Source organism: Stegodyphus dumicola, chromosome 8, assembly GCF_044657685.1.
Source record: "Stegodyphus dumicola isolate Sdum_Otavi_A_Nest chromosome 8, ASM4465768v1".
Lineage (NCBI taxonomy): Eukaryota > Metazoa > Arthropoda > Arachnida > Araneae > Eresidae > Stegodyphus > Stegodyphus dumicola.
The window spans coordinates 147,690,120-147,807,803 of NC_140775.1; the positions used below are offsets into that span (position 1 = coordinate 147,690,120).

Sequence of the window (117,684 nt, forward strand, 5' to 3'; positions counted from 1 at the left end):
TTAAAGGGTTCGCACGCGCTTCAGCCATACCCCATTTTGTAAGGACTATACCGCCTGTATTTCAGAAAGATTGTGTTTATGTGATTAAGACAAGGCCTCGGAAGCTGTTAGCCTAAGGTGAGCCTTCGTGGAAGAATTTCTAAGGTAAACTGGCTCGTATAGACGAGACAGATAATTGAATTTATATTTAATTAGCCTGAAGATTTTAAGCGATTACTGATGGAAGAGTCCTTACAAAATGGGGTGTGGCTAAAGGGTGTGCGAAAGCTGGATTTTTGAACCTAATTTAATCCTGATATAAGGAGAGAATGCTTGGTAAGTAAAGTTGTTGATTGATAACGTATCACCTTGAAATCTCTGGTAAATGTGCAAACATAATCATAAAGTCTTCAGTATCAATAATCAGTACTCAAATGTAACATCGAATTTGAGACAGAGGGAGTATATGATTCATTGTGATTAATGTCATACATGTTATTATTATATGCCGTAGGTGATATTGAAATACTTGGTATTCATCACTAACAGGCTAGATTCCTTGTGATTAATGTTATGTATGTCATTATTATATGCTGCCGGTGATATTGAAATATTTGGTACTGTTTTGAATATCTGTATTGTTGCGTTTATTCTTCAGAGCTCTAAATCTGCATTATTTAAAATTTTATTTTTTCATAGTCCTAAGAAAGTATTTTATTGTAATTAAAAAATAGAAAAAAATCTTCAGTACCTAAAACCAAATCTCTTTTAGAAATACTTTTTCTCTTATGTATTAACAAATTTTAGATCATAATTTATTAATTTCTTAAATACATATTAATAGTGGATCCAAATTATTTTGTTGCAGAGGACAAGTAATATTAATACAATGAAAATTTTGCGCTGAAATGGTTTATGTTTTGAAACTACCTGCTAACTTCGTACTATATAAATTATTTAAAAGTAAAGCATGTGCTCTAAATTACCTTTAAATTAGAATAGGTAACTCTAATAAGTACAATCAAAAATAGCGTATATCTAGATGCAAGCAGGAGTTAAAATCAGAATCAAGTAGCTGATGGTTATACATGAAAAGTGAAAAATGGGATAACTTGAAATTTCATGCTTTCTTTCTAAATAAAAATATTTTTATTAAAAGGAAATGCATAATTATGACTACTACAGATTAATCGTTTTAAAATTCTGAATATAACAAGACAATTACACTGGCGTGCAAAAATTAAGGACGAAGTCGAAAAATTAGCATATCAGCTGAACATAGAGGCAGAGCGGACAGAAAGACCAATCAGGAGATTAAGTAAGGTGATGTACGGTAGCACATGCGCAGATATGCAGGTAGACGTAATGGGGGAGTATCTGAATAGTATAAAGCATGTTGTCGGTGTAAGATCAGTATTTCTGGCAAAGAGATTGCACGCCGTATAGCAGTTAAAATCACACCGAGTTGCTGCCTCAGCGAGAAATGGCGAATAATCAATCTGTTAGACGCATCTAGATGCTTTTACCCGAGGTCGAATCATTGGGAAGTTGGAGGAAGGCCGCAGTGTGACACGTCTGGCTGCAGAGTTCGGAATTGCTCACAGCATCGTTTCACGACTTTGGAGACAATTTCAAACTACAGGAACAGCTATCCGGGGGTTTAGTAGTGGTCGTCCACGAGGAACCACACCCGCAGATGACCGGTATTTTGCCTTACAGGCCAGAAGAAACAGGCGGCAGACAGCGAGAGAAATCGCTAGACACGCGACACGGGCGACTGGACGACCGATATCGCGTTTTACCATGGCCAGAAGATTGCACGGTGGTAGTCTGTATGCACGACGCCCTGTACGGTGTGTACCTCTAACGCTTGCCCATCGGAGAACGCTTTGTCTGTGGTGCCGGGAAGCATATTTCACAAGTGCACATCAGTGTAGCCATTGAAGGAGGGGTTTCGAAAATGGACCAATGAGCTCCTATTGCTCTTGTGACGCTAAGTTTCGTGCATGTGAGTGTATATTGCTTACGTTTTAATTTGCATTTGTTTCGCAGTTATAAATATGTGGCGAAATAGTAGAAAATCTCGATGTGCTTTCGTTTTCTGAGTTTGATTAATCGCTGACATTTCGCTTTCGCGATTTTTTATCACGCATTAATATTAGGATTGATGTTCACGGCGTATTATGTGGATTAAGAGAATAAGTGTATATTTTTTTAATTGAGCTGAGAATGACTGAAAGTGTTACAATGAATCTAGTGTTTTCTTATTTCAGTGCGTGCATTCTTTTGATTTTTAAAGTGTAAGATTCAGAACATATATAATCTGATTATATCCATTGTTAACATTCAAAATTATATGTGAATAAATTGAATATACTCGTTGTGAATACGATAAATTCACTCTGTTTGATGAAATGTTCTTGTGTAGACAGTACATTTAAAAGTGAGCATTTATTAAATGTGAAATTTAACGCACTAAATGTATACGAATGCAAATTAGTAAAGTTCACTTTGAATAAAATTCTGCATTGGTTATTATTATTATAGAACATCTTTTTGATATAGACTGCAATAAAAAGTGCTGACTTCTATTTACATATATAATTGGTATTGTAAATATTTTTCTCATATACATAGTTTTATGTACAGATTGCATTTGGGATCAGATGCTTATCACATATTTCTTTTTTCGTCTTATTTACCACTTATTAAGTAATATTCACATCGATATTTTTGCGAAGTATCCACCATGTGTTTGTATTTATTTCAACCAGGTAGTGAAATTTTCATAATTTCCTGTATTTGATCTAACTTCGCAATGGAAAGTTTCAGAAGCAATCGACGATGCTTTAATTATTTTTTACAGAAAATTGCGTGGCAGAATATTTTCAACCATCTTGCTTAAATCTTAAAGCACGCGGAAGGTCATGTGACATGGCAGAAATATTACTGGATGCTCATTGGTCCATCCTAGAAGCCACTCCTTGGGTGGCTACACAGATGTGCACTTGTGAAATATGCTGCCGGGAACACCGGAATTGGAGAGACAATGAATGGGGACGAGTACTGTTTACAGATGAGAGCAGATTCAGTTTGAGTAGCGATTCGCATCGCATACTCATCTGGAGAGAGCGGGTAAGCCGCAATCATCCCACGAACATCATTGAAAGGGACAGGTATGGAGGTGGCGGTGTTCTCGTTCGGGGAGGCATCATACAGACCTTCACATCTTCGACGCAGGTTCAGTCAACGGGACCCGTTATTGTAACGAGATTCTTCTTCCATATGTGCGTCTTTTTAGAGGCGCTATGGGTCCGCAGTTCCTTTTCATGGACAACAATGCACCATGTCATCGCACAGTAGCTGCCGAACAGCTCTTAGAGAGTGAGGATATTGAACGTATGGATTGGCCGGCACGATCTCCGGATCTCAATCCCATCGAGCATGTATGGCATTTTCTAGGCAGATGGTTGGCAGCTCGTACCTTACCACCAGTAACGATTCCGGAGCTTCGATTGGCGCTGCAAGACGAATGGGCAGCAATGCCTCAACAACTCATTGACACCCTCATTCTCAGCATGGGCAGACGCTGTGAAACCTGCCTAGCAGTCAGGGGAGATCATATCCCCTATTAAAGACCGGATGTTTCTTGCTGGACACCCATCACAGGGATGTTTCGACCTTCAGTCGCATTGCGCTCCATGCTACTTTTTCAATAAAGCTTCTTTTAAATGTGTTGATTTGGAAAGCTTTTGTACAAAGTTATATTGAAAAAACCGTCTCGTCCTTAATTTTTGCACACCAGTGTATGTCTTGGGTACCATTCTGCTTATTGATAACGTCGCAAAGCGTAGCGGAATAGTAGCGCCATCTTGCGGTCAGTAGAAATTTCACGGAGGCCACCGAAAGCACAAAAGAATATTTTCACACTGGCAGGCCTTGAGTATAAGTTGGCCTTGCTTATAGCACCAAAGCTTTCGCACACACAAATAATTCTCACAATTATACGAGAAAATTTTATTGATATTTCTAATTTAATTTTTTAATGTTTATATTTGCTTCTGCGTATGGATTAGGAAATTTAATTTTATTCGATAAAGGCAATGCCTTGTGCCTAGGTACCCTGGTTAGTACACCATTAGACGCAGGAGGGTCAGAAAACTTGGTAGATGCAAAATAGAATATCTGACACTTTTTAGTTTAAGACTTTTTCCATTTTGTTTATTACGTGGGATTCTCATTCAAAAAATAAGAAGAAAGTAAAATAACAATTATTTTCAATCCCTAGTTCGTGATTTTGTGAAAGCGACTGGGTTGAAATGCGGTTTAGCCCACTGCTTGGCGATTGTTTTTCAATGGGCAATAAACGCGCCAACATGGCTAACCCGATGTTTTGAAGCTGTGTTGTTATTCTGTTGCCACTAAATGTTATCGCCCTGTGTTATATTTAAAGAAATTAAATATTGAAAAATCTGCATAAATGTTTCTCGCATTGTGATAAAACAACGGTACCTAGAGCCATCCAATTTTGAATAACATACGTTTCCAACCTAATATGGGTATCTGGAAGACCAAACTTGGAATTTTTTTTATTATCTGATTGATATTTTGTAAAATTTGAACGAATTTTTAATTAGTAAACTCAAAGATTTCAAAGCGAGCAACAGCAACACAGTGCGAGAAAAAAAAAAAAAAAAAAAAAAAAAAACATTTTTACGTGCAGAGTGCAAAACTGTGTATCGGAAATTCTAAAGATATGCTCATTTTAAAATTATATTGCGATATTGCTGTTGAACTGAATTTTATGGTTTAAGTGTAAAGAACATTATATTTGATAAAGAAAGGTAACACACAAAACGTTAAAAAAAACGCCCCTTTGGGCGTAATGTAAAATCTAAAAGCTTTCATTTTTTAAAACTTATTTATTTATTTATTTTTATTTTTACTTGTTAATTCTGTTGCGGTTTGAATATTCTTATGTGGTGGTTCTTTTTTTAATCGAGTGTTTTCCCCCCGTGTGGGTTTTAGCCTTTTTTCTGCATATGTTACGGAAACGGCGTATAAAACGTTAGTAAATTTATTTAAAGATGAGGAGGGATCCAAAAGGGTTTCCCCCTGAGATAAATTCATATATAAAACCCCTCTAAAAGACTTTACATTTTTCTTGAAAAGGGTAAGTGAAAAAATTTTTCTTGTATGGTTCGTTTTAAAGTTGCTTATTTTTAATATTTTGTATTTCCTTTTGGCTCAATCCTAGAAGATTGGAAAAGCTGACGTTGTGCTATTCTCTGATGTTTTTTGAAGTGAAAATAGATCGATGTGCACATGGGCAAAGCCAATGTGGTGCGCAATGCCGACGTTGTGCACGATGCCGAGTTTGTGCAATTCTGGGATTTTTTTTTGAAGTGAAAATAGATCGATGTGCATATGGGCAAAGCCAATGTGGTTGCGCAATGCCGAGTTTGTGCAATTCTGGGATTTTTTTTGAAGTGAAAATAGATCGATGTGCACATGGGCAAAGCCAATGTGGTGCGCAATGCCGACGTTGTGTGCGATGCCGAGTTCGTGCAGTTCTGGGATGTTTTTTTTAAGTGAAAATAGATCGATGTGCACATGGGCAAAGCCAATGTAGTGCGCAATGCCGAGGTTTTGCGCGATGCTGAGTTTGTGCAATTCTGTGATGTTTTTTTAAGTGAAAATAGATCAATGTGCACATTGGCAAAGCCAATGTGGTGCGCAATGCCGACGTTGTGTGCGATGCCGAGTTTGTGCAATTCTGGGATGTTTTTTAAGTGAAAATAGATCGATGTGCACATGGGCAAACCCAATGTGATGCGCAATGCCGAGTTTGTGCAATTCTGGGGTGTTTTTTTAAGTGAAAATAGATCGATGTACACATGGGCAAAGCCAATGTGGTGCGCAATGCCGAGGTTTTGCGCGATGCCGAGTTTGTGCAATTCTGGGATTTTTTTAAGTGAAAATAGATCGATGTGCACATGGGCAAAGCCAATGTGGTGCGCAATGCCGAGGTTGTGCGCGATGCCGAGTTTGTGCAATTCTGGGATTTATTTTAAGTGAAAATAGATCGATGTGCACATGGGCAAAGCTAATATGGTGCGCAATGCCGAGGTTGTGTGCGATGCCGAGTTTGTGCAATTCTGGGATGTTTTTTTAAGTGAAAATAGATCGATGTGCACATGGGCAAAGCCAATGTGGTGCACGATGCCGACGTTGTGCACGATGCCGAGTTTGTGCAATTCTGGGATTTTTTTTGAAGTGAAAATAGATCGATGTGCATATGGGCAAAGCCAATGTGGTGCGCAATGCCGAGTTTGTGCAATTCTGGGATTTTTTTGAAGTGAAAATAGATCGATGTGCACATGGGCAAAGCCAATGTGGTGCGCAATGCCGACGTTGTGTGCGATGCCGAGTTTGTGCAATTCTCGGATGTTTTTTTAAGTGAAAATAGATCGATGTGCATATGGGCAAAGCCAATGTGGTGCGCAATGCCGAGTTTGTGCAATTCTGGGATTTTTTTGAAGTGAAAATAGATCGATGTGCACATGGGGAAAGCCAATGTAGTGCGCAATGCCGAGGTTTTGCGCGATGCTGAGTTTGTGCAATTCTGTGATGTTTTTTTAAGTGAAAATAGATCAATGTGCACATTGGCAAAGCCAATGTGGTGCGCAATGCCGAGGTTGTGTGCGATGCCGAGTTTGTGCAATTCTGGGATGTTTTTTAAGTGAAAATAGATCGATGTGCAAATGGGCAAACCCAATGTGATGCGCAATGCCGCGTTTGTGCAATTCTGGGGTGTTTTTTTAAGTGAAAATTGATCGATATGCATATGGGCAAAGCCAATGTGGTGCGCAATGCCGAGTTTGTGCAATTCTGGGATTTTTTTGAAGTGAAAATAGATCGATGTGCACATGGGCAAAGCCAATGTGGTGCGCAATGCCGAGGTTGTGCGCGATGCCGAGTTTGTGCAATTCTGGGATGTTTTTTTAAGTGAAAATAGATCGATGTGCACATGGGCAAAGCCAATGTGGTGCGCGATGCCGATGTTGTGCGTTATGCCGAGTTTGTGCAATTCTGGGATGTTTTTTGAAGTGAAAATAGATCGATGTGCACATGGGCAAAGCCAATGTGGTGCGCAATGCCGACGTTGTGCACGATGCCGAGTTTGTGCAATTCTGGGATGTTTTTTTAAGTGAAAATAGATCGATGTGTATATGGGAAAAGCCAATGTAGCGCGCAATGCCGAGTTTGTGCTATTCTCTAATGTTTTCTTAGTAAAAATAGATCGACTTGCACATGGACAAAGCCAAGGCAGTGCGCAATGCCAAGTTTGTGTAATTATCTGAATTTTTTAATCTTATTTAATTGACTTCAAATTCTATAGCAGGCTTTTCTATACACTGTTTCTGGTATGCATAGTGACTGATATCTCTTTAAGAAAATAGGTATGCACGCAAATAAATTTTAACAAATGAATCATGCATTTTGCGAGAAATAAACTTCCATGTTTGAATGAAAATGTAAATTTCTACGAGGTTTAAACCTCTCGCATTTGTTGTGAATTACACGCAGCGTTTAAGCGAAGCTAATGGTATTTTGTGTTTTAAACTTAAATTTCAGATTTTATTTTGTTTTTTAATTTCATTATATTTGTTGTCTTTTTTTAATTTCCTATCGTTGACAATATTACTTATCGTAGCTTTAGATATCGAAAAGCCATCGCTTTCACAGCGTTTTTTAACAACTAGATACGAATAAATTTCTTCGGAGAGAGCACAAATGTCCGAAGACAAATTGTCAAGTAGCAGACGATAATTTATGTTTTCAAAAATATATACTTGCAGTTAAAAAGAATTTCCAAGCAGACGATTTCTCTTGGAATTTTTACTTCGTAATTTGGGCAGTTAATTCAGTTGCCGTTTGAATGTTATTTGGTAGTTATCAATCGAGTGGTTTTATCAGTGTGTTATTAACATTTTTCAGCATATATTTCGTTAAATAACAGTCGCTATGGATTTATCTGTGATGCTGAGAGAGGTGAGTGATTGTACATGTAAATTTATTACTTTATTGGAAATGCAAGGGAAATGTGCCGTCATTGTCAAAAAGACTTTTTATTTTCCTGAAAAGGGTAAGTGAAAATATTTTTTCTTTTTAAAATTGCTTATTTTTAATATTTTCTTATTTTCTTTCACTGTGAGAAATTAGATTTTTTAAATGTATTAATGTGTAGAATTCTAATAAGAGAGTATACAACGTGGTTTAGGAACTTAAGAAACAGGGAAATGAAAGCTGTGTATGATGTTGATATTCAATCATAAATATTTTTCTTTTTTATTAATGTAAAGCTTAAAAATTTTTAGAAAATAATGAAGATTGTTTACTTACTAGTATGTAAGAGATGGTGTCGTTACGTAGCAATAAGGTAATTTTGTAAAGATGATAAGTTAAAATGTTCCGCAATATGAAATTAAAATTTTAAAAAAATCTGTTTTTATTTGTATAAATACTAAAGCTTAAAAATATTCACCCTGTATGAGAGACTGCGACGTTGTTTACAGTTTTAATAATTGTTACAATTTACTTACTAGTATGTAAGAGATGGTGTCGTTACGTAGCAATAAGGTAATTTTGTAAAGATGATAAGTTAAAATGTTCCGCAATATGAAATTAAAATTAAAAAAAAATCTGTTTTTATTTGTATAAATACTAAAGCTTAAAAATATTCACCCTGTATGAGAGACTGCGACGTTGTTTACAGTTTTAATAATTGTTACAATTTACTTACCGTATTATAGTAGTTTGAAATACAAAAAAATTAGTATACTTATTTCTACATCTTTAGAGAATCCATTGTGACGTCACAATCTTAGTCCCACCTATTTATGAACGTCACATAGCTCCGCCTTCGCAACTTTGTTTATGCAACGTATTCTGATATTTTACTGGCGATTTTCAAAAAATCGCCAAGCAGGGGGCTAAAGCACATTTTCACCAGCGACTGTAATATGCACTGAAGCTTTAGCTTTCCAATCATGGATCCTCATATCAGAACAATCTGTTTTGGTAACAAAAAATTTTACACATGTTATTTAATGAAATCATCAGTTTATTTTGTAGGTAATAAAGACAAGTATACTGATGTGAATTCTCATATAAATAAAAGTTTTCATATGTTTGTTGAAACTTGTTTTAACAAGTTCTTTGAAAGGCAAAAGTAATGCTGATATCAGTACTGCAGTCTTTGATGTATTGAAACAACTGCAGCGTAATTAACCTGCTGAAAAAATACTTCATCTTCTTCAGATAAAATTATAGAAATCTATGAAATAATAACTATATAAATGAGTCGTTCGTTTTGTGGATAAAATTATTCAATTAAAATCAAAACTCATAGCTCTTTGTGTACAGCATATATATATGCTTCCAGTAGTTTTCATGATAGAATGTCATCACAAAATATATGCTCTAAAGTATTTGGCTAAAATTATACTGTACAGACCTGCATTTTTTTTTTTAACCCTATGTGAGAATCTTCTCTTTATCACATCATTTCTTTAATTTATGCGTGTATGTTGCCATTTCCTGTAACTTGACACATTGAAGTGAACTATGGAAGCAGATCTATGTGTAGCTACGGATAAAAAATCACTTGAATTTGATGTATGCCATAAATTATGTTCTCATAAAGCTACTGTAAAAGTACTGGTAAGGTAAGCCACACTGGCATAAGACCTTATATCTGTGATATATGTAGTAAGACATTTGCATCCCAAAGTAGTTTATATAGCCATAAATATAGTCACACTGACAAGAGACCATACAATTGTGATATATGTAATAGGTCATTTAGACGTAGTGGTAGTTTAAAAGAACACATGTCTACCCACAGTAGTAAAAAGACTCATAAGTGTGATGTGTGTAATAAGTTATTTGCACAAAAAATTCATTTAAACAGACATATGGTAACTCATACTGGTATGAAACCCTATCAATGTGACACATGTAATATGGCATTTGCATTCCAAAGTCGCTTACTTAGTCATATGCGTATTCACACTGGTGAGAAACCACATCACTGTGATGTATGTCAGAAGTCCTTTGCACACAAAGGTCACTTAAACATACATATGTTTACCCATACTGGTGAAAAGCCACATAAGTGTGATGTGTGCAGAAAGTGTTTTCTTGACAAAGCTAATTTACGAAGACACATGTTCACTCATATTGGTGAAAAACCATATAAGTGTGATATATGTAACAAGTCATTTGTATGCAGAGGTCAATTAAACAAGCATATGTTTATTCATACTGGTGAAAAGCCGTTTAAGTGTGATGTGTGTGATAAGTGTTTTTTATATAAAGCTGATATGCAAGGACATATGTATACTCATACTGGTGAAGCACCATATAAGTGTGATATATGTAATGCGTCATTTGCATTAATGTCAAGATTAAACTTGCATTTAAAAATCCATACTGATATAAAGCCTCATAAATGTGATGTTTGCAATAAGTCTTTTATTCTGAAAGGTAGCTTAATTCAGCATATGTGTATCCACACTACTGAGAAGCCATACAATTGTGATACATGTTTCAAGTCATTTGCACGTAAAAGTGATTTAAACAGGCACTTGCTAATACATACTCATGAGAAACCATTAAAGTGTAGTTTTTGTAGTAAGTCATTCAAACGTCGTGATTCTTTAAATAATCACTTGCGTACACATACTGGTGAAAAACCACATAAGTGTGATATGTGTGATATGTCATTTATAACCAAATGTAATTTGAAAGTGCATATGCTTACCCATACTAGTGAAAAATCATATAAATGTGAAATATGTTGCAAACTATTTGGAACTAATGGTAGATTAAACATTCACATGCGTACCCACACTCGTGAATAATTGTGGATAGGTAATATGATTGACAGTCACTTACAGTGTTCTGTATTCTGACTTCATATGTGTACTTATACTGATGAGAAAACTCCTTGGAGTAATATGTGAAATAAATTATATTAATGGGAAAATAGCTTAATGACACAAATGATTACCCATGTTTGATGCGAAACGATGTGAATGTGAAAATGCTTTAAGTCATTTGCACATAGAAGCAACTGTTATCTGCATTTGTTGGAGAAAGTGCAGAATAACCCACTGCTTTGCGCATTTCTCAAAATTGTCAACTTGAAAATAGTCAAAGAATTGCACAAACTTGGTATCCATGTACACATCAACCTATTTTCACTTAAGAAAACATCAGAGAATTGCACAAACTTGGCATTGCGCACTCCCTTAACTTTGTCCATGTACACATCGATACGTGCCATATAAGTGGGCAATTCTGCACTTTATCCCATTTGTTTTTGTATATTGGTCAAAATTTTTTAAATGTGATATATGTACTAAACATTGTTGTACTCAAAAGTTACTTTGCAAAACACATACTAAGAGGGGAGATACCAGTTGAATACTACGATTCATTCACATGGAAAGGTAATTTAGTTAAGTACATTCTGATTACCTGCATCTCAACAGAAATGTTTCAAAAAAGCTATTTATAAGGTAATAAATACACTGTGTCACTGAAAAGTGTTTATGTGGCCAACATAAATTATTTTCACATAAAGGTACTTTAAAAGTATAGTACAAAGTCCAAAATCTGGACTCGTCGGGACTTCAGCGATTCCCAATTTAGGATTTTTTTTAGATATTAGATCATCAGTTTAAATCTAGTAAGATGGCATATAGAAATTATAAAATTAAAAATATGACATTGTTATATATGAAATAATGAAGTATTTATGATCTAAAGGGTATTAACATTTACAAAAAAAAGCTTAATATTTATCTGTTTACCTTATTAAACATTTCTTTCAATGTAAGTTGTTTAAGTTGCTTCGTTTTTTTGTGATAATACTTTCTTTTTAATTCTGTAGACAAACATAATCTCTTGTTCAGTTTCATTGTTGAAGTCTTGTAACTGCCTTTTCGAGAATTCCGAGTAACTTGTCAATCGAAATTTTCTCATTTTCAGTCACTTTCTTCACTAATGGTATAGGTATTTTATGGATCTAGAACCATACTACAAGTTTCGCCATTCATTAATTGATTAATGATTAAGAAGCATTGTCATCACAATGACAAACTTCATTTATATCATCTTCATTTATTACTGCTTCTCCACATTTCTTTACAAAATCCGTTAATTAGAAAATTTCACCTTTGTTTTGCGATATCCGAAAACCTTTTAAAATTAGTGGCTATCATCATCAAATTTAGCTATCCTTCACTATACATATTTGGCTATAATGAGCTTGGTGACTAACAACAAGTTGTTCCGTTAAATTTTATCTTGCTTCTATTGCGCAGAGACTATAATGTAATTAAGTTTGAATTGTATTAGTTTAGTTATTTATTATACTTATGTCTATTTCTTGCACATGCTTAAGGCTTATGAGAGTTCCGAGTAAATAAATTCCCACATATACTTAAACCTTATTTAGGGCCGGCACAAGTTGTCATATTTTGGTAAACATGCAGTGATGAAACGAAAGCATAATAAATAATGATTCACCAGGTTGGCATCAGATCAACAATGTATATATGTGGAATGTTTTGGTTTGAGATATGTGTCAAACAGATACGCAGCAACGGAGCCATCTTACTGATCGTACAAATTTTTGCTAAAATGATTGTTTCTTCAATAATAAGGTATTTTATTTAGTGTCAAAGTGAAATTAATAATCGGGACTCTCCAGATGTTTTATTATGTGCAGAGGGGGAATTAAATGCGCATGCGTAAAGCCTACGATAAAAAACTTTGTTGGTGATTTTGACGTCCGGATTTTAGATCATTCCGGATAATGGACGTCCAGATTTCAGACTTTGTACTGTATATATGGTAAATCACAATGATGGTAGACTTTATAAGTGTGATATATGTGATAAGACATTTGCATCCCAAAGTAGCTTATCTAGCCATAAGCATAGTTACATTATCTTCTGAAAATTGGACTTGGCTTTCTGCATGCATGGAGTCTAATATGGCTGATGTAACTGAAATGCATACCTCATTTTTTGTGCTGAGATTACGTATGATGAAGAGTAAATGCCACTTTCTGATTGATTTTTTTTTTTTTTTTCTGTGAAAATGTTGTCCATGAAGAGAACAAGTGAGAAAAACTGAGAAATGTCTTGTAAGGGGATAAAAAATAAAACAGGTGATACTTAATGCATCGTTGAAATAGATGTGAGGATATCCAAACAAATTTTTCTCTCTGAAGTCACCAAGGAGTTTGTGAATACTCCCCAAGTCAGCGCAGTGAGTTCATAACTTTTCAGTGGCAGTGCAGATAATCAGAAAGTACTTTTAATTCCTTATGCTGCAAATAAGATCATGATTGATTGGATATGCATAGCTAGTCATTTGCACACCAGTGTACTTTAAAGAAATATACCTGAGAAAGTTTAGTGTGTTTTATGTATTTTATCATTCTGTATTGCAACGTTCTGTATTGCAACATAGCAATCCAATTGCATATAGTGGACTTTGGGAAAAAGTAGACAGCTAAGACAAAGTAATGTAATATCGCAGAAATAATAAGCAAGCATATGTAATTTTCAATAATTAATTGATAATTCTAAATTAATTTGTAATTACCCATATATATATATATATATATATATATATAATGACACAATAAGAAAAGGTGTATTTCAGGATGTTTTGCATCTTTCCAAAAATTATTTGCTGAGCCCACTTATAGATTGCAACCCACATTTTAAGTTCTACTGGCCTGGTTAACTAAAGCACATAAATCTCTAAAGAGTGACATTTGTGATAATACATAAATATTTAAAACTCCAGAATTTTAATTAACAAACATATGTATGAGTGTGTCATTCCTGTATTAAAAAAGTTCACTTAAACATCATGACGTATGTGATATGTGTTAGAATTGAGTTTGACTATCATAGGAGGGTAGTACAGTCAAAAGTCTTTAATCTGGACTCTTCGGGACTTCGGCGATTCCGGATTATCGTGTTTTCTGGATTATAGATCATCAGTTTAAATCTGGAAAGATGGCATGCAGAAGATATGAAATTAAAAATATGAAACCTTAATTTATGAAATAAAGAGCGGTTAATGATCTAAAGGGTATCAAAATTTACAAAAAAAAAAAAGCTTAATATTTATTTGTTTACTTTATTTAACATTTCTTTCAATGCGCGCATGCGTAAAGCATACATTACGCATAGTCGAAATTAGAAAATTGCAACCAGAAAACTCTTTGATGTGTATTCGTGGTATTTATAATGACGAGGAATTTGATTTAAATCATATCAAAGACGGAGTACATCGATATGAAATACTACATTTAGTAAGGAATTATAAGCCGAATAAAATAAAAACTTCCGCCCTGGAGATAAGGATAGTGCTTGACAGTTCAACTTCCAGATCATTGCGTCCCCCCCCCCCCGCAGTGTAGCATTAAATTGATAAACAGATTTCTGAATGGTTAGAGAAACAAAGGATGTGCCTTATCCATTTTTTTGCAGCAATTCCACTTTTTGTTTCATGGACATTGAAACATGCTTTCGCTTTGTAGATCCTTTGGCAGCTCCAGAATCGGAAATTCGTTTTGACATAATCGAAAGTTCAAGCTTACTTTTATGAAATTGCTCTAACAGTCTGCAAAAAATTATAAGCCGGATTCAATTAGAAGATTAAGGAACAACGCAGTCTGCAACATTAACTGAAATAGATAATTAGATCATTTTAGCTTAGCTTATACCGTCCGTTATACATTAAACGCATATGCTTAAAGGTATTATGCGCATGCGTAAATGCGTTATGCGTTTACACATGCGCAGAAAGTTTGTAGCTTTGAGTTCCGGATAAAGACTTTTGACTGTATTCTATCTGTGGGAGAAAGGTATGAAATAGAAAAATCTGCAGCAGGAAAATAATTGTGGGTACTCTTCTGTTATCGGGGCTGGATTCAGAAATGTATGTATGCATATTACATATGCATATATAAGTAAGTATGTGTGTAATGTATGTATATATATGTTATGGTAAAAGTAATAAATTCGGTGATTATATAAAATTACTAGTGATTATACATAATCACCACTAAATTTGGTAAATATGATAAATTATTTCATATTTATCAAATTTACCGGTTAGTTTATAGAATCCCCAACTCATAATGGGGAATGTGATAAAAGTCCCTAACTTTACGAAAATTCTATTTCATATTAACCAAATTCAGTGGTGATTATATACAATCATCGGTAATTTTATATAATCACCGATTTATCATTTTTATTGTAACATATATATATATATACACACACATGGGCATGCATACATACATTTCTGAATCCGATCTCAGGAACAGATGAGTACCTAATTTTGTTGTAATGCAAATAAAACAAAAGTATCTTTCAACTTTTTTTTTTTTTTTTTTGGTAGATTATAATATTTTAAGACAAAAAACTGGGTTATATTTTTACATAGATGTTTGTCATGTGTCAGCTGTTGCATTATCTATATTTTTTTATCCTCTGCTATTCTTTGTTATGGAGATTTGACTAGATATCAGTGTTTTTAGGCAATTCAGGCCATAAAAAATGATGCAAGAGCCAGTTTATGGCAGGTGCTTAAAAGGGTTTTGGTGCATTTTGGCAGTGTTACCAAATACATAAGTCACTCTGAAATTTTTGAGGTATGCAGATGATAATTGGCAGAAAAATATTAACGGTTAGATTTGAAAATATGAACTATTTTTAGCCTAGCAGATGATTTTTTACAGGCCAATTCCATATAGTTTAGCACAGAATAAATTTTAGGCAGGAGGAAAAAGGGAGTTGACATGACAATATTGTGCTATGATTTTAAAGTGGACTGAAATAAATAATGTCTTCAGTGTCTTCAGTTAGCATTTGGAAATAAAGGTCCATCTTGTGCTAGCGTATTCATTTGGTTTACAGAATTGAACAGAGGGCACAACTCTCTTCAGGATGAAGAACACACAGAAAGGCTGTTGTCAGAAGTAATCCCAGAAAAGGTGTCTGCCATAAGGAAAATGTGAATCAATGATAAATCGCTTCACCTACCAAATGATACAGAAAGAACTTTACATTGCATCTGGCACCATACATAAAATTATTCATGTAGAATTGCATATGAAAAAACATGTTTGCCATTGGGTTCCCCATAATTTGCCTGCAATAGTGAAAAGACAGTATTCCATTAAAAAAAGTAATGTATGCATTTTTTTTTTTTTTTTTTTTTTTTTTTTTTAGATGTACAGAACTGGCCAAAGCTGTCAAGCTGGAAGACAGTCACAGGTAACTGGTACACCACTAAGTGGCTTCCAGAAATTCTTTAAGAAGTGAATGTTAGAGGACTCATGCTTCATCATGACAATGCATCTTCTCATTCAGCAAGATTGACAGTTGAGTTCTTTAAACAAACTACATCAAAGTGATAGAACATTCACCCTATTTGCCCGATCTAGCTATGTGTAACTTTTGGCTACTTGTTAATCAAAAAATAACTTACATGAATGTTGTTTTCTTTCAGAAGATGATTTTGATGAGGCTATAAATGCATTTTTTTCATCGATTCCAATAAATGAATGGCTTGAGGCATTTAATCTTTGGAAAATTCGCCTGCAGAATTGCATTGATGCTGGAGGAGACTACTCTGAATATTTCTAAAATTTCATAAGTATAAATTTTAAAAAGCATGTTTCTCATCTATGTATGTGCAGAGTGACTCTCGTATCAGGAACAGAAAAATATGTTGCTTAAAAATTGGTTAGGTAATAAATTGTTACATTTTAATTAGAACTTAGTAAAAATTTTCTGCGAACTTTTTTAACATGAGTGCGTTAGTGGGAACAGCACTATACGTGGCTGTATGGTAATTGTAATTACATCTTTCAAGTTGCATCTAGGGTACTAAGCATATTAAAAATTCACTTTCAACTGTGCATCCGCAAGTATATTGAAAATCATATATCAATCGCATTTTCATCAAGTTCTTTGTATAAAAATTTGCATTCATGAAATCAGGTGTATAGGAATGAAACTATATTTTAGAGATAGGTGGCAATTCTTCTTTAATAGAGCTTACTTTCAGAAGTTTAATGCTTATTATAATATATAAAATACATAGTCTTTAATCCAGACTTGTTGGGAATTCCGGATTATAGATCATCAATTTAAATCTGGTAAGATGGCATGCAGAAATTATACAATTAAAAATATGAAACCGTAATTTATAAAGAGCAATTATGATCTAAAGGGTATCAAAATGTACAAAAAAAAGCTTAATATTTCTTTGTTTACTTTATTAAACATTTCTTTCAATGCGCGCATGCGTAAAGCATACATTACGCATAGTCGAAATTAGGAAACTGCAACCAGAAAACTATTTGATGTGTATTCGTGATATTTATAATGACGAGGAAATTGGTTTAAATCATATCGGAGTACATCGAGATGAAACACTACATTTAGTAAGGAATTGGCGTTTGGCGTTTCGGCTTCCCTGTTCCGAGTAACTCAATCTCACTACAGGTCGACTCTACCTTTGGGCACGTCGTGGAGGTTCAACCTCCACTATTACCCTCCAGTAGAGCCGCGCACCACCTGGATACGACACCAGGCAGCACCGGTCGTCTAATGCTCCTGCCAGTCGCTCGGGCGAGCCCGTCGCAGCGGGACATTACCCAGCGACCCCGGGGGAAAACCCCACGGGTTACTAGCACCACGCCGCGCTAGGACGTGCCAGACTCCGAGGTTTAGTAAGGAATTATAAGCCGAATAAAATAAAAACATCTGCCCTGAAAATGAGGATAGTGCTGACAGATCAACTTCCAGGTCATTGTGCGCCGCGACGTTCCCCCCCCCCCCGCAGAGCAGCGTGAAATTGATAAACAGATTTCGGAATGGTTAGAGAAACAAATCACCTCTCTGTCATTTTCTTCATGCCTTTATCCATTTTTTGCAGCAATTCCACTTTTTGTTTAATGGACATCGAAACATGCTTTCGCTTTGTAGATCCTCCAGAATTGGAAACCGTTTTTGACATAATCGAAAGTTGAAGCTTACTTTTTATAAAATTGCTCTAACAGTCTGCAAAAAATAACAAGCTGAATCCAATTAGAAGATTAAGGAACAACGCAATTTGCAACATTAACTGAAATAAATAATTAGATAATTTTAGCCTAGCTTATACCGTCCTTTATACATTAAACGCGCTTGCGTAAACGCTCGTGCGCAGAAAGTTTGTAGCTTTGAGGTTCGGATTATGGACGTCCGGATGAAAGACTTTATACTGTATATGTTATTCTGTACATCATTTTATGCAATGTAAATTAAATATAAAGCGTGCATAAATGTCTTGTTGATTATGAATATTTCTAAAATTATTCGTATTATCTCTTAGAATCATATTTGGGAAGTGTATGATGCTTGGACAAGTGAATAACAATATTTGTTTAATATATGAAGAGATGTGCAATCATGAACTATCTAAATACATTGTTGCGTGTGCACAGTGCCATAGTTAGCAAGTGCTTACACCCAATGCCCATCCTTGAAGGATCTGGCAAATGGAATTAATGAGAATTTTTTTTTAATGTGGTGTCTTTTAATTCTTAGCGTGTGGGGTTATTTTCTATAAATACATGTAAAACTGTTCCTAATTTTTGGCCAAACTTTTAGTAAAATATCACAAAAATAATCTTAAACCTTTGAAAAATGGCAACTACTTCTTTTATTATATCCATTCACTCCCAGAACTTTACGTCAATGATTCCGAATAAATGAGTTTCATTGCTAAACATTAGTAGATTAGTTAGTTAAAGCTATCAAGTACATTCAGCGCCGGTACAAGGTTGTCCGGCGCCCGCCTGCAAAATAGCTGAAGTCACTCTCGCTGTTTTATTTTTTATAGGACGAGGAAATTTTGAAGAAAACATTTGTTGAATTTTTTTTAACAGTTTATTGAGAATAATTTATTTTTCTGCAGTTCATGTTTACAAATTTTTCTATAATTTCTTTTGCATCTATCTGTTGACAGATTTTTCAGTTTCAGTGGCCATCAAAGCTAGATTTGTGAGTCTTTCTTGCGATATACTTGACCGTAAATATATATTCATCAATTATAGTTTGGAGAATGATCTTTCGCTACTAGCAACACTAATAGGAATGCTAATTAGTATTCTCAATATGATCTTCAAGTTCGGGAAGCGCAAATTATTTGACACAATTAAGTTCAGAATATCGAATGGGTCATTCATACCGGCTGTAAAAAGTTCTGCGTTAATATCTTTATTGTCACCACACTGTAACAGTTTTTCTAATTTACTGCATTTTATTTTCAAATTTGCATTATCAATTTCCACTAAACTACCCACGAAACTAAAATTATTGCAGTGATTTTTCATCAAATCTTTCACTTGATGATGCCCAAGCAATATTCAGAATTCTAAAAAAGACATTTCCCCTAAACTTCTGCAGATTGAGGAGACTCGTTAGCATGTTCGTAATCGAAGTGACATTTATTCTTCCTTCGTCGACTTCTTCAACAGTTTTAAACTGTGACTCGCCATCCACTTCGCCACCAAGTTCTTTGGCCTTTCTCAAGAATACTTTTGTAATTGATGTCACTTCTATATTTTTCAATGAATGTTTTTAAGTTACGTATTGCCTTTAAGGCTAGTGTAACACTCAAACGCTTTTCTTGCAATTGTTTGTTGACAGGATTAATAGTGTTAAGAAAGTCGTGCCAAAGTACCAAGGAACAAATAATTTTATAATCCTTGATTTTGGCACACAGACTACGTGCTTCATGTTGCACTTCTTTTGAAAAGCATTCACCTTCAAATATTTCGAAAAGTCATAAGTTTCTCCAAGGTGATACCTTAAAAGTCGAATGGCTTCAATTTTGCTTTCCCAAAAAGGTTGTTTGAAAGGGATTTTAAGGTTAACAGGAAATGTTTTTCAAAAGAATGCCCATCGCTTAGGAGAAGAAAAAAATAAATTGCATAATTCTTGAATTGTCGAAATTAACTGTCTGTATTCACCGTTGCTGCATCGTTAATCATTAAATTTAAGCTAGGAGCGGCACAAGAACGTAAAACACACGAGGATTTATTTTTGAGATACTATTTTGAAGACCTATTTTCTTTCCTTTCATATTTGCGAAGTTGTCATATCCCCCGCCTCTCATATCATCAAGAGGAATGTTCCATATTTTCAACATTTCCATTACTGTCTCACATAGGCCGTTAGCTGTAGAATCATCAACTTCAATAAAGCTTAAAAAATGCTCCTTGACTTCTGCCACTTCATCACTGCAGAGAACGAAACGTATGACAACACTCATCTGTTCAGTTTTGCTAATAATATCGAGAGTACTATCTAAAATTATAGAATAATACTTGGCTTTTAGAAGAGGCAGTAAGATTTTTCTCTCTTATACTGCTGCCAATAATTTTTAACATTTCATTTTGACTATCTTTGCTTAGATGATGAACTTGCAGGCCACACTTGGCCACTTTGCAGGATCATCAAAATCATTATGAAGAAAGGCATTATTCATTTATGTAGGTCTCTTCCATCGAATTATCTGAATAGCCATTAACTTCCGATTCATTTTTAATTCCATGCTTGGATCATAATTCCCTTCCTATGGAGTTTCATCAGTCCTTTGAATAATTTCATTGAATGTAGCTGATGTTCTTTGGCTGGATGATGTTTGTTCTTTTGTAATCGATTTTGATGCTGATTCAATGTGAACATTTACGTCCGAAGTCTTCATTTTGTTATGAAATGAGACATTACGTCTACCTGCTTCTGAAGAGCAGCATCTTCCTCAGCTTTGCGTTTACGATTCTACGCATTAGATGATTTCTTCCTTGTTTCCATGTTATCAAAGTTTCACACTGAAATTAAAATTTAAAAATTCAGTTCTAAATATTAAATATGTAATATTTCATTTAAAATAAACCATAACGTCTGCTAAATATAGAATAAAGATGAAACGTTTTAAAAAAATGAAGCTAAAGAAAATGTTTTTTATAAAATAACCTTTATGATAACTTTTTCGAGCAGTTGGTGAAGAACTGATGGCAGTTGGTGTATCTTTCTAACAAACGATAAGGAAATGTTTGACCGTGTCATGGCTCAAACTTAAATGCTTGCCAAGGGCTTCGTGTACAATGACCCCCAAACTTCTCTCTCCCTAAACACCACCTAAGTCTTAACTCAACCTATTTGTACACCACCACGACAGCACCGAAAACGAAACAAACAGATACTAGCGCACGGCGAACGTTACCCACATAATACTGCCTTTGTCGCACTGTAGTATTGCATTATCTTTTATAATTGAACTAGTGTCAACTTCAAATGTTGATTTTTGTTTATTACTGCCCTCAATCTTGTAAACGCTTCCAATGTTTTATTGTTGTATTGTTGTTATTTGTTTTAATGCATAACCTATCAACAAAAGAGAGATTTGTAAAAGGCATCACAGCCAAAACTGCCGATGTTTAGACATGTAATTCATAGACAATATCTAAAAATAGACTGTCCACAATCAAGCTCCGCTTCTCCAAAATTATCACCAAGATAGAATCAACACATGTTGTCGCCGAAGAGCGGCAACAAAAGGTTTGATTTCCCCGATGGAGGAATAGAACCTCTAAAGTCTTAGAAACAGATAGAGCCACCCTAGTGTGATATTTTGAAGTTTCAATGTAATTTCTATTCGTATATTTTGCAGAAATAATCTTTAAAAATACCCCTAAAAATAAAATTCAAAATCTGAAATGCTTTCTGGTTGGGCAAATTCAGATTTTCTCCAAGGGACGGGAAGGAGAGGGGACAATGCGTACTAAGCACGTAAACCAGAAAATTTTAGAGGAGGAAAGCGCAAAATTGTTTGTTAATGTACAAAAATTATACTGGTGTAAATTTTAACTGGTGTAAATTTATAACTGGTGTAAATTTTACTGTGCGGGGCAAATCCAAGCTTAAATTATCAATGTAGACAATTCTGTTTGTACCTCGAGGGAATTAATCAAATTGTGAAATTTCAAACGTTAACGAAGAGAACAAGCTTCTCAGAGGATTCGATGCAGCATTCCCCAGCGGGCTACTGGGGGAAGCCCAGAAGCCAACTTAATATTAAATTATTCTTAAATGAATGTAACTGAATTTAAAACTTCAGTTCTTTCCCTCGGGCAACCCTGCCTACGTGCCTAATGGGTAAGCTTGTAAGGATCTTAAGTTTTACTAACGTTTATTTTATTTTAAATCGTTACTATCACTTCTTATTTTCTACTTCCGGCCAGAATTAAAAGCGTTAACTTATTTATGCAAAATTTGTCTGGCGAACGCCAAGTACTTAAGTTGTGGCTTTTTGCCAAGCGTGAGAGAGGAAGGAGTTAGTCGAAGCAGGCCGCTTACCTTAGAAGTTTTACTCAGTTGCTGGTTGCCTTCCAGGCCAGAGGTTTAATCCTCTTGATAATTTTAAACGTATTGTAGTGTTAACAGTTCTCTGTACTACATACGGCTTCCTGTTAATATAAGGCCAATCTTCCACGTTTATTATTTCAAAGTTAAGTTATAGTTTAGTTATATTTTTATATTCTTACGTTTAGACCACAAGTAGTGGGTCTTTGTATTCCGAAGTACGGAAATTATTGTAAAGAGAGAAAAAATAAAGGGTTTTGTATACCCTTCTTGTGTATCCTGTCTACTTCCCACAGTTATTGAACATAGCTTTAGTAAGCTCTCTGTTCCGAGTCAGGTCCTTGCATGTTCCCAAAGAAAGTAAGACGGAACATTGAACCTGATAAGCTCCTCAAGCAACTTTTTATATGCCTTTTGTCTTTCAGACGTGTGCATGAACACACCAAGATGCTTAATTGGAGAGTCTGGTCATTAAATAAATTGTACAAACGCTGAGAATTTGGACTTCGACTATAAACCCCTGCGACCCCCTACCCAATCAAAGAGAAAATAAATCCTCTATACGACTTTGAATTGTCGTCCATGCAAATTCTCCCCCCTCCAACTTTCGTGATAAATAATGAAAAGCTGGCGCTTATGTTCATTCTTACATAAAGCAGTGACAATTTGCCCTCATACAAAGACCTAATCCGTGGAAAGGCCTTCCACCCTCAAAGAAATTTTTCAAGGGAAAAGAATCCGTATGTCACTAAAAGCCTGATCTGTTCCGCCCTTCTCAGAAAAATTTTCGAGGGAAAAAAAGCCCTATTTCACTGTATACTATTTGTATAATAAAATGTTTTAAATAAGGATAAATAGGTATTATCTCTTCTCTACATATAATAAAAGAAAGAGTCTGTCTGTGTGTGTGTCTTTCGTTCGCGCTGCGCGTAAGCTAATAGACCCACGGCTACGAAATTTGGTACATAGGTGCATCTAGACACACACACACACACAGACTCTTTCTTTTATTATATGAAAAGAAGAGAAAATACCTATTTATCCTTATTTCAAAATTTCAACCAGTGCACCTCGAAGCGATTTTTTCGAAATTCGAATTCGAATTTTTTTATTTTATGTTTTGTGACGAAATCGCGTCATTTTGAGACATAATGGACTATAGGAAAGCGAGATTTTACTCTGCACACTCCATTTTCACATCGTCATGAAACGTAGGCACTTAACTATTTTTCGAACTTAAAATAAATTTCATGTTTCAATAAATCGATTAAATACGAATTTATTTAACAAAGGGAGCTTAACACCTTTTCAACGGGATATTTTCTAAAAAGTTAATTTTTAAAAATGTACAGTTTATTTTTCTTTGATTTTTGGACACGTTAAACTTTCATCCTTGCGACTGCTTTTACAGAAAGAATTTTGGAAAAATGATATTTTGTATTTTTTAAAAAAATTTTTAGATGAAGCTTCCGAGTACACTTCTCACATCTCACATCTTTAAAAATGTGATTTTGGCAACAATTTTCTTGTCTTATTGTTGTTGATAGATTTTTGATGAAATCGCATCATTTTGAATAGTTTCATTCTTTTAGAAATATGGGTTTGGCAACAATTTTTCATCGTATTTCTTATGTCACTGTTTTTAAGAGATTGGCATATTTCATTGTCATTTATATATATATATATACATATAATACATTTTTATTGAGTTTTTTTTTTTGATAAAGTTGTTCTTTAGAGTAAAATTCTGCGCGGAATTTTATTTTTTTTTGAGTTGCTTTTATGTTATTTTTTGCTTATTTCACTGTTTGTAAGATATTGAAAAGTTTTGCATGATTTTTTTCCTTCAACGGAAAGTTGGTTAATTTTTTATTAGGGTAATTAATATTTGTATTAAGGGATATAGCTTATTTCATTGTAATTTTTTTTATCTTGAAAATATAAGATAAAATATCATTAATTATACTTTGCTTTTCAGAATTTTTTGTTTTTGTATTCTTTTATGTTATTTATTGCTCAATCCACTGTTTTTAAGATATTGAAAAGTTTTGAGTGATTTTTTTAGGAAACAAAGTTCTTAACCTCCTTTATATCATTTGAGTTCTAAAGATTTTGCAAAGCGAAGTTGGTTAATTTATTTGTTAGGATAATTAATCTTTGTATTAAGGAATATTGCTTATTTCATTGTAATTTTGTTATACGTAATAACTTTTTTTTATGAAGTTGTTCTGCAGAGTAAAATTCTACGTAGTTTTTAAATTTAACGTTTGGTGTTCCCTTGAGCCATTTTCCCGGTACATTTAAAAGTCAGACGAAGGCTGGCACCGAAGCTGATAGTATTAAATAAAATAAAATAAGTACGTACTTCGTCAAGTTGAATTTTTTTTTCCGATAGTAGTGAGGTTATTGAGCATTGAAATTTTCTTCGCCAACCACTCAATAAATACGAAGAGGGAATGTGTAGAGTGTAGATGATACATAACTCGTGCTTTCTAAACACATGGAAAATGACCATTTAATGTTAATTAATTAACTAGGTGCGCAGAAGGGTTATTTTGAGTAGTGCACAACGTCTGTGTGTGTAGTCGGTAAACTACATGACCTAGATTAAACTTCCTCACAGCGTGAATTCCCACGGCTTTTAGAACTCGAACTTCTTTATGTGACACTGTACCTAACAATTGATGGATGGGCTGGAGAGGAAAGGAGGAGGCTCCAATGCCCATGGTCCCTGTCCTGTGTAGCATTCAAGGTACATTTATTTCACATTCTTTTGCATTAAAAAAAAAGAGTTATGTGTAGTCGGCTAGTCGGCGCCCCTCTATCGGTCAGCACCCTCCAGCAAAGAAGCAGCTTCCGCCGGCCCATTTCATTACGTACACTTCCAAAAATTATCCGTGGCCTCCGCCGTCTTCAGTTTCGTTCTAAACGATAGTCAGAAACTTAAACGGCAGCTATCCAGCTGACAGAAAAATTTCTTACGCGTCGATCTCTATAATTAATGATCGAGACGATGACACCAGACTTGCTCTCTGTCGAGTAGAGCGCAAAGAAAACGACCCGTTCTTCCACGTCGACGGTATCCAGATTAGGGCCCTTAGACATAAAATAATTTAAAAGCTATAAAATCAACTATTAAACAGTAGCGTAGCTAGGGTGGGGAAAGGGGGACATCTGTCCCCGGGCGCAGCATTCAAGGGGCTCCAAATTGATGCTACGAAATTTTTTAATGAAATGTTTTCCATTCTTGGCACACAGAAAAGGGCGCAAATTCTTCAGTTGTGCCCGGGCGCTGGAAACTCTAGCTACGCCCCTGCTATTAAATGAACAATTACCGTAATTTCCGGAAGAAAGGCCGCATCAGCGTAAAAGCCGCACTCGAGAAAAATGGCAGGGAAAAACTTAAAATTACACAGAAACGCCGCAACAGATTAAATTACGCGTGACATCGTCGTGGGCCGTATAGATGCAAAATCTCAATATGTGTCCTGATATATGACATATCAGTTAAGAAAAATGCATGAAATGAAACCATAACTCAAAAATAAAGGTAAGAAATGTTGAAAATATATTTACGTTCACGAATATACTTATATTTACCCACTAAAGAAGTCCATATTTGTAATACTCAGACTATATTATAAAAAATGTTGCAACAACGAAATATTAAATTTGGATGACAAAAGGAAATTTTAAATTTTACTCACAAAAGGAATTACAGCAACCTATACATCATATGAAGCCATCAAAATCTGATTCTTCACTATCTGAATTAAAAAGATTTAGTAAATCCTGATCTAAATCCAAATCGTCACATTCATCCTCTTGGTTTACAGTCTCTTTATCTAAGGATATAATTTCAGCTTCTTTGAACCCTGCTATTATTGACGATGTTTTTACAGATTCCCACGCACTTGCTACCCACTTTGCAACTTCTTCATAAGATGCTTTACGCATTTTAAAGCTTTTGGTATACGTATGCAATCCTTCACTCATCCAACACTCCGACCGCTTTCGAACTTCAGCTTTGAAGGATTTATTACCTGACAAATCTAATGGTTGTAAGATTTTTGTCAAACCACCAGGAATTATTGCTACGGTCGTAGACAATTTTTGACATCTGGTTTTCACTGACAAGTAAATGAGCACGCATGAAATCCATTATCAATAACCCTTTTGGTTGGAAAAAAGATCCCTTACAACACTGCCAAACTTTTTGTAGCCACTCATGCATGATTGTTTCGCACATCCAGCCGTTCTCGTTTGCACAAATAATTACGTCATTAGGAAAATCTCCCTTTGGAATAGTTTTTCATTTAAAAATGATCATCGGTTTTAGCTTGTCACCGTTTGCGGCACAAACTAACACACATATAAATGACGTTCTTTCATGCCCCGTCGTAAGCACAGATACAATTTTTGCACCAGTTTCATCAACAGTTATGTTTGCAGGAGAGTCGAAAGCTAACGGCGTTTCATCCATATTTGTTATCTATGACCGAAGAAGTTATTTTTTTGTCAATAATATCTGTGACATATTTTACAAAAGATGCTTTTTTATCTTACCAGTCCATTGGTAATTGTTGCTCGACTGTTGTTGTAGTACGCACAGAAATATTTTTTCTTTTCATAAATCTGCTACACCAGGAAGGCCCTCCTTTGAAATCATTTATGTTCATTTGTTTTGCTATAAATTTTGCTTGTAAGCGAATTTTTACAGACGAAATTGCCGTTCCCTTTCCTCGTTGCTCCTTTATCCAGTTTGCAAGGTCGTCCTCTAGATTCGGCCACCTTACAGTACCACTTCTTTTGGCTCGTTTCTATTGTGGCATATTTTTAAGTTCTTCTTTTTCAGTTCTCCAACGTCGAATGCATCTCTCGTCCACTTCAAACTCTCGAGCTGCTGCTCTATTTCCAATTTGTTCAGCACGTGAAATTACATTAAGCTTAAAACCAGCAGTATAGCTTCTGTGCCGTTTAGGTGCAATTTTCAAAATTTTTCCGCTCCCTTCTTACTTAAAAACTATCCAACAAGTACTTGTACCCAAACTGATGGGATCTGTATCTAGCAGAATGCCAAGAAAAATCGATTCATGCTAAAGGGAAAATACGTCAGAGTTCGTTATTGCGAGGCAGGCGGAGTCGTGTCCGCCTTTGAAAAAAATTTCAGAAAAGGCAGGGGTGGGGAGAGGATGGGTCCTGGAAGATTCATCGAATAGCAGAGGAGAGAGACTATTCAAACTGATGAGAATGCTGATTTGAAAGGGGGAAGAATGTTATTGTTCTGAGATCCCGTTTATGGTGAATAAGGCATGTAGGTCCGTTCAAGGGAAAGAATGTAAACAAAATAACGTTCTCAAAAAGCAAATGAGTGGTCTTTTGTGGGGGAACAACACCAGTCTATGTACAATGACAAGACCATCCAAACTATGTACAGTGACAAGGTTTTTCAAACTATGTACAATGATCATCATAGGAAATATATTATTTTTAGTGCACCTAAACGCCGCATGGGTAGAAACGTCGCACCCGCTGAAAATTTAAGTTTTAAACACTTGTTTCTTCCGGAAATTACGGTAATTATATAATACTGGTTATTACAAATTTTCGGTGTAAAATGCTTGTATCTGGGCTGATTGTCCGCATGCGCTAACGTAGGTGCACCGTCGATGCGATTAGCCACTGCGCCTTTCTATATACTTTTCCTCCGCATACGAGAAAGACTTAGCGGGTGCAAAACAAGACATCTGTCTTCATGTTTGTCTTTGTAACATGTAACTCATTTTAGGTTATTCCGTCATAAGTTGCTGTGCGCAAAGGTGTATCAGATATTGGTCAGAAATCCAGCAGAAAATAGCCTGACCTATAATAGCATATCTGTAGGTGTAAATAGTAGTTTAGACAATAAAATAAGTTCAAAGTTGGGGCAGTATGAGTATGCGTAGAAAATAAAAATGCATACGTTAGCTATCGGTAATTCGTGATTCCATGGAAATAGCCCTGTAATATGTATTGAAGGTGTGGTAATACAATTTCTATTATGGTAGTACAATAATTGAGACAGATCGTTAATAATCATAACAATAGAATAAAATTAATATTATTTTGTCTTTTGTTGCTATGGGTTACCAGACTGGCAGCGTTGAGTTGTAGTAGGCAAGTCGCCACAGTACTCCCCCTCCAGTGCTAACGATACCTTACAAATACTTTGGGTTGATGTAAGGCTTCTGTAGTATATAGGAGCCTTAGGTTGATGCAAACTCGACGACCGGAGCGTGTTCTTATCGTAGCATCTGATAAGTCGGAAGTCGTGGTTTCTGTCGAAGGCTTGAATCTTGAGACGGAAGTTGCGATGGTGAAGACGCATTCGCTCCAGTGGCTTCTGGTGTCCAGCTAAATGCCGGCATAAGACGGTCGATACTAACGACAGTTTCTTTTTCGTTGACCAAAATTTTAAATGTTTTTTCGTTTCGAGCTAGCACTTGATGGGGCCCTGAATACTGTGGCGCGAGAGAAGGCTTTAAAGCATCACATCTGAGAAAAATATGAGATGAGTTTTTAAGTTCCTTATGCACAAACACAGTTTGTTTGCAATGAGCGCTGGCAGGAACTGGTCGCAATTTTGACATACAGTTTCTAAGCTGATGAACGAATGTAACAGGATCTACGTTGCAGGTAGATGGATTGAATGAATGTACGAAATCCCCAGGCAAACGGAGATTAATACCATATGCCAGTTTGGCAGAAGAGGCATTCAGATCCTCTTTTAACGCTGATCGAAGACTTAGAAGTACAGTAGGTAACGCATCAGTCCCCTGTAATGCAGTGTGGCATCGAATTGATTGTTTTAAGGAGCGATGAAATCTCTCGACAATTCCATTGGAACTTGGATGGTAGGGGCTGGTTCTCACTTTGTAAGTACCCAAATACTTAGTTAGTGACATGAAGAGTTGGGACTCGAACTACAATAATTGAGACAGATAGAACAATAAAATAGAATAAATATTATTTTGACTATTGTTGCTATGGGTTACCAGACTGGCAGCGTTGAGTTGTAGTAGGCAAGCCGCCACAAAGGTTTTTACTTTCCGTTTCTGCATTCTCATATCATAACGATTTATTTTCGTAGCAAAAATGATTTTACGCATATTGTTTGATGAAATAATATATTTATTTTTTAGATGCATAGGGTTAAAAAAGGAAAATCAGTGTTAAGACAAAATATACTCATGTAAGGTCTCATATGAATAAACGTTTTTATATGTTTTTTTGAGTCCTGTGGTTGTTATCTCTGAAGGACAAAAGAAATGCAGGGATCAGGTTCGGAGAACAGTCTTAACGCCAAAACAGGGAGAAACAGCTTATTATGGTAGATCACGTTATGGTTGTCATCCTGTTTACTACTAAGAAGAATTTCCCGACTCACCTGCAAATGTATGGTGTGGACATTCCCTGGGTCAAGCAGGTCCCTTATCTTGGGGTGATCCTCAGTAAATCTCTTACATGGAACCCACACGTTACGGAAGTTTCGAGCTAGTAAAGCTTCACTCTTCCCCTTAATTGCTCGAAACAGTGTTCTATCTATTGATAATAAGTTGCTCATTTACAAAACCATGTTGCGTCCAATTCTTAGTTATGCATGATTCGTCTGGGCATACTCGTGCAAAAGTTTGAGAAGGCAGTTACAAGCTGCCCAAAATGGGGTATTGCGTATGATATGTAATGCCCCTTGGTACATTCGAAATAGCCAAATTCGTAAAGAGTTAAGAATGGAGGATCTCTGTGATTTTTATTGCCGCCTGTCTAGGGCATTTTATGATAAACAGGAACTTCTGGACAATCCTGTGGTTGTTAACTATTGTTATGATACTAGGGACCTCAATTATAGTAAACGCCCAAGGGCGATCCTAAATGTTAGTAATATGTAATTTTGTATATGTGGTATGCAAATTGTTGCTCAGATTCTTTATTGTATATTGTTCTTTTTTCCTCCTGATTGCATTTTGTTTTTACTAGTGGCACTAAGTCGTCGCACTTCGTATTTTATTTCTCTTGTGTGTACCTGTATTCTTCTGTGAAATAGTTGTTAAAAAAAATAGTTAATTATGTATGGACTAGTAATTAGGTACTTAAGGTAAAAAATATGTATTTAACTATTAGTAATTATGAATTCAAACTCTTACTCATTTAATTATTTAGCACATTCAGTTATATTTCTCATAATTCGAAACTTTTATCATGTTATTCGGTGAGGGGTAGGGCTATGGCGCCCAGGCACCCTGGTGGTTAAGCACTGCATTTCAATCCTGATTGTCATCCAAGGAGGTTAGAATGAGGTTAGAAATTCTAACCTCCTTGTTGTCATCCGATGACGTACTTCTTCTAGGAGGACAGCGTGATACTTTTTCCCTGCTGAGGGATTATCCGTAGCAGCAGATGGGGATACGTATTCGAAAAATATTGTTATGATTGATGTTTGCTTATCAAGCAAAGAGTATTAAATTAGAAATAACACATAATTGAATAAAATATTGATAATATATGTAAAAATAAGTGTCTTGAACCTGTAAATATTTATTTAATGCTTTATTTTCTGTTTTCATTTGCTTTGTTATGTTTTCGTTTTATATCGGTACTTTTGTATTTCATATAAAAAAAAAAAAAAAAACAGCAGCATAACTGACCTGCTGAGAAAATACTTCATCTACTTCAGATAAAATTATGGAAATCTGTGGAATGCTAACTGGTTATGTAAATGTGCTTTCAGGATAATGAAAAATGTATTGTTTCATTTGTTACATCCTGAAATTCCTTGGAAATTAAGTATTTAAAATGAGAAAAGTTGTGTTTAAGAGAAATGAAAGGCACTTAATTAGGAAATCTGTTAATCAGATATTACCTTCAACTTTTCTTGCATGTCAGTTTGAAGTAAGATGCACATGAAATTGACAGCCACTTATGATGAGGAATTTATGTATATCATGTACTGTATGCTTCTGATACATTTCATAATAGAATGCCATCATAAAATACATATTCCAAAAGATTTCTCCTAAAATTATACTATACAGACTGACATTTTTTTTTATACTGAAATCTTGTGTTTATCACATCATTTCCCTGAAATGTGCATGCATCTGCCCATTGCAAATATTGCATTTCACGTAATATGATGTATTGAAGTAAATTATGTGAACAGGACTATGTGTAACTGTGGAGAAAGAAATCACTTGAATGTGATGAATGCCATAAATTATTTTTGCATATATGTACTTTAAAAGTGCATATGGGAAGCGACACTGATATAAGATCTTGTGCATGATATATCTAATAGGATATTTGCATTCCTTAAGCCTGCTTAGGGAAACATACCCATACTGGGGAAAGGCCATACAGTTTTGGTATATTTTATAGTTTGTTAAATGTTGAGGTAGCTTAAAAGAACATACATCTACCCATACTGTGAAATGCCTCACAAGTGTCATGAGTGTAATAAGTTCTTTGCTCAAAAAATTCGTTTAAACAGACATATGGTAACTCATACTGGTATGAAACCCTATCAATGTGGCACATGTAATATGGCATTTGCATTCCAAAGTCGCTTACTTAGTCATATGCGCGTTCACACTGGTGAGAAACCACATAGCTGTGATGTATGTCAGAAGTCATTTGCACGCAAAGGTCATGTAAATGCACATATGTTTACTCATACTGGTGAAAAGCCACATAAGTGCGATGTGTGTGAGCGGTCTTTTATTTTCAAAGCTAAATTGCAAAAACACATGTGTGCTGGTGAAAAACCATATAATTGTGATGTATGTAACAAATCATTTACGCACAAAGGTGTCTTAAACAAACATATGTTTATCCATACTGGTGGACGACCATATAAGTGTGATATATGTAATGCATCATTTTCATTAAAGTCGAGTTTAAAGTTGCATAAAAAGAGCATCCATACTGATATAAGACCTCATAAATGTGATTTATGCAGTATGTCTTTTATTCGGAAAGGTACTTTAATTCAGCACATGCGTATCCACAGTAGTGAAAAGCCATACAGTTGTGATACGTGTTTCAAGTCATTTGCACGTAAAAGTGATTTAAATAAACACTTGCTGATACATACTCATGACAAACCGTTAAAGTGTAGCTTTTGTAGTAAATCATTCAAACGTCATGATTCTTTAAAAAATCACTTGCGTACGCATACTGGTGAAAAGCCACATACGTGTGACATTTGTACCATGTCGTTTATAACCAAAACTAATTTAAATGTACATATGCTTACACATACTGGTGAGAAATCATATAAATGTGAACTATGTAGCAAATGTTTTGCAACTAAAAGTAAACTAAACATCCACATGCGTACCCACACTGGTGAAAAACCATACATATGTAATACGTGTGGCAGGGCATTTGCACAGAGATCTAGCCTAAGAAATCATATATATACTCATACTGGTGAGAAAACTCCAAAGTATAAAATATGAAATGAATTATATTTCTAAAAAAATAACTTAATGATGAGTATGATGACTTGCATTGAGGAGAAGTAATTTGAATGTAATAAATGTAGCAAAAGTGTTTTCCTTATGCTCATACTAGTAAGTATATGGAAAAGTAACTTAAATCTGAATTTGCTCTTGCATACTACTAAAATTCATAAAATTTGATGTATGTATTAAATCTTTTGCACTTGAAGGTTCCTTAGCAAAACACATGTACCAACATTGGTGAGAAACTACATGAATATTATATCATTTGCATGAAAAGGTACTTCAGTTCAGTAATTTCTTTATCTACACCACTATGGAAATGTCGCAAAAAAAGTATCTGTAAGGCAATAAATATGCTGTCACTGAATACTGTTTATGTGGCAACCTATATGAGAGATAGCATTCCTGCAAATAACTTTTCACTTCTATAGATATTTTCACCTGTATGACTGCAGGTTATGGTCCCTGTTAAGGAAATTTCTGCATTTGAACATTGTAGTGGATTGCATACTGCAATTTCTGTTTTGTCTTCTGAAAATCTAACTTGGCTTTTTGCATATCTAGAGTATAATAGGGCTCACGTAAAGGTAAAGTGTGTGCTCGTACATGTGCCTGTTTTTTTCTTCTTATTTCAGGTTTTTGGTGCTGATGTTTTATATGATGGGGAATTGGTGCTATTTTTTTGTCTTTTTGAGTCAGAATGGTGTCCATGAAGAGAACAACAGTGACAAAAGCTGAAAAGTGTCTTATATGGGAATAAAAACTAGAAAATGTGGAACTGAATGCATCGTGGAGTATAAATGATAATTTACGCAAATAATTTTTTCACTGTGAAATGGTCAAGAATTTCAGGAATGCTTCTCAAGTTGCAATGAGTTCATGACTTTTCTGTGGAGGTGCAGATAATCAGAAAGAGAACAACTTGTGTATAACCCCATTTTTTTTTGGCAACGATAAATATCCCCAAAACTCTCGCCAATCTGTAACACTGCGCTATGGGAACTTGATGCAAGCACCAAAATTTCGTGCAATAGTTAAGCACTCAGATTTTCTTTTTATTATTATTATTAGATTTGCAGTGTTTTAAAATCTGAAAGTAACAGTGTTGCATTTTATCAGTGTTTAAAATAAGTAATTTGAATTTTTTTATGTGTTAAATAAAGAAATTTCATATTTCTATTTTTTTATAAAATGTTATTCAGATTATTTTTACTTTCTCACTCTGAAAGGGAAGGTGGAATTCCATTCTGCTTATTGAAATTTTTAGAAAAGTTTTTTAATCCAAAGGGGCTTTCTTCCTGAGGGACTATTGTTTTGAAACCTTTAAAAGGACATTTTGTGTTGAAACCTTTAAAAGGCTGTATCACTTTTCAAATTGTTGTCACCAAATATTATCACCCTGTATTATATTTGAAGGAATTAAATAATGAAGAATCTGCATAAATGTATGTATGTTTCTCCCATTATGATAAAACAGTACCTAGTATCAAATTGTGATTGTGATAAAACAGTACCTAGTATCAAATTTTGAATAACGTAAACCTACTGCGAATATGTGCATCTGGAAGTCCAAATTTGAAATTTGGAATTTGTTTTATTATCATTTTCGGTACTTTTCCGTTTTGCCGGCGCAAGCGATAAAGTCGCCAATAATGGTACAATCGATGCCAAACGGAATATTCTCGCTGGTAACCTTTTACGCCTCATTTTCAAAACAAGTTGCAGCTTTTTCTTATCAGATTGATTGTTTCTTTCAATATTGGCATATAATTGCATAGAATTTTTATCAGATAGTTCAGTGTTATGTCTAAGGCCATTTTCGGTAATTAAGTCGATTAGGATGCAATCACAGCGCTTACCCGAAGCCGAAAATATAGAAAAGGTAAAGTCAAGGGTTAAATTCATCAATTCTAATGAGAATGCATTAGCGAAGTAAAGCACTGCAGTTTTACAAAATTTCTGAGTAAGCTATTCGTACGAATTCAAATATTTCTTGCATTTAAACTTGTGTTCCAAATTAAGATTTAACTTGAAATTAATGTAGATAATTACTGAGAGCATTAGATTTTTGTAGAATAGTTTGCGTAAGATGAGATCGCTTGGGGTCATGTGACATGAACCGGTGAATCAGGATGTTGAACCATGAAAGCATAGTAAATTCTTAAATTAGTGTCTTTTTATAAATGTATTGGCTTTTTATAAAATTTTAAGCGATATTAAAATGTTTATGCCTTCAAAATAAAAAATTCTTAGAACTGAAATTTTTTAAATATTTTTTATGTGTATACTGTATGTTGTCGCCAATAAAGTCTGCTTGGCGAGATGTGCGCCGGCGAAATGGAAAAGTACCTCATTTTCATATTTTGTAAAACTGTAATGAATTTCTGATTAACAAACTCAAGGATTTCAAAGTTAGTAATGGCAACGTTGTACAGAAAAAACATTTTTATCTCCTGTGCGTGAGACTGTATCGGAAATTCTAAAGAGATGCTCAGTTGAAAATTATTATGCGATATTGCTCTTGAACTGAATTTTATGGTTTAAGTGCGAAGAACGTGATATTTAATAAATAAAGGTAACACACAAAATGTTAAAAAATACCCCTTTGGACGTAATTTAAAATCTGAAACCTTTCAGTTTTTTTTTTTTTTTTTTTTTTTTTTTTTTTTTTTTCAGTTTGTTGCTTTGAGAGTGTTGGAGAAATTATTCAGTGAGTAATGAATTATTTAATTTAAATTCTTGAAATTATCTAATCTTATGTAGTAATCAATGTTGTGGGTAAAATTTCTATTCAATTTAATTCACTTTAATTTTTATACTCTCCCAGTTTTATGACAAACACAAATTTCATGATATAAAAAGCAAAATTATTTTTGAAGAACACAATTAATTTCAGTATATTTTATCCTTGAGAAAACACACACATGCACGAAAAAAAAAAAAAAAGAAAACCACTTACTCCATCACAGAATTATTTCCTTAATGTATTTCTTAATTATTTAGTAATCTTATGCATGTTAAGAATTTATTAATAAGATTTTCACAATACTAATATAATGCTAAATAGTGGTTAATAATACTTTTGAGTCACAAAGCAAAAGTCACCATTCAGTTTTAGGAAAAATTTTATAACTGTGTCAAATCTTTTTGCTGCACATTGTTTTAAGAACATGTATTCTGCAGGCTATAATGCAAAGTTTTCATTTCTGTTATATCGGGGTAGTTGTGTTTTAATATGTTGCCATGTACATTCAATTTTATTGGTATGTGTTCCTGTATTTTCTTCTACAACTGTAATGCTATGGTTTACAGTTAAATTGTCAAAGCCCAGAACGTCTAAAAAGTAAGCATATGTAACTATCAACAATTAATTGATAATTCTAAGTTAGTTTGTAAATGTAATTAAACAATAAGTAAAGATTTATTTAAGGATATTTTGAATCTAGCCAAAAATATTTGCTGAATCCGTTGATAGATTGCAACACATGTTTGTCTTCTGTTGCCCTGGTGGACTAAAAGCACATAAATCTGTACATGTGATTAGAAAGTACATTTTTTATATTATGTAAATATTACAAACTCCAGAATTTTAATAAAAGAAGAAATCAATATATGATATGTATGTATTCAATGGAAGAAATATATGGAATTACGAAATCTGCAGCAATTAAATAATTTTGTTTTGTAATGCAAATAAAAGTATCTTTCAACAGATTTTTTTTTTTTATGGGATATAATACGCTAAGAAAGAAGCTGAGTAATATTTTTACATAAATGTCTGTCATGCATCAACTATTGCATTTTCTACATTTTCTTATGAAGATTGCACTAGATGTCAATGTTTTCAGGTAAATCAGGCCATCCAAAATGATACAACAGTCAGTTTATGACAAGTGCTTAAGAGGCTTCTGATGCATTTTGCCACTGTTACCAAATATCAGGAAAGATGTGGTATTAGAAATATGTTGTTTCAAAAAATGCTTAAGTAATAATTTGTTCCATTTTAATTAGAACTTCTCTCCATACATATTCCATTAACTTTTTTAACTTGATTATCTCAGGGTAAACATCACTCACTATACCTGGCTATAAATTTTTAAATCATTAGTATTAGCTGAATTTCAGTGCCAATTGACAAAATTGCATTTTAATCTATTATATTAAAATCTGTGCATGTCTGTTTGTGTTTTTGTAACACTATCTCCTCGAGAACGGCTGAAGTTTCAACACTTTCTATATTCTTTATTTGTTTGCGAATAATAATTATTTTTAAAGAATTCTTTAATTTCTTTTTACCTTCTTATAATTTTAAGATGCTTAGTATAACATCTGAATAATGATAGTAAAAAAAAATATGTGTTTTATGATTTCTGCCAAAGTTAATTAACTTAATGTGATGTTTAAGATTGCTTTTTTAAAAGGAACTCATAGTTAAAAATTAAGGAGATTTCAAAATTTCAAGCTTCTTTTATAGTGAAATTTACATCTTTTTTAAAAAGAAGGTTATTTTCTGAAAAATGTTTTACTTTTTAATTACCAGTATATGCTTGAAAAAATATACAAACACTTTTTTTAAGCAAATTTAAATGTTCAGCTACATAAAAGCTTTGTGACTGAATATCTTTATTTCAGGGTGAAGAGAAGCATTTTGGAGATTATACATGGATAGCTGATTTGAAAAAAAGGTAGTTATTAAATGTTATTTATTTAGAGAGTGATTAATGAAAACAAATATTTAGGCGGTTTAAGAATATAATTAGAGAATTGTTTAAATATCAGTACAAACAACATCAGTTCCAAAACTATGAACATTTCTTTTTCCAGGACTGAGATTTATAATGGTATATGTGCAGAACTTAGAAATTCATGCTGGTTAGAAATTTACTATTAACTGATGAATTTAAAAATTCTACTTTCCTACCTTTGAAATACTAAACTTGATCTGGAAAAAGATTGAAACATTTCTCTATAACTGAAAGGTGAAAAGGAAAGGTGGGACATAATTAAAAGCAATGTTTTTGTTATGCACAAGGTAAGCACTGTTGTGATTTATTAGCTTTCATGAACAATAAATTGCTCAATATGATATTGTTGTACACTTTATAAAAGTCAATAAACATTGTATTTAATAATTATTGTTGCATGCATAGGGATTCCTTATGAATTGAATGCACAAGTCTGATGAATAATGAACAACATTTATTATTATCACAACAAATAAAACAAAATGCTTAAATTTCTTCAGATATTCCTACAGTATTACAATATCTCACAGTAGTTATCTTTTAACTACTCCAACGTTCAACAGAACTTAATTCAAAACAGCTAGAGAAAGCTAATCCACAAATTCGCTACAGTCAACAAGAGCAGTTTTCTTAACAAACTCTTAAAACAACAGCTAACTGAATTGAGAGGTTTTTGTCCCTCCTTTATAAGCTTTTTAAATCATGCACGAGATTTTCTAGCAATTTCTTAAAATCAAAAATAGATATTTATTTATTCAATGTTAAATGCACATGCTCTTGTATTTTTAATTTTCCGGCTTAGCTTTCTTTTAATGTTCGTCACGCGCTGCACTGCATGGGAAATAAATTTTATTTGTAATTCTAGTAACATTAGCTATTTAAATACCAAATCCGTAGTACTGCCCCCTTCCCAAGGACTTCATGTCCCGGACAGTACAATGCCTGGATAGGAAGCCAAACTTACAACTATGGCATAAATACAATAATAAACATTACATTACAATAACAAACAACATGAACAATAAATGCAATAACTAACTTAAACAAATAAAATACTAAATGCAAATCAAATTAAATACACATTTAGAAACAAACAGGAACATGGTCTTGCACTATTTACAATTGTTTACACTACATACTATGGCCATAGTAATGAGCTAACCTGTCGTAATGAACAACTTTAGACTTAGAGTTCGATGACTTATGGATCCGAAACACGACATCATTCAGCCTGTTTAGGATCGAGTATGGACCGCATATCCACCCACATGAGTGATGTCACATTTCTCTATAACGATTTAATATAATGATTTAATGTTTATTTTGGAATATTAAGTATTACTCTACTGTTTTAATGCCTACCAGAGGCCGAGCGGTAAAGTCGCTGAACACTGGTAGTTCGGTTCGAATCCTGCAAACAGGCTGGCTGCATGGGTGTTTTCGTGGTTTTACCCATGTGTAACGTGTATACGAGCCAATTTTCCTTAGAAAGTCCTCCACGAAGGCATCCCTCCCCTTAGGCAGATAGCCCTCGAAGCTTTGCCCTAATTAAATAACCTAACCTACTGTTTTAATACAAAATTAGACCTAGTCAGATGGAAGTTATTGATGGCTGGAAGATGCATGTAAAGTGTGATTTACAAATTTTTCTGCATATTGATAATCAGAAACTTTTAAGTGATAATGACTTAAATCACCTAATGTATAAAATGTACCTGCGGGAATTAAACCCAGTGAAGTTAATGTTAAGTTAGTGAAACCAAGTGCTAATTTGTGTTAGTAATTAATGCAGTAAATATTTTGAATCAAAATGCCATCAGTTACCATTGCAATGGTACTTTCTTGACACACATAGTGTGTGTCAAGAAATTCTTAAAATATATTTCATACATATCTATCTATTTTCTATATCTATCTGAATATTTACAGCATTATTAACTGTGATTTGATTTCTTTACTGGATTCAATATGCTTTCTTAGAAATAAACTTCATTTTATTATTAGAACGTAAAGAGTATAAAGATGAAAAAGTGTGTCCATTCTAATGAACATATTGAAGTGTAAGTTAGCTGTGAAACTACTGAAGTTAAATGAAGAACACATTATTTAATAAGAACTGAATATATTTAAGATATGCTACCAGCTCTGATATTTCAAAACTATTGTATATGCTTATCTATGAAGATTAAATCACTATTAACTGAATCACTATTCTGGTAAAGCATATATCCTATTTGGAATTTTCATTGCTCAGTATAAATTCTTAGAAAGGAAGTTCATTGTTTTGCTGAAATGCAAAGAAAATAATACTGAATAATTGGAAGTGCTTAGTGTAATAGACCTACTGAAATCTAATTTAGCTATAAAACTGCAAATGCTAAATGATGCTGAACATAATTTAGCAAGAAGTGAATTTAGTAAGATATGTTACCAGTTACGAGATTTCAAGACTATCGAAAATGCCTAACAATGAGGTATCATTACCGCTCTAAGGTCTGACGCTGAATTTAATCTAATAAGTATACTTTTATTTCCAGGAAACGTACCTTCAAGTGAATTGCTTGAATGTGTGTTTATAGTTCTTTACATGTAGTTAAATACAGTAAAACTTACATAACCTAAAACTGAATGGATTAAAAAAAATTTAGCTTAAAGTAACATTCAAATTTTACATTTTTACATATTAAAGTCTGAGTCTGATTACCTGGAGTTCCACCGATGATTGCACTCGATAAAATATGTCTTGAACCGATAATTTTTTTTTGAGAAAAAGCATTTAATATTGAATTTCTTACATTATTTTTGACTGTGAAGTTTGTGCATTTAAAAAATCTAATGAGATGCAGATTATTATATTTTCATTTATTTCCAAATTCATTAAAAGTATTTTTTTACAATTTACTGCCTGATTTTTTAAAACATTATGAGTAATAAGTAATTATTGTAAATATGCTATGTAACATATTGTGATCTTTGTATTGAAACAGAACCGTAGCTAGGGTTTTCAGCGCCCAAGGACAGCTGAAAATTTTGCGCCCCCTTCTATGTGCCAAGAATAGGAAATATTTCATTCTAAAATGGCATAATATCGAACTGGCGCCCCTAGATACTGCGCCCGGGGACAGATGTCCCCCCCACCGCAGCTACGCCCCTGTATTGAAACAACTTTATATATATAAGATATCTATGAGTTAGGAATCAACTCATGGCAATTGAAATTGAATTGTTAGTAAGAAATTAATGATAATAAGACGCATTGCTGATGTATCTAATAAGATGTATTATTGATGACAGTACATAAAATTAATCAAAACTGTAAGATATATGGTTAAAAGGTACTACAGTCAAAAGTCGTTAATCCAGACTCGTCGGGACTTCGGCGATTCCGGATTATAGACCATCAGTTTAAATCTGCTAAGATGGCATGCAGAAATTATAAAATTAAAATTATGAAATAAAGAGCAATTTTGATCTAAATGGTATCAAAATTTACAAAAAAAGAAAAAAAAGAAAAAAAAACTTAATATTTGTTTACTTTATTAAACATTTCTTTCAACGCGCGCATGCGTACAGCATACATTACGCATAGTCAAAATTAGAAAATTGAACCAGAAAACTATTTGATTTGTATTCGTGATATTTATAATGAAGAAGAATTTGATTTAAATCATATCAAAGACGGAGTACATCGAGATGAAATACTACATTTAGTAAGGAATTATAAGCTGAATAAAATAAAAACATCTGCCTTGAAGATAAGGATAGTGCTGACAGATCAACTTCCAGTTCATTCGTGCCGCGTTGTCCCCCCCCCCCCCCGCAGAGCAGCGTGAAATTGATAAACATATTTCGAAATGGTTAGAGAATCAAAGGATATCTCTTTACCCATTTGTTTCCAGCAATTCCACTTTTTGTTTGATGGACATCGAAACATGCTTTCGATCCTTTGGTAGCTGCAGAATCGGAAGTTCTTTTTGACATAATCGAAAGTTCAAGCTAACTTTTATAAAATTGCCCTAACAGTCTGCAAAAAATAATAAGCCGGATTCACTTACAAGGTTAAGGAACAACGCAATCTGCAACATTAACTGAAATAGATAATTAAATAATTTTAGCTTAGCTTATACTGTCTGTTATACATTAAACGCGCGTGCGTGAACGTATTATGCGCATGCGTTAACGCATTATACGTTGACGCATGCGCAGAAAGTTTGTAGCTTTAAGGTCCAGATTATGGACGTCCGAATTAAAGACTTTTGACTATATATAAAAAGCAAACAAATGAAAGAGACAGATATTTATCAGTTCAGTTCCATATATATTCTGTACAGTAATACCTCTACATTAATTAAAAGGTGGGACTAATGAAAAGTACAACTTCACATACAGAATATGTCAGAAAATACATATAGACTTTAACAGATGATATCTATATATTGGTTTCAGAATTCTTTATTATCTAATCTACTACATATTATAAAGATTATATAATATGTAGATATTATAAAGATTATATTATATAATATACTACATATTATAAAGATTTTAGATAATCTTTATAATCTATCTAAAATCTTTATAATATGTAGTACGATATTTCCTTAACATGTTGGTTCTCTCACATATATTTGACATATGACAGTGAACCAAAATGGATTTAAAGGACATTGAGGGATGTTGTGTAGTATAGTAAATCGGTTAGGCTACAGGTCCTTCATCAAAAAATTATGGCAGGATGTGCAGCAGTCCGCTCAGGCACATCGACTAAACATTATTTAAATAACTGCTCAGTGTTGTGCTATGTGTCTTGCTGTTAATGGCTAACCGCTGTAACACTTTGAGCAATTTAAGTAACTGTACAGGTACATATTCAGGAATATTATATTAAACCTAGTCTAACCTTTGATACGTATGATTTAATTAACCTCTAATTAAGTTCAATACTAAAGCACAAGATTTTTTTTATTAATTAAAGTGTGTGCATTTTTCTGATGGGCCCTTTATAAATATAGATTAATTTTAGTTTAATAGCACCGATGGCCAGACCACCAGCACCCGAGTGGTAAAGTCACTAAACACTAGCAATTGAATCTGAGTTTCAAATCCTGTCAAATGCGCTGGCTGCATGGGCGCTTTCATGGTTTTCCTCAGGTGTAATGTGTATAAGAGCCAGTTTCCCTTTGAAACTCCTCCACGAAAGCATTCCTCCTGTTAAGCAGATGGCACGCGAGTGCTTTGCATAATTAAATAATTAAATAAACCAAACCAAACCAAGGACCAAAAAAATTTTTTTAGTGGAAAGGCATATGATAAAATATTTAGTTTTCATTCAAGTCAATATAAAATAGGATACTTATGTATTATTCCACCGATTGATTGCGGAAATTTGGGCTATGGTAACCAAGTGCCAATCATTTCAATGGAATTACTAAAGGGCACAGTCATCCATAATTGGCACTAAATCATGCTACTTGGCCGGTCGGTCAAAGGGATAATACGTAAGAACCTAAAACAGTATTAAAATTAATACAGTGCATTTATGTGGATGGCAATGGCCTCGTATTTAGCACGCATTTCTAACCCTCTGAGCGTTATGACCGGGTTTAGGCGGTCAAGGAGACCTACGTCAAAATCGATACGGACGCTTTTAGGTGGTCAAGGGAAATGTGTTCGAAAGCGTTATTGACGGTTTTAGGCGGTCAGTGGCGATGATATCGAAAGCGTTACGAGCGCCTTAAAGCGGCCGTGCAGATGCCTCAGTGCCTCCCTTATTTCTGGAACCCTGGAGATCTGTAAATGACAACTCTCAGTAGGAATCTAAGAGGGTTGCTCTTCTTCGTTTTAGGGCCCTATTCATGACATTTTAAACCACAGCGTTAAGTGAGATTTACAGAATCACGCAGTACTCTGACGTCACAAGTAGTTAAATCACAAGTATTGGTATTCTCATCAAAGCTAGCCTTAAATTTGACCGTTAAATTGATGAGACGGCTGTTAAAGTTAGGACAGGTCTGACCCTTCGTGTTAAATAAACAGATGGTTATATTTCCGGCAATAAACATGGCGGAATGTTTTGCGTCAGTTTTAGCTGAATCGTATTTGGATGAAATTAGTCGAATTTCTCTGCGTCGGCAGCGAATTTTCCGTCATCAAAGCAGTGCGTTCGATTTACATACAATATAGACAATGGATAATTAATTATTGTCAAGATTAATGAATTCCGGGCCCAGGTGAGTGTCCTTGGTTAGGTAAGTTCAGCTTCGTATTTTTCCATAGAATGTTAGAAAAATTACTCTTCGTATTTCTTCGGAATGTGTTTTTTTATTTCACTGTCATTTATTGAAGATCAACTGATTTTATAAATACAAAATCAATTGCGGAATGTGCATGTGCAGTAAAATATAGCCAATACTGTTTGTGATGTTTCTTTTATTATCGCAACAATTTATACTGTTTGTAAAATTGTATCCTACATTTCATGTAAACTTTGTACTGGGTTATCACAAAGGTTAAAACTGTGATGTGCTTTATTTTTATTTAATTTTACTGTACTACTATTAATTAAGTAGCATTCTATTTTGATTCTAATATATTGTCGCCAAATCTGTTAGTTGGCGCCAGTGTTAAAAATTTGATAGTGTGATCTAAATTATAAATAATTTTGTTTTTTCTTTATAGTGAGATAAATATATTCTGTGTTTTTTAGAAATTTTGAAGACGTTAAGTATTAATTTAAATATTCGACAAATTGTTTTGAGCCCATTATTATGCTTTATCTAGTAGTAAATCTTCATATTGCATTTTTAAGTATACTTACTTTAAATTTATTCAAATGTGTGAACAGGAAATATGTTTTAAGTAGCTTTACAAAATTAATTCTATTGTCGTATAAAAATTTAAATTTATCAGAAAATTGCATTCTTTAAAGTGTGATTAAATTCATTTAATACATGTAACTGTTATTAAATACTAGTGCTTTAGATTTTATCGCCAAGAAAGTGTTTAGACATACGACCCACTGACACGAACATTCTTCGCTAAATAAATAAGCAGAATGTAAAAATTTCCCAATACCTTTCTTTAAACAGATAACATTTTCATAAAATATCCTTTAGATTTCAAACTAAATGTTCAGAAATATGCAAAATGCTTGTGAATTCAATTAAAAAATAGCATTTCAAAATATTTGCATTATTTAAATAAATTTACTTATGATTATGTAGATGCATAAAACCGGCAAGTTAAAAACTTTCAGTTAATTCTCGCGCACCAAATAGCACTGCATTCAATTAACATGAATTACATGCAATTACATATAAAGAATAACATTATTTAAGCAATAAGTCAGACAACATTTAGAAAATTAATAGTCTATTTTAGTAAGTTATAATAAGCGTATTCTTGATACGGGTTTATAAAATACAAACTTATTTAATAGTAAATATAATAATGGCGAATTAATTATTCTTTTTGGAACAATACTCGTCGCTTATACTGGTTTGCTGAAGTTTTGTTCTAATGCATTTTAAATAATCCAATGCTTTTAGTATATATTGATATGAATGTGATTTTCATTAGAAAGAATTTTAATAAGTTTGATTTTCTTGTGTGCTCATGCTTTACATAATATACATTGCTTTGCTCAACGCAACGTAACTACAAGCAGCAACGAAGAGTTTAGTAAAAATTTCCATATTTTGTTACATAAATTATTAAAATAACCTACAGCGTAACATCTGAGTTTCCGAAATGTAACCCGCAACTTTTCTAGGAGTTACAAATTTGAGTTAAAAAGATAGCAGTAATTAAATAATAAAAACGAAATACTAATAAGAAAAGAAGCACGAAAGTTTTTTTTTTTTTATGTTTGTTTAGTTTATTTTATTGTTATATATATATACATATATATTGTTGGCGAATGGTGAAGTTGTCGTAGGCAAATGACATATAATGAAGAAGAATGATCTGTATTATTTATTATTTAAAATGCACATAAATTTCCTCTAAAATAGTATCAGCCTTAGACTGAATGTTGTCTAGACAGCTGCAATGATATTTTAACTTGATTAACATATCAAATACAGTTTCCTTTTAAATAACTTCGTCAGCAATCTGAAGAACCTTTTTGAATCATTAGATGATTGTGAATAAAACTTGGATTAGTCCAATTTAAAAAATATTTAGAAATACCGAAATAATAAAAGCTAACCTTATTTTAATTTCTTTATCAAAGTACTACATTCTTTAGTCAGCAAGAACTGATCATAGAATCTGAGCTAAAGATTAAACCCTAGATTCATAGGTCTAAGCAGTAAAAAAAGCTTGTCCCGCTAGAGAAAATTGTCACATATTATGGAAAAGATTTTGCAAGAGATCATTATTTTAAACAAATCACTACTTTTTAAATTTAATCTCTTGTATTAGAGATCAAGTATTTTACCATAATTTTATTTTCACATATGCAGATGATCACCGTGCCCTTCCATAGCATAAATTAAAGAAATACACATAGCAACTTCAAACCATGAACACATAACTTAAGAGAAATTTGTTTTGACATGCTACGCGAAGGAATGACTAAATATTGATTGATTTTACATTTATGTTAAATGACAGTGATTAAAAATGTATAGCTGTAGATGTGTAAAAAACCTGTACTTGTAACCTTCTGAATTTCTAAAGGAAAGCTTAAAATGGTTCACAATAACGGATGGCTTTGATCATTCAGTAAAGTCATCGTAAGTACATTCAGTTTTTTTCGTGGTTTTGAAGAACTGCAGCAATTCAGATTTGTCACAAAAGAGTAATTACACCCCTGGGGAAATGCTTTACTTACGGAACGGAAAAACAAGTTTTTAAACATACGCATACAAAAGACGTTTCTTTTCTCACAACATAAATGGCAGATGTGATAATTTGAACACATGCTTTCAATCAGTTGCTTCCTCCTAACAAAGGTTCCTAGCAAAGTCTTGTACTGTTTTAAATATGCTGTGTTCGAGCATTCTGAATACTTCCATTCATTTTTTTTAAATTTGAAACAGTATTAAGTTGTAATTACTGGTTAAAATGGCTTAAAATAAATTGATACATTATACGAAAGTTTGTAAAAATGAAAACTGGATTCACTTTCTTTCACATAATTTTTTCCTTTCACACTCTTCCAAAATATTTTAAAGCTTACTTTACAACATCAGGGGTGTTTGTGCTCCGGGGAAAGCCCGGAATTCCGGGGATTTTGAACTTCGATACCCGGAAATTCCGGGGATCGTCGTTCAAAAGGAAGTAGGAATAATAATGAATTATTTATTTTGATCTGGGTAATTTTGTTTGCTTTGAAAGAAGAAAACGCAAGGTCAGTGTGTGTGGTGAAAACTTTTCCTTTCTTTCTCCAAAGGCAGTGATAATGCGGGAAAAGGGGGAAAAAACTTCTTTTTTGTTCTTTCCTTATTGCGAGTTATGACTCATTCCCCCGGTTCTCGGACATTCTCTTCTGGATTCTTTTCGGCAAGTAGGCGCGGCAGAAAAAAAGGGAGAGTCTTAGTTCGACCAGATGTGCGATCACGTGACTCTGGGTTCAAAGGTCTTATCTCTCCTGGCGTGGCGCCAATAAGTAGAGAAGGGGGATTTTTCGCCGTATTAGCTATTTGTTATTGATCGCTTCTCAACTTTTTTTTCTCCGCTGTGTAAAATTTTCGTTTCATTTATTGATGCACGTGTAAATTTTTCGTTTCGTTTATTGAAATATTTTTTTATTTATATACTCAAGAGAATTTCACTATGAAATTTCTCGATATAAATAGTGATATTATACAATTCGAAGAAGGTGTCCGAAATGCATTTAGGTGGAATTGGATTGAACGGAGAGATGGTAATGGGGATACCATCGGCACATGGTGCAAGAAAATAAATGTTGCTGGACAAGCATATTGTGTTTTTTGTAACTCACTGCTGAAGTATGGTGGGGAAGGATTCAAGGCTTTCACAAATCATTCTAAAACTGTGACGCACATAAAATATTCAAAGTGCATTAGACATTCAATGACTTTAAGTAATTATGCTAATTCAAAAAATACTGATGACTTACTGGAGACTGATGCTCGGCCATTGGATGTAGTGATAAGAAAAGCACGCCAAGAGGTATTAATAACTAGCACAGCATATGAAACAGAAATTACCCCTTAAAAATTCATATCTAATTAGTTTTACAGCATTAGATCCAGAGCTAAGAGGTAAAACCAGTACAATATTAGCTTTTGAAAAATTATCATCTTTTATGTCCCATATTTTTAGTGATAATGAAAAGTCAAAAGTAGAAGCTGAAATAAGGTTATACCAGAGTGATATTGATATCACCAAAGAAATGCTCTACACATCTGATGAAAGTGGAAATCAAGTCAAGTGTACAATTGATAAATATTGGTCTAAAGTTTTTAATTTAAAAGATGATTTCACAAATAAGTATCCTACATTGGCTAAATTGGTCAAAGCCTGCCCTAGCTGCTTCCATGGCCCTTTAGTGGAAAGTGCATTCAATTTAATGGATACACTTGTCACTGACTATAGAACCTCTCTTATGATTGATTCCCTAGATGCAGTGCAGACTATTAAATATGATTTAATGGCTTCTAAAGAAACCTCATGTGAAAAATATGGCTCAAAAAATCCAATGACTGATCCAATTCACAAAGATCTCTTACTGAATATGAACAGAAGTTAGAAAACATATCAAGAGGACTTAAAAACATGTATTTCAGATGAGTCACCTATAAAAGTCTCTGAAAAACCTTCTACATTAGCAGAAAAGCAAACTGCTTCTACCTCTGCATGTGCAGTTCTCGAGGAAATTTCTTCAACTGTAAATGAGGAAAATAAAAGTCAACCTTCTTGCAATTATGAAGTTCACCAGAAAAGAAAGACAAGGTCACAAACATCAGAAAATAAAAAAAAAAAAGCAGCAGAAATTAGATAATTTTATTTTTAAAGAATTAATTCAGGTAATTTAAAATATTTACATAAAATTTAGTAGTTTATATGTTTGAAAATTTATGGTTATTAATTTTGCAAAAAAAGTAATTCATTGAACTTTTATAATTAGATCATTCAATACTTCATAAATGTAATTTTTCATTTCTCTCCCCCCCCTTCTCGAAACTCCAAAATGTCGGTAGTAAGTCCGTAAAAGTTTCAGGGGATTTTTTGGGGTCCCACAAACACCCCTGCAACATACTAGAAAAGTCTACATTTTGGGAAACTCATTTGCTGTTTTTAGTTATTAGTTTTAATTGGGGTTGTTATGTAAGAAGGCATTTAATTGTTGTTGCTGTGTTACAGTGCTTATTTTGTATAATATGAGTACTGTAAGGTAGCAATAACGCAAATATTGCTTTTCTTGTTAATATTATAATGCATAGAGGAACTCTTAAAAAAAGAACCGAAATAATTTTCACCGTTATAAAATGACCTTAAAGAGTTTCCAATGAAAGCATAGATAACTAAGTAGTAACATTAATAGCATTATATCTATTAATTTACTAACCGAATATGATAAAAATTTCGAATTCGAAATCCGTCTTTAACTGAGTACTTTTTTTAGAAAGAAAAATATCCTCAAAAAATCTGTACTGTTAATACATTTTTTGGATAACTTTCTGAGAGGAATTCATCGATAATAATAATATATAGAATCCATTAGATTCTTAAAGCCATGAAACAGGTAAACTTAATAACGCACTCAGCAGGATCACAGTCATGGTCGGTTCGGTTTTTTAAATATGAGAAAGCTATGAAGACTATCTACCTAAGAGGAGGGATGCCTTCGTGGAGGATATTCTGAAGAAAGCTAGCATATTACACATGAGGAAAAGCACGAAAACTAACCATGCAGTCAGCTGTTTGCCTAAGATCGAACTCAAACCAGGCCGAACTGCCAGTATTCAGAGGTCTTAACTGTTCGGCCATTGATGAGACCTTGAACACAATCATGAGTCTTCAAACTTATTCAGCTGTTAATTCCATATATTCTCCTCTCTTAAAGACTGAAATTCGAATCATAGATCTTTCAGTTTACTAGTTGGATCTGCTACTACTTCACCAGAGGAAGAAAGGCAAAAACGGAAAAGTTTTTACAAATGTACCAGCACGATACGACAGCTTTATAAGATTTGTTGGACATCTTAACTTCGAAAATTGTATGGAATGTTTTTCCAAATGGATATTATGTTCGATTACTTTTTAACTTGCTGATTCTAAACTGATCGCAGCCTTTTCAATCCAAAAAATTTCGCATTATATCTAGATGCTATATAAATCATTTTATCTACATACATTAAGTTACGAAATTTAACTTTTACTCTAGTCCTACAGCAAGAAATTTCAAAATAGAAAGTGTTCTTTAACTGCAAAACAGTTGTATGAATATAATAAGTTTCAGAAACAATATTTACTATGATTTAAGGCTTTAAAATTTTAATATTTATTAAAAGATTTCAGGAGGCGTCTTGGCATTGAAATAATGGAAATACTAATCCTGAATTCTTAAAAAGTCCTCCAACGAAGGCATTCCTCCTTTTAGGGAGATAGCCCTAGTATGCTTTACATTAGTCAAGTAAGTCAAAGCATACTGTTGCTATAAAAAAAAAAAAAAAAAAAAAAAAAAAAGTATTTATCTTAAATAATTTCAACTGCAAACGTTATATTTGTTACTACGAAAAGAATTTATTTTTGTGTAAATTTCTGAATGCTTGAATTTTTATAATACACAGAAACAGAGATAACAAGAAACTAAAAAATATTCAGAATTTACTAGGATATATAAGCAATATAATCATTGTTAAATAGATTTTTAATAAGAATATTTTGGAAAAAATAAATGATTAATGTATACTTCTACGTCTAACTTCCTAAGAAGTTTGTTTGTTTTAAACAAGAAACATTGTTGAAACATTCTTGAATCATCTCAATAAGAAGTTGGAATGCTTTCATGGAAGATTCTGAAAGGAAACTTAGCACATAATTGTATTCACACAGAGAAATCCTAAAAAGTTCCTATGTAGCCAGGCTGTACGCCATGATTCGAATCCGTATCGAAGGATCAGATTTTTGTGGTCTTATCCACTCGGCCATCAGAAGACCCAGTTTCGTAGAAAACTACAAGAATCAAGTCATTAAAGAATTTGCTATTACATTGCATCGGCTAACTAGTTTGCATGTCACATATATTTAAAAATTCTAACATAGCACGCAAAGTCACATTTTCCTAAATAGATATATGGGCTAACCAATGGTCGAGCGGTAATATGTTGAACACTGGTAGTTCGACCCGGACTCATGTTCTGGCAAACAGGTTGACTGCATGAACGCGGTGGTTTTCCTCCTGTGTAACGTCAATACCAGCCAATTTTCCTTAAGAAGTTCTCCTCGAAGACATACATTCATAAGCTAACACTTTCTTGGTTTGCCGTAATCAAATAAACTAAACCTAAAACTGTCATATGTTTTGCTGCCTTTTTAAAGGAAGTTTCACATTCAGCCTCCCTAACAGTAATGAGATAATTTTACTTGTTCGCATATGCCATATTGGCATATTTTACACGTTCAAATATTCAAGAGGATAATTATAACTCTATTTTGGCTGATCATAGAATATATAGAAGCGGATAATAGAATAGATGGAAATAGACGATAGAAATGGATCTTCACGTAGATCTTGTGCAGTTGCTATATTGTGTTTTAACTGACTGTTTATAAATACATTTAGATAACATAACTTTAAGAATATCAAATTTATGTATAGAAATATTGCTTTAGATGAATTTTAGAATTAATGTTACAAAAATATTTTTCAGAAAGACAATTTAAGGTTGAAATTATTGTGCGATATTCATTTTAAAACAATACTTTCCTCTTTTAAGTTACAAGGTATTTTCTCCCTCCTTTCTGCATGCCTTTGTGGTGTAATGTAGCGCATTCGGTGTATATTCGAGAGGTTCGAGTCCCGGCTAAGGCTTTGCTTATTTTTTATGTGTCTCCACAAATAACCTAATGTTCTACAGTGGCGTCCGAACTAAAAAAAAAAAAGGGGGGATCGATGATGATTCTTCACCACCAGGATTTGGCAATTGGGTCTCCTAATCTCCAGTCGGCCTTTAAAGGCGTAGTATATAAGGTGTTTTCTAACTGCTCACTGCATCCTTCGCGGTGTAATGGTAGCACCCTCAGCGCGTATTCCAGAAGTCCAGGTTCGAATCCCGGCGAGGGCATTGCTCATTTTTTACGTCCTTAGCATAAAAAAAAACCTAATCACTCTACAAATTGCCTTTCTGAAAACAATATCTGGTTTCATATATAATATTTTACCAAAAGCATTTAAAGAAAATTTAATCACTTATTCTTTAAATTTTGCTTTAAAAAAGTGTATTTAATGTGTTTCTCTTCAAGGTATGCTATTTAGATTACTTCTTTTAAAATTTTTATAAACAAATAAAGCTCTTATATTTGAGATCGTTTGATATTCAAACCATATATTTATTTAATTAAGACACAGTAACACGCCGAATAAATACTAATTCAGAAGTCAAACAACAAAAATCAGCGTTAATTTACAAAATTTTCACAGGACTAGTTTCGATGGTTATACCGAACCATCATCTTCAGCTGCAAAACCGCAAATGAACAAGATAGGAAATAATGTTTAGGAACAAGATAGGAAATAATGATAGGAAATAATGTTAATTGCAGAAGATAAGAAAGCCTGGACAAGAATAAGCAAGTGGCGCCATCTGTTGGCGAAACCAGAACTAAAACATAATTTCTCTAAAAGCCGAAGGCAAATTTGGATTGGAATTAGGATCGTTAACTAGAACAGAAAGATTTTTATGAATTCTCATCTCAACACACTAAAAGCCACACTCTTATTTTAGGAGATTATAAAAATTCTGTTGTCATTCCCTTCTTTCCATCAATTAGCTATAAAGTTGCACATATTTTGCAGAAATTTAACTTTCGGGTTGTTTACTCTCCCATTAATAAAATTCCAACTTCTATACTCAAGGACCCCATTCCGGATATGAATTCCTGGGGTATTTATAGGATTCCTTGCCAGTGCGGTTTAATTTACATTGGCCAAACTAAGAGAGCCTTAAAATTTCGCGTCAAAGAACATGAGGCATATGTTAGAAAAAAGGAAACACCGAAGTCTTCTGTTGCTCAACATTGTTGGTCCGAAAATCACACTTTCAATTTTTCTGCTGCCAAAATTATTCAAAAAACATCTTCCATTGGAGAACTGGATTTTCTAGAGGCATTTCACATTCATAAAAATCTTTCTGTTCTAGTTAACGATCCTAATTCCAATCCAAATTTGCCTTCGGGTTTTAGAGAAATTATGTTTTAGTTCTGGTTTCGCCAACAGATGGCGCCACTTGCTTATTCTTGTCCAGGCTTTCTTATCTTATCTAAACATTATTTCCTATCTTGTTCATTTGCGGTTTTGCAGCTGAAGATGATGGTTCGGTAAAACCATCGAAACTAGTCCTGTGAAAATTTTGTAAATTAACGCTGATTTTTGTTGTTTGACTTCTGAATTAGCATATATTTATTTATTTTGAAACATCTTAAAAAATCTGATGTGGACACCACATGACTTCCTTGTACGCCAAATAAATTAAACGTAATTTTTGGTAAACTTCATTTAAGCCTATTTCGTTTGAAAATGAGATATGATCTTCCATTTCAAAATGCCTCTTTGGCACTGCCAATTGCAATAGAAAAGGGAGGTGCACAATTAAATGTTATACCAATCCCATACACAAGTTTCAACATTCTACGATTAACCGTTTTTGAGTTATGCTATATACATGCATACATACGTGCGGACATACGGTCGCGCTAAAACTAGTCATAAGTCCCAAATATAAAATTTCAACATTTTATGTTAAAGTTACGTACGTATAAACGTCATGATAGAACTAATCAAAATGGAAATTTCCTTTGAAATATGAAAATCGAAAATTTTCGCGATTACAATACTTTATTTATTTGATTCGAAAAATTGGAACACAAGAGAAAAAATTTCTCACAAATTCCCTTTGTATATTAAAAAGTATTTTCTCAGAAAATAACGATAAAAAATGCAATTTTTCATCATTATCGAAGCAATTCCTTAAAGAAACTGGAAATTTAAAGTATTTTACGTAGTTTCTCTTACTGATTTATATTGACTAACTTTCTGTATTCGGCACATATCTTGATTAAGGTACGAGTAATATACAGCATATGCATTAGTATGTAAATTATAAAGTAGCCAAATAGGAGATAAAATACCATTTTAACAGCCAGTCCTGTGACAAAGATACCATAGGGAGAAAAACTAATTTTACTCGCTAAATTCAACGGAGGGGAGAATTAGCTTAATTATATCCACATGGTAAGGGGGGCTCGCTTTTGAAGTAGTTTGAGTCAAAATACTTGCCGTTTTTGCGACAGACTTGGTAAGTATACACGATTATTTTTCCTGAAAAAGCCGTAACGCTCAGGGGCTAATTAGCATCTATGTTCTCCAAAGTCACAAAGCCTTTTATCATTTGAGCAAAGGATCATTTGTCAAACTTGTGACTATCATACATTTTATGGTAGATTTGAAATTGTGTAACTTCATGTTCCCTTAAGTCAGGAATGAATATTCCATAATATGCGAAGAAAACATATATTTACACTCATGTCCATAAATTAAGGATAATTCGGAGTCACTCGGAAATCGAACTCTAAAATAAATATATCACCTGTAAAATCACTACACACATCTTTAAGAATCATGCAAATTTCAGGAAGTAACCAGATGACACCGATGGTACGTCACAATGACGAGAGTGTAAGAAAGTGATATATAAGGAATACAGGCAAAGAAGTAAAATTGTTCGCAGGCGCTTTATAAGCATTTCAGTGCAATAACCGAATAGTTATGACACAAAGGACGCATTTGAATGATTTTTTACGTAGTAGAATTATCGGCCGTCTGGAATGTGGGCGTACCCAACTGGAAGTATCAGACGAACTTGGAATTGCCCAGAGTGTCATCTCCAGGGTTTGGCAACGATTCCAAGATGATGGTAATGTGAGTAGACGTTACAGCACAGGTGTTCCCAGAGTTACAACGCCGAATGAGGAGCGGTATTTGGCAGTTATTGCCAAAAGAAACAGACGGAGCAGCACAGCCTCAGACCTGTCTCGTCAGCTCTCTTCAGCCACTCGTACGACAATTTCAAGGCAGACCGTGTACAGACGCTTAGGGCAGATTGGTCTATATGCTGGTAGACTTGTCAGATGCGTTCCGCTTACTGCAACTTACTGTCGCCTGCGGTTAGCCTGGAGTAGAGAGCATGCATTGTGGACACCGCAACAGTGGGCTTGTGTGATGTTTTCCGACGAGTCCAGGTTTAGCTTGCAGTCTGATTCTCGCCGGACTTTCATATGGAGAGCTCCAGGTACCCGTTACCACCAAGAAAACATCATTGAACGACACCGTTACGGTGGTGCAGGAGTGCTCGTTTGGGTTGGAATTATTCTGGGTTCCAGAACTGACCTGCATGTTTAAATTGGAACCATGACAAGCCAAATCTACCGGGACGTCATTCTGGAACAACATGTACGTTTGTTTCGGGGCGTCATGGGCGTGCAATTTGTGTTTATGGATGACAACGCCCGTCCTCACCGTGCAAACATCGTAAGCGAATGCCTTCAATCGGAGGATATCACCCGTATGGACTGGCCAGCATTCTCACCGGACTTGAATCCAGTAGAGCACGTGTGGGACATGCTTGGCCGACGAGTTGCAGCCCATCAACCTCCTCCTACATGTCTACCGGAACTTCGGAGAACATTGCTTTTTGAGTGGTGTAATATCCCCCAAGATCAGATTGATAATTTGATACTCAGCATGCCTAGGCATTGTACGGACTGTATTGCATCGTCTGAGAGACATACAATGTATTAACAATCATACCAACCATGTAATATTGGTTTTTTGTAAATAGGTGTTTTTTGTAATTTGCTCCAGGGAGAAAAATTCGCTAATTTTTTTAATAATATCAAACATATAGCATCTTTTTTTGCTCTTTACCTTTTGTTTAATAAATAAGCTTTACAAATAAGTCAAATTTGTTTTGCTTCTAACTCTTCCTTTGCCTGATTTTGCATTATCCTTAATTTATGGACATGAGTGTATTTTCTCATATGTCTAACATTTTTCAGTATTATACTCAAATATAAGACTTCATGCTATATTTAAAATCTCTCTCTCTCTCTCTCTATATATATATATATATATATATAAATCAATATATCAGAGCCTGATCTTTACATTAAAATAAATCACATCGCAATTTGAGATTCACATTACATGCATGGCATTCAAATTTATATAATTTTAGTTTCAGCTTCAACACTATTCATTTCCTAGATTAAATCTTAACATGGACTATTTAGACTGATATGTTATGTCCTACACTTAGAAAACACTTCCTTCCCTGCAAAAAAAAGGTGCCTACCAGCGGCGAGCAGTAAAGTCACTGAACACTGGGAGTTCGGTCTGAGGTTCGAATCCCGCAAACAGGCTGGCTGCATGGACGTTTTCGTGGTTTTTCCCCATGTGTAACGTGTATACAAACAAGTTTTCCTTAGAAAGTCCTCCACGAAGGCATCCCTCTTTTTAGGCAGATAGCCCTCGAGGCATCGCCATAATCACATAAACTAAACCAAACCAAATCAAACCCTGCAAAACAGTTAGTTACAGATTATCGTTTTAACATAGCAAACCTCTTTTTTGTGACCTCTGAAACTGACTACTTCTCCTCAATATACAAAAAATTCTGGTGATGAACATCTTCTCTTTGAGATGACAAGCTCTACAGAAAATTAAAATCATGTAGAACTGCTGGTGGTCATTTTAGAGAGGGTTCACTCTATATATCAAATCAAGATAGATCAGGTAAGAAATTTATTCAACTATTTCTAAACATGCAAATTAATCAACAAAATCTGGTATTAAGTACTTAGTTTCTGTAAGCATAATTAATAATAACTTCCGAGTTTGATTTAGGGTGTATGATGACAATTTATTACATTAGTGAATGTCATTTGCTTGACAGATATGAAGAATTTCTATTGAGGAGCTGTTTTGCTTTGGAGGGTTGGTTTGGTTTGGTTTATTTGATTATGGAAAGCATGCAAGGTCTATGTGGGATGGATGTCTTCGTGGAGGATTTTCTAAGGGGGAAAAAACCTCATATCCATGTTTGCACATGTGGAAAACCAAATAAGTGTTCATGCAGCCAGTCTATCCACCTAGAATTAAACTCAGATCGAACTATCAGCGTTCCAGTCAGCCGCTTTTGGGCTGTGTGGGAAGGGCCATAATAAATAATAAAAGGCCATAAAGGAGAATAATTACATGCACTGAAAACTGAATTCTAAACTAAATGTATAAGGAAAGCAATGGAAATTCATTTATCAATACTAGTTCTTGTTAAATTAAAATACTGCATAAAATACATTTATAAAGCTATTGAATGAAAATTTTCATACATAATTAACATATTTAAGACATTTAACATAATTTAACATATTTAAGACGTGTAAGGGTAACATATTAATTATTTCTAATATTATTAAGTAATTTTCTTTTAAAGGAATTTTAAAAAAAGCTTCTTTAGAGAAATTATTTTACTATTAAAAATCATATACTGCTGGAATTCACATCCCACGTTAGCCAAAATTAAATAAAATGCATTTTTAAGTGATAAATCAAGTTGTGCAGAAATATTAAATATGAATACATTCATCTTAATTATTTAAAAACCCTGAATGTGAAGATGTGAAAAATTAAGAGAAAAAAGCTTGCTAGATTATTCGCTAGAAATCTGACATCCTGAAAAATGAATACACGCATACACACACACTCACTCATATTTATATGCATACACACACACACACACTCATTCATATTTATATGCATGTGATGTATCAGCTTTTGTCCAGAATAAATAGATCGTTGAAGAAATATAGATTTAGTCGTAGCTTAAATAATCAGATGATAAGTTTTAAAAAACAAAGGATCCATTTATTATTATTCAGTAGAAATAGCAGTTACAAAATCAGATATCCGGAGTAAATAAAAAGAATTACTAATAACTTTTGTATGAAGTTTACTGCATCGTTGCATTAAAAGAAAAAGCCCCGATATTCGTTTTGCGAGTCCTTTTATAGCCTCTGGAAAGGCGGAGATTCCAAGAAATGACGTCAGCCTCGTCAACCAATCCAGTTCGCTTTAAATACTTCCAGAAGATTCTATAACTGTACGTGTAGAAAATGCGGGAAAAACAACTTGACTACTGGGCTGTGGATTTAATTCCACGTACTTTCAAATAAGGGACCGTCGCCACTAAAAATGAAAAGAACATACAGTTAGAAATTTAAGTGTATTCTTGACTATGGAATTTTATTATTACATGCATACACACACATATATTGATACATATAATTCGCATATGATTATATATTGAAAATATATGTATGTGTATATATACACATGCATACATATATATAGAAAGAAATTTTGTAAAGTTTGAGACATAAATTTATATTCCTTCTGGAACAGTAGGGAAATAATACTTTAAAGAAAAATTTAAAAAATAGCATCACTAGAGCAAATTTACATTGCAGATTAAAAATGTTTTTCATTCAAAGAACTTCGTAACGCCGAACAGTAGAATGTAAACAAACGTCAGAAATGTGACACCACTCATGTGGGCGGAGTTAATGGTGACCTTTATCTGGATTGTCGTTGGCCAAACTCAAGCCGTTGTCCTAGTAGTGTACATTTTGCTTATATGCGTACAGACCATCCCAAGGTGACTGTAATTTAGGACAGAGTCCTTTCCGTCGAGTCGGATTCCACAACCACACCTTGTCTCCTTCATGGAGGCGATGTTCGGTAGCTCTCGTGTCGCATCTGGTCTTCACCTTTTCCGTCGTTGACTTGCTCTCATTCAGAACGATGCATCACTTCAAACAGGGTCTGGACATCTTGGATGTATTTCTCAGGCGATGAAGGAGCATCCGGAGAGCGATCAAACAGGAGGTCACAAGGCAGACGAAGGTCTCGACCGAAGAGCATCTCGGATGGAGAATAGCCGGTAGTGTGGTGTTTCTCTTCCACCCTAGTATGATTTCGGCAGCATTCTGAGCAGGGTCTTTAAAACAAGATGTCTGCGTTTCCAGGTGAGGATCCCTTCTGAGGATGGATAGTCATGTCCTCAGATGCTGAAGGCAGAGTGTTGTTTTTGAAAGTCTAAGGAAAAATTGTATTTCCTTAAAAAGTGCAATCCGAGAATGCATGGATCTGTAATATCCGCCACATATGCTGTGTGATGGTAGGCGGCATTTCCAAACGTGATGTTCCCGTTTAACTTCCCAGCTATTTCGATCTCCTCACCAGACGCAGTCTGGAGGGTAACACAGGATGGCGTCCAAATGAATTTTTCTTTAAACTGTTGCGCTAAATCTTTCCGAATGATGGTAACATTGGCTCTTGTGTCAATGATCATATTGCAAGGAACTCCATCGATATACCCATTGATGGACAGTCTATTACTATTGCCACTCACTGCAGAAATCTTGAGCGTTTTAAAGCGGAGTTTTTCATTCTCTGGCAACCTCCGTTCCTCAATATGGTCATTCATTTGCTTCCTCCGTCGTTGCTGAGAAATAGTCTTAATTTCCGTGTCTTGAGTGTTCTGCAGTTTCTTCGCACGTGGCCTTCAGCTCCGCAGTTCCAGCACTTTGATTTCTTCTTACTCCTTTTCCGTGCCATGGCATTTAATACTCTGTTTAACTGCTTTGTCTTACTTTCCGTGCTCTGGGGTGTTCTTCAGTTCCTTCGTATGTGGCCTTCAACACCGCAGTTCCTGCACTTTAGGGTTGGTTTCTTCTCAAGGCATTCACTGGTCTTGTCAAATCATCCGTTTTATTATCCGTGCTCTGGGGTGTTCTGCAATGCTGTGCTATGTACCCTTCAGTACCACATTTCCAACACCTTAGAGACAGTTTCTTCTCCTTTCTTTCCCGTATCAAAGCATTGACTTGTCTTGTTAGATCATCTAAACGAGCCATCAATTGATCCACTGGCTCGTGGACTTGCATAGCTCTGACTGGGTAGCGATCTCTACGAGTTTCTTGCTGGGATGCCTCGAATTTCACGGCGTACAACAGAGCGCTTTTTATGTCCTTGACGCCTGCCATTCTCAGACCTTTCTGTATTTTGGGATCCTGGATGCCGTCGTTAAAGTATTACAGGGAAAGGATTTCCCTTGTTTCTGTCGGGCACTCCGGAAAGGCGAAATGAGACAGCCTTTCAACATCTGTGGCGATTTCCTGGAGTGTTTCCGTGGGCTACTGTTGGCAGGATTTAAATTGAAGGCTACTGTTGTCTTTCAGACATTTCTCCCCAAGGCGTAGCTCCAATGCGCCGGATAGAGCTTCAAAGTCTAGTTGAAAGGCTCAATGAAGAAAGCCCTCCAATGGGATTTGCGTAGACTCTCTCTTCCTCTCTGTAGAACGGTGTTTGAGACACTAGGGTGCCTGAGCTAAGGCTCTACCCCTTGTAGAATAGTTTGATCATTTCGAAAGGTAGTATACAATAACCGAATAGGTTTTTTTGGTAATAATTTTGTTAAGGTCAGATAAGAATATTTTTAACGTATTAATATCAATGGGGTTGTTGTTTAAATTAGTGCGAGCAGAAAAGTCGAGAAACTGGTGACTGTGACAAGAATGAGGTAGTGCAAACATAGGCAAATTGAATCCATTAAGAATTATCAAGTACACAACATCAAATATTAAGACATGAACTTGGAATAATTATATTCATATATCTATAACATACACAAAAGTGAGAATGCAGACAGAAAATTTGAAGTGTAGCAGATCAGAGGAATGAAAATAAATACATAAATAAACACATATGTCAAATTATTAGAGTTGCATATTATATGATCCATACATTTAGTTGGGCCATAGGCCTATCCATATTTTCAAAACTCTTATAGTCGTATTCACAAATTTTAATACTTTTTTTCCTCTCTCTTCTCCGTGGAACGGTGTTTGGTACACCAGGGTACCTGAGCGACAAGGCTCTATCCTCTGTAGAATAGTTTGCAAATTGCGAATGGTATGTTGAAATAAACTAAAAGATATCTAGGATAATTTGTTTTTTATAATAAAGTTTTTAAAATGAATAATTAATAATTGAGAATGTGTAGACTCTCTCCTCGTACAAGTTCACTTATATATATTTTAGTCACTCCTAGTTTAATCTAAGAATTTAACGAGTTTCTGAGTAATCAGATTTTGGTTCTAAGAATAACTCACTCTTAGAATAGACTCTAAAGAAAAGAGTTAATTAACTCAATAGAGACTCCAATGGGTTTTGCGTAGAATATCTTGTTATACAAGATCTCTTATATACGTTTCAGTCACTCCTCTCTCAGGCCTCAGAGATAGTCTGTCACTGAGAAACTCGAAAGAGAATTCTTTATGAATGATGCCTTAAAGCACACCATTCATAAAAGAGCCAAAAAAAAATTTCCTTTTTTGATTTCTCACTGAAATTTTCTCTGAGGCCTGAGAGATTTCCAATCTTCTAGGAATGAACTGTTATCTTATCTTTCATCTCATCTCTCTCTCCTACCTTCATAATTCTATATAAACAGTCGCGCAGTTATTGAGTTCTCATTCTACTTCTCAGCAGAGTTCATTCAACAATATAGTATTGGAGCAGAAGATTATTATAAAAATGGTTTCGTGTGCAACTGAAATGGATTGGTCAGAGTCTGGAATTTGAACCCGCTTCACCTTTATATGATGATGAATCTCCTCGGGGAAAACCTTAAAAAAGTTTCTGAATAATCCATTATCTGACCTGCTCCTGAAAAATTGTTTCAAAAAACGCGAATACGAAAGATATATCCAAAGCCATTGAAAAACTTGTCCTCCATCACTTCTGAAGGACAAGTTAACGAACAGTGTCAAGTTTCTGTAGAGGGACTTATGGATTCATCAATTCAGTTTAGATTTAAAACAATCTAATCTAGGAAAAAAAATGTTTTATTGTTTGACTGAACCACAGAAGCTCTTATCAATATACTTTTCCCCCAAAATAGATTCGAAGAAAGAGCATCATTTTGTCAAGTACCGCATTCCTAGACTTTATCATTTTTTTTTTTTACAATTTTATCAGAAACGGTATTTGCTGCTGACGAGGTTCCGTTTCAAGTTATGAAAGATTACTCGCCCTGACTATTATTTCTCAGATGAGAATGAAACAATAACGACTAAGAGCAGATAATTCATTAGTGTTAGGGTGAAGGGGAAGAAATGCCTCCTCATTGAGAGCATCAGAGGGGAAAGAGATGATATAGCAACTCACTTCCTTCTCAGAAGATCATGATGTCTCATCAAGCGAGCCGTCTGAAACTCTCTCAGGTCTGAGAGAAAATCTCACTGAGAAATAAAAAAAAAATTTTTTTTTGGGGTTTCTTTATGATTCATATCCTTTAGGGCATCGTTCATAAAGGAACTCTTATGAATCTTCTTAGAATTGTATTGAATCTATTCTAAGAATTCTCGTTAACAAACAGAAATTTGGAGTGACTGAAACTTGTATAAGAGGCAACAGTCTGCTGTACTTGTGCAAAGAGAGAGCATCTACGAAAGCCAGTTCCTTTTACCTCTATCCATTGACTACCAACGGTGATTCGAGAGAAACTTCGAGCTGATAACTCTTTCTTTGACCATCAACGACAGTTCGAGTTGATAATTTTTCATTGACCATCAACGGCGATTGGAACACTAAAAGTAATGTCTAAGAATAGTATTCTTGCAATTGAAAATACCAAGATTCTGAACCAATTCACGGGCTCGTTCTTCTGAACAAAATGCTTTGAAAATGGCTGTATTGCCAACAAACAATTCCCTCCGAAAACTCTCTTTCCTTTCCAAAATCGCTATGAGATGGGCCATTGCCTAGAGGGTTATGTTGGCTTCTGCTTAGAATGGTTGGATAAGCCATAAAATTACCTCCCGCTACTGAACGGCAAGAACTACCTGTTGCGTTAGTTTCGTATCTCTGATGTGTTTCCTTGGGGTACGCTGGTTTCATTAATATCTAACTTTCGAACTTTTTCGAAATCTTTTTGATTCATTTTAGCTTCCATGCTTGCTGTAAATTTTCGATTATTCGACGAGTTTTATTGGGCAACATTTTAAGAAAGGTCATTATTGTTTCATCACACAAACGTTTTCATACTATTTTATTTAGTTTTATTTCTCTGTTTATTGGTAGGCCAATTGATTTGGGGAAATTAAATTTTAATACCTTTTTTACCGATTCAGTTTTCTTGACATTATAAGTCCATGTATGTATTTGCAATAAAAGTAAAACATTCCTCAGAAATTTTTTGAAAATTTTCTTATACGTATATTAATTTATATTTAGCTTCGAATTTTTTCCACAAATTGTTCGTTAACAGTCGAACTAATCCTCATAAATGTTTGGATGTTTTCATACATGGTCTTAATAAATAACAATCTTCCCAATGAAAGTTTTTCAAGATTTTAAAATAATTCCTAGAATTTTAGCGATTTTTCTAAAATTATTTTGGTAATTTTAGCTGTTGTGCAGTTGCTAGCATTATGGAATTTTAAATCAAAAATTTATTCCTTTGTTGAACTGACAGATCGCATTTCTAATTCAAACAGAAGTTCGAATGAATTTGATGTAATCCTACCGCAGGCTAGAAAGAGTCATTTCTTCAAGTTCAAAGGCAAGATTTTCTCACTTTTCCGCGTTTTAGAAACAGAACATAAAAAAAGCACTTTTGATTTTCACTGTTTCAGTTAAATGAAATGTAAAATATTTTATTTTAAACTTTCGAAATAATTTTGCTGGTATCTGATTAAATTTAAAATTGTCATACTCCCAGTTACAAATAACCAAGAATACTACTTATTATACCTAAAAAATATTGTTAACTTTTTAAAGTATTTAACTAACGCCATGTAACTTATTTAATGTATTTTACTAATTCATATCAAATGAAATAACACAATAAAAATGCTTTAATAATTCAATTCACCGTTAAAAATGAAACAAACCCCAAAATTTCTATTCTTTTTCTAAAATTATACCACTCGTTTTGACTAAATATGATTTGAATGAGTTTTCCAATCATGTTTCGAGTGACATACATTAGGATATAAATTATTATTTCTAATGTTTTGCATGTCCTAATACAATTTAGCAGAACATTGCTATCATTAAAATTAAATCTGAAAGCATTAAATTTTGAAGAAAAGATAAAAAAACAATGAAATCAACATTTTATGCCTTATGCACCTATTTATATAAAAAATGGAATCTAGATAGGGAATTTATGATTTGTATATGAATTAAAAATTAGCATCTATTAGTATATTAACCATATTTCAATAGAGATTAACTATATGGGAAGCGGTCAAAAGGTATAAGGCCACAACAATTTTCCGCCCCTTAAAGGCCCTCAGAGGATCCATTACACAGATACTGAGAAAGCAGAACTTTTAGCACAGCATTTGGAATCTCAGTTTTCGCACTAACAACATTTACGACCCTAATACAGAACAATTAATTACTGACTATATGACCATCACAACAACTATATGCCAAGCCCACAAAGCCCACATACTGACAACACGACCATAGTCATGCCGTCGGAGGTTTGCTCCTACAATTAAAAAACTGAAGAACAAGAGCCCTGGTTATGACACCATAAGGAATAGAATGATCAAAAGATTTCCAGTTAAAATCCTACTGTTCTTACAAAGGTTGTCAACATTATACTCAGATGGCAGCATTTTCGGGAAAGTTGGAAACTGACTCAAATCACACCAATTCTGAAACCCAAAAAGTCCACAAGCTTATCAGAATCAATACGCCCGATAAGTCTGCTATCCTCACTTAACAAAGTTATGGAGGCTGTACTACTAACCAAGATTAATCAATATCTGGAACAGAATAGCATCATCATTCCTCACCAGTTCGGATTCCGAAGCAGACATTCTACGGTCAATCAGCTACACCGTGTTGTGGAACTTATCAGTGAAGGGCTACAGAAAAAGAAAGTTACAAGAGGACTGTTCTTAGACATAGAAAAGCTTCTGACCGTGTATGGTTGGACGCATTCATCTACAAACTACACAACCTGGGCTTCCCAAGTTGCATTACAAACATAATTAAATCCTACCTAACCGGTAGACACTTTTTCGTTCGCGTCTCAAATACACTCTCAACACGTAGGGCAATCCTTGCTGGGGTCCCTCAGGGCAGTCTGCTTAGACCTACCTTATTCAATATCTACGTGAACAACATTCCCACCACACAAAACACAATACTCGCAGTGTATGCTGATGACACTGCAATCCTCTCAGAAAGTGCATTTGTAAGCCCAGCAATACAACGTCTGCAAGACTGCATAATCATTCTCTAGACTTGGCTGACAAAATGGAAAATCAAAGTTAATGTGGACAAGACTCAAGCAGTTCAGTTTACCAAGAAGATTAAATTCAACCAAAACCTGCAACTCTTTGGAGAAGTCATCTCATGGGTCAAGCAAGTCCTTTATCTTGGGGCGATCCTCAGTAAAACTCTATCATGGTACCCACACATAACATCTATCCTTAATAAGTTTCGAATTAGTAAAGTCACACTTCACCCCTTAATTTCTCGAAGCAGTGTACTTTCAATAGACAACAAGTTGCTTATTTATAAACCGTATTGCGTCCTATACTATGCTATGCCTGCCGCTCTGGCCTTATTCATGCAAATCTTATAGAAAAAAATTGCAACAGGCACAAAATTGTGTCCTAAGACAGATTACCAATTCACCCTGGTACGCACAAAATCAAAAGCTAGATGAAGAATTGGATATAAAACAACTTAAGTGTTTTTACTGTCGGCTTCCCCAGAACTTTTATGCCAAACTTATTAATATCAACACCCCAGTTATAAGGATTTACGATTACGACTTTAATGACCCAAATAATAATAAACGGTCTATGGCCATACTTAGCACCGATATTGTATAACTCATTTAATCTGTTATGTACCTCTTAATATTGTGTTGTAGATTTAAGGTTTAATTATTACTAGTGCACCAAGAGATTCATACTACTTTGCCTATTATTTATATGAATGTTATGAATGTTTTTCCTGCATCAGGCTATAGCCAGCTCCTTCCTCTTTTCTCGGCTCTCCCGGACAGCACTTCAGGTCTATTGAAATTTGAAGCACACTTTAGTCTTTTTAGAAATTTATCTTTTAATTTATCTCTTATCTTATATCTATTCTTATAACTTTAAAAAATGTTTAAAAACATGATTTAATTATATATATATATATATGTGCATAAATTCTAAATACATACTAGTTACTCGTGACAGTATTCGAAATAACATATCTGTTCTACAAGGGCTAGGGTCCTTGACCCAGTCACCCTGGTGCTACACCTTTTCCACAGGGCGTTAATAGAGACAAATGCACTTTATAATTACCAGGAAAGTATCCGAATAGTTTTTATTAAGATAACGAAAAGTCGATGTATATAATGCTAATATTACCAAATTATAGCTGTCCGTTAAATACAACGTGGGCAGTAACAAGCACGAGTTTTATTTTTGAAATATTGTTACAAATTGCCCAGCTACGGTAAGCTAGCTTCCAAACTAAGCGAGTTTATGTTTGCCAAAAATGGCAAGAAAAGGCAGGGTTGCTAGATTTGGCACGATATCGTCCATTTGAAGACAAAATTGGCGATGTGCCATAGGCGGAGCGAGAACTTTCTAGAACGAATTTTTACCGGTTTGCCCCAGAATGTTCTCGAAGACAGTCCAAAAGCTATATAAACACTGTCTGTACGCGGAGTAGCAGTTTATCACGAAGTTGAGTTCAGTAGTAGTGTCTTGAGCTCCGACAACGATCGACCGAGTCGAGAGCTGTGGTTTTAGTCCTTTGCCGTAAAGCTATCTTCACCGTTGTAGCCCGAAGGCTGTGTTGCTGATTGTTTCAGCATGTTTATCGTATTTTTTGGCAACTGTAAACTTGTCTTTAAAACTTTCCTGAGTAATACTGACGAATAAATTGTGTTTTGATTCTTCATCAAGTGTTGTCATCAGTCACTCCAAATCCACGAAGCTGTAAAACGCAACAATATTTTTCCAAATGAAACAGGAACCGTTACAATATATGTATTTTAAAGAGTTTTATGTTTTTAAATTATATCTACAGAAATATTATGTAACTTCAAATTTTTCGTCACTCCTGCGACTGCTGCGGGATATATTTAAAAACGATTACATTAGCAACAGGCAATACTGATGATATAGTTCAAATGTCATTGAATAGCCATACGATTAAGTTTAGTAAGTTGCATTGCAAGAAGAAAAACATATCTTATGATCTAATCTGCATAATGAATTAACTGTGAATGATAGGGGAAACATTTATCTCTGTATGCTGGGCGGCATGTTTGTTGAATTCTGAAACTAAATTATTATTCGTTTGTGCAAAAGCTCTACTAAAAGCTGACAGATTATTTTAAATAAATTTCGTATACTGAATACAGCTTCTTCGAAAAGCGCTCTTTCCCGTCTTGTTTATTTTAGAGTCCAGAATAATGGAAAACCATTAGTTCTGGTTTTCAAGTCACTTTTTTCACAAGAATGAAGAATTTTTCACACTCTTGTAAAGAAGTGTTATTTTGTTATTTCTTAATTTGCTGTTATTAAAAGTAGGGGAATAAGGATCAAAATTTTATTTCCTTTCAACAAAACAACAAAAATGTTTGTTTTTCTGTCTGGTAAAAAGAATGCTCAAATATAATGTATGAAATTTTAAATTATTGCTTTATGTATTTCACTGTAGCTGTTAGTAAATCTGCTTGCGATTCTTCGTTCGTTTTTTTCGTTCGTTTTCTTTCTAACATGTGGTTTCTGTTTATACGAGTTTGGTTATAATGAACTTTTCCCTCTTTTCTGCATGCCTTCGTAGTGTAAAATCCCTATCACATATAGCGACGCGCGCATCTAGGAGAGACATTTCAGAAAAATATGATTCTGGTAGCATTATTTTAAACGGGACGGTTCCAATGAAAACCAGCACGACTGGATGCGATGTAGCCAAAGAAATGATGTCTTGACCGAGCGGGACATTTTGAAACTTTGGCGAAAATTCTCCGTTTGCAGCAGTTGTCTCCTATAGAAATCAACAATCAGACGAAAGTTCTGCTTCTGAAAGATCATGGGTAATTTCCAGTATGACGATGGCTGTAGTTTGACGCCGTGGACGATAGAAATTAAAGCCCATTTTATTGAAGAAATACGAAAAAAAAAAAAAAAAAAAAAAAAAAAAAAAAACTATATTTTTATGCTGTGTTTTTATAATATAACTGTCTAAGTCACTTTTAAAATGTTTATATACTGTTTAAATTTATAATAGTGGAAATTTCAGAGTAGACAGTATTTTAGAACATTCTTGTACTCTTAACGATTTCTTTACAAATTTTTCGTAACTAAAATTTCGCCAAATTTGTTATATTTCATATTGACCCATAGTATACCATGTAAAAATATTATCATTGTTAATATTAATATAATTTGATTTTACTAAATTTAAGGTAATTAATTTTTGAAATTCTGTTTATATATGTGATACTTTAGTTTTTTACCAATTATGTATTTAAACTGTGTATTGTAAACTGTGTATCAGCGACATACTGCAAACAACATAAAAGGTGCATAAAAAGGAAAGCATAGCTTATGTAATAATCAGAATAATTATTAAATTTGTATGCTATTATTTTTATGTTATTAATAAAATACTTTTTAAATTATAAATACATTAGATAAGGAGGTAGGAGCAATCAGATGCATAGATGCGGAGCAATAAATTTCAGATCCGTCGAAGGCTAATATATGCCTTCACACCATTAACCAAATAGAGCGGGAGAGACCTTCATCAAACGAATGCGTCACATCGAGGCAGAGACAATTGAATGCAGATATCAGTGTTATTCTTGTCAGTACATTTGTACTGAAATCAGTATAATAGGCCATTTTTCAGTACATCAGTAAAAATCTTACTTGAACCAGTACAATGGCGACTTTAACTTGCTCAACAAAATAACGTAAAAATAAAATTTTGCGTCAAAATATCTAGAGTTTTAGTTTCTAGACATTTCCAATTTGAAGTATTTTCATATTATATGCAACCAAACATCATTTATGTGTTTTACTACTAAGAACATATAGCGAATTTGAGTTAAAGCAGCGCTTCCTTTTACTCTGTATCACGTAAAGAACATCATAGTAAAACAAAAAGACGAAAGTACAAGTCAGATGGCCGCCATCAGTCGACGAAAAAGGTGAGTGTCTGGTCGAAGGTCCAAGTGAGTGAATTGAAGAATCTAGAATAAGTAAAAAATGTTAAGGTGGAGAATGTCAGATGGCTATTTGTGCTTTTCTCTGGGAAATGGAGAACATCTAAAACAGTTGATGCAGTTGTTAGGATGAGTGAGAACTGAATCAAAGAGATATTTGGCAAGTTTTTGAATATAATCTTGAATTGTATCTACTTCTATGTGTTTTATGTTACCTAAATCTAGTTTTATTTATTTATTTATTTTTATTAAAAGAAACACAACAAATTCCCCCATGTACCACATAGTATCACATGGGGCTTAAAGAAGTAAGTATGAAACACAATACAAAATAAACAGAAGAGAAAACTGAAATAAAATTAAGGATGATTACAAAGTTTTACAATGAATTGACAAAAAGTGTTAAAAGCACTTCTCTCGGAAATAAATTGGTAAAACTCTGGAGGCCAGTTAATATTAGAATTTTTCAGTCCCAGTTTCAAGACTTTTCTTTCGCTCTCATATTTAGGACATAGAAGAAGCACATATTCAACATTCTCCTCGCCGCCGAGGCCACAGTCACAGACAGACTCAGGACTCAACTTAAATCTGTTCAATTAACTTTTAAAATTCTCATGTCCAGTAAGAAACTGGGTTAATTTGTAATTTGTGAAGAAATGATGACATGACAATCTCATTTTAATAGAAAGGAAAAATCTCTTAGTTAAACTCCCTTTATTTGAATTAATGAATTCGTGATTCCACGACTCCACAATGCTTGCATACATGACCTTCTTATAAAAGGAATTAGGGATATTGACAAAAGTGTCAATTTCCCGCTTAGTCGCAGTCTTAGCAAGGAAATCGGCTCGTTTGTTCCCAACAACACCTGTATTACCACGAACAAATGAAAATGTAACCGAAATATTTTTATCCTTTAGATTTTTCAGTTTTTTTTTTTTTTTTTTTTTTTTTTTTAAATCTCGATAAGAGAATTATTAGAAGAAGAAATACATTTTAAGATCTCCAGGGATGAAAGCGAATCAGTACAAATGAGATAGTACAAAACAGCACTGTTTTGTTTAGAGACCCATTTGATTGCGAAGTTTAAGCACAAAAGTTCAGCTATGAAAACGGTACATTCATCTCTGATTCTAAATTGAAAATGCTCAAATTCAAGACCATTTTTGAAGACAACAAATGCGAGACCAACCTTGCCATCAATTTTGCTGCCATCAGTATAGCAAGTTACAGGCGAATCATCTACGATTTTATTGCTAAACTGAATAAAATTAATAGCATTTCTTTCTGAAGGATGATGGAGATCAGATAGAGGTAAAATACAATCATACTGAGAGACAGTAGAAGCAGAAATATTTTCCTTATAAGCAACAGAATGAAGAATGGCAATGTCAATTGGAGGAAAGCCAGAAATTGTATAAACAGAATCATAGCTTACGGTACGATATCCACATATGACCCGCAGAATTATCCGCCTTTGAACACGTCGTAAATATCTATAATTTATCTTCTTCTTGAGCGATATACCCCAGACTCTAGAGCCATACATAATGAAGGGTGCAATTTTTTGTTTATAAATGAGCGAATGAACGTTGTAATTAATACCGTATGTGTTGCGTGCAATACGACTTAATCCACGCTGTAATTTATCACATTTTTCTGATACATAAGTTAAGTGTTGTTTCCAAGAAAAACCCCAAGATATTTCATTTGCTTTACCACAGTCAAAGGGGTGCCATCGAGAGATAACTGAAATGCATCATAACAGATGTTTCGCTTTTCAATAATCATAACCCTGGTTTTATCAGGATTAAAATCTAATTTAAAACCTTTTGACCAGTTGGAGGCGAAATTTAAAGTCTCTTGTGCCTGTAAAAAGTAGCAGAAAGGTCCTTACTCAGGAAGCAAATCAAAACATCATCCGCAAAGGCTATAGTATCACAACAAGCAAGATTTTCCAGTTTTAGTAGGAGATCATTAATAATAATATTCCAAAACGTAGGTCCTGAAACAGAGCCCTGAGGGCAACCCCTTTCAAGGTGACGAATTGCAGAAGCCGAGCCCTAGTTGCAGTTTGGCCTCCCGATCATTTAAAAATTCAGCAACAAGTGAAAAAATATTCATTGGAAGTTCCACTTTTTTGAGAAGATTGAGAATACAAGGCCACCACGCATAGTCGAAGGCGCCCTTAATATCCAAAAAGACCAAAATAGTGTGCAAATTTTTCTTTTTTCCTCTCTGAACAATTTCATTCAAGCGTAAAAGAGCGTCTTCAGAACTTTTTTGAGGTGTAAAACCATACTGATTACCAGAAAGAAGGTCTCCATGGCGAAGATACCAGCAAATTCTGTTAAGAAAAAGTTTTTCCAAGCACTTACCTAAAACAGGAAGTAAGCTTATACATCTAAGGTTATTTAGGTGAGGAATCCTAGACTCATTTCCTTTAGGAATAAGAATTACTTGAGCATGTTTCCAAACACGTGGGAAAATGCCAGCATTTAGGCAAACGTTAAAAAGTTTATGGAGAAATTGAGGAAACATTAAATGAAACTGTTTAATAATCTCATTCGAAATAAGAGTCAGGACCAGGTGATTTATTTGGTTCCAGCATAGAAATAACTGTATTAACTTCATCACAAGAAAACATAGGATCTACAAAAGAAGAATAAGCAGTACGCGCAGCTTGACGGTATTCCTCATGCAAATCGTCATCATTTTCCTCTAGATCCGAGGGGAAAGATTTCTGAAGCATAGCAGTAATTGTCTCTTCTAAAGAGTTGGCTGTCTCTTCAGTGGAAAGACAAATACCAGTTATTTCAATTTTTTTCATGAAATCTCTTTTAACTCCATACGTGTAAATCTTTTTCCATACATTGTGAACATCAATGGTCGAAAGAAATGTTTTTCCAAGACTGAGATTTAGCATCGGCAAGCTTTAGATTGTAAACTTTTTCTATATTCAAGATATTTACTTTATCAATACACAAATTTTTATAATACAAATTTTTTATAAAGTTCTCTAAGAGGGGGATTTTTACAACGCTGAAATCTACGCCTAGAGGCATTAAGCCTCTTTCTCATACAAAAAATTTCGGCAGACCACCAAGGAACATTGTGCTTACTATGATTCCTAACAGGTATGGAAATTTGAGATGCCTGGAGAAGAACAGAACTAAAATTCTCAACAAGAATATTTAGGCGAGAACTGTCAGTACAGTCGTTAAGAATATCGATGAAACGGGTGATGCTAGAAGAACAAAATTTTCGAAAACGATCCCAATTTGCTTTCCCTGTATTGAAGATTTTAAAAGGAACATTTGAGGTGTCCTCGTAAGAACATAGAGAGACAAAATTCAAATTCAATCATCATGTGATCAGAAAGGGATTCTTTTTCAGACAGCCGCCAACTCGAAACATCCTGGAGAAGATCTGAACCAATAACAGTAACATCAATATAACTAGAACCCTGAGTTGCCTGAAACGTAGGTCCATAATCTTCATTAATAACAAATAGGTTGTTGGCAGAAATAAATTCACTCAGTTTATCTCCATGAGAGTTTGGATAGGGACTAAACCATAATTCAGATTTGCCATTAGAGTCCATACACCAAACCAGTCGATTAATATTTTTGGACAAAAAGACTTGACTAATTTTATGAAGATCTAAGTCAATGTTTCTTGAGGGTTCAAAATAATATGAAAAAAGAGTGAGCACAGTTGAGCCAACAGTAATATCCAAGGTGACCATATTATAGTCCGTATTTTTATAATCAAGAAATGTTGATAAATCACGTGATCGAATGATGATTGCCGCCTTTAAATTGTCAGAATTAGGATCACAATACAGTCTATAAGTGCCAGGATATCCTGGAAGAAAATTCTTGTAATAATGAGGTTCCTGAACCAAAGCACAGTCAATATCATCAGCTTCCATATTTAAAATTAGCTGTTGTGTCGCAGATTTGGATTTATGAAGATTTAACTTCACACACTTTAGAACGCGTCTAGCCAATCTAGCCATAATCAATTCGAGATTGAATGTTCTTTCTCATAAATTCATGACTAGGACAGCATTCTGAAAAGGGTTTGTGATTAACATTCACTTTTTTTATAGCTGTTATTTGTTTTATGATTGAAGCGGATGCAATTTATGCAAGCTACAGCATTCCTATTCGAACAATCCTTTGTCCTGTGTTCTCCAGAACAGTTAAAACAGGCTGTTCGCTCACGACATTCATCAAGCACGATGGTTGTACCCAAGACACTTAAAACATCTATTGATGATAATAAAATCGTGAATTTCACATATACTACAATTAATTTTCAACCTGGCTTGATTCAGAATACGTTTACGAACCATGGTTTCAATCACTACGTGCCTCGTGAACTGGAAGGTTTTTAAAGTAAAACGAACTCCACATATACTTCTGTTTTCATCAGATTCAACAACTTCGGGATTTTGCTCAAAAATCACTTTCAGAAGATCCTCATTAGGTATTTCATTTGGCACATTTTTTACAAGTAAAACAGGATTTCTCTTTTTTGGCAAGGACGTGTTCAATTCCGGAGACTTTTCATTAATCTCGGCTTGAAGTCGATTCCGATCATTTTCTGTCAAACACTTAACCAAGACTTTATCTTTTCCAATATTTTTTAAAGTATATACACGTAACTTAGCTTCTAATGGATTAATTTTTAGTTTAATAATTTTCTTAACATCGTCAGAAGAGCAGTTTTCAGAGTCTACAATTAAACAACAATCCGAAGAAATCAAGGACTTTTCATTAATCCTTGTAACATCAGATGGCGCCACCACGCTAGCATAACTAGGTCTTTGTTTCACATTGTCCACAGGAGATGGCAGCACAGCACTAGCATACGTTGATTTTACGAAAATGTCTTTAAGACTTTCCCTACAAGCTTCAAGGTAACCCAACGACTTAATACGTTCAAAATTCTTAGTAATCAAACACTTTAACTCACACATTGCATGCCTTGCTTCTTCACGAATATTCTGGTTCATATTACATTTTGACTCAATAGCCGTTTCAAGTTTATCATAGCAACATATAAGCGCACTATAAAACGTATCATCGTCTTCTTCGTCCATCCTGGCATTCCTTTACTTCGTAGCACTGCTCAAAGAAGTAAACAAATCGTCAAGCTAACTATGCCGAAATCTTGCAAGAGCCATAATATTAACAATACTTCTTTCAACTTGAAATAAATTGGACAAACATAAAGCAGAGCACTTACGCAAATAAAATTATACACAATAAATAGTTTACACACATTAATTACCGCAAAATAAAGCTGAAAATCAGAGGTCAAGAAAACACACACAGCAATGGCGCGAGCATGCGCAGAAACGCCGTTACTAGGTTACTACTAAATCTAGTTTCCAGGAATTTTTTTTTCAGACACTGAAAATAACTTCAAATTTGAAAGGCGTAGAAGCTAAAAATGCTGATATTTTGAAACTAAATTTCAATTTTACGCAATTTAGTCTCTCATTCAAGTTAAAATTCCCATTGAAAGTAATTTCCTCCTAGGAAAACATAGGCGGATATGTTTACAGTTGTTTTTATGCTTGTGTAAAATTTGACTGCCTTTGTGTTGTATTTAAAGATCTTCTTACTGTTATGTGCGAACGTCCGCAAAAGCGTACACTCAAGTGTCCCAGAGAAAAGCACAAATATCCATCTGACAGTCTCCATCCTTAACATTTTTTACTTATACTAGATTCTTCAGTTCACTGATTTGGACCTTCGACCAGACACTCATCTTTTTCGTCGACTGATGGCGGCCACCTGACTTTTACTTTCGTCTTTTTGTTTTAATGATGTTCTTCGTGTGATACAGAGTAAAAGGAGGCACTGCTTTCTGAAATTGAAATTCACTATATGTTCTTAGTATGCGATATGCGACGGGGGACGTCAGTAAGCCAAAAAGCCACGGTTTTGCCGACTCCGACCACTGCTGTAGACGATAGTCTTGTTTACTGTAGATGCTATCCGAAAGAGGGCTCTGCGATCACCGACACAGACGGTCGCACTTTCGTAGCGCTCCGGTTTGGTTTATTAGATTACGGCAAAGCACTCGAGGGCTATCTGCCTTAAGGGAGGGATGCCTTCGTGGAGGACTTTTTAAGGGAAACTGGCTCGTATACACGTTACACATGGGGAAAAACCACGAAAACGCCCATGCAGCCAGCCCGTTCGCGGGATTCGAACCTCGGACCGAACTACCAGTGTTCAGCGATTTTATCACTCGGCCGCTGGTGGGCCTGTAGCGCTCCGGATAAAACGTTATTTTTTGCAATAAATTCATATCTCCTGGAATAAATTTACTTTTTACCTTTTCAGGATTGTCTCTTGCGTGGCAGGGAAATTGTTACCCCAATTATTGTTGGCTATTACACCTTCCAACAGTGGTTTTCATAGCTCTGGAGAGATATCGAAACCAAGGGCGAGTCCCAATGCCAATGATTTCAAAATTTCGGAGTGCCCATGGTTCAAAACCATGTACTTCCACATCAGAATTACTAAAAGTGAGCAGAAATAGGAAAATTTTGCATAAGTAAGTTACTTGATGCTCAATAGAGGGAGCCACAGGCTCTAGAACGATTAGAGATAGTATGAGAAATTAAAACTTAAACATCGTTAATTTTTATAAGTTTTTAAGTTTTTATAATTTTTTTCTACTCCAAGGGCGAGTAATTATCATCATCATCATCAATATTGCCGGGATATTGCTGTTTTGACGCAATGTTTCCGGCTCTTAACACTTAGGCCCGAAGGGCGCATGACGGTAGTTGGCAATGACGATTGAAAGGAGGCATCAGTAGTGAGAAGAGGGGGTGACAAGCATGACGTCACAAGTTTAGAGAAACACGCAGACGAAGCCCAAGACCAGGAGAGGCGATGACAGGGTGAAAATCAGACTTGTTCTGTTGTTCGTGATAGGTACATGTCATAATAAAAGTTACAAAAATATGATTATACAATACAATTTATTAGAATAATATAAATACATACAAATAATTGGAAATGAATACATAAATTATATACGGATAAGTAAGTCTATATACATATTTACAGCGACGTTGCACTCGAGATAAATTTACGTAGGGAAGTTCGAGTCTCGGGTGAGAAAGGCCGCGAGTGGTCTGATACGTGCGTCTTCTGCAAAGATCTGATAATCGAACACTTTGAAGTGTTTCATATGTGAGCATTTTTTCGCCTTTTCAAAAAACTTTCTATTGGCTTTATGAAGGAACTCTTCGACTCTGTCGATACATAGGTCTCTGTGCAAGGTCTCATTAGAAACATAAGAATGCGCATTAGTAATAACTCTGAAAAGTTTGTTCTGCGTAACTTGAAGTTCTTTCATGTCACTTTGAGTGTAGGTCGCCCATGCAGGGAAAGCGTAACAGAAAATTGGCCTGATAATTGCTGTATAGATGTGTCTTTTCCTTCTAAGATCAAGTGTGGAGTTTTTACCTATTAGCGGGAGGAGATTTTTAATAGTATAAGAGGTCTTCCATTTAATATTGTGAATGTGGTCTTTCCAGGTAAATCTGTGATTTAAAACTACCCCAAGATATGTAGCCTTCTTAACAAGTGGTACTTCTTCATTAAAGATATTAATTTTTCTGTCTATAGGGATTCTAGAATGTTTTTTGCCAATGTTAATCAACTGGAATTTTTGTCCGTTAATCGCAATTCTCCATTTAGTGCACCATTCCTCGATGGCTTTATTTTTTTCTTGAAGTTTTAGCAAAGCGTGATCTTGACTATATGACTTCACGGCAAGGGCGGTGTCATCAGCATAACATCCGTGGTAAGTACTGAGGTCGGCACTGTTGGGTAAATCATAAACGTAAAAAAGATACAAAATAGGACCAAGAATAGAACTTTGTGCTACTCCGGCTTTCAGATATTTGGTCTCAGAGTGTTCATTTCCAAAATTTACAAAGAATTTGCGGTTCCGTATGAAGAAGTTGATAAGTAAGATGATTTTTCTACTGAAATCAAGTGTGATGAGCTTGAAAATGAGCCCCTCATGCCAGACGCGGTCGAATGCTTTCGCCACGTCTAGCATGAGTAAGGCAACACTTTGATGCCTGAATAAAGCAGATCCAATGAATTCGCATAGACGAACAAGTTGTTTTGTCGTTGATAGATTTTTACGGAAACCAAATTGTTCCATTGGGAGCTTGTACATATGCGGCTCAATTCTTTTATAGATGACCCGTTCGAATATCTTACCTAGTCCTGGGAGTAGACTAATCGGTCGGTATCCTTCCGGTTTGGTGGCATCTTTTCCCGGCTTTGGCAGAAGAATGACTTTCGCCTTTTTCCATTTTTCGGGAAAGTAGTTATTTTCCAGGCAGGCATTGAGAATGCTAACATATTTTGTGACCGTGTTAAGTGGCATATTCTTAATTGCAACATTCGTTATTTCATCATAACCAGGTGATTTCCGGTTTTTCAATTTTCTGATGATGTTCCTAACCTCAATCGGGGATGTATATTCAGTGCGATTTTTGGCCCCGGGTCCTTCAAGCCAGTCTTTGATAACTTGCCTAGTATTAAAGGAGAAAAGTGGGTCACAAGGGTCTTCATTCGGCACGAATTGTTGCTCTAAGTGCTCTGCCATAAGGGCGGTCTTTTCCTTGTATGTAAGCGCGATTCTGTTGTTACTATAAATTGGTTTATTGCAGGGGGGGCTTGCGCCTAAGGTTTCTTGCGAAAGACCAGAAATCATTTCCAGATTCATTGAAACTCTCAATTTTATTATTCCAGACCTCATCCCGATGTTTCCGAATCTTGCATCTGATTCTGTTATTAAGTCTGTTTGTACCAAATTAATTGTTCTACTAAATTAGTTGTTGTTATCCTACGCTGTCCGGTATTTTTAGATTTTTTCCTCTTTTTCCGTTTTTCTTAGATGATTTTATCCTTTTATTTGTATGGATTTCCTCATATGCCACACCCAAACAAGGGGACCTCTTATCAGTAATGCATCTTTCATCGGCTCCCCTTCCAGGCCCCTCTATATGCCTGACACTAGAGTCAGGAACTTCTGGGGCAAGAGAGGTATCTGGGCGAAAGAGTTCTTTGTCTGGGCGTTGGTCGATGTATACCACAATACAATCTCCGCCCAAATATTTGGCATAAATTGCTAGTTTTCCTTCCTTTTTTTTTCTTTCTTTTTTTTTAAGTTTATTTCAGGTTTTATTTTCTTAGTGTTCTTGAGTTCTAGACGACATATTCATCATGCGATTGCTGCTAGGATTACCTCATTCGAATTTAAAGTGTGGTTGCTTGCTAAGTTCTTTTTATAATAATTTAAATAGCAAAAATCAAAAAGCAAGAATCAATATTTTCCATATATAACATCTTTATTATTCTTTGTAGCCCTCACTAACTCCTTACTGATTTTATGGCATGACAACCTTCTGAAACTAAACTGAAACTAAAGGTGAAGTGAAAGTAGTAGTCATTATCTAGTAGAAGTAGTTGTAGTTATTATGATCAATAATAATTGTTGCCTACATCACTCCCCTACCAGTAACAAAGTTACGTTACTCTGAAAACATGGTGGGAGAGAAGATACAAATATCTATACAAATAACACTGATACAAATATATAAATTGAAATTATGTACACAAAAAAAACATAATTAAGTTTTAAATTAATATGTAAGAGTTATAAGTTCAAGAAGAGTCAATAACGTCATTGAAACGAACTGAAAGTTTTACTTGTCTTCCACATCGTGTTAATATTTTAGGTTGTTCTAGTTGCTGACTTGGCACTGATGTTTGCTTACTTGGCACAGATGTATGATCACTTTTGAAGTTGGAGACAAAAGTTCATTAGGTTGTAACACATAAGCTGGTTTTAACCTATCCACAGAGATACTAACTTGTTTATTTTTAATTGATAGAAGAAAATATTTCGGGGTTCTTTGCAGTACCAAAAAGGGTCCTTCATATGGGGGCTCCAAAGGTTTTTTTACTCTGTCAACCCGCAGAAACACGTGCGAGCATGTGTACAAATCTTTTGGGATGAAAATCTTTTGTTTACATTTGAATTTGGATTGATAGGGCTTTAAAAGGGCCATCTGATTTCGAAGATTACTTACAAAATTATCATTAGATATTGGCATGTTTGATTCTTCAAAGAATTCGCCAGGTAATTTAATAGTTTTGCCATAAACCATTTCAGCTATTGTATACTTACAGTCCTCATGTAGAGCAGCTCGCAAACCCATAAGAACTGTTGGTAATGTTTCTGTCCAATGAAGAGAATTATGACATCTAATAGCTGCTTTTAAAGTACGGTGTAGACGTTCAATTTTCCCATTACTCTGAGGATGGTAAGAAGTTGTATGGTTTACTTTTACTCCACATAGCGAAGCCAAATTTCGAAACAGTTCCGAAATGAATGGAGTTCCTCTGTCAGTAATAACACAAGAAGGTACACCAAATCGTGTTATCCAATGTTCATAAAAGGCTCTTGCTATATTTTCTGCTGTGATATTTGATAACGGTACCACCTCCATCCAAGAGGTAAACCGATCAATACACGTCAAACAATAAGTGTATCCATTAGAAGGTGAATAAGGCCCAATTAAATCAATGTGCACAACACTAAATCTTTCGTCTGGTGCTTGATATTGAGAATATTCTGATTTTGTATGTTTAGTTACTTTATTTTTCTGACAATCGATACAAGTTTGAGCCCACTGTTTAACATCTTTTTTTATATCCGGCCAAATGAATCTTTTAGTAATCTCTTTTACAGTATTTCGGATTCCAGGGTGAGCTAAACCATGAATTGCATTAAATATTTTCATCCGAAAAGTTTGAGGTATGAATGGTCTGATATTAGAAGTAGAGGTATCGCAATATAAGTTTTCCTGATGGTAATTGGTGCTGTTTAATATGCAATGATTTGGAATGTAATTTCAACTGTTGCAGTTCATCATCATTAATTTGTGCATCTGCTATCAGGTCAAAATCAACAACAGGTGAATCGATGTCCTCAATCCTAGATAGGCTGTCTGCAACCACATTGTTCTGACCACTTATATGGCATAGGTTAGTAGAGAATTGTGAGATATATTGTAACTGTCTGAGTTGTCTGGGAGATGCTTTGTTATGATTCTGCTTAAAAGCAAACGTTAAGGGCTTATGATCCGTATAAATAGTAAAATCGCGGCCTTCAAGTAAATGTTTAAAGTGTTTAACGGATAAATATATACCCAAAAGCTCGCGATCGTAAGCGCTATAATTTTTCTGGGCATCATTAAGCTTTTTTCAAAAAAATGCAATAGGTTTCCATCCATTGGGTTCTTTTTGTTGAATAGCTGACCCAATAGCCAAATCGGATGCATCTGTGAGAAGTGCCAGAGGGTAATCCGAATTGGGGTAGGCCATCAACGCTACTTGAGCAATATCTTGTTTACATTTTTCAAAACTTTTTCTGGTTTCATTGGTCCATAGTATTTTACGTCGATCTTTTTTTGTAGATCCTTTCAAAAGTTCATGAAGAGGAGCTTGAGTTTCTGCGGCATTTTTAATGTAATTACGATAGAAATTGATCAGTCCTAAGAAGGAACGAAGTTGGTGTATAGTTTCTGGAAACGGATATTCTGTGATAGCTTTAATTTTTTCAGGTAGAGGTTTTGAACCTTCAGCAAATATTTGATAGCCCAAAAAGTCTATTACAGGTACTCCCAAAACTGATTTGCTAATATTAATTCGGAGACCATATTTATCTAAACGCTGGAAAATTGTTTTAAGATGTAAACGATGTTCTTCCTCGCAAGAAGAGGCATTCAACACATCATCCAAATATGGAAACACAAAGTCTAGGCCATAAAAAACTTCATTGATGAACCTCTGAAAGGTCGCGGGGGCATTTTTGAGACCAAAACTCATGACATTGAATTGGTAAAGACCAAAAGGTGTGATAATAGCAGTTTTTTCTTTATCTTCATCTGCTACTGGAATGTGAAAATACGCTTTAAAGAGATCAATTTTAGAAAATATAGTTTTATGAGTTAAAATATGTTGAAAATCTTGAATTCGAGGAATGGGATAACGATCAGGTACAGTTAAATCATTCAGTCTTCTGTAATCCCCACATGGGCGGAAAGAACCGTCTTTCTTTGTCACTATGTGTAGGGGACTTGCCCATTCTGAACTGGACGGACTAATGATGTTATTGTCCAGCATATATTTGAATTCTCTTTTAGCTATTTCCAACCGTTTAGAGTCTAATGGTCTTGCTTTACAACTTACAGGTTGTCCTTTAGTTATAATATGATGTTCCACATTATGCTTTACAGTAGAAATAAGAAAATTTCGTTTTGTCATACTAGGATACATAGCAAATAAATCAGAATATTTACATAAGCTGCCCGTTGTATTTACAGTTTCATGAATAGAGATGGGTGCGATGTCACCATAAACTGCAAGGTTCGTCACACCATCAATTAGCCTTTTATGCTTTATATCAATCAATAAATTGAACTTATTTAAAAAATCTGCACCTAATATGGGTTTACTAATTTTTGCTACAATAAATGGGAATTGAAATTCTCGGCGTAAACCAAGATCAAGAATTAAAACTTCTGTACCAAAAGTATCAATTTCTGTATTATTTGCAGCATATAATTTATAGTCACTAATAAGTTTGTGTTTAGAAGTACGAGGAATAAGGCTTACCTCTGCTCCACTGTCAACCAGAAAATGTAAACCTGTTTTTTTGTCCGTGATAAATAAGCGGAATTTACGGCAATTTTCTTTATTTACAGCAGCAGAGTCTGCCGCTAATTCTACTGCTGATTTTCGTTTTCCGGGGAGCTGTTTTTCCATGCACAGGGGGGTTTGCATCTATCAGGAAAACATTTTTCTCGAAAACGAAAGTGGAAATAACAGTACTTGCCATTAGGGTTATAACGGCTCCGAGATTTACTTCGATTATTAGATGATCAACTGCTATTTCTTGAGCGAGAACGAGAATTTCTTGTGACAGTTAGTTTTCCGAATTTATTATCCAAAGCTGCAATTTGTTGTCGTAATTCAGCAATAGCATCTGTTCCTGGAGAAACAATACTGCTGGCACAGTATAGTTCTTGTTTTGGTTGCATTTCGATGATACGATCCGCCATCAGAGCTAGTTTTTCGATATCTTCATCACTAACGATTAAAATATTGCGCACAGTATCTGGCATTTTCTGCAGAAATAGTGTTTTAAGAACTTTATTCGAAATGCCATCGGTAGCAAGATTTCGCATTTTTTGTAAAAGTTGACTAGGTTTACTGTCTCCCAAGTCTATGCCTGTTAGCAGTCTCTGTAAACGTTTATTTTCACTTTCTTTAAAAGTGTTCAAGAGACGTTCTTTAGCAGCAGTATATTTGGTTTTGCTATTGTCACCGATAATATCCCATAAACTTTCAAAATATTTTGCTTCCAATTGCGATACTAAGTAGTTGAATTTAGTTTCCTCGGCAGTTATTCCACAAATAGAAAACTGTGCTTCTACTTGATAAAACCATGTTTCTGGCTTTTCAGCCCAAAAGGGAGGTATTTTAATACTTACCTATTTCTTCTTTAATCGCCGATTCTTCACTTTCTGACATCTTTATCAATAATTCCGAGGTCACCAAGTATGTGGTTGCTTGCTAAGTTCTTTTTATAATAATTTAAATAGCAAAAATCAAAAAAGCAAGACTCAATATTTTCCATATATAACATCTTTATTATTCTTTGTAGCCCTCACTAACTCCTTACTGATTTTATGGCATGACAACCTTCTGAAACTAAACTGAAACTAACGGTGAAGTGAAAGCAGTAGTCATTATCTAGTAGAAGTAGTTGTAGTTATTATGACCAATAATAATTGTTGCCTACAAAAGCACCTCATTTGAAAAGAAGGTAAGAAAATTTTCTCATAAAATCTCATAACATTTTATTATTATTTTTATTATTGTTACTGTTATTACTTTTATTAACATCGATCTTATTTAATGTCTATCGCTGACTCTGTATCTTCCCCCCTCCAATGTCTTCATTAAATGGATTGCTCACTTTCTGAAAAAAAAAATATAATAAAAATTATATTGGTAATGGTTTTGGTATGTATTATTTCCCTTCTCTGACGTATCCGCTTATTATTATTATCATTATTAAATTGTATTATTATTATTATTATTGGGGTTTTTTTGTGTCACTGTGATAAATTGTAAATTTTGGTGATATTACTATAATAACTATTAATGATGCTTGATAGCTATAAAAACTAATATAAGAGTAATTTTAAATTTTTTCTCTAGCTTCTATTCCTTGCATACCCCTTCCCCACAAAAATGATTAAACTAGCTTTTAGTTATTCTTCCTGTTGATAGATGGCGCATTTTGTTCAGGCGTCCATCTCCCAGCAGGGTATCATCATGGACCTTACAAGAGATAGACTAACTCAGTGGGCGGGGCGCGCGTCACCGACATGTCGGCAAGAAAGAGTAGGGACGATTTGGTTTACAACACTGAAACCTATGGCGTTTGTATCACAGAACTCTTTTTAATTATTAAATGTGATACGTTGTATAGTGATGAGATTATGAAAGCCACAAATATTTCCAAATAGGATTTAATATATCTCATTAAAGCACTTTCTACTGCATTTCGCTCATTTTTTTTCACGCGTAATTCATGTACAAACATGACTTTGGTAAAACATTTACTTTGGTAAAACGGTAAAAACTCCAGGCACAAAATTTATGAACTTAATTTTGCGTACAAATAAATAATTAAATAAGATTAAAATTAAATAAGATTAAATTAAATAAGATTGATAGTGCATGATGCTTATAAAAAATAAATAAGGTAAAATTAAACAAGATCTGATAATTTTTTTAAAAAATTTAATGAACATTTTCAGGCAATGATTTTCCAAACTATAATAACATTACGAAACGATCATATTTATTTGATTATATGATCATTAAATTATTAACATTAAAGTGGATTAGTTATTTTAATAATTCATAAATTTCGGAGCAAAAATTTTCTGAGGGTAATGAAGGGAAAGAAAAAAGATAAAATAAAATCTAGAAGCACTCAGATTTTATATTACGCCCAAAAGGAACCTTTTTTTAAAGTTTTGTGTGTTACGTATATTTATTGAATATCATGTTCTTGCCCGCAAACCATATACATTTGAAAACGGCATATCTTTCGAATTTCCGCACTGGAGATAAAACTGTTATTTTCCGTACAGTGCTCGCTCTGAACTCGTTGAGTTTCTTAATCAAATATTCGTTAACATTTTACAAAATATGAAATAGATTAAAACAAATTCGAAATTCGGCCTTCCAGATGCACATGTTCGAGTGGAGGATTACATTATTCAAAATTTGATGGCTCTAGATACTGTCGTTTTTGTCACAGTGCGAGAAACATACATGTATTCATGTAGATTCTTCATTATTTAATTTCTTTACATATAATACAGGGCGATAATATTTGGTAACAGCAATTTGCAAGGAGACACGGACATTTATAGTAAAGCAGCGCAAAATGCCGCTTCGAAACTAACAGCCTTTCTAGGCTACCGCAGCTTTGGGCTAATAAATTAAATTAACAGTAAATAAAAAAATCTTATGCAGAATTAAAAATAAATTTAAAAAAATAATCACTATAAAATACAAGCAAAATTAATTATTACGGTTAAATACAATTTTAATATTAGAATTAAATGTATAAAAATTTTTCAGGAGTCAAAAGTGTTTATCACTATGATGTATTATGAAATATAATTAAAATAAAATTCCTTTATAGAAATTATGCTATAATACATATCTATAATTAAAAAAAAGCAGCACAATTTAGAATTTTAAACAAAACTTTCGAAAGTTCGTTTTTAAATATTTTAGTATTTTTTATTTATTTACACCAATAAAAAGCATAAAAATTGCAAGAGAATATTGCTTGTTTGAAATTTTCTATTAGTTCAGATTTAAAATATTATTTTCTAAAAGAAGTAGTTACAAATTTCCTTACAACATAGGAAAACTAAAAAAATATCCAGCCCTGAAAACGTGCAATAGCTTTATAATTATTTGGAACGTTAATTATGCTTGATAAATATGCTAAATTTTCAAAAATAAATCTCAATTTCAAAAATAAAAATATGTAGAAATTCTAATTTGTGAAATGAGGCGCTACAACCAGCTTTTTCTTGACAATTATACACGCTGCAATAGGCAACCAATGTTAAATATCGTCCCTACTCCTCCGGATGTGATCAAGGTGACAGCCGGCAACGCCTCAGACGAGAGAGAAAACCCGTTTGGGTTAGTCTATTTCTTATAAGGTCCATGATCGACACTTGGTAACTTTTCTACTGTTTAAGTCTTATAACGTCTTATACCCTCCCACTATATACGCCCACTTATTAAAACAACCTCAGTCTGAATTTTTAGAATGCTTTTCTACAATTTCTTTCTTAAATTTAGTAACTTCTTTACACAGCTTTCCCTTATTTAGTAAATTTTCCTCATTTTCAATTTAGTAGCTTTCTTGCAACGCCTTTTCCCCCTAACTTTACTTGAGCCCACTTTTACAAAATACCTGCCCCGTCGGAATTTTTAATTTTGTCTACAAAATATTTCTTATCCTTTATCTTTTTCCTCCTAAATTACCTTGTAATATGTATCTCCGCAGGTGAAAGCTCATGAGGCAAAATCGTCTTCCGCCTCCGGTACCCCACTCTAAATCAATGAAGGAGTGGCTTCTTATTAGGAGGCGGGGCCTTCTTCTTTAATTTTTTTCCCCTTTTTTCCTGTGTAAATTGGTAAATGATACTTCTTCAATCTCTTCCTCTTTCTTTCTGCCTCCCCCCCCAAAAAATTGCTGTATGATACCACTTCCTTTAGGTGAAGATCACCAGTCTATGATTTTCCAGCAAGAGCCTGGCGTGCTTTAGTTATAATTATTCTAGTTTTTAGTTATTTTTCTGCCCACAGATGGCGCTTTTAGCTCAAATGTCCATCTCCGAGCTAGGCTTCCCCTACAAAAGGGCAGCGCACATTATTCTTAATTAATATTTCATTTATGCACACTTCTAAGAGAAAAAGGCAAAAATTTAATTTAATTTTTGTCTGCTGCTCATTCTTCCTCTCAGTTTCTCTATTTATTTATTAAAATTTTATATTTAATAACTAAAGTTTTCATAATTGCTTTTAGTAATTTTGAGCCTTAAATAACAACTAATAAATGACCTAATCAAGCTATTTATATAAATATGAAGGTACAAAAGGTCTATAAATCACGCCTCGGTTTATTTATTTATTCTTACTGTTATTTTTATTTATTGTTATTGCTATTTAATTTCTCTTCTGAGTATGCTTTTTATTCTACCGAATTATTACGCAGTTCTGAAAACTTTTAACATTTTATTCAAGACACGCTAAGTAAATATTTATTAATTTGTATTATCCTTTTGTGTATATTGCATTTAGTCAATACAACTGTACTTCTACATACAAACGCTGGTTTACTAAAATACTAATATTCCTTTAATTTTCAGTTGTTAGCATTATTTTATATACCGGTGTTTTGTACTGTGTTATATTCAAGCATAATATTTTAATACCTCGTGTCCTTCATCTTAGGCAAAGCTGATCTTGCCTTTTCCTTCCGATAAATATCGTCTGCTGATGACGTCCTTGCGAGGACGTAAATACTTTTTTTTTTTCCTTTTTCCTTCAAGTGTTATTCTCAATTTATGCACCCTGTATTTCTACAAATTCCAATTCCACATAGCCACGCCTTCCCGCCATCTTGGGTCACCAGCTCGAACCGCCAATGTCAACACATTTGATTACGCGGTATCGGCGAAGATTTTACCACTTCTATTTCTTTAATTTTTTATTATTTTTATATTTACCAGCGTCTCAGGGCAATCTTCCAAAACTATGAGTAAAAGCAGCGATGTTCACACCGTCTGCATCATCATGTCACAAGTACAAGTTATCCTACTTACGCCCACTCATTATTACCATTTTCTCCATCGGAAATTTTTGGTTGCCTTTTTATTAAATTTCCTTTTAAATTTTTTCCCCTTCATAACTTACCTTGAAGTATGTTATAAATCCTTGCAGGTGCCGATGACCTGTAATAGTTCATAAGGGAATATCGGAGTCTCATACACCATTTTTAATCCGATGAAGGCGTGCCCACCTTTTAGGAAGCGGGCCTATTTTTGTTTATTTTTTTACGTATTTCTCGTTACTTTACATCTTGTTTATTTACTTATTTCCCCTCCCTCTTACCTTAAGTTTTAAAATACTTTTAATGAACATGAATTAGCTTTTAAGAGGTTTTTCTGTCTCCTATGAAGGTGCGGCTACCTTTGATGGGCGGGGTCTTATGCCACTTTCGGAAATCTCGATATTGCTACAGCATCTACTGATGCTCTCTCATTAATCTTACTCCTTTCCTTCATTGAATGTACAACTAGATGATATCATTATAATAAGAAGTTTTCTCTCTCTCTCCTTTTTTTTTCCCCTAAAAACTTACTTACAGGTTCTTGATTGCTGCAATACAAAGTGCTAAAACAGCTTCAACGACTTAGAAACCAGTCATACTAAATTATCGTACAAACGACGACCGGGGATCTCAAGATGAAAAACAGTTTGTACACGTATTTCCCGGTAAGGTTTTCTTTATATTAGCATGCGTTGTCTTCCCAGTGGTGCTCAAAACTATATGATATATTATATACCTTATAAGTCACAAACTAAAAATCCTTTACATGCTCATTTACAAAATTTTGCTAGGGTATCTATATATTCCAAACATATGTTAATTTTGTTTACTTCACGTTACATTCCTAATCAGAGGAGTTTTTTTGGGGGGGGCGGTTTTTGACATATCCATACACACACACACCAATGGACGCTATAACATATCAAGATATTTTCTACTTCTCTTCCTTTTCCTCTCGAGGCTTTTTTTTTTTTTTTTTAAATTTTTATTATCCTTTCCTTTCTCCTCTTACTACTATGGGCCATTTATTTTTAAATTTATTTTGTCCCAATTTTTCTTCCAGGCCTTTTGAAATCGTATAAAACAATACGAAGTTCCTTTTACTTTTCTCTGGAAAGCGAAATTGCTCCCCTTTCTATATACCTTTCTTTCGCACCTAAGCTTGATTTTTCGCCCATCGGTGCAGAAAGGCTTAGCTTGTGCAAAACAAGACATCTGACTATTTTGTCTGTCGGAAACCAAGGTTCTTTAATATACTAAGGTTAGGCCAGGAACGGAAAAAGCGTGCCATTGGTTGCTGGTAGTGACGTCACCCGGGAGACAAGACCCATCGGCCGACGCGTATGCTACATGATTTTCGTAATGGAAGTAATGTAAACTAAAACAAAATAATCATTTTAAATGTGGTAGATACACCGGAAATACCGGGTATATACTTTCCGATAAAGTATTTTGTTAAAGCAATGTTTATTTTATGCACAGAATTCGTACGAATGCTGAAAATAATTGTAAACATTAAATTCTTATCATAAAGGAAAGCATTAGGAAATGAAAAACGATATTTAAGTTAATTGAGGGAAATAAATATTGTAAAACAAGCTATTTTTCAATATTTTTCGTAGTATTGTTTGCACTAAAGAAATTTTGTTGAACAGAACACATGATGGCATAATTCCTAAGACCATGGTAAAAACATAATCAAAAAGTATTATTCTATTTAATTTCATTGCTCATGCATTTTTTTTTAATACAAATGAACTTTGACATTCCATGAGAAATATATGATCGTGATTTTCAGTTTAATTTACATATCTCAAGCAAAAATATATATAAAAAGATTTGACATAACAAATTCATATTTAAATACCATAAAATTCTACAAATTTCTTAATATTCGTCATTTATACTTTTAAATAGTATACTTATCACATTATTTTTAAAGTCACTTCATACTGATTCACTTCAGATTTTAGCAGAAGTGCATATATTTTCAGTATAATCTAAAAGTACTCTTATAATCCCTTACACTCCCAAGATTTCTATATAACATTTATCCTGACCGTGATTATTTGCTATGGTAAATAATCTTCGATATTGGCATCCTATTCTTCCTTCCATACAATAAAAATGGAACAATTAAAATACATTTTCTTACACATATACGCACAATAATAAACTTGCCCTACACCTTAGTGTGTATACGAGCCAGTTTCCCTGAGAAAGTCCTCCACGAAGGCATCACACCTATTACGCAGATAGCCCTAGTGTGCTTTGCCATAATTAAATACACCACCACATGTTAGTTTTAATTCAGCCTGTACACAAATTAAATATTTTTAATGACTAATGTATTTTTAACAGGTTGTTTCTTAAAATACTTTTGTTATACTCAAAATATGTGTTCAATATTGAATTATTTTTCTTTCTCTTATAATTAAAAACTAGTTATATGGAATCAAAATTAAAACATATGCAGCAGTTAAATAACACTGAACAGAATATCTTACTTACTCTTTCGCTATTTGTATTCCAGCATTATACACAGATTTGTTTTCCTTCAGGGTCAGGTATGTGTAAGTTCACTTAGTTATATCAATTAAATTACATCAGGCATATGCATCAGTTAAACAACATTGAAGGAAATATGTCGCTCGCTCATCGATGTTTGCATCATAGTGTGGCCGATAAATTGTTCTTTCTTCTGAAGCATGTATCAGTTTACTATGTCTCAATGCTTAACCCAGACATTGCTTCAATACATAGAATTACTTTTGGGATGTAAAGAAAGTAACCAAAGCATGTGAATTAACTTAGATAAGCAAATTTATCAACTAATCATTCAGGTAGTCACTATTGGTAAACACGACATTGAGATTAAATATCTCGCTATAAGTCTACTTCATAAAAGGAAAATTATGATAAAAAATTAAAATAGAAGTAAAATGAAAAATAAATGTAAAATTACATAAAAGTTATGTATGAAAACTACATAAATTCATTTAAAAAATAGTCAGTTATTTTATCTGGTTGTAAAGAAAGTTTTCCACCAAAAACGTTCTTCATAAAACTAGAAAAAAACAACAACATGAAGGTAGTATATATAGCACGGGTACAAATCACCAGACAAATCTATGATTTTCTGTCAACATTTTGGTAGTTTTTCAAAATCATCGACACATAAACTTGGTGGCCACGAGTTCAAAAGCAGATCAACTACATTTTGGACATCCTGCGCAGAATGGAAGATAGCACCAGCAAGATGTGGCTGCAGGTGTGATTAAGTAATCTCATGCAGTACCCAGTAATTGAACTTGTGCGTCAAATCTACGAGATACTCAGCGCAACTAATGGACATGGCACTAATGTCTAACTCTTCAGCTTTCACTCTCTCGAGACCATACGCAAGCCCTTGAGTGGTTACATATTGATATTCAACAAGTTCTCGTAGGTGGGCCTCATCAACATTAGTAGGTTGGCCAGAGTGTGCTTCTTCAGTATCATAAGCCTTGTTTTTGAACTTTAGGTACCAAACCTTCAGTGTCATTTGATATAACATTAGCACATAAAGTTGTACACATGATTTGGCAAAATTTTGTAGCTGACTTTTTGCAAAAGAACTGGAAGAAAATTATAGTTCTAATCTGGTAGTGTGATAGTTCCATTTCACACACCTTGTACTTAATGGTATTTTTTTATAAATTTAAGAGCACACCGTTCTAAAGCAAGTCTCTCTTTTTCAAATACATTTTGCAATACAGTGTTCTAAAGCACGTTTCTTTCTTTAAAATGCATAATCTTTAATCATATATACAAAATATGATTCGAATTTCAAATCTTTCTTTAATCCTATATACGGAATATGATTAAATATGCCAATGTGAAATTTCGCGAAGAGGATATTTGAAGTGGCAGGATACTTTCATTAAAACTCGAAAGCTTACTTTAATTGTTGGGAAAGACATTTCATGTCATAAGAAAACACACATCTTTTTAATGCATGAAAAATATTTTCTGGTTCTCTGCTCCTTGAATGTCATAATCCTTGTTTTTGCATTTTCGGTACTAAACCTTCACAGTTTCATATGACATTACATTAATACCTAAAGTTTTACACGCGATTTGGTGACATTCTGTAACTGACTTTTTGCAACACAAATGGAAGTAAATGATGATTCTATTCTGTAGTAGTTAAAATAGATGTAGTAGTTAAGTAAATGATTCTATTTTGGAGTAGTTAAGTAGATGATTCTAATCTGTAGTAGAAATAGTTTCATTTCAGACACCTTGTATTCGATAACATATTTGTTTTATACATTTCACAATACAAAACTCTCACAGTTTCATATGAAATAACAGTAGTACCTAAAGTTGTACACATGATTTGGTGACATACTGTAGCTGACTTTTTGTAACACAACTATAGTAGAAATAGTTTCATTTCAGACACCTTGTACTCAATGATAAATGATATTTCTTTTACACATTTCACAACACAGTGTTTTAAAGCAAGTTTCTTTCAAACACCAAAATTGTTTGACAAAATATGATTAAATATGTCAATGTGACATGTTTGCGAAGAAGATTTTTGCAGTGGTAGGATACTTTCATTAAAACACGAAAGCTTGTTTTGATTGTTGGGAAAGACATTTCATGTCGTAAGAAGTCTCACATCTTTGTAATGCATAGAAAATGTTTTTTGGTACACTATTTTCTAGTACTATGCTTCTTGAGTGTAATAGTCCTTATTTTTGAATTTTAGGTACCAAACCTTCACAGTGTCATATGATATAACATTAGTACCTAAAGCTGTGCATATGATTTGTTGACATTCTGTAGCTTACTTTTTGCTACATATCTGGAAGTAAGTGGTGGTTCTAATCCGGTAGTGTGATAATTCTCTTTCTGATACCTTGTACACAATGATATTTTAATACAATTCACAACACACTGTTCTAAAGCAAATCTCTTTCTTTGCCAAAAATTGTTTGAGAAAATATTAGTAATCCTTGTTTTGAGTCCTTGTTTGAGCCATAGCCCTTGTTTTTGAACTTTCAAGATCAAACATTCACAGTCTCATATGATGCAACATTAGTACCTAAAGTTGTATGCATGTTTTGTTGACATTCTGTAGCTCCCTTTTTGTAACATATCTGGAAGTAAATGATGGTTCTAATCTGGTAGCATTACAGTTCCATTTCAGACATCTTGTACTTAATGTTAATGGTATTCACTTATAAATTTTACAACACAGTCTTCTAAAGCAAGTTTCTTTCTTTAAAATGCCAAAAATTGTTTGACAAAATATTATTAAATTTGCCAATGTGAAATGTTTGCGAAGAGGATATTTGCAGTGGCAGAATACTTTCCCTAAAACACGAAAGCTTGTTTTGATTGTTGGGATCATGTCATAAGAAGCCTCACATCTTTGTAAATGCATGGGAAATGTTTTCTGGTACACTATCTTCAAACTCGACACTGTGTAGTAAAGAATCATATGCATTTGACTTAACTGGCAATGATTTTTTACACTCATTTTCATTAACATTTTGAACTTCTTCATCATCATCAATCGCTGTCCTGGCTGCTATTGAAAAGTATCTTCATATATGAGTAGGATGTAATATGAGGAGGAGTTATAAAGATGATGCAATCCACTTCTGTGCCTTTTTCATATCAGCCTTATTTCTTTTCTTCTTTTTCATTTCTGTATTCAAATACCTCAAGCGTATAAATGTTCGTGTCTTAACATATATTTTAATGATTTCATTATGCACATCAGGAAACTTTTGTGCAATTTTTTTACACATAGTTTGCATAATGTTATTATTTCTTGAAAGACCATCTTTCCCATGTTCACTTACAAACACTACTTCAAATTGACTTATTTTTTTTAACCATTCCTCAGATGGAACAAGTAAACCACCACGAGAAAGCGTTTCTATCCAACCAACGTGTTCATCTGAAGGCAGATGGAGCAATTGTTCTGTAGGTGTTCCCAAAGAATGGTCATATTTTCTTCCACGGTAGGCTATGTAGCCTGCAAGGTACCGAAAACCCTCTACAGAGCAGTCAGCTGCAGGTTCACTTGCAAGGGTCAATCTAGAATTATCAAAAACAATATCCCTCATCTCAGTTTCACCGTCTAACATCTTCAGAGCTTCAGTCATGTCAGGTAAAATATTACCAAAAAAGTTGGAAGTAATGTATGCATCTTCCTCCTCATCAGGAGCAACAGAAGATGTGTTAGAAAGTGAAATCTGGTAGGAATTATTAGTTAACAATAAAAGACGCATTCGATACTTCACGTCTACGGGTAGTGGATGATCATAGAAATGGCCAAGACCGCGGATTCGGGAAAAAAAATTTTCCAGGCAATCTTGATTTAGTCTGGAAGTTAAAAGGTATTTAACTCCTAATTGTTTCAAATCAGAAAATAACCCCAGCAGTGATGTAATCGACATCATAAATCCTTTCTGAAATGGTAATAGGTGCTTTGCCTTGCCCACTCTCATGTCTTCACAAAAAGCATAAAATTTCTTTAAGGTTCTCTCCTGGATTTCTTCATGTATCCCATACGCACAAGATAACACTGTATCAGAGACAGGTTTCCTGGAGTTAAGAATATCAAATGAATTATTCACTAATTCAAAAAAAATTGCAGTTTCCTCTTCTTCTGGTATAAGATAGCGGATACCTTGTGCAGTATGGTTTGAAAATAACTGCGCAGCTAAATGCACACGCTGGCGTTCATTACCTTTAACAGAAATGTGACTTACGGACAACTTTGGGCAAATTTTCACTTCTTTGCAATCCATCGATATCAATCTTTCGATAGGTTCTTTTGTAATTAATTTATTTCCCGGAAGCATTAATCCGTCATCCAAAAAGTGATTACGAAGAAGTTTCAAAAGGTGTGGCACATCAGCAAACACCCACACACGTTTACTAGAGTCCTGGGGATGTGAAAAGCTGCTGTTCAGATGAGTAATCTGAAGTTTTGTCCACACAGCACGATTTCTACCACCCAAGTCAGCTACAGCTGCAACTACATAATATCCAATTTCTGCTAATGTTATTATTATATCTTTCAATATTTCTGCCGTCATTTGCGTATCAAAGTCGAAATATATTGGCTGCTTCCAGCTTGCAAGAAGTCCTCGCACCATTACTACTTGAACATTTCTATGTGGGCCAACAATCTTATCTTCTGCTTGGTCATAACAGATTCTACTATCCACGTTCATTTCATCGAATGAAAGAACACACATACATTCTTTGTCTGTCATCTGTAATGCCCCAGCACGCATAACATGAATTACATCGTGTAGCAAACCAGGAGAACAGCGAAATGAACAAAATACCCATCTCTTCAAAGTCGAAATGCTAGGAAATGGAAATCCCATTTTTTGTCTGAGATAGTTATAGCATCTTTTGGATACTGCCCTAAGTGTTGCAGATTTGCAAATGTCATCTGCATTCCACTTAACATATTTTTTATTTGACATGAGAAAGCGAATTTGATTGTCCGTAAAAATTGTCCCTAAAATTTTTTTAACTGCACTATGTACTTGTTTGCTTGTTACTTTCCTGCTCATTTTCTGATAGCTACGCAATTTTCTACGAGAAGCAGTAAGTTCAGTAAAAATAATTTTCTTTTGCATTTTCAATTGACTGCACAACACATTTAATCTCTTATTTCCCTTTTCTAAGATTTGCACACGCTCAACTAAATGAGATGTGTCACTGGATGTAAATTGAGTTGCACAGTCTATCTTATCAGCTTGTAGTTTTTTCTTTTTGGGGGAAAGGGAAGCTAAATTTTCCAATGCTCGTTTCCTTGTTCCCCGAGCCTGACACCTGCTTGCTCTATCCCTTTTTAGCATAAATTTAGATGACTCATTCCTGTTAGAAAACGTTCTCTCCAGATTAGGTTCAGTTTTTGAAGCACAACATATATACTTTATTGATGAGTTATTTTCACATGATGATGACGGAAGATGTAAAGTGGGAACAGCATTGGCTTTCAGCACCCTTTTAGGAGTTGAACCAAGCAATTCTGCCTTTAGATCTCGTACGTAGTCATCAGGTGTAAAATGAAGAGCACATACTCTGGCATTTTCGATGTTGAAATTATCTGCTCTTTTGCAGCGATTAGTCCATAACTTACGAAGTTCTGGATCACTTGGAAAACGATGGTATGTGATGCCTTGACTTTTAGTTTTCCTTCTATAATTCTGACACAACGCTATAGCACAACTTGCCATTTCCGACTACTTATAAAAGCAAATTAACAACACAAATCAAATGTATCACAGATCAAATGCAACGAATGTAAACAAACGCCGAGAACTAACGACTGTCACCCACATGACGTCATGCGCAGGTGGCAAAATTTTCTCCCTGCACTACGCATCGCTCGTGGGCCCCCCCCCCTGGTCGGAAACGGTCGGACATGCTATCCTGTTGAAAAGGACGGGTAATATGAAGCACGCGATTTTTGAACGTATAAAAAAGCATACTTTTTCTATCGGTAGTTCATGATTCCATGGAAGTCGGACTTCAATATGCATTGAAGGTTTAGCTTTCCTTTTCATCATTCTCATAACATAACGATTTATTTTATTAGCAAAAAAATTGTAGGCATATAATTTGATGAAATAAGCTGTTTAATTTTTAGGTGCATAAGGCTGAAGAAAAAATCAGTGTAAAGATAAATGTACTGATGTGAAATCTCACATGAATAAAACTTTTCAGATATTTATGCGAGTTGTTAGTTTTTTTGAAGCACGTAAAAAATGCAGATATCGCTACTTCAATGTATGATGTATGAGAATTACTGCAGCATGGCTAACTTGCTGAGAAAGTACTCCATAAACTTAAGATAAAATTACGGAAATCTATGGAGTACTAACTGATTATTTAAGTGTGTTGTTCATTTTCAGGATAGAATAATTCATTTAAAAATATAGTGCTGATTCACTTTTTACATCTTGTAAAGTCATTGGAAGATAACCATTTAAACTGTAAAGTGGAGTAAGAGTGTAATGTGTGTGTAAGAGAAAGTAAAAGGCATATAATTAGGAAATCTGTTAATTATATATTACCTTCAACTTTTCTTGTATGTAAGTTTGAAGCAAGATGCACATGAAATAGATAGCAATTGATAGCCATTTATGGATACCATATACTGTATGCTCTCAGTACCCTTTTCATAAGAGAATGTCATCATAAAACATATTCTAAAATATTGGAGCTAAAATTATAGTATACAGACCTGCATTTTTTTATATGAAAATCTTGTGTTTATCACATTTCACTGAATTATGTATGCATCTGCCCATTGTAAATTTTGCATTTCCCATGATATAGTATATTGAAGTGAATTATGTAAACAGGTGTGCACCAAACTGTGGATACTTGACTATGATGTATGCCATAAATTATTTTTCCGTAAGTGTACTTTAAAAGTGCATATGAAAAGTTACACTGATATAAGACTTCATGTATGATACATGTAATAAGGTATTTGCATATTTCTATCCCTAAGTAGCTTATGTAGCCATAAGCATAGTCACATTGCGAAAAGACCATACAGTTTTTGGTACATGATATAGTTTATTTACGTGTAGTGGTAACTTAAAGAAACAATGTCTACCAATACTGGTGAAATGACTCATAAATGTCGTGAGTGTAATAAGTTATTTGCTCAAAAAAAATATTTAAAGAAGCATATGGTAATTCATACTGGTGTGAAACCCTATCAATGTGGCACATGTAATATGGCATTTACATTGAAAAGTGGCTTATCTCGTCATATGCTTGTTCACACTGGTGAGAAACCACATCGCTGTGATGTATGTCACAAATCATTTGCACGCAAAGGTCAATTAAACACGCATATGTATACTCATAGTGGTGAAATGCCTCACAAATGTCATGAGTGTAATAAGTTTTTTTCTCAAAAAAATTATTTAAAGAAACATATGGTAATTCATACTGGTATGAAACCTTACAAATGTGGCACATGTAATATGGCATTTGCATTGCAATGTGTCTTATCTCGCCATATGCATCTTCACACTGGTGAGAAACCACATTGCTGTGATGTATGTCACAAATCATTTGCACTCAAAGGTCAATTAAACACACATATGTTTACCCATAGTGGGGAGATGCCTCACAAATGTCATGAGTGTGATAAGGTATTTGCTCAAAAAGTTTATTTAAAGAAACATATGGTAATTCATACTGGTATGAAACCCTATAAATGTGGCACATGTAATATGGCATTTGCATTCCGAAGTGTCTTATCTGGCCATATGCGTGTTCACAGTGGTGAGAAACCACATCGCTGTGATGTATGTCACAAATCATTTGCGCGCAGAGGTCACTTAAATGCACATATGTTTACACATACTGGTGAAAAGCCACATAAATGTGATGTGTGTGAGCAGTCTTTCATTGACAAAGCTAAATTACGAAAACACATATGTGCTGGTGAAAAACCATATAATTGTGATGTATGTAATGAATCATTTGCACACAAAGGTGTCTTAAATAAACATAAGTTTATCCATGCTGGTGGACCACCATATAAGTGTGATGTATGTAATGCGTCATTTTCATTTAAATCGAGTGTAAATGTGCATAAAAAAAGTGTCCATACTGATATAAGGCCTCATAAATGTGATTTATGCAATTTGTCTTTTATTCGAAAAAGTACTTTAATTGAGCACATGCGTATCCACAGTAGTGAGAAGCCATACAGTTGTAATACATGTTGCAAGTCATTTGCACGTAAAAGTGATTTAAACAAACACTTCCTTATACATACTGATGACAAACCATTAAAGTGTAGCTTTTGTAGTAAATCATTCAAACGCCGTGATGCTTTAAAAAATCACCTGCGTACACATACCGGTGAAAAGCCACATACGTGTGATGTGTGTAATATCTCATTTATAAGCAAAGCTAATTTAAATGTACATTTGCTTACCCATACTGGTGAGAAATCATATAAATGTGAGGTATGTTGCAAACTCTTTGGAACTAAAAGTAGACTAAACATCCACATGCGTACCCACACAGGTGAAAAATCTGAAAAATCATACATATGTAATATGTGTGGCAGGGCATTTGCACGGAGATCTACTCTAAGAAATCATATATATACTCATACTGGTGAGAAAACTCCTAAGTGCAATATATGAAACAAATTATATATCTAAAAAAAAATACCTTAATGACACATGTGATTACTTACATTAAAGATATATCGTGTTGAATGTGATAAATGTAGCAAGTCATTTGCACATTAAAGCAACTTAAATCAGCATTTCCTTTTGCATACTACTGAAATTCATATAAATTTTATATATGTACTAAATCTTTTACACTAAAAGGCTACTTAGCAAAATACATATACCAACATAGAGGAAAAACTACATGAATGTTATATAAAGTAATTTACATACTCCAAACTGCAGATGAGGCAATTTAGTTCTGTAATTTCTGATTATCTGCACTCGTCCAGAAATGTCGAAAAAAAAGTATTTGTAAGGCAATAAATATGCTATGTTACTGAAAAATGTTTATGTGGCAACCCAGGTATGTGTGTAGTTATTCCTACAGATAACTTACCTTTTCTATAGACATTTTGCCCAGTATGGTGGCAGGTTATGGTCCCTGCTAAAGAAATTTCTGTGTTTTAGCATTGCAGTGGACCACATACTATACTTTTTGTTTGACTTGACTTTCTGCATTCATGGGGTGTAATTTGTCTGACTTAACACATATAAACACATATATATGCCTATAAAACACATATATATGCCTTAACACATATATATGCCTGTTTTTTTTCCTTCCTATTTCAGATTTTGGTGCTGCGGTTATATACGATGGGGAGTTAATGCCATTTCCTGATCTCTTTTTAAATGAAAACGTTTCCCATGAAGAGAACAACAATGACAACACCTGAAAAATGTTTTATATGGGAATAAAAAATAAAATGTGTTTCACGGAATATGTTGTGGAGTATAGATATCAAGCTACCTAAACAATTTTTTTTCTGTGATGTCACCAAGGATTTTTCAAATGCTTCTTCAGTTGCAATGAGTTTATAAATTTTCTGTGGGGGTGCAAATAATCAGAAAGTACCTTTAATTCCCTCCTCCAAACTGCAGATGAGATCCTAATTATTGGATATGGTCATTTGCATACCAGTGTATTTTAAAGAAATATACCTGGGAAAGTTTAGTGTGGTATAAATATTATATTATTGTGTAGAGCACTGGTTAGCAATCAACATGCATACCATGGACTTTGGAAAAAAGGAGATTGCTAAGAGAAAATGATGTGGTATTGCAGAAATGAAGCATATGTAACTGTCAACAGTTAATTTATTATTCTAAATTAATTTGTAATTGCTGTTAAATATATATAAGTACACAATAAGAAAAGGTGTATTTCAGGATATAATCTCTCCAAAAATTATTTGCTGAACCCACTCATAGATTGCAAACCACATGAGTTCTACTGCTGTGGTGGACTAAATATACATCTATCTCTATATGTGCTTAGAAAGTACACCTTTACATAAATATTAGAAACTTTAAAATTTTAATAAAAGAAGAAATAAATATTTCATATATATGTTCTTTATGTAAGAAATGTAAAAATCTGCACCAAGGAAATAATTTTGTGTCCTGTGCAAATAAAAAAGTATTTTTCAACAGATTTTTTTTATTAGGATTATATTTTAAGCAAAGATGTTAGGTTAACTTTTTAGATAGATGTCTCTCATGCATCAATTATTGCATTTTTTACGCTTTCTTATCCTCTGCTATTCTTTCTCATGAAGATTGCACTAGATGTCAATGTTTTCAGGAAATTAAGGCCATCAAAAATGACACTACAGTCAGTTTATAGAAGGTGCTTAAGAGGCTTTTGATGCATTTTGCCAATGTTATGAAATATCAAGAAAGATGTGGTATTAGAACTTCTTTGCAAGTATATCTATTAACTTTTTTAACGTATCTGAGTGAAAACATCACCATGCCTAGCTGTAAGATAATAAGTACAGCTTCAAAGTGCATATATATACTAAGCATATTACATAGTCACTTTTCAAGAGATATCAGTGTATCCACAAATGTATTAAATCATATGTCAATAACATGTTTATCAAGTCCTTTGTATAAAAATTTGCATTCATGAAGGTGTATAGAAATAACTGTGTTGTAGAGATATATGGCAGTTAATGTTTAATAAAGCTTCCTTTCAGACACAGAGTGCCTATTATCATATATAAAAATATATGGAAATGTTCAAAACCTTCTTTTCCCAAATCCTTGTAAGATTTCCAGCCATCCGAAAAAATAGTTGTACAAGGCTCAATCCACTCTTTAATACACTGCATCAGCGTTTCCTTACTTCTATCATGAACAGCCACTAAAAATAATCTCCCAGACCCTCTTGCAACCACGTTTTTCATTACAACATAGGCCATTTCAAAGCACGACATGAACCAACGAGCAATTAAATCACTCCAGCAAAAGAGTTTTTAATGTCAAAAGTGTTGCTATACAACACGCAATCGCGCCAAAAACCAGCGCAGAAGACATTTGGGCGCATATAAGAAATATAGACAAATATATGTATTATTCTATACATCATTTTATTGGGTAGTTCTTTGTTACAGCAGCCCGCTGGATTAAATCACCAATCAACTGAGCTATGTCACCAAAATCTGGCTGTGTGTTCTTATACCCCATCCTGTGATCTTATATTAGCATTGGCTGCATGTTCTTATATCTCAACATAATGATATATTAGCAGCATGTTGCATTTTTGCTCTTGCCCTGTTATCTAATATTATTCATATTTGATGAAATTTCTGAATTCACACTGTTTATGTAAAAGTATAAATTTTTTCAAGAAAGATGCCTTTCACTTGACAAATCAACATGTGACAATGGCTGCAATTTGCAATTTTATGTTAATGGAAAAACAATATGGAGTTGCAGTGTTAAAAATTGCAAAAAGAAGGAAGTCCTGCACGTTGGAAATTGGTTCAGTGATTCTAAAATATCATTTGTCACTATTATGAGATTTATGTACTGTTGGGCAGATTTCAGAAAAGATTTCACAGAATTCGTTCATCATTAATTTTCATATTCAGGAAAAGGTTTCAGAAATATGAAACTTAAAAGTTTTCTTTCATACAAATCACTTTTTTTCAATTAAGTTGCTTTTAAAATTTACCCGTTTTTATTTTTCATTTTATAACCAAGCTACTTAAATTTCGAAGTCATTAATTATTAGCAGAATTTCAGTGCGGATTAATAAAACTGCAATATAATTTATTAATAAAATCTGTATTAACTGGTGCAGCTTTCATTCCTTTTATGATGCTGCTAGAACATATAAATAACAGTGTTTATAGTTTGCTTGCATTTTATATTTATTTTCCAGAATTTTTTTTGTTATAAGTTAAAATCTTTAGAAGTTTCAACACTTTCTATATTCTTTATTTGTTTGCAAAAAATAATTATTTTTAAACAGTTCTTTAATTTTTTTCCTTCTTATAATTTCAAGATGCTTAGCATAATATCTGAATAATTACTGTAAAAAAAAATATGTGTTTTATGATTTCGGCCAAATTAATCAACTTAACATAGTGGCACTTTTACGATTGCTTTTTTTTAAAGAAATTAAAATTTTAAAGAAAATAATTATTTTTTAAAATATTAAGCAAATTCCAAATTTTCAGGCTTCTTTTATATTGAAATTTGCTTCTTTTTTAAAAGAATGTTATTTTCTGAAAACTTTTTGCCTTATTAATCAGCAATATATGCTTGCAAAAATATATAAATATTTTTTTAAACAAATTTAAATATTCAGCTACATAAAAACTTTGCGACTGAATGTCTTAATTTTAAGGTAATCACTTTGGAGATGGTACATGGATAGCTGATTTGAAAAGGGATGTTATTAAACATTATTTATTTAGTAAGTAATTTACAAAAACAAAAATTTAGATGGTTTACGAATATAGCTTAGAGATTTGTTTAAATATCAGTACAAACAACATCAGTTCCAAAACAATGTATACTTCTTTTTCAAGGACTGTGTTTTTAATGGTATTTGTGCAGAACTTCAAAAACCATGCAGGTTAGAAATTTATTATTAATTGATGAATTTAAAAATTATATTTACCTGCCTTTGAAATACTAAATCTGGAAAAAGATTAAAATGTTACTGTATTTCTGAAAGGTGAAAGGAAAAGTGGGACATAATTAATAGCTGTAAGCATTATTGTTGTTTTTTGTTGTTTTGCATAAACTAAGCAATGTTGTTATTTATTAGCTTTCACAAACAATAAATTTCTCAATATGATATTGTTGTACACTTTGTAAAAGTCAATAAACATTGTATTTAAGAATTATGATAATATATGTGTTTCATTGCAGGAATATGAATAACTAAATATTTTTTGGATGACATTTTTGAAGCATATTTCTTTTTTTTTATAGGAATAATTTTCTGACTCATTTTTTGAAGCATTAAATTCTAAATCAATGTCTGTATGTTGTTATAGCATGCTGAATATATAATTAATTATTCCCTAAAACTTCTAACCAAAGAAACACCTTAGAAAGGAGGATTATTAAAGAGACTTTTATTAGAATAAATATTTTGATTATTATTTTAATACTAATAGTAATAATATAAACAATAATGTTACGTTTTTCTTCTGACACCAATTGTTATGTTATTTTCTTCCTTGATGTTCGTACGGGGTTTGTGAGGATTTGGAGTGAATAATGACAATACTACTTGATGAAGTATTGAAACACACTTTATTGGCCAGTATTGTATGGACAGCTCCAAAACATGTTTTTACAGTCGTCGATGGACTACTATAAACACTCTGACACAATCAGCGACACAGCCTCCAAGTTATCAGGCTATCATGGTGGAGACAGCTTCACGGCAAAGCACCGGAGTACAGCTCCCGACTCTGCTTGGTCGTTCTCGGAACTCCACGTACTCTCGAGACTCTCCACGCTACAACTCGCGAAGCACTCGACGACACAGTTCAGTCGTTCCCGGAGCTCAACCGTGACCTTCGAGAGGAAGAAGGCCACGACACTTAATAAACATGGCGGAGCTTTCCGTCCGACGTTATCGTCGGAAAGTCGTCTGAATTTTTAAATTTTTGTCGGAAATATAACTTTATCATGTTGCTTAGTTAATCAAAATAGCTGAAAGAAAGGAGGCTTTATATACATACACACTTTTTAAGCTTTTTACAGATATTTTAATTAACTTTGTGCATAAATATAATTGAAAGAACCGAAAAACAAATGAACATTTTACAAAAATTTAAACGCTGATTGCAAATTACCACTGTCATGATAAATTGGGTAGGGGTTCTTAAGATGATAATTAATATTTTACCTAAGCTCAAGTATTAATTCATTCGCTTTTCAGAGCAAAATATATAACCATCAACTTCTATATCTCCAGCATATGTAAATGAAATGCTATATAAATTAGCTAATAAATGTGATAAAAATATTTCATACAAGAAACATACCTAAATCTTATAACAAAAAAGCCTTCCAACATTCATATTTGAAATGAAATAACCTAACAAACAACATACACAGTTGTGTATGTTGTTTGTACAATAATTAGTAGCAATAAAATGCATATTCATGATAATCATAATTTGCATTATCCTAAAATTTAGAAGCTAAAAATATGTATATGATTGAAAGAAATGGTGCTAAGAAACATCAGCATTACTACTAAATATTGTAATCCATAATTATTGCATTTTTAATCATATAATTTTTAAAAACATTAAATTTTACATTTCTGTTATTTTTCTCTTGGAATTTGTAGTATATCTCTTGGTATGAATACAAATGTTGCAAGTTATGTTTTTTAATTATTACATTTGAATACATTCCATTTTTGTACATGCTTGTGATAGCAAAAAAAAAAAAAAAAAAAAAAAAAAAAAACAAGATAAATGGGTGGTGTATTTAATTATGGCAAAGCACACTAGTGCTATCTGCCTAAGGGGAGGGATGCCTTCGTGGAGGACTTTCTAAGAGAAAGTGGCTTGTATACACGTTACACATGGGGAAAACCACGAAAACACCCATGCAGCCAGCCCATTTGTGGGATTCGAACCGAACTACCAGTGTTCAGCGACTTTACCGCTCGGCTGCTGGTGGGCCCTCAAGATAAATGGGAAAAAACGTTTTGTTGTGTGCTATTTAATGAAGAGCAGATTTAAATGTGCAGTTCTTACTATTGTGTATATTATTCAAATCATTTCTGCGCAGTATCCAAGGGAAAGTACCCAAAAGAATGTTATAGATTTGAAAAAATGAATAAAATGACCATGAGAATCTGCCATTGTCTAAAGTTAGTGTATATAAATATATTTACATATGATTGAAAGAAATGATGTTAAAAATCATCAGCATTGCTACTAATTATTGTACTTTTAACAGCTTGCTATTTAAAAAACATTAAATGATTTTTTATATTAAATGGGAATAGTAGTTCTGTTACTTTTTTCTGGTAACTTTCAAACACTGCATAGTTTATGTGCTTTTTAAAATATTGCCACATACACTAAATATGTCAAAGTATTTCCTTTACATACGCTGGAGATATAGAAGTTGATGGTCATATATTTTGCTCTGAAACGCGAATAATTTAATACTTGACCCTAGGTAAAATATTAATTATTATTTTAAGAGCCCCTTCCCAATTTATCATAACAGTGGCAAATTTCAATCAGCGTTTAAATTTTTTGTAAAATGTTCGTTTGTTTTTCGGTTCTTTCAATTATATTTATGCACAAAGTTAATTAAAATATCTGTAAAAAGCTTAAAAAGTGTGTATGTATATAAAGCCTCCTTTCTTTCAGCTATTTTAATTAACTAAGCAACATGATAAAGTTATATTTCCGCCGAAAATTTAAAAATTCAGACGACTTTCCGAGGATAAGATCGGACGGAAAGCTCCGCCATGTTATTAAGTGTCATGGCCTTCTCCCTCTCGAAGGTCACGGCTCTCTTGACAATGCACGAACCGCGATACACTACGACACTCTTTCGGTGCAATCGACGACCCACTCGGCACTCACTGCCCGGCTGTCAACTCGATTGACTCGCTAGACGAGACACCAATTCGATACTAACTTCTCACGCTCTGACTCGCCTTCTCGACAAGGCACACTAGCTGACTGCGGATCAGCAGGATTTATATAGCATTCGGCTTTTGTTCGAGAACATACTGGGATAAACTGGTAAGAATTCGTTCCAGAAGGTTCTCCATCCGTCCATGGCATGTCGCCAAATGGGCGATTACTCGCCAAATGTGGCAATCCTGCCTTCCCTTGGCATTTTATGGCAACCCTAAAACTGCTTTGCGGGGAAGCTTTCTTACCGCGCTTGTACATTTCGTAACAATAATTTATGTCCACTATTGATTGAATCAAACTGTCAAATGTTAGTAGTTTGTCTTGTCTGTGCTTCCTTGCAACCAAACTGGTTAATTACTTGGTACTTTGTAATTTTCCCCATGTGTAATGTGAATTCAAATCACTTTTATTTAGATCAATTTCCGTTGTTTCTTCGATGGATACAGCACTGAAATATCAGTTTTTTTTCTATTGTTCTATTGCAATTTATGGTTTTATTTTTCAGTACCTTTTTATTGTAAATTAAAATTCACCAAAACCTTTAAAACTTCTGTATATTCTCCAAATATATGTCAGCAAGAATTATTTTTACAATAATTTAAAATACTTTTATAATTTTTTTCTTAAATAATTATTAATTTTAAATGTTTAGACCATGATTCAAAGAATAATTATAGATAAATAACTATTTTATGTTTTATTTAAATTTTATCAACCTAATTTGATGTGACATTTGTAGAAGTCAATAAGGAAAATTCACAATTAGAAATTAAGGAGATAAAAAGGTTTTAAGTATTTTTTATGCTGAGAATTATTCTCTTTTAGAAAGAGGACTGTCTTTACCAAACGGAGACATATTCACTTTGGGGAATGCCAGTTATGCAGGCAGCTATTCACCTAATTTCAACTGAGAACAAATCAAACTACCAGTATTCAGCAGTCTTGCAACTTGGCCACTTGTGGGGCTTTGATTATGAGGGAAGTATAGTACTTTGAATATCTCGTAAAAGCTAAAAACATGAACATAGAATTTTGCTGTTGTGTTTCATTTGAAAAGCTGCAGCACTAGATGCAAGTTGCCGAATTTGAATGTTATTTAAAAAACAGTGAGGTAATATTTAATTTTTAGCGTCAGAAAATAAGTACACTTAAAGGTTAACTGTGATATCATATTTTCATAAGAGATAATTTTGTCTTTTTTCTTATGGAAATATTGTATTTTATTGTACTTGGGAAAATATCAGAGGAAATTATTCATATGAATTTTCTGCACATGTAAATAATTTTGTAAAACTAATGGTTTTTTTTTTTTTTTTTTTTTTTTTTTAATAATAGCATGAACTACTTGAAAGACATGAAGCTCTGCCGGAAAAAGTTAAAATTCACAAAGTTTGGGGACATTTTCGTCAGGTTCTTGTATAACTGTAATTGGCATTGTAATCGAATAACTATAGTTTATCTTCTCTGTAGCTGTAACTGTATGCGGCCTTCCAGTACTTTCGATAAGTAAGATTTCTCAACAGCCAAGGTGTATTTATTGGTGTATTTAATTATGGCAAAGCTCACTAGGGCTATCTGCCTAAGGGGAGGGATGCCTTCGTGGAGGACTAAGGGAAACTGGCTCGTATACACGTTACACATGGGGAAAACCACGAAAACACCCATGCAGCCAGCCCGTTCGCGGGATTCGAACCTCAGACCGAACTACCAGTGTTCAGCGACGTTACCGCTCGCCCGCTGGTGGGCCCAACAGCCAAGGAAAAACTAGTTAAAACCAGGAAGAGCATCAGTTTTTCAGCTGTTGGTTCAGAGTTGATTTCAGAGTATTGAGATATCCATGAAAGCCTCCATTTTTAGATCCGCTTTGCATTCTTTGTGTTGAAAGAGGTGTAGGACTATTTTTGTAGAAAGTTCCAGAACTGTGAAGTGTTTGTTTTGGTAAATTTAATTTTATTAAGCTGTCCTCGTTTCTGCGTGCATTCAATCCATTACGAACCCATTCGCAAGTAACAATTTTTAAGCGAATTTAAGATAGCTGGTGACAACTTGTGTTGCTTTCAAAGAAGAAAGCGAGTGAAGAATCCATTCAAGGAGGCATGAAAGTGGACCCAAGGAGAAATTGAAGCAACTCGAGAGAAAAAGAAAAGAAGAGTTTCTGCCATAATAGAAAACAAATTTGAGGCTATGGAAGGTAGAACAGATACGGTTGAAGACAGAGAAATTCAAGAAAAAGTTTCTGCTGTCAAACAACGAATGAAAGAAAGAATTTCGGCTGCTCAACAATAAAATGATGAAAGAGTTTCTGCTGCTGTCACTAAGGAAGTTGACAGTTTATAGAAATCCATAGCGACAGCTTGTTACAATCCTAAAACTTTCAAAGTCTAACATATGCTGAACCGTCCATCTCTAAAGCTATCCACATATGATGGAAGATCTCATGACAAATTTACAAGACATGTATTTCCAAACCCTTAGAATTTCTGATATCATGGAACCCTTTGATTTTTTGATATCATGGAACCCTTTGAATTTTTGATGTCACGGAAATATTGACTAGTTTCACCTGGCAAAAAGATGTGGCGTTCCGACAGATACTTCAACTTCTATTCATGAGATGGCGCCACGTGTAAAATCCAGTTCTTAATCGGAGCAGCAAAGCGACATCTTTACTCACTCAGACTTCTCGGCACACAACTGTACGCGAAGGTAGCATGAACTGTGTTCCGAGCTCTGTGTTGATCTCTTCAATGTAATCTAAATTGTAATTTAGTACTTAATATATTCTTTTATAGGAGATTGTCTATTCTTTTTTTCTTTAATTATATCATGCATTAAGCACACACGACCACCAAAAGTGGTGACCTTTTGACTGAGCACGCTACTGAGAATGGATTTTTAACGACCCTAAGCCACGTGCATCCAAGGCATTCTGAAGAACTGACTAAAAATAACAACGAATATGGACATTAAACGTATGCTACAACGTACCCCTTCAATTATTTCTAGAAGTATTGATATATATTGCTTGTGTTTTTTTTTTCAAAGTCGTGCATATCATCGCAAGGAGCTTCAGCAAATCATCAATGTGATCTGTTCCGTTCCGCTGACTTCGCCAGTCGTGCAATAATTCTTCGATCAACGACAAATGTGCTACAACGGTGATTTTCGCTAAATGTGCTACATCAGTAATTTTTCTGCAACGTGCTACGGCAAAATTCTTCCCTCAGTGTTCGAAAGTAGCGAATTTTTTTCCCATGTGCTACAGGAGTGATTTCATTTTTCCTTCGAAAGTGCCTTTCATTGTGAAGTGGTGATATTGTGCGTGCGCAATACAAAATGAACGCATCATTTTTTTTCTCAAATAAGGGTTTCTTTTCAAATGCATTTCGGTAAAATATTATTTGTGTGTGTAATTGCTGACCCTGTCTTATTTGTGTGTGTATCGTTACGTAAATTTTTTCTGCATGGTTAAAATATTTATTGTTATGGTAAAATATCAATAGTGTATCCTCATGCTACAATATTTGTGCTGTTAAGTGTTTATTATTTAAAGTGAAAATTATCTATCAGTATGCCCGACGATATTCCACCAGAGCCACAAATCACACGCGTTGCGGTGAAGCCACCGCCTTTCTGGAAAAATAATCCTTCATTGTGGTTCGCTCAGATCGAAGCACAATTTTCTATCGCTCGCATTAGTGAGGATTCTACAAAATTCAACCACGTAGTTGCAGCAATTGAGTCTGATATTCTGAATTCAGTGCATGACTTAATTCTCAAACCACCTGATTGTGATAAATACTCCAAACTGAAACAGCGGCTCATTGAAATCTATTCAGAAAGTGAATCTTCAAAAATACGTACTTTATTACAAGGACTTGAACTTGGAGATCAGCGACCTTCATACTTGCTGTCACGAATGCGTGATCTGGCAGGAAGCCATTTTAGTGACGACTTGTTGAAGTCACTATGGCTTTCGCGTCTCCCTAATAACATACAAATAATTCTTGCTGCTTCCAATGAAGATCTAACCCGTTTAGCAGCAATGGCTGACAAAATTAATGAACTTGTTACTCCAGCTTATGTCAGTGCTGCTAATGCTGCACCTTCCAGTTCATCCCTCGAACAACAAGTGGCTGAATTGACCAAAAAAGTATCTGAACTCTCTACAAGTCTTCATGCTTCACGGAGATACAATCGATCAAATCAGGGCCCACGTAATAAATTTCGTGCCCGAAGCAGGAGTCAATCTCGTCATAATACTCGAACGCAGTACAAAGAACCCACAAGTGGCATATGTTTTTATCATATGAATTTTGGCTCTCAAGCTCGCAAGTGTGCCCCTCCATGCACTTTTGTACAAGCGGGAAACTAAATGGGCGGTCTTCTGCTGGCCAACAGAATGTCCGCCACATCGACAGAATAGTACTGGCTGATCGTTCAACTCAGTTATGTTTTCTAGTAGATACTGGAGCTGACATATCAGTGCTCCCGAGAACTAAAACAAATGCTCACCAACTTAATAAACTTGTACTGTATGCAGCCAATGGTACCCAAATTGCAACCTACGGCACCAAACTATTGACACTTGATTTAAACTTGCGCCGGACTTTCAACTGGCCTTTTATTATTGCTGATGTAACTCAAGCAATTATTGGTGTCGACTTCTTGACACATTTCCACCTTCTAGTGGATGTCAAGAATAATTGCTTAATTGATGCTACAACTCAGCTGACATCACAGGGCCAAGCTTCTCACATATCAAACGTACCTACCAACATAAGTGTTTTATCGGGCAGCACACGGTTTCATCGGTTATTAGCAGAATTCCCTGACATTTTAAACCCATCCAAATCAGGGCAGCATACTCATCAGCCAGAAGTGTATCATCACATTGAAACACATGGCCCACCTGTATTTTCCAAGCCTCGTCGTCTTTCTCCAGAGATGCTAAAAGCTGCTCGCAAAGAATTTGAATTCATGCTAGCACAGGGAACCATTCGCCCATCTAAAAGTCCATGGGCCAGTCCACTTCACATGGTTAAAAAGTCTAATGGTGACTGGCGGCCGTGTGGAGATTATCGTCGACTTAATGCCATCACAGTCCCTGACAGATATCCAGTCCCACATATCCAAGACTGTACCCATCTTTTTCATGGAACAAACATATTTTCTACCCTCGATCTTGCCAGAGCATATCATCAGATCCCAGTGCATGCTGAAGATGTGCCTAAGACCGCAGTGACTGCACCATTTGGTCTCTTTGAGTACTTATATATGCCATTTGGCCTTCGCAATGCTGGCCAAACATTTCAGCGTTTCATACACCAAGTACTGTCTGGCCTCGATTTCTACATCCCATATTTTGATGATATCCTGGTTGCATCTACAGATGCGGAAGAACATTTTCAACATCTGCGTCAGATTTTCACTCGCCTTAAAGATCATGGATTAAAACTAAATCCATCCAAATGTGTACTTGGTCAACCCTCAGTTTCCTTTCTTGGATGTCTTATCACCCAGAATGGAGTCAAACCTTTACCGGAAAGAGTCAAAGCAATTAACGACCTACCTCAGCCCAAAACCATCTCTGAACTGAAGCGTTTTCTAGCAATGTTAAATTTCTACCGACGCTTTCTGCCAAATGCCGCAAAAACACAAGCCTGCCTACATGAGTTTCTGAAGAATAGCAAAAAAACGATCAACGAGCTGTCTCTTGGACTGAATCTGCATCTGCAGCATTCGTGCAATGCAAACACGATCTGGCAAATGCAGCCACACTTTCTTATCACTCACCTAGTGATCAGCTCTCTATAATGGTAGATGCATCTGACACGGCCATAGGAGCAGTGCTTCAAGCCCATACCACTAAAGGACTTTCCCCAATGGCATTCTTTTCCAGAAAACTTACTACTGCAGAAAGGAAATACAGCACATATGACAGAGAGCTACTTGCTGTGTACTGTGCTGTTAAATACTTCCGGCACAACTTGGAAGGACACGACTTCATCATTTTCACTGATCATAGACCATTAACCTTCGCTTTTAGAAAAAACCCTGACTCATGTTCTCCTCGTCAGCTTCGACATCTGGATTTCATCGCCCAGTTTAGTACAGATATCAGATATGTCTCTGGTACTGATAATTGTGTCGCTGATGCCTTGTCTCGGGTAAACAATATCAACCTCACTACCCCAGATTTCTCTGAAATTGCAAAAGCTCAATTGCATGATGAGGAACTCAAGAATCTAATCTCAAATCCACAAACCTCCCTTCAGTTACAACCGCTGCACATTGATCCAACGCCTTAAATTTACTGTGACATAGAGAACAATAGAATACGTCCCTATATTCCTGTCAATTTTAGACGTGAAGTGTTTAATGCCTTGCACAATTTGGCACATCCTGGAATCCGTGCCACCAAAAAGCTGATCGCAGACAGATTTGTCTGGCCAGCGATGAATCAAGACATCACAGAATGGACTCGTTCATGTATTAGATGTCAACGGTGTAAAGTATCCCGTCACACTCACAGCCCCATTCAACAATTTAACCTTCCAGCAAGACGCTTTGATCATGTGCACTTAGACTTGGTTGGCCCATTGCCTCCTTCAAATGGTTACACTTACCTCCTCACTTGTATTGATCGGTACACAAGATGGGCTGAAGCCATTCCTATTGAAAATATATCCGCTGAAACTGTAGCTCGAGCATTCATCTCCCAGTGGCTTTCAAGATTTGGCATGCCTACCACCATCACTACTGACCAAGGCCGACAATTTCAATGTCACTTGTTCGCATCCCTCACCTCTCTTCTTGGCATTCGCCATATTCGCACAACACCATACCATCCATCTGGAAATGGGATAGTGGAACGCTTTCACCGATCGCTCAAACAAGGTCTGAAGTGCCACAGTAGCACACACTGGACAGAAGCCTTACCCCTAGTCTTGCTTGGTCTTCGCACAGCATTCAAAGAAGACATTGGTAGCACTTGTGCTGAAATGTTATATGGTGCAACCCTCCGTCTGCCAGGTGAATTCTTTCACCCAGAATCTACTCCAGTTATCGACCCTCCAACATTCCTTCAACGTTTACGTGAGACCATGAGCAATATCTCGCCAACCCCAGCATCTTCGCATAACCAGCCAAGCTATTTTGTACATCCTGCGCTTGAGACATCTTCGCACGTATTCGTGCGCAACGATGCAATTAAGCCAACTTTAACACCTTCATATGATGGTCCATTCAAAGTTGTCAAACGAACACCGAAACATTTCACCATCATCTGCAATGGCAAACAATCAGTGATTGGAATCGATCGTCTCAAACCAGCATTTCTAATGCAAGATCCAACAACTTCCTCATCAACATCACTCCCGGAAGAAAGCTTACATCCCGTTAAAGAGCAACCTAAAACTACCAGATCTGGAAGAAAGGTTAAATTTAACCCAAAGTACTTATAACGTACCGATGGTACTTGGGGGGGAGTACTGTGGCGTTCCGACAGATACTTCAACTTCTATTCATGAGATGGCGCCACGTGTAAAATCCAGTTCTTAATCGGAGCAGCAAAGCGACATCTTTACTCACTCAGACTTCTCGGCACGCAACTGTACGCGAAGGTAGCATGAACTGTGTTCCGAGCTCTGTGTTGATCTCTTCAATGTAATCTAAATTGTAATTTAGTACTTAATATATTCTTTTGTTATAGGAGATTGTCTATTCTTATTTTCTTTAATTATATCATGCATTAAGCACACACGACCACCAAAAAGACATTGGCATATACCAGTTACACTTATGTTGTAGTGAGTTTAAGTGAATCGCTGTGTACAGCAGCTGATTATGTGTTCTTTTTAGTGGAGATTTTCATAATTCCTTTTCTGATTGGAAATTTACGTGAAATCTTGAATGAATGGATACTATCTAATGTCAAACATTGAAATGTACTAAATTAACTAGATTTTATTATATTCAATGTCTTTATGTTGATTTTGATTGGTAAAAGCTAAACTTCTTTTATTTATTTGTTATACATGAAAATATTTTCTGATTTATTTAGCTTATCGGAATTCTAAATACTTGTGCAATATTTGCATTTTGGTTTCCATGAATGAAGAAAAAATAGCCTATATGATCTTCGCATAGCCATTTTTATTGTAGGAACTGTAACTAAGATTATGTAAGAGCGCCTATATAGATTAGGGTGTGGTCAGACGAGACGTGAACGATAGTGAGGAGAGATGTGTCCAAAATGTTTTGAAGATTATTCTTTTTACTTTTCTTTTCAATCTAATGTAAATAAATAAATCCTAGTTTAACTTCATGAGTTGTAGTTATGCTTGTCATCAATCCTTCCCCATATTTTGGTGCCAGAAGTGGTTTGTTTTCGATTTCGTGCCCATAATTGGATTATGTAAGATCACTGTGCTATATCCTGATTACCATCGCATCTTGATTTGTAAAGTTCACCTATTTACAAAAGGATTACAGGTGAGCAATTAACATTTATCAATTTAATTTTGACCGTATAATTGTTTCAAATAATAAACACGTCTTCAGAAGAAAAATTTGAAAAGTTAAAACGAAAGCGTAGTATTGAAAGAAGCAGTACTACTAAACTAATTTCAAGAATCGATGTTGCTTTAGCAGATGAAAATGTTACATGTGATATCTTAGACGAACATCTAGAAGTTTTAATAGAAAAAATGAATAAACTTAAGTCCTAAGATAATCAGATTGAACATTTCATTGATGTAAACTTAATTGAGAAAGAAGTAAACACTAGTACTGATTACCAAGAAAAATGTTTTAACAAACTTAAACGCGTTTATTGAAACAGAGAGTTTTACTAACTCGTCGACATCTAAAAAACTGTTAAGTATACAAAGTGTTAAAAATTCTTCAAATGTCCCAGCGTAGGGAAAGTTAAAATTATGATCTCGATATCGCTATACGAAATTTAGATTCACTGCAAGAGGATTCAAAATTCTATGGTCCACTTTTGATTTCAATTGTTCTGAATTTATTGCCAGAAAGTATCGTTTTAGATTTTAAGCGAAACACCTATTCAAAATGTGATGTAACAATTTCTGATCTTCTTTCTTTTTTAAATTGCGAAATTCAATCTTGTGAATCTACATTTTTAGCTTTACGTGACAGAAAAGTTTTTTCAGAAAATTCCAGTAATTACCAGTGTCCCATTCTTTCCACTAGATGGCGGGCATCTCTTCCTTTTCTTTTTCTCTAATTGAGTTCTGAGAACGAGTCTAGATTGGAACCGCTCTGAGGAGCGTAAAGGCGAAACTTCAGACTCAGAAAAACAATTAAAATGTACTGTCTTAAAATAATTATCACCTACCTTGTAAATAGTGTATATTAGTGTCTTATTTCAAATAAATAAGTAAAAGACAAGATGGCCTGTTAATTCTAGTAGAAACTCTTACTGGAAAATGTGATTATTAGAAGCCTGGCGTCGCGAACACTGAAGATGCAGCAGGTAAGGAATTTTATATTAATTTTATTGTAAATGGAAGAACCTGATGCAACATTTTTATGGCACCCGAACAGAGACGCCAGGTTTTTTGAAAAGTTCTAATAAAGTAAATTCAAAAGCTGAATATTAAAATTGAAGATTTTAATACTTGTTCTTGAAGTATTCAGCAGAAGAATAATTTGGTTTTCTAAGTAGAGTTAAACATTTCTTTTTCATGAGACGTATATTTTGTGTAAGTGTTTGAATCTAAGAAGATAATGGCAGAAGAAAAAGTAGATAAATTAAAAAAGAAAAGAAGTATTTTAGAACTGCGTTACAAAACTATTTAGGAAAATCGAAAGGGAATTAAATAAATCTTAAGTTAGTATTAATGAGCTCGAAGAATTGTTAGTACAGCTTAATGCTAAGACCAAAACACTATCTAATGCCGATGTAGAAATTGAACCTATTCTGAGTATAGATGAATTCGAAATTACAGAACAATATCGCGAGAAGGTAACGTTATGGAAATTCAGGCTTAAGAAACGGATTAAGGAACTTAATCAGGACTTAAGTGCGAAGATTTCAGCAGTTTCGGTCCAGGATAATGACTTAAATGCACCGAACACTCAGTAAAATATAAAAGATACACCTAATGTTAAATTACCAAAACTTTCGATTCCCGTTTATTTATATGAACAGTAGTCAATGGCTTACTTTTTGGAATAGTTTTGAGTGCTCAATACATAATAACGAATCATTGACCAAAGTAGACAAATTTAATTACCTGAAAGCATATTTAGGAGGAACAGCTGCTAGTTGCGTTCAAGGACTTCTGTTATCGCCAAAACATTATGATTCAGCAATTCAAATCTTACACGACCGTTTTGGAAGGAGAGACATTTTGATTAACGCGCACATGAATAATTTGCTGAATGTTGAATGATTAAAAAATGCGAATGACATAAAAACATTTCGTAACTTGTATGATAAAGTAAAAACACAGATTAGATGTCTCGAAGCGTTAGATGTTGTATCGGAATCTTACAGCTCTTTGCTGTGTCCGATGATTTTGAAGTTATTGCCTTCAGAATTAACGCTTGAATTTCATAGAACACAAAATGTTGGTACCGATTATAACATAAAAGATTTAATGTCATTTTTACACGCAGAACTTTCATCTCGCGAACGCACGAGGTCAACGGTTTCGCAACAGCAAAAAGTATCCGATCGGCAACAGTCTCCCCCCCTGCAACGAAAAGCGCATGTGGTCTCACAAATAGACATAATAAACCGCAGATTCCGACCGCTACAGATTTGTTTACAAAATCCGAATGCAGGGAGAAAAATATGAATTGCGTCTTCTTCCACAAGATTTATGACTGTAGTTTCGTTTCCGGCTTATCATTACATGAAAAAAGGGACATTTTAAAAAGGAAATGTGTTTGCTATAAATGTCTAAAACCACATCATTTAGAGCGAAACTTCAAAACAAAAATACCTTGTTCTATTTGTAAAAAACAACATGCAACTATTACGTGTAATAAACAAAATCCTTCTGTCAAGGTTTCGGAAATTAAAAAAGACGAAGAGATAGAAAATAAAGTATTTTCAAATCAAGCAGGATGTTCAGAAGTATATTTGCAAACTTTAGTTTGTTTGCATATATGGAAGAGGGAATAACCAATTTGTTTGAGCGCTTATTGACACTGGAAGTCAAAACTCATACATAAGCAGGTATACAGCAAAAAGGTTACAATTAAGAAGCTTAGGTGAACAACGTGTAACCCACGGACTTTTCGGTGGCATAGAAGTTTCGGAAAAACATGAACGTTATAGAATAAAATTGGGTAGCGTAGATAAATGGTATAATTGCGAAATCAATGTATTGGATGAAAGAAAAATATGTTCTTCGGTCCCTAAAATAAAAAATGTACACTGGATTAGGGAACTTAGAAGAAGAGGAATTTACGTCAGTGATGTTTTTGAAAATGGAAATTGCAGATTATTCCAGGAGAAACCATTTGTTGTTAGGGGCAGATGTTGCTGCAAATTTATTTACAGGTAAAATCGAAGCTTTTCATTGGGGAATATTAGTTGCTGTAAGTACAAGACTTGGGTGGACAGTCATAGGGAAAGCGAACACTGACAATTATGAAATAGAAAATTCCTTTTCCACGCTTTCGTTATCTTTACATATTTCTGATGCCACGCTGTCAGAACTGTGGAGGCTTGATGTTATCGGAATAACAGATCTAGTTACAAAGAAGGCTAGAAAGGAAAGGGATTTGCAAGCAAAATTCTGTATCTCTAAACGAAGAGGGCTGTTATGAAGTCGCACTTCCGTGGGCGGAGAATCATGTACCACTCTCCACCCACAAGGATTTAGCTTTGAAACGTCTACAATCTACCACCCAGAAACTTCTATCTCAAAATTTATTTTCTTCATACAATGCAGTTTTTAATGACTGGTGTGACTTAGGAGTGATCGTGATCGAAGAAGTTAAAGAAAATATAGCGGTTGACTATGGACATTATTTTCCGCATAGACCGGTGATCAAAGAAAATAGCTCAACATCAATTCGACCGGTGTTTGATGAGTCTGCGAGAAAACAATCGTCTCCTTCTCT

General features: G+C 34.4%; 2 protein-coding genes and 1 long non-coding RNA gene across 4 annotated transcripts; all 3 read left to right on the forward strand.

Moving 5' to 3' along the window:
• The first annotated feature begins 7,767 nt into the window (after positions 1-7,767).
• Positions 7,768-38,136, forward strand: LOC118183950 (uncharacterized). 2 transcript variants are annotated; one of them, XR_015042767.1, is made up of 5 exons: positions 7,768-8,128; positions 16,317-16,468; positions 16,597-16,837; positions 37,640-37,692; positions 37,832-38,136. It is a non-coding gene; the product is annotated as an uncharacterized LOC118183950 (long non-coding RNA). The 2 variants fall into 2 exon arrangements; XR_015042766.1 differs by lacking the exons at positions 16,597-16,837; positions 37,640-37,692; positions 37,832-38,136 and having other exon boundaries at positions 16,317-16,576.
• LOC118181521 (uncharacterized) lies at positions 8,913-11,034 on the forward strand. Its single transcript, XM_035350688.2, has one exon. It carries the CDS (start codon positions 9,876-9,878, stop codon positions 10,905-10,907), a length of 1,032 nt encoding a protein of 343 aa, XP_035206579.1. The 5' UTR covers positions 8,913-9,875; the 3' UTR covers positions 10,908-11,034.
• On the forward strand, positions 30,883-104,389 carry LOC118205645 (uncharacterized). Its single transcript, XM_085823038.1, has 3 exons — positions 30,883-32,988; positions 95,225-95,415; positions 96,987-104,389. Exons 1-3 carry the CDS (start codon positions 31,973-31,975, stop codon positions 98,552-98,554), a joined length of 2,775 nt encoding a protein of 924 aa, XP_085679164.1. The 5' UTR covers positions 30,883-31,972; the 3' UTR covers positions 98,555-104,389.
• The last annotated feature ends 13,295 nt before the right edge of the window (positions 104,390-117,684 follow it).

Bases quoted from the DNA above. Each gene is read 5' to 3' on its own strand.
- LOC118205645 (XM_085823038.1), top strand. From the start codon at position 31,973: ATGCCTCACAAGTGTCATGAGTGTAATAAGTTCTTTGCTCAAAAAATT. The intron at 32,989-95,224 runs GTATAAAATATG...ATCCCTTTTTAG, and splicing joins ACTGGTGAGAAAACTCCAAA to CATAAATTTAGATGACTCAT. The intron at 95,416-96,986 runs GTACGTAGTCAT...GGTAACTTAAAG, and splicing joins CAATTCTGCCTTTAGATCTC to AAACAATGTCTACCAATACT.
- LOC118181521 (XM_035350688.2), top strand. From the start codon at position 9,876: ATGTCTACCCACAGTAGTAAAAAGACTCATAAGTGTGATGTGTGTAAT.